We start from the raw sequence: 116,581 nt of genomic DNA, 5'->3' as shown, positions 1-116,581 counted from the left end.
AGTTAGTTGCTGAAGTCAGCACAGAGAGCCAAGAAGACAGGGTCAGCACTTTGTCCCAGATGCTAGGCTGAAGAGTTTGGACTTGCTCCAGAGGAGAGTGGAGAGCCGTGGAAGAGTTCTGAGCAGGGGTGACACCTACAAGGAACTAAGAGTGCAGGCTAAGAGATCCCTCCTCACCTCTACACAAAGTCCAGGCTTCTTGCTGTGGCTTTCAGACCAGCCTGCCTTATTCATCCCTCCCACTGTGTGCATCTCAAACCCCATTTTGCTCCCAGAATGTGATGCACCTCAATCAAGGTGGCTGGAATGGATAGGTAGGAGTTGTGACTTCCAGCTCAGAGAGGTTTGGGTATCTAAGTTTGAGGTGAGCATGGGGAGAACCGTGGGCAGAGCTTTCAGATCTCACTTGGCCCTCCCAGTCTGTCCCAGGTCTCAGGCAGGCCGTGCTGAGACCAGGGGAGGGGTCACTGAAGTGTGCTAAAATGAAACCACTGCAGGACATCAAATTCAACCAGGACCTTTGCCAGACCACCTCAGTCATGGTTCCATTACTAGCTCCTCCTTTCCTGTGACCCTATAAATGATGCTCTCCCCACTGCTTTTCCTAGGCCCTCTGACATCCCTGCACCCCACCCCAGCCCCCAGCTTATCAGCAGACCTCTAGTACTGCCTCTCCTTCCCCGCAACCCAGGGGACGCTGCCAGAGAAGGGGAAACACACTTGTGGGAGAAAAAGCCTCAGGACAGAGGCCGGTTCCAGCAGGAAAGTGGACGGCAAGACTCGGTGCCTGGCCCCTGGCGGTCCTCCCACCAGTTCTGTCCGGCTCAGGATGTCTGGGGGCTACTAGGGACTCTCTGCCCTGTTCCAGTCAAAGTGGGAAGGAAAGGGGGTGTTTTAACGGAGACAGTTTTAAGAAAAACCCAACAAATTGTGGCTAAAGCTTGATGGTGGAGACTAAAACATGCCTGACTAGAACCTAGGCGGAGCCCTGTCTGCAGAAGCACTCGTCTGGGAAGTTACGGCGGCCTTAGCACAGAGTGACTCCAGCAGCCACACAGGGCACATCTGATGCAGTCTTCTATCCTCCCACCAGCCTCAGAACAGCGATTCCACTCTCAGTGGGGCCTTGGGTGCAGAGAGTACAGAAGTGACTTGCCCAAGGTCAGACAGCAATGGGATCCGTGAGGCCACTGGCAGGTATTCTGATCCGCACACAGAAAAGCAAGTGTAGGTGCAGGAAGGGGCAGTTCCAGGACCCAGAGAGTCACCTCACCTGTCAAACCCCTGACTCAGGCTGGCAGGGCCACGAGCTGCCGGCTGGCATAAGGGCCTGACCTGGGAGATGGAAGGCACACGCCTTGGCCCAGAGGGGAATCCCCCCCTCAACAGAGCTTGGAAAGGGGAGGAGCGGCAGCATGTTTACCGTGGAGGAAGCGGGGGCGGGGGCGGTGGTGCAGGGCAGGGACCTTTGGTCAGATGGCCCCTCCCAGTAAGCGGGGGAGGCCCCATGAGATGTGGTAGCCTGTGGTAGCCGTTTGTTTGCTTCTCACTGCCAGGAGGAAATTAAAGAGAATCTGCCACTTCCTTCCGGGCCACAAGGGAGGGGGGGTGAGGGAGGGACAGTGGTGTGGGCAGGCAATTGCAAGGGCCCCAATTTGCTGTCATCAGCAGCCTCCAGATTCAGGCACCTCATGGGGTCGGAGATCAGGGGGTGGGGAGAAGACCCAGGACCCCCGTCACCTGAGCTGGTCCCTTAATGGGACACCACATATTCATTTCCCAGGTACCTTATCACCGCTAGGCAGGAAAATGAATTGATGGCCAGTGCCTCAATTTTGTAAGCCCTTCCTCAGTTTACATGGTAGAAATGGGCTTTCCTGGGCCATCTGGGTCAGCCCAAGTACAGTGAGCATCAAAGAGGACACCCAACCCCGTTTCCCACCCAGATCCTTAAGACTGGGCAGGGGACAGGCCTTAAGAAGCTCCAGCTCTGCGCAAAGGGTGAGAGTAGGATAGTTATGCCAGGACATCAGCCCATGTGAGAGATGCCCAAGGCTGGAGCAGTCACCCGAGGGTAAGGGTGGGGGTATCTTTATTGCACTGTACCAATGTCAGGTTGGGGAGGTGGCACCTGAAAAGCTCCTGTTTTCGAAGAAAATACTGACATTGCTAGGAATGTAGGCCTTCTTCTGACCCGCCAAGAGAATTGGGCACCCTGGGCCCCCCTGGCCTGTGCTCCAGGCTGATGACCTAGGCCAGGTCCTTTTAACTCTTGCCAGGCAGAGTCAGCAAAATGTCCAGTGGCAAGTGGTTCATGCTCTGCACCCACCGTCATCTAAGGGCCAAGCCCATGCAAGGGGTGACCAGGGAAGGGCCAGTGGTCACCAGCCTTCCAGAGGGCTTTCTTCACCACTTCCCAAGGCCACAAAGGGCTTCTTGCACAGCTCCCCAGGCACAGCTGGCTCCTGAGCCTGGGGTCCCCCAGGGTCTTGGTCAGGAGTTTCCCGCTTGCGCTTGTGCAAAGAGGGGCTCTCCTCACCCAGCCGACCCTCAGGGAGGCCCTGGCTCCGCAGACAGACGATAGCCGCAGCCTGTTCCGCCAGTTTCTTGGACTTGTCCCTGGGCAGATGGGGGAGGCAGGGGGTGGTGAGGCCGGCCAGCAGGCAGGCTGGTTACAGAACCAGAAGCTGGAAGGCCTGCCTCGACACACCCTTGGCAGAGGTTTTAACAAAACTGAGAAAGGGGTCAGAGACCAGGGATACCACCCCTTACCCTCCCAGGCCAATACTGGATTCAGGCTTCCCATCCTAAGCTTCAAGCCCGCTGATGAGCAAACTTACCACAAGGTGGACTGGTACTTTTGCTGAGCAACAGTGACCACTGAGCAGAAGAAGCGATCCAGAGGGCGTTGAACCTGGTGCACAGAGAGCAAGGGAAGCAGGGATGGCTGCATGATAGCTAGGGCAATGAGCCCCAGAGGCCTACCTGCCAGGATCAAGTTGAAGGCCGATAAAGGGAGGCAGTTCCCACCTAATCAAATGAAAGCTACCTGAGTGTCACATGCTCTTCCCCAGCAGAAGTGCTGGTGCCTCTGCTAGGGAAGAAAGGCTGATGCACACAATGGCATCCCTGTGTGTCAGGAATTCTGTCATGGACCTAAGCAAAGGGCCACCAGAACAGTTAGTTGCACGTGACTATGAAGCTTCTACTCCTAGTGACATTTGGATGGTCTAGGTCCCCTCAAAGGAGGGGCAGTTCATCAGATGGCAAAGGGGTGGCGAGGATGGGGCTCAGGGACACCTGGCTGAAAGAGCAGGTGATGTGGCTGGATGGAGAGCTGAGCTGATGAGACCTGAAGCAAGTTAGAGGGCGTGGGAGGGTGAGGTGTCTCGTGCTCTGTGTTGAAGTATTAGGGCTTGACCCCAAAGGCGCTAGGGAGCTGACAAGGATTTGAACTAGGGAACCACATAGAGTTCAGCTTAGTTTTAGGAAAGTCACTCTGGCAGAGGAGGACACAAGAAAGTTAAAGCTTGTAGGTCTGAAGAGAAAGGCATGGTCATGGCCACCAAAGGTGATGAGGGAAGACTTTCCTCCCAGGGGCCCATGTATGGGGCCCAGTGCTGTGCCCCACTGGGCAAGACCTGGTTAACTTTTAAGTGTCTGTCTAACTTTTAAATGTGAGCATCCTTCCTAAGCTAATTGGCTCTTTCCAGAGAAACCTCTACCTCAGCAACACCACTGGCCCAAGCAGCCCCCGAATCTCAGTGCCTAGTTCAGTTTTACGAAATTGGCCAGAATGAGGTAACAGGCCCACTGCCAAGGAAAGGGGCCATCAACAACTATAACCTCTGCATACCACACAGGGCAAAGTGGAGGGTACAAGCAGTGGTGTCTGGGGGTGATGGCACAGGTGGTAAGCGCTGCGAGGCAGGCCTCAGCTGGGAACTCACCGTTTCATACACGGGTTGTGCCAGCTTCTCCCTCCGGCACCACTCCAGCAGGCACATCTTGGGGGTGATTTGAGGTGAGTATGCTCTCCTGGGGAAACACAAGTAAGGACTCAGGGTGCACCCTCCATCACCACTGCCCACAGCAGGGCTGAGAGAGGATACGGGAACTGAGATTTCAGGGGCTGTCTGAAGACTCCCCAGCCTGTTTCCCTGAGCTCCTATTCCTGTCTCACCAGTAACTTGGGGTCTACTTCAAGGAAAGATGGGCCTCAAAGTGCTTGAGGAATTAGGGTGGGAAGGGAACCTAGCACTCAGAATTCCAGCCTGGAAAACAGCTTTGAACCATCAAAAAGGAAGATCCAGTGACCGTCAGGTCAGGATCAGGAACGCATGGGCCAGGTGGGGGGACGCAGAGGACCCCACAGTGGTCTCATAGATCAAGCTCAGTGCCCCCCCGATTAGGTTCCCAGAGTGCTGGGACCCGCTGCTGCCTTGATCACAAGGGACTCCAGTTTCACAGTCCACTGGCAGAGTCAAGGTGACAGATGGGAGAGGCCATGCTCCAGCACCCTGCCAGGCGTTCTCCCCAGCATGCAACTGCTCGACAGCTGTGCCCACACCCCTCCTCCCAAGCCAGTGCCAGATAGGACTGGCTCCTGGTCCAGGCCTGAGAACCTGAGAAAGGCTCAGATCCCAAATGGCAGAAGATGAAGACGAGGGCCCCATTCAGAGCTGAGTCACAGTCTGAGGCAACAATTGACCTACAGCTACTTCTGCCTAAAGAGGAAACCACAGGGCTGGTGAGGGGCAGTGGGTACGGGCAGAGGTCACACAGCCAGGTGAGGGTAGGGTCCTGCTGATACTGGGGAGCTCCACGTAGGCAGCTAGTTCCTCAGGGCCAGGAAAGAAGTATAGACTTTTCAGGACCGGGAGACAAGTCCCCCTACCCCAAGTTGTGGGGGTGGGGTAGGTCAAAGAAAAAGGCAGAGTTCATTTATCCTTGGGGCAATGTGCAAAACCCTGCCTGGGCTTTCAGGAACTATTTTCTCTAAAGTGTTTTCTTTGAATGCTGAGAATTAAGACTAGGTGTCTAAGAAGACCCGTGATTCCTAAGCTGGGCATTAATCACATACAACCACCAACTTGCTGGCGCAGTCAAACCCAAGGGCAATGGCCGTGGGCCAAACTGAGGCCACACTGGAGACCTACCGGTCAAACTTGACAGCCATCTTAATGACACCAGAGGTATCTTCAGCTGGCTCCCCTGCTTCCTTTGGGGTCTTGGCCAAGAACTCTGCACGCCGGGCATCCAGCTGTTGCGTGGTCTCCTCATAGAAGGCACCAAGTCCAAAGGCCTCGCTATGGAGGGACAAGCAGAGAGGGCAAGCTCTTTAGTAGAGCCAGTATCCAGGGAGCTAGGGCAGGAGCCCAGGCTCCCACCACTGGGAAATGCCACCAGTACACCCCCCCCTTATACCAAATCCTCCCCAGGACCCAGGCATGAGAAGGCGCCTCCCACCTACACCTGGAATCACGTGGATTGGCAGATAGAGAGTGAATAACAGTCCCTGAGGGTGGACACTGGAAGGCAAGCTAGGCTGGGAAGGAAAGACTCTAAAGGTGATCTCTACCAGTTAAGCCCAGTCTCTCTTCCAAGGAGACGCACACAGGGAGCTGTCCCCAGCCAGAAGAGCAACTTGACCTATATTGATCAAGTGCCTGGAGTAAACAGAGCCTCATCCTCATGTGGGCCCCTGAGGGGAAAAGACCAAGGCCTGACCACTGAGATGCTTCCCACTTCCCGCCCCAACCACAAGCAGTTAGGCCTCCCCTGAACTGCAGTAGCAGCCACAGCCAGTTCTACTCTTTCTCTTGAGTTCATAAGAGCTGGGTCAAGCTGGTGAAGTTATGTGGAGAAGAGACACCAACACAAGCCCAGGATGGGGAGGAAGGTTCTAGCAAGGCTTTTCCCTTAGGGAAAAGATCACTAGGGCTGACAGAGATTCACAAAGATGGGGTGGGAGTGGCTCAGAAAGGCATCTTTGGAGGGAGGGTATAGATAGACATGATGGGGAAAGAGCACTCCAGAAGATCCAGTTCAAGCCCGGGTGTGGAGCTGGGGGAGATGGGTAGATAGGAGGCTGTGGGAGCAGGCGCAAGGCCAGGTCATGAAGGGCCCCAAATGTCAACTGTTTGAGTTGGAACTATACCAGATCTAAAAGCCCACGGGGTGGCCTCTGACTGCACAGTGATGGGCGTGGTACAGGAGCACGCCAGGGCTCCATTCCATAACTCCAACTCTCCTGACCACTAGGTCTTGGTGTGGCTCTAAGCAACAGATTTGTTACCAGAAAAGCCCCGTCCTCCCCAGAAATCCCCAAGCCCAGCCCTTGCATTCCTACTGGTGCCCTAGTTTCCCAAACTCTTCTGCTGAGATCAGTCCAAGAATGGAAAGTTCCAAAGCTCTGAAAGTCCCACCACCCACTCCTTCACATCCACTCAAAGAAGGTGTGTCCCTGGTGCCCTGGTAGTCAGCTTAGAATTCAGGGTCAAACCTGGGCATGTCTGCAAGGACCGAAGGACTACCTGCTGCCCCTCTCACCAAATCTCCTGGTTAGACTGGGCGGCATGAAGCAACCTTCCCTGGGGCGACTCCAGCTGTTCTCGCAGCATCTGGCACAAGCAGTACTTGGTGTTGGTGTAGTGGTTGTCATACTGCACAGCCTGGGAGGAGAACCAGTGTGAGCCCACCTGCTGCCGGGAAGGCTTAGAAATCTGAGCCATGCTCTGAAGGCAGGGAAGGGGGGACCCACGGGGGCATCAGAGGTATGCTTGCAGCCAAGGCAATGTGACTCGATAAGAAAGATCCACCTCCATTCTGGCTGTCTACTCCTCCAGAGAAGCAGGTTGGAGCGGGGGTAAGAAGAGAGTAGGGAGGGAAGGAAAGGGAGGCGATTTACAATAAGCAAATGTCACCATCAGGGCCCACAGTCAAAAGCACACTCTACTGGAGAGCCTGACTGAGGTGCTGATGTGCAATGTCAAGCACCAGAGGCAACCACACAGGACGTGCTGTCCAGTATCTTCCCAGGCAGGGGGACCAAGCCAAAAGCTGGGTGGCAGATCCAGCCCCAGGATAGATTTTCTATTCCTGAAAATCCCGATGGGTAACTGCCCCTCCCACATCTTAAATAGCCTGTCTCCAAATTTCCCCGACATGAGTAAAGCACAGCACCATCCACAGCGTGTTCACATGTGTCACTTGTCTCTTCACTTATCTAGACAAGCGTGGGGTGCAGCTGTTACTCCACAGACTGGGAAGTGCGGGCTCGGGAGGGCAAGATGGGACAACCCTGGGATACCCACTGGAGTCCGCTGGCTGGAGGCAGGGCAAGAAATACTTCCCACCCTTGCGCCTACAATGTTCTAATAGCTCCACCTAGGCCTGCGCCTTCGGTGCCAGGGACGGTGCCAGGGTACCCTCAGGAAAAAGCAGGGAATAGGTGGGTAAGTCCCAGCCGGCGGCAAAGCCTTGATTCAGCTTGTTTGAGACAGAAGCACCTGGCTGGACCGGAAACATCCCTGCCTATGCTTGAAAGCTGCTCCCTTTCTCCGTGACAACACACCCTCTTGAGAAGCCGCCAAGGATAGGCTAAGCAGTAATGATAACATCACCTTTCACCCAGTGAGCAAGCTCAGTTCTGCTAAATGTGTCTTCTCTGCCATAGTGTTGCCAGCAGGCCAGAGCTGGACAGTTGGACTGGGCTGAAGCAAACCCCACAATGACCCAGGCCACTGGTGAGCCTAGTGGTCACCAACCTGCCCAACAGGACACCCGGAACCATGGAGAGAAGGCAAAGACTGCAGCACTGAGCAGGGAGAGTCTCAGGTACAGGCTTCCCAACATGCCCACCTTGCACAGCCCTGGGGACATCAGCACACCATGACTGCCACAGCTGCCCAGGCCCAGCCACGGCTCAAAGAGAAGGCAGGCAGCTTGCGCACCTGAGATGCTCCTGACCTTCACAGGCAGGTGGGGGCCCCAGGACTGAAGAAAAGGGGGAAGTCTCCCTGGGAGAGGACTAATTCGGCTAGGCCTAGCTCACAGAAGAATCTCTGCCTGGAGACCTGCAGGGCTGATCAAAGCCCCACAGAGTCCAGGGTTGTGCCACGGGGACAAGACAGTGACCTCATCAAAACATGGAAACGCTGGGGCACTACCATCAAGCTCCCAGTGAGAAGAAAATGCTATTCCCTGAGGAGAGGGTTAAAGTTAGGCTATTTCCTAAGTCAGAGGTCAAAGCATTCTGGGAAGTAGCAAAAGAGTTTAAAAAGTGAACTGGAAGGATGATTAAGTGACATGTCTCTATGGAAATACTCTGTCCTCAGTAACAGCTACCATGGCTCCTCCTCACCCTGCCTGCTCCATTACCAACCCACTGGCCTGGCTATCTTCAGTGACACAGGCCGCATGGCCACTGCACATGTGTGTGTATTGGGGGCGTGATGTCATGTTTTGGGGGTCCTAATAGCACCTTGGATCCAGAGGTTTTTGCTATAACCCACACACCTTGGGAGCTTTAGGAGGGTGCTAGGGCACCCTCCCTTGCACCCTCTGTTTACCTTGTCACTGGGAGACCCAAAGCTGCACTACAAGAACAAATGAAAAGGGGGACAATGGCGAGGATGTGCTGGCATGTGGGGGCTCTCCTGAAGCACAAGCAGCAGGAATGTCACAGAGAAATGTTTTGAAAAAGTGCTAAGACGTACGTATCTGATGTACTTCTGCATGACCTCCTCCAGGGGCCGCAGGCCCTCCTTGAGGAAAATGGATGGGTTCCACATGGCCGCTCGGGCCACCATAACTGAAGAGGCTGCCGTGGCTTGTCGAAAGTCCTCTATGTCCAAGTACTCTTGGATGTGGTCATGAGATCCTCCACTGAAAAGTAACAGGAAGGTGAGGGGAGTCCCCATCCCTGTACCAGCTTTTCTAGAAACAGGCAATCCCCCCAGGATGGCCACTCTTTAACTGTGTGGCATTGGCCGGGTCCCTCAGCTGTGAGAGCTTTTTGAGACTGGAATAACTCACACCCCACATGGGGTCAGGAGCACCAAGTCAGATAATGAAGAGGCCTGAACTGTGCCTGGTGCTGACGAGGTGTTCCAGAGGTTTGGCCCTCTGTGGGCCAGTGCTTAAAGCTGGCCCACACGTTACGACAGGAGTTGGAGTGGATACTGGGCTCATAGGAAAAGCCGGAGGCCGGGGCACTAACTGCTCGATAAAAACCCTGTAGAGGGAACAACATAGCGGTGATCATGAGAGGAAGGAAGGAAGCCTAGTCTGGTCGAAATTTCCCTTCCTGCCACCCTGCAGCCCCAAGGGCCCCCTCGGAAACTGCTCAGCCTTCATTGGGAGCTAGACAGTCATCTCATTCTAGAGATAGCCATCAGGATTGGGTGGGACCTCGGATGGCAGCAGCAGCAACAGCTTCTAGAGTAGCCTACTGCTCTCCCAGCCACCCCCAAAACTCCTTGGCCTGGGGAAGGTCAGACCTGGCTACCAAGCTCCACCCTTAACTCTCTCCCTCCCTTCAACCACTAGGTGCGCATGTCTCTGTCAGAGCTTCAGGCTTTAGAGCAGCTTCCCTATTCCCATCCTGCCATCAGGCTCTGCCATTCCAAGGTGCGGGACTGAGCCGAACTCCCAACAGAGCTACACAGGCCATCTCTCCAGCAGCAACTGGACACTTACTGGTCCAGCGACTGGACCAGCCTTTGGGCTGGTCATTGGTTTCTCATATGTGCCAGGCTACGTGCCTGGTTCTCTGGTGCCCAAAATGCTTGCCCAGGCTTTGGACTGAGACCTGTTTATGCTCCCTGAGCCACAGCTCCAAATGCTCTGGCTTAAGCCTCTTCATCGTAACCCCCAGTACACCTAACTCTAGTGGGCCATCAGCTGCCCCGGGGCCTGCTCCAGCCACCACCTTCTTACTATACCCGTGCCCTGAACACTCACCGCATTCCTCATAACAATCTGAGCCCCTGCTTATTACACACCTACATCAGCCACTCGCCAGAGGCCAAGGGACATGAGCAACATTTTTCAGACTCATTCTCAACTTCATTTTTCATCCTACCCTTTTTTCCCTTTCTTTTAAAGTGGCTTTTCTGTTTTTTGAACACTAATCTTATTCCATTTTTTTTTTTAAGATTTATTTATTTATTTATTTATGTATTTATTTATTTATACAAGCACTGGGTACAGTCAGAAGCGCGGGAGGGTGAGAGAATTCACCAGAGCCAGAGCGGGGAGCAGAACAGGCAGAAGGACCAAAGTACACTGCTGAGGGGAGCAGCGGGCGGCAGGAGAGGTCTGCGCGCCATGTGGGACCCTCCTCCGGTGCCCGGGGAGCAGCCGGGGATCGAACCGGCGCTGCAGAGGCTGCGGGCAGCTTCGCAACCCAGCGCTCAACCACTGCGCCACCGGGGAGGCCCTATTCCATTTTTTTATATATCAGTTCAAATCCCTTCTGAGTGAGGTGTTTGCATAAAAAAAGGAAAGGATGAGGAGGAAGGCAGGCTTACTTAGCTATGACAGGAATGGAGAGGGTTTCAGCAATGGCTCTGATGATCTCACAGCTGACAGGGTGCTGAGGTCGCTCCTCCCGCTTCCTTGGAGACAGAGAAAAGAAAAGGGGCTGAGGCTGGGTGCCCAGGCCATGTCCCAGACGCAGGGTTACCCTACATAAGTCCTACCGTCTGCCCTGCTGGACCTCAGGTAAGTCACACAGTCATCAAGGACGGGGGTCCAGGCTGCATGAGCTGGCTCTCCTGATCTCCATCATGAAGGGCAGGAGCAACAGAGGTCAATGCTAAGAAGGCAAGTCCAACTCTCTTTGAAGCCTGAAGGTGAAGCATGGCTACAGGGGACCAATGTGGGTGGTGGATCCCAAGGTCAAACCCTGGCTTCTGTCATCTCTGCCAGAGAGGAGAGACAGTGCCCCAAGAATGCTGTCCCCTCTGTCCGGGTCCTGCCCTCCCCAAGGGGCTGGGAACAGCTGTCACTGCTCAGACTGGCCACTCCCACACAGCTGCCTATGCTGAGGCCAAATTGGGCAGCTGATCCTGGGGAGAGGCACCTGGTACAGGGTAGGCCCATCAGCCAGGGCAGAGCACAGACCACGGCTGTCACGACGAGCCCCAGGGGAGACAGGACTACAACCCAGTGTCCCTCCTTCCGAGGTCAACTGCAAGAAGGTCTTGGCTGTGAGTGAGTCTAAGAGATGCTGAGGTGAGCCTTGACCTCAACTGTGTTCAAGTACAACAGAGGAGGCTTACCAGAGAGCCTGGATTCAGCCAATACACACAAGCAAAAAATGGGTTGTTCCCATAAGACCCCTGAACCTAACAAAAACACTGCTCAGAGAAGGCAGGGTACCCTGGTCCAAGTCAGCTGACCTGGGTGTCTGTACAAAAGCACATCAACAGGGAGCAAGTCTGACCGGGAAACCAAGGGAAGCCTTGAGCAACACCTCAGCTCTTGGCAGAGGGCACCTTAATTACAGATATAGGGACAATTTCAGCCCCAGCCCTTCCTCGTCTTGCCTGGGTGTCCCCTCTACTACTCTCCTCAATGAAAGGATCGGGGGCCAGAACTGTTTATAGCGTAGACATTGTGACAGCTGGCCGTCCAACCAGGGCAGACACAAAAGCAGTGCCTTTAAAAGAAGAGCCACCTGCCCAAGATCTTTCAAGACAGAAGCTACTGCTCTGTGTAGAAGAAAGAAAATGAGATTCAGAGTCAGAATTCTAATTCCATCACTTCCTGGCTGCATGATAAGCTTCTGAGCAAATCATTCATCTCTGCCATGCACATGCCCCGAGGTAGGGCCGTCGTCCTTCTTCTTGGTCTGTGTATCTAAATCTCAGCGCATGAATCAAAGAAAAATGCAAGTCCACACAGGGCTGACTGCCCTCGGGACCCACAGGTGTCAAAGAGCTAGGTCGAAGCAGGCTGCACATGTTGAAGAGAAGCCGGTTGTCACCTGGGCACTGGCAAAGGACCCTTAAGATGGCCAAGGACCTCCCTGCAGCCAGTCACAAGAAATGCAACTACTCACCTCCCATGAACCGTGATGGCAGCGATGCCAGTTCTCTCGATCCGCTTTACAAGGCTCAGGGTATCTTCCAGCTGAGGAAGGGGAGCGCACACGTGATTATTGAAGTGGCAGAGGGAGCAGCTGCCTGAAGCAGCCTCAGCTCCACCCCTAAGTCAGCGCCTCGAGAATCATTTACAGCCTCAATCATCACCCCCAGAGAGAAAGGGCCCTCAAACATAACACGCCAGCCTTACCGATGGCAGGATGCGAATCTTGCAGGTCACAGGTCTACGTGTTCCCTTAACAAGAGTGCTCAGGATCTGAGGAAAAGAAAATATAGAGCACTGGCCTCTTCTGGAACATACCACCACAACTGCTCATACTTAATAAACTGCCACAGACCTGCATCCCAATGGCACAGACATGTCTATATTCATGTATGTGTCCACAAGGCAAGGAGTCCACCCTTTTTTCTACTCTAGAACCCAAGCACCAGCAGCCCCTGCTTGCAGGAGTGGTGTACAAATACTTGGTAAACGAACAAATGAAAGGGTGGCTCTGCATGGATCCCTACGTAGAACACAATGATCCTCTGGCAGGGCAACTATCAGAACCCTCTGAGAGCTTAAGGAATCCAGACTCTTAGATTCCACCCATTATTTCCTGAATGGGTCTCTAGGGGCAGGACTTAGGAATATGTGGTTTTCAAAAGGCTCTGCCCAACACACTCCCTCCTCAATATGACTCTGAGGCCCAGTCCTGGCTGAGGACACATGGCTGACAGTTTCTTTCCTGCTTAAAGGCCATGTTCCCAGAGCGCTGTTCCAGGATTGCCAAGTGAGGGGGCAGGAAGCTTTCGCAGGTTCTGTGCCCTGTGTCTCATGCACCCCTCCCTTCAGGGGAATCAGATATACAGAAGGAATAACTGGCAAAGGAAAAGACAACATATTTGACATATTAAAACGTGTTTAATTGCAGAGTCATTGCAAAGGACTTCAAAAAAGGAGCAAGAAGTCACAGAGGAAAGTGTCAGGGAGGCAGCAAGCCAGACCACATAAATCAGAAATCAAGAGAGTCAGAAATCAAGAGAGGTGCAGATGACGCTGCATGTCCGTGACATTGCTGTCTCCTTTCCTCATCAAAAATATCAGGCCAGGCTAGCTAGAGGGAAGGTGATCCCAAGAGTCCTCTTCCAAGAACTGGATCCCTGTCAAGCGGCAGACACCCAGGCAGCTGCTGCCAGTCTAGACAGGTGGGGGCAGCAGAGAGCCAGGCGGCCTGAACCAGGGGACAAGTTGAGGCAGACCCCTGTAGGTGACATCAGATCAAGAGGCTGGGCTGACAGGTAGGTACACGGTTCACTGGCAAGAAAGGGCCTGTTGGCTCAGGCACAACTGCCAGAGACTGGCAGGGAGGATCAGTCCTCAGTTGCAGGCCCAGGAGGCAGCCTGGGCCTAAGGACCTAGGGTCAGTCTAGCAGGTGTTCAAGGGCATCTTCTGTTCACAGGTTCATTGAGATGCACAATAAAAATTCTCACTCTAGTCCTCTCCCTCAGGCTGAAACACCATCTCTGGAAGGTTCCGTTCAAGTGCTGACTTAGAATCATCTGATGTTTGGTGCTTTAAGCAAAGTCAGCTGGTTATTCAAGTCTCTTGGCAGGACTTCCTTTTGGTAGAGTTTATCCAAGTAGCTCTAAGCACTTTCCTCAGTGTTTCTGTTCATATCATGAGCATGTTCAGACCAGAAAGAAAATTAGAAACCAAGAGGTCTAGCCACTTAAGAGGGGTCACAACGAAGGGGAAGGGCACTAGGGTCTGTCCTCTGGCCAGGATCTAGCCTGAAACTCTCCCAGGGCTCTAGGCCCCCCAGATCCAGATCACAACCCAGCTCCATGGTGTGACATCTGTGGGGCCTGAATGAAACCCAGGTCTGAGGACAACTGTGGAGGTGAAACTTCTCTCCACACATAGGGGAGATACCCCAGTAGGGAGTGGTTTACTTCCCAACATGGGCACACAGGCATTTTTGTAATCCTCTGGCCTCCTGGCTTCTCCTGCAGTGAGATACTAATAACGACACCCAGGTGCCCTATCCTGAGATGCCACCAAGAGGGGGACCCTTGTGGTGGGAAGGGGTCGAGATCATGGCTCTAGAGTCAGTTCTGCCAGCTACTTATTTGCTGTGTGCTCTTGACCAAATTGCTTTTCTCTGTGTGTGCTTTAGTTTTATTCTTCTTGATCAAATGCCTGATAACAAATACTCGCCCTGTCGACTTCAAGGCGGTTGAGAAACAAATGGAACAAAAGCTGGAATCTACTTTGAAAAGGAAATCACACCCCCCCACCCCCCAGAGTTAGGCATGCATTCCAGGCCCATTACAGAGATGTGATCAGAGACACTGTCCGCACAGGGGGAGCAAGAGCAGTGAGTTGTTAAGGACAACACGTTAGTCTCCCTACATCCCAGAGGCGCCAGAGGAATATACAGGGTTGAGTTGCTATCACAGTCATCAGAACAAATAATGGCAGCTTTTACGGGTGGTATCTTATCCCAAGTGGCTCTAGCCTGTGGGACGCCCTAGGAGGCTTAAAGCCCAGAAAGGGAAGCAGAGATGGAGACTGAAAAGGAAAAATAAAGGACAAAAAAGAGCAACAGGGAAAGAGCTAGAGGATTGAGAGAGGAAAACAAAAGAAGTATATGATGTGAGAGAAAGCGCCACCTCCACGTGTTCTGAAGCTCACAACACTGAGTGGCAAACACCAATCTGTCCCCAAGGCCTCCTAAACCTGCAGGACAGAATCACCAAGAGGAGGGGACCAGGAAAGACCAACTACAGCTTGCCTCAGATGCTCCTGTTCCAGTCTATTCTCAAAGCTGGAGGTGGACCTTATCAGAATAAGGGGAATCAGCACCCCCACATACATCCATACCCAGCCACCATTCACAGGAAGCCTGGCCTCTGCTCTCATGATCAACTCTGAAGGGAGGGATCCAAGACAGCAGCTCTGAGTCCTCAGGCCCCAGCTGTCAGTGGACATCCCCAGAGCTAGGCTTTTAAGGAACTCCAAGGTAGCTGTAAGTTAGCTCTGGGGCTGCCAAACCTGGCTGCATGTCAAAATCACTGGGAAGCCTTTAAAAAATGTCCAGACCCCAGATATCATGACTGATTCAATCAATCAGGTGGTGGCGGGGGAGGAGGCATTCCAGGAAATGCTAGTTCACAGGCAGGTGTGAACTTCTGTTTTCCCTCATGTGAGACTCACCTTTTCAATCTTGTCAGGGTCTGACAGCAGAGCAGCTCCCATTCCTCCCTAAGGAAAAGCATACAGAGTATCTTCTTACAGCTGGAGGAGGGTGACCCTCCTCCAGGTATGGCAATATGGTGACCTGGTCGCACCCCAGCCCTTACCACCAAGGAAACAAGGTCCACTGGCAATCAGCACTTCTCCCAAGCAAGTAAGAAAACAGCAGCATCCATGCTCACAATATCAAGGATCAGAGTCTGATGAACCCCAAAAGTCACCACTCCGGTCCCCTCAGCAAAACCCAGGGACCTATCATAGATCTATCAAAGCCCCTGTGGAGCCACATAGAGCTTGACATTAATAGCGGTTGTCTCCTGATGATGGGATTACTAGTGATTTTCCTGCTCTTTTTTCACTTTTCTACATTATCCAAGTTCTGAAAAATTTTGTGAATTACTTTAATAGTCGAGAGGTGGCATGTTTGAAAATTTGAAGCCATTAAAAGTGAGATAAAAGGGGAAAAGCCAAAAACAATAAATATATGGTGTCAGTGTAGGGACTGTACACTAATGAATGCTCACAGGATATGCTCAGAGGGTCAATTCCGTTATCTCAGCTTAATATCATGTTTAAATGTCACAGATTAGAGTCACAGAGAAGAGCACAGCTGTGGCCAGTCTGAGCCTGCATTTCAGAGGATGAGAAGGGAACTACTAGTCCGGGCCCACGTAGGCCTCAGACACAAAACTTCCAGGCTTCCAAGGAAGCTCTGGCCACTCACCTTGGCTCCATGTGACCTTCAGCTCACGCACAATCCAGCCCTTCCGTATAGAATCACAGGATCTAAAATCCAGCCTGGCTGCCCCTTCCATAACAATGGCCTTCTGAATGGTATTTCCTTCCTTCCTTCCTTTCGAGCTTAACTTACTATTTGCTTTTTTGAATAGGTAACACATTAAAATTTATAAAGGTTCAAAAGGGTAAAGAGTAAGACCTCTCCCTCCCTGAGGAATGGGAAACTTTTCCATTTATACTTTTAATATGGTTTCAATTTTTGAGCCACCAGGAGAAAGCGGACACACTGCTGGTACACACTGATATGGCATATGGGTGGGCATCTGCTCTGACTGGTGGGCGCCAGTTGTTAATTACTTTCAGCAGCCCTCCTGCAATGACAGCATATTCCCTATGCAATATCAAATAAAACACATTTCCCTCCCAGGGGAAACCAGTGTTACTAGTTTCTTGTATGTTTGTCCAAATACACTCTACGAGGAGAAAAGCATATATATATATATATATATATATATATATATATATATATACTCATTCCCCAGCCCTCCCGCGTAAACGGTCGCACACCATGTACAATTCTGTTTCTTTTTTTCACTCCGCAAGGTATCAAGATGATTCGAATAATTTCAAGTCCACTTTTCATGTGACTCAGGAGCACAAAGGGAATGAGAGAAAATAAGAGTCTAACATTTTCAGTTTAGTTTCAAACTGCCATGTGCCTTGAAGCAGCTGTCTGCAGATTCCCTGGTTTTCAAGCACCCAACTGGCCTTTCTGCCATCTTCAGCCCCCTGGCCTAAAGCAAAGGTCCCAGGCTGTGTAGCTTCTGAGAGTAAGGGGGATGACTCTGGGCATTGGGTCCAGGGGGCTCTGCTATGTCTACACTGCTGACCTTGAGCAGGAAGGGATAAGATTCCTAAGAATAGCCTGCAGGAGACCCAACAGTGCCACATACCCCTCCAACCCAAGCTGTCCTTGTCTGCTCCAACATGCACGTCCTCAGGCAGCTCTGATCACATTGTAGCCAACGATCTTTTCTCCCTCTACCCTGCCCTAGTACCCACCCGCACTCCAGTCATTTGCCAGGCAAGTCTGCTTTAGCTTGGTTTATCCTCTCTCCACCTCCAAACTCTCCTATGGATCCAGAATACTCAATTCCTCTATCAGCATCCCCACCTCGAGCCTTTTTCCATGTGAAGTCACCAAACATTTGGTTCCCTGATTAGCATTTCTTAGTCTTTCTTGCCATAGAATATATTTGGAAGGACACACGAGAAAGTAATAATCTGGTTTCCCCCAGAGAAGGAAACTAAGTTTCTGATCATACATCTTCTCTGTTCAAAAAAGACCAAGACATCTAAAGCCCAAATCCATCTAACCTGGCCCAGCCAAGATTTTCAATCCTGTGCTCCTTGTTCCTCTTCCTCTCCCAGTCCCCAACCTTCAGGTCAAATCAAGGTTCTCTGTCCCCTGCTTGTGCCCACCCTCTGCCTGCAGGGCCCCAAACCTCATCAAGGACCACATTTCCCTGTAAGATCCTGAGTTTAAGGACTGTCTTCCTGCTCCTTTCTCTAAGCTACCAAAGTGCTCTGGTCCGATCTCTTCAGATATGATGATGGGGAATGTGTTGTGTCCTCTTTTTTTTAATGTATGTCCCAGTTTTACTCATAAAAAGACAAAGTCTTGTTCATTTTTTTTTTTTTTTAATATTTACATCACTTACCTTATTGCTTGGGCACAAGTACTGTGCGTTTGTGTCTATGTGTACCTGTGTGTGTATACATGTGTGTTTGTCTGTGTGTTTGTGTTTGTGTGTATATCATTTCCCCTGAACCATTTAAGGCAAAACTGCATAATCATAGCTCTTTACCCCTAAATACTTCAGTATATATTTTCTAAGAATAGGGATATTCTTACAAAACCACAGAAGAACCATCAACTTTATAAATTTACACAGAGGTAGTGATTTGGATGATCCACCAACGTGCCTATTGCAATTTACCAGCTGATGTAACCCTGTCCTTTTGAGCACTGCCCCCATTTAGTGCAGGATCTAGTTTAGAGTCAGGTCCTATTCTTAGTTGTCGTATCTCATTAGTCTCCTTTATTCTGCACTCTGTGCTTATGAAGAGTATTTTAAAAAATCCACTCACCTTGGTGGAATACTCTTTTGGACAGCCCATGTTGACATCAATACCAGCTACATCATTTTCTCTGAAAAACAGGAAGGACCAAGGATAATAAAAATTCAACTTGAGGGAAGAAGACAGAGTTGAAGGCATGCATCTGTGCTCTTCCCGCATCCCTGGCCCTACAAAACACACCAACCCTCAGTTGCAGAAGCTGAAAATAACCCGTCTTTAAAATGTGCAGCTTCCCCCACCCCCAAGAGAGCTCAAGAAGAAGAATGTCATGTGCTTGCACGTGTGTAAAGGGCTCCTTGGAGAGGACTTTGCAGCTTAGGCGTGTATCAGGTCACTCAAATACCTAGTCACAGCCACACTAAACTTGGTCCCACCCTTGCAGTCCTCACTGGTGGGGTGAAAGCCATCTGTCAATGCAGAGAGGTGATACGAGCATGAGAGTCCTCTCCCAAAGCACCAGCTATGGTGGAAATAACAGGACTATTGGGCTGCATAGTTGGCTTATTCCAAACAACTCTCAGATGTACAAAGGACGCTTGCCTCATTCCCTGGTACGGATACAATTAACGGCCAATGATCAGCAGCAATCCGTCTGAGTTCCCTCTCACCCTTACTGTTATTACTAACAGCAGTTAGCACGTACTAAGTAGTCACCACGTGCCACATCTTGCAAAGACATTTGCATGAATTATTTCATTTATCCTTCCCTGAAATGCCAGGGGTAGGCAGTACTACGGGTCTCAGTGAGGTTAAGTTCAGGAAACTAAGTTCTCAGTGAGGTTAAGTAATTTACTTAGTTAGCAAGCAGCAAAGCTAAAACTCCAACCCAGGCCAGTCTAACTCCAATGCCCATCTCCTTCAGCACAGTTCTCTCCGCCTTTGTTAATTCAGGAAGCAATCAGGCTTACCTACACTTCATGAGATTCAAAACCTCAGAGTCATGAGAGTTCTTAGGAAGGGAGCCTCATGAAAAAACATTGAGAAGCACCCCCCCTCCCCCAGAGTTCTCTGGAATCTGGGCACAGTGGGTACATGAGTCCTAGGTTAGTCCTCAGATGGCACAAAGAAAGAAGGAAACCAGACGCTCTTAACCTGGAAATAGAAGGGAGTAGACTAGGAGGCAGGAGGGTGGCCACCAGGAACAGAAAGGCCTGAAGCCCACAGGAGAAGCAAAGGCAGTCCCAAAGAAAGAGACACTTACACAAGTCTGGCCACAGCAAGAGCTCGCTCAGCATCTGAAGTTCCCTGGGAACATAAGAAACTTTATCAACCACCACCCTGACACAGATAAACATGCAAGCACACACGTGTCAGCAAGTAGAGTCAGGCAGGCATTCTCTTAAACAGCCAGCCCATTGGACTAGCAATTGTCAGAGTCAAAAAGTGTACCTGGAGGGCCTAGAAGACCCATCAATGCTGTGATTACTTCAAACACATAAAAAAAGAGTCCAAAAAATGAATTAAGTTGAAAAATAAATGAAGTACACATTCATATACTCACTACTTCCAGTCTATAATTAACATTTTGCTATAGTTGCTTTATCATATTTCTGCCCATTGTTATCTAGGTTTTACAGACTTAAATACCAAGCAGGAGTTATTTCTGAAAAAGCACCAAAAAATGTTCAAAGCGAGAGAAGCACGCTCTAGAATCATTACAACCCTAACATCAATCTAATGACTCTGGAGGAAGCCTACTGCTTTAATGGGAAATATATACAGACCACACAAAAACAAAGGCTATGATGTGTATAAGCAATGCTAGGAATTGAAAATAGGTAAGTCACGCTGAACAGGCATTTCCTATAATTAAGGCAATTACAGCTGGGATTAGAGGCATGGGACAGAAGGCCACAGCCTGTATTTTCATGAACTGTCTGCAACAGTGTAATTACTCCGAAGCAGTTCTCTGAAAAACCCGCTGAAGCACAGCCTTCAGGAAGTCACTGCTGTACGATGGCAGCCAGGCACTGAACACTGGCCCCACACAGGGCATGAGATGGGAAGTCCAGGGTGTGGCTGAACCTCTGGAGGCTGCCGGGTCCCAGTATCTCGTACCATCTGGAAGACGACCCTGTTCTGTTCTCTCTCACAGGTGCGGAAGACGACGCGGTCGTCAGGGGCGACAAAGTCCACAGTGCTGAGCACCTCTGCGAGAAAACACAAACACACAGGGCCACCCAGTGAAGGAGTCAGTTTCAACCTAGCACTAGCGCCTCCAAGAAAACACAGCAAATGCATTACCTGAAAGGGGTACCGCGAGCAAGAGTCAGTATTTGCTAACTTGGTGTTCACAGCAATTCTCTAGAACATAACTACAGAAAATAAAGAAGCCTCCATAACGAAGGTGCTACAAATGGCACCGCTTCAACACTAACACATGAAAGACCCCACGTGGCAGATGGGAGACCATGCCTACCTCATGCACTTATTTTTAGAAACAAGAACTTTAACACATGGGAAGCATCTCCATAAATGAAAGTTGTTATAATTCAGGCACTGAACAGACCAGAAGGTTAAAAGTGGCGGGGTGGAAGCAATGACATGTAGGGAAAGGTAATCAGGATGATCTCCAACAGCGCAACAGAGACAGCGCACAACTGGCAGAAGAACCACCAAAACCTGGGGTGTTTATACTACGGCTTTATAACAACAAGACTCAGGAAACTCCCATTAAAGTGCTGGTAACGCATTCCGACACCGTCATCTATAGTGACTGATGGAAAAATGTCCGAGTGGAACAGTAGGTGGCAGAAAAACATGGGAAGCATGATCACGAGGGGGCGGGGAGGGAGAGTGTATAAACATGTCATATTTTTATAATGACACTTACTAAAGGTGTAAAAATGTGCATACATTATTCCATGTGGGATTGCCTCTTTAAATATGGGATTGTGGGTATTTTCGTATGAGGTTTTTATGGTCTGTTATATTGATTTTTTTCATAACACAAAGAAAATATAAAAACTGAACAAAGAAAATTGACTCATAACTTCTGGTGAGCTTATATTCAAATTTCATAAACATGTATACATTTTCAAGAACTATACTACAACTCTAATCAGTAGAATCAGCCTCATCAAGATAGTATAAACAAAACCACAATTCAGCACAACCGCTTCCATTGGCAAGAACTGACATTACCATGGGGCCTCGCTGGTGGCGCAGGGGTTAAAGTCTCAGCACTACCAAGCTATCACCAGTCACTGAGGCTTGAGTTCAATCCCTGGCCAAGGAGCTTCCCACATGGTGCGGCAGACCTCTCCTGTCTCGCCCGCTGCTCCCCTCAGCAGAGTATTTCAGTGGATCTGCCTGTTCTGCTCCCCACTCTGTCTCTGGTGAATTCCCTCATCCCCCGCATCTCTGGCCTACACCCCAGCTCTTGTATGCATAAATAAAAATAAATCTTAAAAAAAAAAAATCAACGCACTCTGCCTCAAGCTACGTAATTGGGGGGGGGGGGGAGAATTGACATTACTTTGTTTCACTTGATTTTCATCCCAACCCTGTGATTCAAGGTCACCCAGTCAGGACCAGTGCTGATGCCATCATGGCCCCAGTGCTGCTAGGGTCCTTCCCGGATCATGACACCTGGTGATTCCGAGGCCAGCAAGCCTGCCTCACAGCTACTCTTTGTCAAGATCTCTAGACAGCAGTAACCATCCTCAAGGAAGGATAAGACCCATACAATGACTGAGCCAGGCCAGGAGCACCCTGACAAGACAGTCACTCCAGGCAATGGCAAACGCACAGTCCTGGAACCAGAGCTGCACTCACCGTTGACAACTCTCCTGCACTGAAGCATCTTGAGGTCTATCAGCTCCTGTGGAGGAATCAGAGGGCACTTGTCAGTCCTGGGCTCCCAGGCCCTGGGCCCAGGGGACGACCTCCCTCCTGCACCTGAAGGGGAACTGTCACGTTACTACCAACAACAAATCACGGCTTTCGGGAAATGCAGTGCTGTCCTCTTGACCCAAAAATGGCAAGTAGGGGCTTGAGTTACTTGCCCTCAATCAGCTCCTGTTTCCAGGGACCTGGGAGGCATTTGGGGCCTAGTACGGGTGAACCACTCAGGCAGTTGGAGAGAAGATACTATCCGGGATGTGAACACCTGGACCCTTTCCTCACCTGTTAGTCTCAGTACCAGTCCCTCACCCCTAAGATCCTCCCATCTCTCATCTCTACACAGAGAAGACAGTAAAATGTGCCCAGGAAATGCCAGGACAGAACTGGGGCCTGTGAATAGACAAAGTGAGAAGGAGCTCAGCATGGGAAGGAAAAACTGAAAACCCCTATCTAACATGGATCACGTGAGCTTCTCAGCTCTGAGGACAATCAAGCAGACTCAAGAAAGGCAGGAAAGGGGCTACCTTTAAAGCTGACATCATGAATCTTTAGAAAATAAATAAATAAATAAATAAAGTTGACATGAAAATCAAGAGAAACTTGAAGGATTAAGAGTGGCTGCCTCTTGCTAGGCGACTAGACTGTTCTGCATTGTTCAGGGATCATTTCAGCAGATGTGGACTCCAGGTCCCGGTCATCCATCCCAGAAGCTCATGCCAAGGATGCAGGGGGGTCCAGAAAAAGAAAGGAATAGATTCCCAGCCTTGGAGTTCAGCCCCACACTGACTCCCTATGATCCTCAGCAAGTTACACCCACAAACAAGAGGGCACAAGGGCCTCTGCTCATCCATGGGTATGTGTGGGGCTAACGTGGTCAAAGGGCTGCTACAGCACCCAGGGGACTCCCACCAATATCCCATCATCCGGGTGAGGACACACACACTCAAACTGTTTTTGTGGCTATTGCCACCGCATCACATTCAAGTCAGCAAGTATCTGGTGATGGAGGCCCACCAGGTCACCAACAGCAAGCAGGATATGGATACATGGCTGGCACACAAGTCTCAAGAACCACGTGACAATCCAAGGGTGGGCAGAGCTCCACACAGAGCCTCTTCAGCCAGTGACCCCAGTTTCAGGGGCAGCAAGAAGGCACGTGGACAAGTAGGCAGCACTGAGTGGTTTGTGCTTATAAACAGCAGCTCAGCAGCCAGGCTGAGTGTCAGCTGGGACAAGAGCAATGCAAAGCAAGGCAAGTCCTTGCTGGGTCCCCAGCACTGGCAGCAGTAACTAATCCTCCATGGGATTTGCACAACCCCATGCCAAGTCCACCGTATCACCTGTATGTGTGCTAGTTACAGTTGTGCCTGCTGTACCTTTACCATCTCATACGAATTCCCTGAGGAAGGTCTTGTTGCCACACAAACAATGAGGCTGAGAGGACCCAAGAGGAGTTGATGCAAACATGGTCCTTGAAACACCTTATTTTTTTCCCTGTCTCCCCATTACAACAAAAGAGTCTTGGGGACCCAGGCGCTGCCTTTTTTTATCTCTGAACCACCGGCATCAGGCATATTGCAAGTGCCACTGAGCATATGCACAGCTTCCTCCATACCTGCCACGTGGCAGATGTTTGATTGTTTAAGTGGAGAAATTAATCTAAATTGTTACCATTCAAACCTCAAGTGCCCTGCTCACCCACACCCTCTAACACTACTGCTTAGTTCCAAGGATATAGAATGGAACCTCTTTTTTCACCCTTAATTAGTGAAATCATTGTTTTCCTTGTGGTCAAGTTTCTCATCCAAGCATCTCCACAGCAAGTTACCTTTTACATCTATATATGCTATGAAGGGAAAACATCTATATTTGTCAAAATGACAAAGGTTTTTTTTTTTTTTTTTTTTTTTTTTTAAACATTTATTTTTATTTATTTATTTATACAAGCACTGGGTACAGTCAGAAGCACGGGAGGGTGAGAGAATTCACCAGAGCCAGAGCGGGGAGCAGAGCAGGCAGAAGGACCGAAGTACACTGCTGAGGGGAGCAGCGGGCGGCAGGAGAGGTCTGCGCGCCATGTGGGACCCTCCTCCGGTGGCCAGGGAGCAGCCGGGGATCGAACTGGCACTGCAGAGGCTGCGGGCAGCTTCGCAACCCAGCGCTCAACCACTGCGCCACCGGGGAGGCCCTGACAAAGGTTTTTTTTAAAGGTTTACTTTTAATTATTTATGCATACAAGAACTGGGGTGTAGGCCAGAGGTATGGGGGCTGAGAGGAATCACCAGAGACAGAGTGGGAAGCAGAATGGGCAGATCCACTGAAATAACACAGCTGCTAGCAGGTGAGAGGTATGATGCACCATGTGGGTTAGATCCCTGGCTGGGGATCAAGCCCATGCTGCAGTAGCTGGTGATAGTATGATAGTGCTGAGATTTTAACCCCTGCACCACCAGGCAGGCCCCTTCACTTTTCTCCATTCACTCGGCCTGCTTCCTGACTGCACCAATCATAACAGTTAATCGGCAGTGTCACTCCACATGACAGCCCCCATCATTAGCATATCCAGGTACCTTTCATGCTCTGGATTGGTTATAGCACCTTTGGGACATGTCTTGCTTTCAGAAACACAAACATACTCAGATTGAGAATCTGAATTTTCCCCTTAAAAAAAGAGTCACTACCAAAATGAATAATGGAAGGAGAGAAAGGGTTAAAAAATATTTGAAGAAATATTGGAATAAAATGTCCCAAATTTGATGAAAAACACTAAACTACACATCTAAGAAGTTTAGTGAACTCTAAGCAGAATAAATTCAGAGATCCACACCCAGAAACACCATAACCAAACTGCTGAAAGTCAAAAGCAAAGAGATTATCTTGAAGGCAACAAGAAAGAAGTAACTTACTCTATGCAAGGGATTCTCACTAAGATTAACAACTGATTTCTCAGGAGAAACCATAGAGGTGAGAAACCAAAACCCACAAAAGAGTTACACAAAGGACACTACAAAATAATACTGAAAGAAATAAAAGAAGACCTAAGTAAATGGCCTCAAACCATAACTGATACTCGTAGACTGTAAGATATAATATAGAAAAAGATCCAGACTGATTTACAGATTCCAGGGAGTAGTTATGCCAATGCCAGCCTGCAGATCAAAAATGGATCCACCAGGGGGCACCAGGAACCACACTGTGCCAAGTCCAATATTCAGTGGTCCAGTCCCCAGTCACCAACCCAGGACAGGACAAGTAGGACCCACCCCTTACCCTACTGGTCTACCTGCCTTGGTCCTGGGGGGGTTGGGGAGGGAGGAAACACAGAACAGTTTCCTCACCACAAGGATTCTTTGTGCTGTCCTTTTATACCCACAGTCGCCACCCCACTGTGGCTGTTAAAGACAGCAATATCAGAAGCAGTGGGTAGCTTCTTAAACTTCTCACACCCACTGGGGGGACCTAACAGAATGGAGTCCAGGGAGAAGCTGTCCAGAAAATTATGATACATGCCAAATTAAGAACTACCACCCACACTCCCCCATTAACTAATAGCAGCTGCTCCTGTTATTCTATTTTTGCTAGCAGATGCTTTCTATTTATTTTTTTAATATTTATTTATTTATGTATACAAGAAGTGGGGTACAAGCCAAAGGATTCACCAGAGACAGAGCAGGGAACAGAACAGGCAGACTGACTGAAATACACTGATGAGGGGAGCAGCAGGCGAGACAGGAGAGGTCTGCTGCACCATGTGGGTAGCTCCCCGGCAGGGGATCAAACTCGTGGTTCAGTGGCTGCAGATTGCTTCATAAGTTGTGCCTTAACCCCTTGCGCCACCACCAGGGAGGACCCATATTCTTGCTAGCAAATGCTTTCTAAACCCGGGTCTGAAACCCTAACATTCTCCAGCGTAGCTAGCAAGTCGCTGGCCAACCAGCTCCTGCTACAATATCCTATGGCTCCCAAACCAACTTCATCCAGCTTCCCTGGCCTATATCTGGTCTTTCTTCCTCTTCCTAACCTTGAGTTCATTCATTCATGTACTAACTGTGTATCAGCTCCTACAGGAGCCAGCAAGTGGGCTGACAGGATGCTTATTTATAAGCCTGGCCCAGGCACAATGCCTCCACCATGCCAAGGGCCCTGGGTAGGGCTCACAAAACTCATGGTGCCCTGTGTGTCTGCTTCCCCCTGCTTTCCGTGAGCACCTGAGAAGCAGTACCCATTCTGCCCCCTCTACTCCTCCCACAGCAGGAGACACGACACTTGTGATAGAAGCCCCTTACCTCGCAGTATACCAGGTCCGCGCCATAGTCCAGGGCCAGCAGCCGCATGGGCAGAGTCCCCACCCGAACCATAGGGGCTAAGATGAGTTTGTTGTGGTAGCACAGTGAGAGACTGTTCACAAGCATTCCTCCTCGGCTATCGCCTGAAGGAAGGGAAACATGAGTCAGAAATTCAAAAGGAGAAAACCATTCTTCCGCTCTCCAGGGTAGGTGTGCTTTCTTCCTTCCAACACATGACAGTCTGTTTTCCTTTTCTCTGATTATAAAAATAACACATGTTCATTCATTCATCCAACAGGTATGTATTAAGGGTCTAGTCTGTGCCAATCACTGGGCTAGACTCTTTTGGGATACACTAGAGAACAAAACAGATGAAAATTCCTACTCTGATAGACCTTTCTACTGGGGGGGACATAGACCAAAAACAGTTAGCATGGGTAGGGCTATAGAAAAGAGAAGGGAAAAGAGAGATTGAGGGCCTCCCCAGTGGTGCAGTGGTTGAGCGCTGGGTTGCAAGGCTGCCTGCAGCCTGGCCGCCGGCGAGGGTCCCACATGGAGTGACAGACCTCTCCTGCTGTGCCCGCTGCTCCCCTCAGCAGTGTATTTTGTCAGTCTGCCTGTTCTGTTCCCCACTCTGGCTCTGGTGAATTCTCTCACCCTCCTGCACTTCTGACTGTAACCAGTGCTTGTATAAATAAATAAATCTTTTTTAAAAAAAAACCTTAAGTTGGGAAGTGGAGGCAGGCTTCGATGAGAACAAAGATTTGATTTAGCTAAGTTGGTATCTAGTGGGAGAATGCACAGCAGAAGAAACAGGCAGTGTAAAGGCCCTGGGGCAGGTTTGGTCTGGCGTGTTAGAGGAAGAGCAAGGAGATCAGCACAGCTGGAGCACAGAAGGGAAACAAGAAAGCAACAGACACACCATGTCAGAGTGTGCAGCAGAACATGGTAGTCTGATCCCACAGAGCCTTGTTGGATACTATGGACTTTGTTAGCTCTTCACGAAAGAAGAGCCAAGAAAGGGCTTTAAATAAAAGAGTGCCATCACTGATCAAGGTTTCACTTGGTCATGTCACTGCTGTATTAACAGCAGACTTAGGAGCCAGGGTAGATGCAGGGAAACCAGTTAAAGGACTCTTTAGCACCAACGTGAGAGATGATGGTAGTTTGCTGCAAGGAAATTCTTTATTTTCTATCTGAAAATAAGTGGCACATGTAGGCCAAATAAAACTGTCAGGTCAGATATCCAAGGAGCTATTTAGCTAAGGAATAAGAAGCTCTGAGTTCTTGAAGAATCATAATAAACTCACAGCATCTTGGAGTATTCATTATATGAACTCCCACCCATCACATCATCAATCAGGAGTCACTGGACCTGCAATACAGACTTTTCAATAACTGAAAACAACCTCTCAAAACAGAGCCAAGTAATTCTAGTTATAACAGCAGTTCTTTATGTCAAATTCAGAATCTGCCCGTGGGTCACCCATGGATTTCAGTTCTGCCATCCGGAATGGTATATACCCCATAGCATACCTCATCTATCTTCCAGATGGCACTTTATCCAAATACATGAGGGCGATTGTGTTCTCCCTAAACTTCTTTTCTTCAACTTCACCATCTTGAATCACTCCTTCCTATGTTTTCGGGAACCCCAAAGTTCTTGACCCCAAGGGCATGACAAACAAAGGCATCAATGTGCCCATTACAGATTCTGGGGATGGGGCAGAGCCAGAGCAAGAGTTTGGCAAATGTGCCTCTCTGAAGTGACAGCAGATGTGATGACCTCAGCCTCTCCGCAGTCCTCATCCTCTCTCCAGGGTTTCTCTACAATGCATGATTGACATTTGGGGCCAGACAATTCTTTTGAGGCTGTTCTGTGCATTATAAGATGTTACAACATCCCTGGCTTCTACCCACTAGCTGCCAGCACCACCTCGTTAGATGGCTCAACTAAAAATGTTTCTGGGCACTAAAAGATTGGGGGACAGGGTGGCAAAAATCACCCTAACTTAAGAACCACTATTCTCTCCAATGGCTCTCTCCTCCACTAGTTAACAACTCTCCAGAAAGAGTACTCATGTATCAAAATGGTATTTGAAATTTTAAAAGTATATTTGTAAGTCGTATTTGATAAAACTAAAACACTTTCTGGAAACATGAAAACACCCCCAGATGGTTATCAACGTTTACCTTATCTCCCTGCCCAGGCAATGTGGGGCACAGAAAAGATCTGAGACCCATTTTCCAGATCTGCTCATGAACTACAAATAATGTAGGATTTCCTTGCAACCTGAACATCCGAATTCAAGTAAATTATTCTGCCTGACCAGGGCCATGTGAGACAAACAATATACATGACCATAGGACAGCAGGTCCTGTCTCACTACTACACTTCAAGCATTTTAGGTATCTGACTGGGATGCCAGTTGGGGGGGGGGGGGCTAGCATTCAAGAGTGTTGAGTTCAGGATGAGAAGCTGGGAGGAGAAACAAGGGAAAGGGGATTAAACTTCAGCTGAAAAGTAAGGGGAAAAGTGTGAAGAAACCAGTCCGTTGGAAATAAAGCCTAAAAACCTAACCTCCCACTTCACAAGAATGAGCTGAAGGCCACCAGCTAGGCTCTGGGCTCTCCTCAGAGAGGGATGTCTGAGGTGCTATCTGGGACACATGGCTCCAGTCTCGACCGCGGGCCTGACCATTCATTCAGATTCTCCACGGACACTTCTTAGCAAACCTTGCGTGGGCACCACATCTGAGAGAACATCTCCGCACCCTCGCAGTTTTCAGGAGGAGACACGCAAAAGGCACAAGTCATCACAGGAGCTTTGAGGGCGACAAAGGAGAATCACAGGCTACCCCACCCAAATGCCTGAAGCCCTCCGCCCTCCTGGTGCATGAGGCCAGATTCCCCTGGCCACGCGTCGTCGGCACCTGGTCTTGCCTCCATTGCGCGCCCTTCCCCAAAGGTGGCCCGTGTCGCGACGTCGCCATGCCCCGTTCGAGCCCACAGACCTCGCGGCCGCTGAACTCCACAGATCCTCCCTCCTTCCTCGCGGTTCGCCAATTCCGCAGGCCTTACTGAGCCTCACCGGCCACCGTCCGCGAAGCCCCGTCGCGCTCCTGACGTCACTACCGTGCGCCTCTCCGACACCAAGCGAACTATGGCCCTAGCAAGGCCGACGCGGCTGCTGTCGCGTGCATCTCGGGTGCTCCTGACGCCTCGACGGGACCTCGCGGCCCGCAATCCCGACGAATCTCTCCCGGTGGTGCGCATCCCGCGGGCTCTGCAGCCGCGGCAGGAACAACGGCAGGGCAGGCGGAGCCCTCGGCGGCCGGTGCTGGTGCGACCCGGTCCTCTGCTGGTCTCGGCGCGGCGACCCGAGTTGAACCAGCCTGCGCGCCTAACGCTGGGCCGCTGGGAGTGCGCGCCGCTCGCTTCACGCGGCTGGAAGAATCGGCGCACGTGCCACGACCACTTCTCCATCGAGCGCGTGCAACGCGAGGCACCGGCGCAACCGAACCTCTCGCGCGAGCGCACCTTCGCGGATCTGGGTCTGGAGCTCCGCGTGCTAAGTGCGCTGAAGGAGGCTGCGCCAGAAGTCGTTCGGCCTACAACGGTGCAGTCGAACACCATTCCCCCACTGCTTCGTGGCCGTCACGTCCTTTGCGCCGCAGAAACCGGCAGTGGCAAGACTCTGAGCTACCTGCTACCCCTGCTTCAACGACTTTTGGGCTGGCCAAACCTGGACTCATGTCGTATCCCTGCTCCACGAGGTCTGGTCCTTGTGCCTTCCCGAGAATTAGCTGAGCAGGTGCGGGCCGTTGCCCGACCCTTGGGCAGCTCCTTGGGCCTCCAGGTGCGGGATCTGGGCGGAGGCCATGGCATAAGTAGGATCAGTCTGCAACTGTCCAAACAGCCTCCGGCAGATGTGCTGGTGGCCACTCCGGGGGCATTGTGGAAGGCCCTAAGGCGTCATATGATCAGCCTGGAGCAGCTTTATTTCTTGGTATTGGATGAGGCAGACACACTGTTGGATGAAAGCTTCCTGGAAATGGTGGAGTACATTTTGGAGAAGAGCCATATAGCAGAAGGCCCAGCTGACTTAGAGGACCCCTTCAATCCCAAAGCTCAGTTAATATTGGTTGGGGCCACATTTCCCGAAGGTGTAAGCCAGCTGCTGAATAAAGTTGCCAGCCCTGAATCCCTAACCACCATCACCAGCTCCAAACTCCATTGCATCATGCCTCATGTCAGACAGACATTTATGAGACTGAAGGGAGCAGAGAAGGTGACTGAGTTGGTGCAGATCCTTAGACACCATGAAAAAGCCAGTAGAACTGGCCCTTCAGGGACTGTTCTGGTGTTCTGTAATACCTCGAGCACTGTAAACTGGCTTGGGTATATTATGGATGACCACAAAATCCAACACCTAAGGCTGCAGGGACAAATGCCAGCCTCAATGAGAGCAGGTATCTTCCAGGGCTTCCAGAATGGGTCCCGAGACATACTTCTCTGCACAGACATAGCCTCTCGGGGCTTGGACAGCACCCAGGTGGAGCTAGTAATCAATTATGATTTCCCCCTCACCCTGCAAGACTACATCCACAGAGCCGGGAGGGTGGGCCGTGTGGGGAGCGAGGTGCCAGGCACTGTCATCAGCTTTGTGACCCATCCCTGGGATGTGAGTCTGGTTCAGAAGATTGAGCTGGCAGCTCGCCGGAGAAGAAGCCTTCCAGGACTAGCGTCCTCAGTGAGCGAGCCTTTGCCCTAGCAATCCTGATTTCAACTGGCTTAAATGTGATGCCATAACAGGGATTTTTCCCTGAGTCCTGGGTGGGTGAGCACACTTATCAGTAGGATGCACTGGGGTTCTCCATAACCTCCCTGAATATCTAGTGAACTAGCTTCAAAAGGTAAGCTGTCGGCCAGCATTGGAGGGTAAGCCTCTAAGCTTGGCTCTCTAGTCTTTCACATGATTCGTGACAAATAAAGTGGATTTTGACTTTGTATTATGTCATTTCTAACAAGTGATGTTTTCATGGGTCTTCCCCAATAATAATTACCATTGGGGTAGAAGTCACTGGATTCTGAGAAGATTCACACCCTTAACCTAGCGCATCTAGGAAAAAGTTTCCTTCAATTGCTGTTTTAGTTTAACATTTTTATTTTATTTCCTGCCCCAAAGCATCTCCATTAATCCCCTCAGAGAAGGAAAAGTGAATGGGATTAACAGTAGAGAGAAGTCTTCTTCACCAATAATGCCTTCGGCAAGCTTGGACACACTTGGTGAAATCTCCTGTCAGGAGAATAAAAGGCAAAGTGACTCCAAAGTATTGGAGTGCACTTCCAGCCTCTGCCTTCTTTTCTATGTCTTGGTGGAGGAAGAAGAGAGGGGATAAAACTGTTTTTTACAAAACTGGCAAAATAAGCAGATAGCATCCTCTCAAAATCTCCTTGGTTTCATTCTCTGCACCATTATATAAGTTTTGCCTAAAGTAACAAACACTTGAGAATCAAATACAACATTTCACAAAAAGAATTTAACGATAGTTGCACATTGATAAGGACAAGGTTACAGAGAATAAAAATAGGCCCAGGGAGCCTTTGCCAGAACAGAACATGGCACTAAATGTATAACCCTAGCTCTCCTTTCCATATGAAGAAACAGGTTCAGAGGGATAAAAGAACTTGCTCAAGATCACACAGGTACACAGGACAGAATCTGGTTTGTCTGTACCAAGGGTTGTGTTCTTACACCTGCCAGCTTTTCACAAATGTGGTTCTTGCATAAATATCTATATGTCAGTTTTCCTTAAATATCCTTTTTTTACATCTATACCTAGAGTAGTTTAAGTGCAGACTCCTGGGCCCCAAACCTGATCTGGGTACATACATTTTCTCTGGGTTGGCCCAAGAATCCACACACAAGTATCTTTTAGTTGTTTATGGAATCCGCAGGTGAGTCTCAAGCTCTCTCAAGATTGACAAATCATTTGTCTGAAGTATAGTGCCTTCCCAAAAGTCCCAGCCAGGTCTTCATGAGACATCAGTACCCCTCCAGATCAGAAGGAGTTCCCAGACAATCTCTCCAGAGGACTGGAGGGAGAACCTGCCAGGAGAACTTCCTCCAGAGCCCTTCCCTTCACACTTTACCTCCTATCTCTCCCCCAAAGCAATTTTCTCTCATTAGGCCTGACTTCATCTTTCCTAACATGTGCCACCCTAATTCAAGCATCTTGGGAGTAGAGAGAAGATGCTAGGGTTGTCCACCCTCCAAAATGGCAGCCCAGCAGTCTCTGTCTTCTGGGCACATCCCCTGGGACACAGCAGCCCCAGGACACAAATGTCCTCAGCAATAGGGACTACTCTCCCCATGGAAGGTTATGACCAGGAACCACACTGGCCAAAGGCTGCCCCAACAGGCCTGGTCTAAGAGCTGAGGCAGATTTGTCTCTTTCTCCTCTGAGTAGCACCGAATCATCTGTTACTAACACCTCTTCATAGTATGGACCATGCTTTTCACCTTTACCTGGCTGCTGCTGAGCTGACAGCCTACCCTTTCATGGGGGGCGGGGGGCAGGGAGGATGTCAGAACTGTAAATTAGGTTGTTCTTTTTATAGTCATGAAGAATTTGTTTTGAATTTCATACTAAAATGACCCCACTCCCACTTTAGTCACAAGGGACACTCGTTTTGCCCTGGAGCACCTTGAACATCTCTCCCACTGTCCCTTTGAAATGTGACGCACTGCTCCTCACACTGTCATCAGCTACGAATCAAAACCCCCTTGGGAAGCCCCACCACTGAGCAGAACACCTCCCCACTGCCTGCCTAACTCCAGGTAGGCCCTGAACCTCTTGTTTCTTTGAGTCCATGGTAACAAAATACTGAGGGTTTTACGAATTTGCATTTGCGATAAAGAAGAGCTTGTCTGTTTTTATCCTCGAATAGAATGTTTTCCCTCCTTTCCATGTGTCCAAATCTTCCTGTCCTTCTGGCCCACCTCCAAGGCACCCTCCCTGATCCCCCAGTCCACACAGATCTCTGCCTCTCCAACTGTTAATACATAGTGCCTGACAACGTAGCTGTGTCAGGTAGTCCTGCCTCTCAAGCCAGTCTCAGAATGTGGGTTTCTCTTGCCCTCCTGGGAACACTGACTGTGCTAAGCCCATAGGTATGTTTCACAAGGAATGGCTAGGTGTCAGGGCCCGGGCAGGATGCGCCTCTGCATCCACCCTACTGTCCACAAAACCTCAAAAGCCTGAGGCCTGCCCCTCAGGTTCCTTATGTGACCTCACAGACTAATGATGACCTCACAGGTTGCATCACTGTTTCCATGGCAGGGTAACTACAGAAACGTGGTGCTCTGGGGAAGCTTTCTACCAGTTCTCTACGAGACACCAATCAGTTTGGTTTCCTGAGAGAGAATGTCTGACCGGATCTTCTATATTCACTCTAACTTGTCCTCAGTCCCCTGGGAGGGCAACACAGCAGGTAGGCCTAGGCCGGGCATCTGCACAAGAGGCATCGATGTATATACCACCTCATATGGCCTCCAAAACTCTGAACTGCCCCAGCTATCACCAATGGCCTTCGGACACAGACCACAGTGGCCGCTCACTGCTGAGAGCAAGTGAAATGGCACCTCTGGGCAAGTGTTCAGGAAGGTTCTGATCTTTATAAATATCGCCTTTCATTTTGGGCGACTACGTGCTTCCACTGAGACCCTTTCCCCACGACCTCAGTAAAAGCCAAGTGTGTTTTTTGTTGGCAAGTGATAAATAGAGCAGTTGGAGGAAGAACTATCGAGAACCACTCATGAACCTCAGCTTCAAACCCACACACCTTTATCCCGCTGTCATGCAGACATCCGCCTGAGTGCCCTCAGAAACATCCCTGTCTGAGAAGCCAAGTAGTGGGGAAAGGGGTGTCGCGCGGATGGGAAGTGTGGAGGAGGCACGCGGATTGAGGAAGTGATAGCGAGACTGCAGGTCTGAGGAAATAGTGTCTCGGAGTTCGGGTTGCTCTGAGACTTGGTGGCTGGAAACTGACCCTTCACTGCATCCCAGGGTCACTCCGGTGTCTGGCCTTTCCCTCATCTATCTAGCTCAGAGTATGAGAGGCCCGGAGTTCACTGTGGCTGAACAGGCAGGATGAAGGGGCTCAAGAGAAGTCACCAAGATGGGATGGGGGCTTAATCATGTAAATTAGATTCTTTTCCAAAAACTGAAAGGCATTTCCAACCTCAAAAGTAACACAGACCTTAAAAAATGTCACTCTGTTGTGGGAGAGATGAAGGGGTTTCTGATTGTAATTATTTGGGGATTGTTTTCTCTGGGAATAGAAAACAGACTTTCTGAGGTACAGCTGACAGGCTCCACAGGCTGGCTTTGTAGCCAACATCCCTTCTCCAGGAGACCCCTACATGGTTTAGATGCCAAGGAGGGCTTCAGGCAGAAATAGGGAGAGACATGAGACAGGGGAGGTCCTGGGAGGGCGCACTGTACAGTAAAAATGACTAGGCCCTTTTGATTTTCTCTTTAGCAGCGGTGGCTCCAGCTTCTCCCCCTACACCTGGCCACTACCATGTCCTCTACCGAGGGTGTGGAGAAACCCAGGTGGGCTGGCACGGGGAGACATACTGCCTGGTTGGAGGCTACCGGGCCTATGGAGATGCGCCTGTGGCCACACCAGTAAAGGTGGAAGCACAGAAGCCAGTCCCTAACCGCGCTCCCAAGAGGCGTCGGTCTCTGGCAGAGTCAGATAATGATCTTGGTTGCTCCCGCCCCAAAATTCGACGATTGCAGTATGATGGCAGGAGGCTGACCCCACAGAAGCTCGCCGGCTGAGCCACTCTGTAAAGAGGACAGCTAACGCCTCTTCCCACAGTGACCCACCCCCCACACTGTCCACTACCTGAGATTAGAAACTCAGCCATTCCGTGTGTGCCTTCCTCAGCCAGGAGTCTCCTTCCATGCTAAGTGGCCACGGAAAGGAGCCTCAGAAGCTGAGGTATCAAGTGAGAGGCTGCTCTGAACACCCCAGGGCAGACTGGACTGAAAGAAAGCCTGATGCTGCTGGGCTCAATCCTCTAGAGTCCCTCCTCGGGCAGAGGGAAGAAAAGTCCGCACGGGGGATCCGGGAGCAGGAAGCAGGTGCGGAGTGGCCTTCACAAGGGCCCAGCCTACCAAGTGGGCTCCTGTGGCTGCCCAGGGAGCCTCCTGGCTGGAGTCTGAGGAGGCAGGAGAGAGAGCCAGGACAACCTCCTGGAGGAGGAACAGGATGGAGAGAGTCAAGCAGCACCCTACCTGAGACTGACACGTACCTTTTTTTCCCAGTCCTTTCTGGCCCCAATGGGGTCTCTTAATGCTCAATAAAACCAGTTTCTGTTTAACAGCATCTGACTTGAAATGCAGCTTCTTCAAGGCCAACCCCAAATCTGCCTGTTCCCTTGAATTTCATTCACACAAGGGGTCGCTGAGCCGCTAGACCTTCTAGACAACCTTTTGGGGGTCCTCTAAGTCCTCAAAAAAAGACTTTGGGTGCAGCTTCTACCTCTGTGGTTCTTCCAGTGACACCTCTGCAAATTGGGGCAGGACAGGCAGGTTCTTTAAGAAATGAAGAGCCTGGGTCCTCCCTTGTGGTATAGGGGTTAAGTCTCAGTGCTATCATGTTATTACAGCTGCGGCCTGAGTTCAATCCCGGGCCAGGGAGGTGACCCACATGGCAGAGCAGACCTCTCCTGTCTCACCTGCTGCTCCCCTCAGCAGTGTATTTCAGTAGATCTGCCTGTTCTGCTCTCCAGTCTGTGTCTAGGGAATCCTTTCATCCCCGCACCTCTGGACCTGGTCCACACTCCAATTCTTCTACACATAAATAAGTAATTTTTTTTTTTAAAAAAGGAAAGAGGGGCCTCCCTGGTGGTGCAGCGGTTGAGTGCTGGGCTGCGAAGCTCTGCAGTGCCGGTTCGATCCCCCGCTGCCGGGTGAGGGTCCCACATGGCGCGCAGACCTCTTCTGCCGCCTGCTGCTCCCCTCAGCAGTGTCCTTCATCACTCCGCCTGCTCTGCTCTCCCCTCTGGCTCTGGTGAATTCTCTCACCCTCCCGCGCTTCTGACTGTACCCAGTGCTTGTATAAATATATAAATAAATCTTTCCAACAAAAACAAAAAAAACTACCTTTAAAAAAAAAAAAAATAAAAAAAAATAAAAAAGGAAAGAAACACAGAGCCTGACAATGTGGATGGATCTTGTGATGACGCCAAATGAAATAAGTGTGCAACGGTTACCAGATGGCCTCACTCATTTGTAAAACATAAAAAACCCATTTGTGAAATACAAACAGCCCAGAGGAACAATCTGGCAAAACACAACAAAAATAATTCTAGACTCCGTAAACTAGGTGGTGATTACCAGATGGGAGGGAGGAAGGGACATAGAGGCTCATGTTACAGGGCTGGGCCCGGAAGCTCTGGCGAGGGAGAGTGAAGCCTGGCACACAGGGAGGTGCGAAGCTATTCTCCCCAAAAGATAGTTTGTTAAACCAGGAAGCACAGAGGGTTCTAGGGAAGGGAGTTCTATGAGCTGTGTGTCGTGTGTTGCTGCAGAAAGAAGACAGGTCAGATCGGCTGCAGAGATGTGCAGGCTGGGTGGAGCAGAGAAGACAGCAAGTCTGAACTTGAGACTCAATGAGCGATCACGTAGGCCACACAGCAGAGGGTCGTTTGAACAGGGCTGCCTCCTGGCACCTGGTGCCCCCATAGCCTAACCTTCTGTGTACCAGCACGTGAGACAGATAACTAGAGTCCTGTACATCCCCCTCACTGCACACCCCAGCAGGCCAGCCCCAGAGGGTGATCAGTAAAGGTGGTCTGGACAAATGGAGGGGTGGAAAGAATCCAAGGCTTCTCCTGATAAGAGAGGCAGCAGCCAAACTGGAAGGTCCAAGAAAGTCCATCTGACTTGACCAGGAAGGCATCGCTGCCATCATTTGCCTGCCCAGCAGGTGGTCTCCCCACACCTGGATTCCCCCTCAGCAGGTTCAAAGAAGATTCTCTCCCAGGACCAGTGGGCTACTCTCCCTGCCACTGCTGGCTTCCCCAGGTGGCTTTGTGTCCCATGAATCCTCACCAAAGCTGGGGTCAGTTCAGCCCACCCTGGCAAGCCTGGCAGGAAAAACAGGAGATGAGAGGGCATGTGCAGCCACAGACAGGGCAGACCCAATCAAGTAGCTGACCGGCATTCTCCACAGCTCTGCTCCTTCAGGGCATGGAGAACCCACAGACTTTGGACAGGGCTGGACTGGGTCCCAGAGAGCCCCAAACAACAGAGTACATTTCACCTGCACAATCTGTTCTATCATCTTCTCGGGCTATGTCCAATTCTGGAATCTTCTTGGCCAGCATTCTGGATTTGGATTCAGAGAGGTCTCTAGACAGAGGTGTACAGAGGTCAAGAAAGGCATCTGTCCAGGGCCTCCCCGGTGGTGCAGCGGTTGAGCGCTGGGTTGCGAAGCTGCCCGCAGCCTCTGCGGCGCCGGTTCGATCCCCGGGTGCTCCCCTGGCACCGAAGGAGGGCCCCACAAGGCACGCAGACCTCTCCTGCCACCCGCTGCTCCCCTCAGCAGTGTACTTCGGTCCTTCTGCCTGCTGTGCTCCCTGCTCTAGCTCTGGTGAATTCTCTCACTCTCCCGCACCTCTGACTGTACCCAGTGCTTGCATAAATAAATAAATAAATAAATAAATAAATAAATAAATAAATCTTTAAAAAAAAAAAAAAAGAAAGAAAGGGCATCTGTCCATTAAAATCAACTTTCACACCTGAAACAGACACAGAGGGAGAACAGAATTAGGGGGAGCAAAGCAGGAAAAATCTGGGGTCAAAGGAATTTTGGTTTCAGATTCCAGCTCCAGATGCCAGGTCTTGGTTATGAAAGTTAAGTTCACCTGGTTGAACCTCAATTTTCTCACCTAGAAAATGAAGTTGGTAAGAAACTACCTTGTGGGAGTCTCTGAGGACAGATGGATTAAGTCCATCAAGCTGGCAGCGCTGTGCAGGGCTCACAGTAGCTCTGGCTGCTCTGCCATGTCACCACTGCTGTTACCACTCTTGTTTCCTGAAGGATGATGGAGAACGGCAGCCTCCTGAGCTCCAAGCCAACTGCCTCTTCAATAAATGTAGGTTGAGGGGTCTCCCTGGTGGCACAAAGAGTTAAGTCTCAGCACTTTGAAGCTATCCACAGCCACTGCAGCACGAGTTCGATCCCTGACCAGGGAGATACCCACATGGCGCAGCAGACCGCTCCTGGCTCACCCACTGCTCCCCTCAGCAGTGTATTTCAGTAGATCTACCTGTTCTGTTCCCCACTCTGTCTCTGGTGAATGCTCTCATCCCCCACACCTCTGGCCTGTACCCCAGCTCTTGTATGCTCAGGGGACCTACTCTACTGGATCATCCTCGCTGCCTAAAATCAGTCAGAACCCGATGGCAAGAGGATCCCACTGGTCACTCATTTCCATCACAAAGCAGCCCAGGACTGCTGGACTGAGAGGCTGGCAAGAGTGTGGAGGCAAAGCATAGGGATTAAGAAGGCTGGAGGTGGGAGACTGAGATACATTCGTGGTGACTGCAACTCCAGGCATCAAAGATGGCTGCCATTTGAGCGAGGAGAATGTGCTCACTGTTCACCATGCAGGAAGGGGAGCCTCAGTTTTGTGACTGAAGGATGTATGCCCATGGCAGCCAGATTGTCTTCTGGCTGGGGAGACTCCTGTTTCTGACTCAGTCATCATGGCAGCAGAAACAGAGCAACATCCTGAAAGCAGGAGGAGCTTCATGGGTCCAGGACCAAGGAGCCCTGAACAGAACTGACCATCACCTGGGAAACACTAGATAACGAAAAAGCTCTCTTGCTCTCTGACCACATGAGGTGGCCTGTGCATCTATGACTCAACCTGACTTCTTCCTTCCCTACGCAGTCTTGCAATATATTGGGGGTCAGTGGGGGGTAGTCTGAATGCCGCAGCTTGGTCTCAGGCAAAGCCTCTTCCTACCACTGCCTCCTCTGCAGCTCTTGATTTATGCATACACTGCATAGAGGTGAGAAATTTTTTTAAGATTTATTTATTTATGCATATAAGAACTGGGTTACAGGCCAGAGGGGTGGGGGGAGAGGATTCACCAGAGACAGAATAGGGAGCAGAACAGGCATATTGAATGAAATACACTGCTGAGGGGAGTAGTGGGTGAGTCAGGAGAGGTCTGCTGTGCCATGTGGGTAGCTCCCTGGCTGGGGATCGAACTCGTGATGCAGTAGCTGCAGATAGTTTTCATACTGCTGTGTCTTAACCCTGTGTCAGGGAGGCTGGAAGTGAGGAATTAGAAGAGAAGTTGCTTGCTCATTTGGCACTCTCTGGTGGCAAGTGTCCCGTGCTGACCCTGCCTGAACAGTCCCACCAGTTGGAGGTTGGGGGAATAGCATGTACCAAGGCCCAGTGGCAGCAGGCAGCACATGACTGGTGTGGCCAGAGTTTAGAGGTCAAGGGATTTGTACTCTTTACTGAGATTAGGGAGGCCAATGGAAAGACACCCGGGACCTTAAAGCCAAATAAAGAAAACTGGTGTATCCTAAGAACAATGAAAACCCCTAGAAAAACTTTAGGCAAGAGCATATCGAATTTTTTTTTCAAAAAGGGATAGCATGGCTACTCTATGGGGAATGGACTGGAAGGAGGGACTCCAGCAGGAGGTGAGAGATGAAAATGGCCTGTAATAAGGAAGAAACGGGGGGGGAAAGGAGAAGAAATGTACCTGGGAGAAGTCTGGAGGTTGATTTAGAGAAGCACAGAAAGGGAAGAAGTAGGCAGAAGGAAGAAAGTGTCATGGATGACATTCTCGTCAACTCTTGAGCCAGACCTTCGTCCATTGCCAGCACCTGGATAACTTGTCACAGCCTCTATCCCCAAAGTGCCCCTGTGTCCAGGTCTGTCCACTTACGTTGTGTGTGTGGGGGGAGGTCCTGGACAATAAGGTTTCAGCACAGAGCACAGAGAGTTGACATTAGGTGACATAAAGAGGCAAACAGCCCACCCTGCTGACTAAAACCTGCTCACCTCTTGGGTGTGAGTGTTAATGCCCTTGGGTGTGTAAGGGTGTGAATCTGGGCACATGTTTCTGTGACTGACTTCTTTGTAAGATGATCTCAAGGCCACGGCCAACAGTGCTGGCCTGTTTAAGGACTGCACTTGATGTCACAGAAAACTGGCTGCCTCAAGAATCTGCCCCAGACCAAGTACCCACCCTCTCTGGCTCAACAAGCCTGTCTCTGGGGGGCTAGAATCAACATCTGACCCATGCAGCAAGGCTTTAAAAAAAAACAAAAAAAAAAACTCAAAAGGCTAAATTCTCCCTCTCATTCCTCTGTCATCAGCTGTTTTTATTTGTCTAAACTTTTCCCTGTTTTTCACAACCCCTCTTCCCTGGAAGCTATTGAAAGTGAAATAGACAAACTGCTTATTTCCCAAACCCACTTTTTTGGCCCAGAGACAAAGAGTTCCTTCTCCCCTACTTGGCTGTAAACATGGGTGGGTGTAAGTGGAGGCTGCTGACAGGGGTGTGTGGTGGGGGGATGGAGCCACCCAGGGCAGGGACTGTTCTCTGAAGGCAGAGAGGCCTAGGCACTCACACTCTGAAGAGAGGCTGGGAGACAACCCTCCTGCTCTCACTGGCAGGGAAGAGTCCGGCCACCTGCACAGCATCATGGGTTTGTCCCACCTGGCCAGCAGGATCCCATCAAGCACCCAATCCCTCACATATGCCCAGGGCCTCCAGTGCCTCTCCCAGAGTTTTACTTATTTCCTTTTCTGGGGCCACCAGTTCTCAGACTTAGGTTGCTGCCCCTGCGCTCATCAATCTAGCCAACTGGGAAAGTTTCCAAAGGTGGAGCAGCTCCACGGTGCACCAAAGTTTTTTACAAAGTTAAGAGATAGATGTTGAGATGAAGGAGTTTGGGCACAGAGCCTGGAGTCTCCAGGAGGAGGGGATTCCGTGAGAAAGGACATTCCTGTGTGTGTTGGGGGATGGGGGATTCCTGAAGGAGCAGCTACTTGAGGGCCTCAGGCTGGGAATGGGTGGGGCTTTCTGAATAAGGACTGGAACTCAACCCTAGACTTTTCTGGGAGGGCTGAACTCACAGGACCTACTACATCAGGCGCGTGTAGTCGCAGATCCCAGATGCCAGGCTTTTCCTTAGGACCCAGACTTCTGGCCTCAGTGTGGCCTGGGCCTCCACAGTGAGGTAGGAGGGATCCTGGCCAGCAGGTCAGCAGGCAGCTCTGGGTAGAAGGTTGCTGGGGGTCTGGAAATAGCTTCATTTCCTTGCAATGAGATAGCCTACTGTCCGCGTTCCTGCTCTGTGGAGGAAGGTTTCTTTTTTTTTTTTTTAAAGATTTATTTATTTATGCATAAAAGAACTGGGGTACAGGCAAGAGGGGTGTGTGTGTGGGTGTGTGTGAGAGAGAGAGAGAGAGAGAGAGAGAGAGAGAGAGATTCACCAGAGACAGAGTGGGGAACAGAACAGGCAGACTGACTGAAACACACTGCTGAGGGGAGCAGCGGGTTAGACAGCAGAGGTCTGCTGCGCCATGTGGGTTTCTCCCTGGCCGGGGGATCGAACTCATGCTGCAGAGGCTGTGGACAGCCTCACAGCGCTGTGCTTAACCCCTGTCGCCACCAGGGAGGCCCAAGGAAGGTTTTTTGACCCTCCCCAGATGCTTGCTCAATTCACACCCTAATATCCCTGTTAGAGGGTGTTGGTGGGGAACAGCAGCTTCTGAGGTGAGGGCCCTTTCCTGAGGCGACAAGGGGAAGATTCGGGTGGGGAGGCAGCTCCTCACAGTTCCTGGCTCCCCGCTGGCGTCCCAGGAGCTGGGCCTGGAGTGAGGCAGCGGAGCAGGTCAGAGGGCGTGGGCCCCTTCCAAAAAGTTGACTCCCCGTTTCCAGAGACCGTCTCCTCCCCGATACCTACCACGCAGGGCCCGGCGGCGGGACACCGGGGTCGGGGGCGCGCAGGCCACAGAGTCAGGCGTCCGTGGCTCTCAGGGGGGCAGAGCCACGCGGGAGAGGCGCCCCGGGCGGTCTCTCTCGTGGAGCGAGGCTGGGGGCCGGGCGGCGCGGGGCGGGGCCGCGGGGAGCGCGAGGCCAGGCGGAGGCCGCGGAGGCCGCGGAGGCCCGCCGGGCCGGCGGGGGCGCCCTGTGCGCCGGGGCCGAGGGCCGGGCGCCCCCTGGCGGCCGCGTGGCGCGGCGTCACGGATTCCTCCGCGTGAGACGCCGCGTCGGGGACTCCAGGCCCGTCGTGAGGCGAAGCCCCAGCGTCTGAGGCGTCGACTGTCGGGCTCCCCGCCGCCATCCGGCCCTCGCTCGCCCCTCTCAGGCTCTCGGAGCGGCCCCTGCGTCGGCCCGCCCCGCCCCGGCATGCGCCCCTCGGGCCTCGACGGCCCCCGCGCCTTCGGGCGGCCTCTGCTGCTGCTGCTGCTGCTGCTCCTGCCGTCGCCGCCGGTAGCCCGCGCCCAGGGCACGTCGGGCGCCCCCAGCGCCCCGACCACTCCGGGCGCCCCCAGCGCCCCGACCGCGCTGAGTAACCCCAGCGTCCCCAGCCCCTCGACCACACTGGAGGCCCCCGCCACCCCGGTCACGCCAGGTACCGCCAGCGCCGCGAGTCTGCTGGAGCGTGCGCGGACCCTCATGCGGAACTTCCCGCTCGTGGACGGGTGCGTAAGTGGGGGGGCCCTTTGCAGCCTGAGCTCACCCCTCGACAAGGGGGGGGCAAACACGCAGAATTAGTGGGAAGGTTTCCCCCCACTGCCTCTCCCGTGATCCAGGGGTGCCTTTCCCCTCTATTACCCTTTTCCTGGTAGGAACTCCCCAACTCCCAGGGGTCCCCAACTCTAGGGGTCTGTTCCAGTTGATTGGGGTTTTGTGGGATGGGGTCTCCCAGGCTCATCCAGGTCAGGCAGCCTGCCCTGCCTGATCCCGAGGCCTAAGAAAAACGCTTCCCTTTGCCCCTGGACTGATCCTGCCTTGGCCTTCCTCCAGCCACAATGACATCGCCCTGGTCCTGCGGCAGTTTTACTACAATAGGCTACAGAATGTGAACCTGCAAAATTTCAGCGATGGCCAGACCAACCTGGACAGACTCAGAGACGGTCTCGTGGGTGCCCAGGTACGACAGGGACACACAGGGTGCCACAGCATGGCTGCTGGGGCAGGTGGGGGCCCTGGAGACACCACAAGTTAGTCTTATGGGAACTCAGGTTACCATAGTGATGCCAAAAGTGCCAGAAGGGGGCTGAGGGGCCACAGTAAGCCAGCTTGGTGGGCATCCAGATGCCTCAGAACAAGCGGGTGTTGCATGTGACAGCCGGACCCACTGGGTACTATGTCAGCTGTGGAGGCTATGAGAAGCCCAGGGAGCTCCAAGCTGCCCCTATCCAACCCCTGAACTTTTCCCAGTTCTGGTCAGCCTACGTCCCCTGCCCGACCCAGGACCGGGATGCCCTGCTCCTCACCCTGGAGCAGATCGACCTCATCCATCGCATGTGCACCTCCTACCCTGAGCTGGAGCTTGTGACCTCAGTTAAGGGTAGGTGGACTGGTGGGGGTGGGCTGGTGAGGGGCATTAGGGACTTGGTTGAGTTGCCCCAGCCTCTGAAAGTGATTTTTTCAACTACCTGCCCCCAGCTCTTAACAGTACCCAGAAGTTGGCTTGCCTCATTGGTGTAGAGGGCGGCCACTCGCTGGACAGTAGCCTCTCCATCCTGCGGACCTTCTATATGTTGGGTGTGCGCTACCTGACACTCACCCACACCTGCAACACGCCGTGGTGAGCACAGTGCAGGTGGTCTGGGCCCACTGAGGCAGAGATCTGCCCCAGATCACACAGCATCCAGACCACACTTTATCCCTGGGATCTAGTGCTGATGCTGGAGTGGGGAGGGGAGCTGGGGTTCAAAGAGCAAGACTGGATCCCTAGTGGGGCATCCTCCTATTGCCAGGCACAGCCCAGCTTGAGTCCTGCTCTTGCTCTGGGGGTTGCAGGGATAAAGGGGTTTGGTAGTACCTCTTGGTTCTTGTGGACAAGTTATAGCTTCCCGATCACTCTGCAGGGCAGAGAGCTCAACTAAGGGCATCCACGCCTTCTACAGTAATGTCAGTGGGCTGACCAGCTTTGGTGAGGTAAGGACCCTGGTCCCATACCCTGCTCCACATGAATGTACATGCCCTGCATATGTGCACCCCTGATGTCTTCATATGTACATGAATGTACACGCCCTGCATATGGTGCACACCCTGCATATGTGCACCCCTGATGTCTTCTCTTCAACCTGTGTCTGCAGAAGGTTGTGGCAGAAATGAACCGCCTGGGCATGATGGTAGACTTATCCCATGTGTCGGACACAGTGGCACGACGGGCCTTGGAAGTGTCACAAGCACCTGTGATCTTCTCCCACTCAGCTGCCCGGGCAGTGTGTGAGAACTCCCGGAATGTTCCTGATGAGATCCTGCAGCTTCTGGTGAGACTGCCCTAGCCTAGCCCTCAAATCTACAGTGAGAGGTTGGAACCAGGAGCCCTTGAACCCGAGCCCCTGCTCCTTTGATTTTCTCACACCTGAACATTTTCAACTCCACAAGCCTACAGCCCCTAAATGTTTGTACCCCATAAACCCAGGGGCAAGACACCTCCATCCAAACCAGGACTGAGACACCTCCATTCACAAACCCAAAGAGAATGCCCTCCTCACAGGGGCCCAGAGGTGAACAGGCAGGTGGTCGTGCTGGGGGGGCCAAGCTGAGTGTCCATTTGTTCACCCCTGCAGAAGAACAATGGTGGTATCGTGATGGTATCCTTGTCCGTGGGGGTGCTGCAGTGCAACCCGTTAGCCAACGTGTCCACCGTGGCAGGTAAACCCTACTGTGGGCTTCTGACCAGCTCTGAGTTAGACCAGGGGCTTTGTGGAAGGCTCAGAACAGCCCCTATGATTAGACCCAGCAGTTGGTACAGCTCTCCCAAACCCAGTGTTACATGGTACACAGCCCCTTTGTGCCAGGTGGAACTGGAGCCATCAGTTGGACATTGGGGGGCATAGACAGAGAGAAGCCAACCATCTGTGCCATTGTAGGGTTTCCCAAAGTGTCCCTGCCTCTAGCCAAGGAATTGGGAGCTCTTTAAGTTTCTGGGACTGTGATCTTTGTCGCTCTCAATCTCCACTTCCATGGAAAGGAACCCCCATAGTTCTCAAAAGAACAGGAGGCTAGGTGAATGCTACATGGGAAATGGCCCGAATAGGTGGCTCTGCAGTTTGTTAACTCTAAAGTCCAATCCAGAGCCAGCTGACACCACTTCTGATCAAACTTCAGGGCCCTTAAGTTGGCACACTAGGTGCCAGGCCTGCACGGCCTAAGGCTACAAGGAGGGGAATGGGCACAGTCAGTCTCCATGCCCACGCCTGCCCTGGAAATTACCTCACTAGTGACTCTCCATCCCCTAGATCACTTTGACCACATCCGGGCAGTCATTGGATCCAAGTTCATCGGGATTGGTGGAGATTATGATGGAGCTGGCGAGTGAGTGTTCCCTGGAGTTCATTTGGGACTGGGGCAGCAGTGGGGCTTTCACAGTCACATGCCCACCACATGTGTTCCTCGTGTCCCCCAGGCCTTGACCATAGCCTTGGGTCTGCTGGGTCACCCAGCATCTCCCCACTCCCAGGGTCTAGCTCCTGGGCTCTCCCGTCTCCTTTCCTCTCCTGGGTCATCATATTCAGCTAAGCCCCCAGACAGATCTGTCCAACAGGAGCAGTGGTAAAAGACCCACTGCTGGGCCTCCCCGGTGGCGCAGCGGTTGAGCACTGAGTTGCAAAGCTGCCAGCAACCTCTGCAGTGCCAGTTCGATCCCCGGCTGCTCCCCGGCCACCTGAGGAGGGTCCCACATGGCGCGCAGGCCTCTCCTGCCGCCCGCTGCTCCCCTCAGCAGTGTCCCTCGGTCCTTCTGCCTGCTCTGCTCCCCGCTCTGGCTCTGGTGAATTCTCTCACCCTCCTGCGCTTCTGACTTACCCAGTGCTTGTATAAATAAGTAAATAATAAATAAATCTTTAAAAAAAATTTAAAAAAAAAAAGACCCACTGCTTCGGAGCATACTCTTAGCAAGATCTGGTGTGGGCTCACCATCTTCTCTGCCTGCAGCTAGGTCTGTGCACGCAGGAGGTCAGCCCAGTTCTTGAAATGGTTTTCTTTTTTTTTTTAATAAAGGAAATATTTGCACTCAGTGAAAGGCATAGATTTTTTTTTAAAGATTTATTTTTATTTATGCATACAAGAACTGGGGTACAGGCCAGATGTGTGGGAGGGTGAGAGGATTCACCAGAGACAGAGCGGGGAACAGAACAGGCAGACTGAAATACACTGCTGAGGGGAGCAGAGGGTGAGACAGGAGAGGTCTGCCCCACCATGTGGGTATGTCCGAGGCTGGCTGGGATCGAACCCACACTGCAGAGGCTGCAGACAGCTTCACAGTGCTACACTCAACCGCCTGCACCACCAGGAAGGCCCAGATGTTTGTTTGTTTTTTTAAAGGATTTATTTATGCATACAAGAACTGGGGTGTAGGCCAGAGGTGCAGGGGGATAAGAGGATTCACCAGTGGGCCTCCCCTGGTGGCGCAGCGGTTTAGCGCTGGGCTGCGAAGCTGCCTGCAGCCTCCACAGCACTGGTTCGATCCCCGGCCACCGGCGAGGGTCCCACATGGTGCGACAGACCTCTCCTGCCACGCCCGCTGCTCCCCTCAGCAGTGTATTTCGCCGTTCTGCCTGTTCTGTTCCCTGCTCTGGCTCTGGTGAATTCTCTCACCCTCCCACTCTTCTGACTATACCCAGTGTTTGTATAAATAAATAAATCTTAAAAAAAAAAAAAAAGAAAGAAAAGAGGATTCACCAGAGACAGAGTGGGGAGCTGAAAAGGCAGATCTATTGAAATACACTGCTGAGGGGAGCAGCAGGAGAGACAGGAGAGATTTGCTATGCCATATGTGGGTTAGTTCGATCTCATATGTGGGATCGAATTCATGTTGCAGTGGCTAGCAATACCTTGATAGCACTGCGACTTTAACCCCTGCACCACCATTGAGGCCTGAAAGGCATTGATCTTAATACAATTCAGTGAGTTTTGATAGATACTAGGGAGGTTTGGGGGCCCTCGAAAGGATGAAGAACAGGGGCGAGTCATTTACTCTCTCCAAGTCTCCATTTCCCCTATTTGACCTGGGCTGGACCTATATGTGGGCCTATACATGGACCCTGGACACATAAGGGACTGTGGTTCTCAGTCAGGACCAGGCAACAGGTGAACAGGTGTGAGACCCAAAGGCTGACAGACTGTTGGCCACAGGTTCCCAGAGGGGCTGGAGGATGTGTCCACGTACCCGGTTCTGATAGCAGAGTTATTGAGGCGTGGCTGGAGCGAGGAAGAGCTTCAAGGCGTCCTCCGAGGAAACCTGCTGCGAGTCTTTCAACAGGTGGAACAGGTATGCTGGGCTGGGCTCAGGTAGTTCAGATCCCCCTATCTGGTAAGTGGGCTCTATGGAGCTGCTGCCCAACGATTGTTGCCTGCAGGTCCGGGAGGAAAAGAGTGGACAAAGCCCGTTAGAGGATGAATTCCCTTGGACAGATGAACAGCTGGAAAATCCTTGTCGCTCCATCCTCCCCAGTAAGCCTCGGAGGCAGTATATGGTTCCAGAGCAGAAACTAACCAAGACACCCAGTTTGTCAACTAAGTGGTCATTCTCAAGATCCTCCCCTCACCTGGCCCCAGGCCTTGCAGTGATGGCCACCTTCCAAGTTCTCATTGTGTGGCTCTGGTGATCCAGTTATCCTGCATACCACACACAGTCCTTCTGTTGTGCAATCACAAACATTTCCTGAAAATAAATATTTTAGACATAAAACAAAGTGTGAGTGTCCTCTGGGGTGAGGTCTGGTGGCACAGGTACCCAATGCTGGTGCTTGGTGGTAGGCCACAGAGTTCAGCCACCAGTTATTCCGTGAAGACCTGTTGGCAGTGACCTGAGGAGGCCCTGTTTACCGGACTCAACACTGGATGAATACAGTGGGTGACTGTAGCTGATAGAGGGTGAACCCTATTCTGAGTTCCTTCTAAATAGCTCACCTCAATCCACATCCAGACCCACTGACCACCACCTGGAGATTATTCAGGGAATTCTGGTCCAGATTCCCAAGAAGGGAACCTGTCTGTCACAAATGACCTTTGTTCCCATTTGGGCAGAGCCCAGGTCACACAATGACCAGGAACCTCCAATGGCTCTGTTGCCCTGCATATGGGCCTTCATCTCCCCTCTCCCCAGGGACACAAATTACTTAGACAACCACCCTATCTCATCCCCAGGTCATTGATGATAACCACTGCATAAGTAAGCACTAAAAATAAGAGTTAATACAAATAAAAATAGCTAATAATAAATAACAATAACACATGATGGCTAATAAAAATTAAGAGTTGGGCCTCCCTGGTGGCGCAGGCAGTTGAGCACAGTGCAGTGAAGCTGTCCGCAGCCTCTGCAGTGCTGGTTCAATCCCTGTAGTCTTCGGAGCAATCCACTTGGTGAGCAGACCTCTCCTATCTCGCCTGCTGCTCCCCTCAGCAGTGTATTTCATCAGTCTGCCTGTTCTGCTCCCCACTCTGTCTCTGGTGAATCCTCTCACCTGCCCATGCATCTGGCCTGTATCCCCACTCTTGTATAAATAAAATAAATCTTTTTAAAAATAAAATAAAAATGAAGAGTTAAGGGCCTCCCTGGTGGCGCAGCAGGTTGAGCGCAGCGCTGTGAAGCTGTTTGCAGCCTCTGCAGTGTGGGTTCGATTCCTGGCAGGCTAGGGAGATTCCCACATGGCACGGCAGACCTCTCCTGTCGTGCCCAATGCTCTCCTCAGCAGTGTATTTCTTTTTTTTTTTTTTAATAGAGGCATGTTTTATTTATTTAAATGTTTGTTCGTTTGTTTTGTTTATACATGCACTGGGTACAGTCAGAAGCGCGGGAGGGTGAGAGAATTCACCAGAGCCAGAGCGGGGAGCAGAGCAGGCAGAAGGACCGAAGCACACTGCTGAGGGGAGCAGCGGGCGGCAGGAGAGGTCTGCGCGCCATGTGGGACCCTCCTCCAGTGGCCGGGGAGCAGCCGGGAATCGAACCGGCGCCGCAGAGGCTGCGGGCAGCTTCGCAACCCAGCACTCAACCGCTGCGCCACCGGGGAGGCCCTCAGCAGTGTATTTCAGTCAGTCTGCCTATTCTACTCCCCGCTCTGTCTCTGGTGAATCCTCTCACCCTCCTGCACCTCTGGCCCGTACCCCAGCTCTTGTATAAAAATAAATAAATCTTGGGCCTCCCTGGTGGTGCAAGGGGTTAAGCACAGCACTGTAAAGCAATCTGCAGCCTCTGCAGCACGAATTCAATCCCCTGCCAGCCAAGTGAGCAACCCACATGGCACAGCAAACCTCTCCTGACTCACCTGCTGTTCCCCTCAGCAGTGTATTTTGGTCAATCTGCCTGTTCTGTTCCCCACTCTGTCTCTGGTGAATCCTCTCATCCCCCAACCACCACCCGCACCTCTGGCCTATACCCCAGCTCTTAAGAAAAATGAATAAATAAATAAATAAATCTTTCAAAAAATAATAATAAAATAAAGCCATGAAAGTAAGGAGAGCAGGTAAGTGGGCAAAAGGGGTCAGTTATATGATGAAGAATAGAACTGAACTTTCACTGGTGAAATTAATGTGTGTATACATGTGTGGATTTTTAATGATGCACCTGAAATTTATAGAATGTTATAGGCAATATTACTTCTAAATAAATATGGAAATGTAGAAAATAAAATTATGCTAGGAAAATTATAATAAAGTCTGACAGGTGTAAATAAAATATGGAAACATAAACTAATGCAAATTTTAATGCATCCACTTTTCAGCTCCTTAATATTTTCAACTTTTATGTTGTGTAATGTTCTGGAAAAGTTGACCATTACAAAGTACATTTTAAAATATATAGAGGAGGGCCTCCCCGGTGGCGCAGCGGTTGAGCGCTGGGTTGCGAGCTGCCCGCAGCCTCTGCGGCGCCGGTTCGATCCCCGGCTGCTCCCCGGCCACCTGAGGGAGGGTCCCACATGGCGCGCAGACCTCTCCTGCCGCCCGCTGCTCCCCTCAGCAGTGTACTTCGGTCCTTCTGCCTGCTCTGCTCCCCGCTCTGGCTCTGGTGAATTCTCTCACCCTCCCGCGCTTCTGACTGTACCCAGCGCTTGCATAAATAAATAAATCTTAAAAAAAAAAAAAAAAAAAAGAACCACTCTTAGTCCCATTTCAGATCTTTCCAGCCTGAACTGATGCGGCCCAGGGTCCGTTTAGGAAAAAATGGAAAGAGATGGAAGTTCCTAGAAGGTAGAAGCTTCGAGAAGTATCCGGGGCTCTGCTACTGCCTGAAGCCAGCGAGTCGAGGAGGAGTACGGGCGGTTCTGGAAGCCGGGGAGGGGGCCGGGTGGGCCGCTACTGGGCTCCCCAGAGAGCGGCGCGGCCGCGGGGCCCCTCGCTGAGGCTGGAGGAGTCCGTCGCCCCCTCGCGGCCGCGCCCCACGACTCCCGGAGCGACCTGGCTTCCCGCGACTCCCGCCCTCCTTCGCGAGGCAGCGCCAATAGGCCCCCTAACTCGACGGTAGGAACCCCACTATCCCCATCTGCCCCTCCCTGACCCTTCATGGGGCCTCCAGCGCTCTGCAGCCGGCCGCCACTGCATCTGCTCCTCCTGCTGTCCCTGCTGCGGCCGCCAGTAGCCGGCACCCCGAGCCCCTCAGCCATCTCCAGCGCCCCTACCACGCCGGGTATCCCCAAAGCCCCCGGTCTGTGGGAGCGAGCACGGGCCCTGATGCAGAATTTCCCCCTGGTGGAAGGGTGAGTGGGTGCGGTGTGGGGGCTAGTGGGGAGTGAGTTTACCCCTGGGCAGGGAAGCGGGTCCTAGCATAGGGGGCTAGTAAGAAGGTTCCATCACCTATGGGTGCCCTTCCATTACCCTGTTCCTGATGGAACGCCCCCCTCCAAGCTGGGCCTCGGGAGCTCTTACTGATTGTGTGACTTGGAGATTAGTGGGTGGGTCAGGACAGGCCCAAGCTATTGGCTTGTACCCCTACTCTAACCTTGTCTTGACACCTCCCACCCCTTCAGCCATAATCACCTGCCCCTGCTCCTGAGGCAGCTTTTCCAGAACAGGCTACATGCTGTTAACCTGCACAATTTCAGTCGTGGCCAGACCAGCCTGGACAAGCTTAAAGATGGCCTCGTGGGTGCCCAGGTACCACAGGATACCACAACATGGCTGCTGGGGCATGTGGGGACCTCAGAAACTCAGGTAGACAGAACTCGGGTGACTAGGCATAGGACATGCAATGTACCCTCATGTGACTGCTGGCACTGGGCCTGCCACATGGGTGCTCATGTGCTGTGGAGACACACAGAAAGTGACAGAAAATCCCTGGTGAGTGTGGGACTGCTGCAGGGAGCACAGATGCCACATTGGCCTTGGGCCATTCACATAGCACATGGGTAAATAGCAGGCGACGCTTTCCACAACCTGGCTGCTGGCACAAAGCTTAGTAGTGAACAAGGTAGTGGGATCATGCAATGCCTCACTTGGGGCCACTGATCCAAATAGGTACCTTGGGGGTTGCGGAAGATTGACAGGCCAAGGGCACTGGAGACCTCCCTGATCTCATCCTAGACCCTCTGGCCTGCTCACAGTTCTGGTCAGCCTTCGCCCCCTGCCAGACGCAGGACCGGGATGCCGTGCTCCTCACCCTGGAGCAGATAGACCTCATCCATCGCATGTGCGCCTCCTACCCTGAGCTGGAGCTTGTGACCTCAGTTGAAGGTCAGCAGGCGAGGAGCATGGTGCGGTGGAGAGAGTGGGAATAGTCAAGGGCTCATAGTAGTGGTGCTGGCCCTGGACCCTGACCACTTGATTACCCACCCTTTTCCAGGTCTGAAAAAAACCCAAAAGCTGGCCTGCCTCATTGGCGTGGAGGGAGGGCACTCTCTGGACAACAGCCTCTCTCTGCTGCGAAGTTTCTATCAGCTAGGTGTGCGCTACCTGACACTCACCTTCTCCTGCAGCACGCCCTGGTGAGCACAGTGCTGGCCAGAGGGCATGGTGGAAAGCATGGTGGGAAACTGGCAGAGAGGTGAGGACAGCCAGGTTCACAGAAGTCAGGTGGGCCCCCAGCAAGTCCCTCACATGCCGAGTAAACAGCCTGCTCAGTCCTCACCCTAATGTAGAGGAGGGATGGATAGATAAGCAGAGGCACTGCAAGGACCCCAGAACCTAGATGGCCCAGGTATGGACCATGAGACTGTCCTCCCCCGGCTGTCCTGCAGGGCAGAGAGTGCCACCAAATTTAAACACCCCTTCTACACCAACGTCGTCGGGCTGACAAGCTTTGGTGAGGTGAGGATTCCTGTTCCACCACCACCCCACCCTACAGATAGGTGCACCCACATGCATCCCAGAGCCCTCCCTCTCCCCCCAAAATACACTGTGCCGCAGAAGGTGATAAGGGAAATGAACCGCCTGGGCATGATGGTAGACTTGTCGTACGCATCGGACACCTTGGTGCAGCGGGTCCTGACAGTATCGAAGGCTCCTGTGATCTTCTCCCACTCAGCTGCCAGGGCTGTGTGTGACAATTTGCTGAATGTTCCTGATGACATCCTGCAACTTCTGGTGAGTGACCACCCTTACCCTCAAAGGCAGGCCTGGGCGTGCTTCCTCCAAAGATTCTTGACCCTGAACGAGATTACTAATCCAGGCCTCACTTAGCCTTAGACCCAAGGAGGATTAACCCTGTACATCTTTGAAACTCCAAGGCAAATTAGTTCCACCTGAGGGCCCACAGAAGCAAAGAGTGAAGTCCCTCCCAAGCCCTGAATCCAAGACTGAGCACTGGCCTCACAGGATGCCCAGGGCACAGGCACAAGCCATCAGGCCAGACTGAGTGTCCGTGTGTTTATCCCTGTAGAAGAAGAACGGTGGCATCGTGATGGTGACGCTGTCCATAGGGGTGCTACATTGCAACCTGTTTGCTAATGTGTCCACCGTGGCAGGTGAGATCCTGTGGCCACCTGGGCCCTCGGGGCAGTCCTATAATCCACACCTGTTGTGCAGTGGGGCAGGGGTCCTAAAAATCCAGGGGCAACAGACACAGCTCTTCACTGCTACCCAGGTCTGGGGCCACAGTCAATACTGATGGGTTTGGGGGAGGCAACTGGTTAGCCTCTGAGTCTCACTTTTGTTCTGAGTCCTTAAGTCTCTCACCCCCACATCTCTGAATGGGACAGGGAGAGCCCAGACTGAGTTCTCAAGGAAGCCAGAAAAAAGGTGACTCCTGGGCAGGTAAAAGTTCAAAGGGGAGGCTCTGAGGTCCACTCTAAGTCCAGTGTCCAGCCTATAGCCGCTTCAGAACTCACAAGTGGCCTGGACCTCTGTGACGTCAGCTGCTATGGCCTGAAGTTGCAGAGCTTCCCCAGACCAGTCTCAGGGCCTATGCCCAGCCTAGTACTGCCCACAGTCACCTCCACCCCCTAGATCACTTTGACCACATCAGGACAGTCATTGGATCTGAGTTCATCGGGATTGGTGCAAGTTATGACGGGTCTGGCCGGTGAGTGTTTCTCTGGGATTGGGCTGGGCTGGGATGCAGTAGAGACTTTTCGTCTCCATTCTCCATCCCATGGTCCTCTCCATCCTCCAATCCCTGAACACAGACTGGTCTTCCAGCCCCCCTGACATCTCCCTACTCCCAAGGCCTGTTTCCTGGTGCTCCTCTCCCTCTGGTGGCCCACGTGCCTTACATCCTCCCCTCCCCCAGGCAGTGTTCCTCGGCCCATGCTCTCCTCCCAGTCCTGTAGAACTGTTATAGGCTCATCCTCTGCTCAGTAGGCAGATGCTGCAGAAGCCTAGTTTCCAGGAACTTCCCACATTACATCCAGTAGCCTCAGGAATATGGCCTGCAATTTCTCCTGCGACTGAGGCTGGTGCCATAGTAGGCCCTAGAACACAACCAGGGCTGAGGTCCCAAAGCTGGCTGGCTTGTGGCCTCACAGGTTCCCCAAAGGGCTGCAGGACGTGTCCACATACCCGGTTCTGATAGCGGAGTTGCTGAGGCGTGGCTGGAGCGAGGAAGAGCTTCAAGGTGTTCTCCGAGGGAACCTGCTGCGAGTCTTTGGACAGGTGGAACGGGTATGCTGGGCTGGGCAAAAAGATGCTTTATTGTTCTGAGCAGGTGAGGCGATGCTGTGGGAGTGCGGTGGGAGCCACTGACACTGACTCTCACCCCCAGGTGAGAGAGGAAAACAGTGAGGAGAGTCCTGTGGAAGATGAGTTTCCAGACAGGCAGGTGGACAGGGCCTGCCACTCCCACTTCCTAACTCAGTCTCAAAGTGAACACCTGGCCACTCACCTGCAGGTGACCAAGTGGCCAACCAAGGAGCTCTCAAAAGCCTCAATAGCCTCCCCACACCTCGTTCTAGGCCTCATAGCTGCTGCCACCTGCTTAGTCATCAACCTGTGACTCTGGTGACCTGGCTTGTCCCCCAAAGGCCACTGTGACAAAGTATCACAGTCTCCCTTCTCATCCAAGCACAAGCAATTGCTCGGAATAAATATTTTGGGTACATAACCATGCACAAGTGTCCTTTCTTCTCTGTGGGAAGGGACTGGGCCTGGACTCAAGAGGCTGTCGGCTGCTGAGGGGTCCTATTGTCTGGCCTCAGCTACTCAAGGCGAATGGTTGCCATTCACCTGCAGCCTTGTCTCTCTCAGGAAGGGCAGGAGCATCTTACTATACTCTTCTGCTGAAACCTGAGCCCACGGAAGACTACAAAGGGTTTCAGTGCCATCCCATCGTGGGGTGTGACAATGTGGGTTCCCAGCCTCTCTCTGGAAGTTTTAATTTTTTGTTCATTTGTTTAAGAAGCTCCTACCATTTATAGAATAAACAGTAACTTGTTTGGAAATATCAAGAAAATTTGCAATGATTTTAGATTTTTCTAAAAGTGTCCTGATTTTTTTTTTTTCTGAAGCTGGTTTTTCAATGAAAGGAAAAATTAAGTTGTAAAAAGAAAAAGTAACTTAAAAAGAAAAGAAAAGGAGGGTATCCCCGGTGGCGCAGCGGTTGAGCGCTGGGTTGCAAAGCTGCCCGCAGCCGGAGGAGGGTCCCACATGGCGCGCAGACCTCTCCTGCCACCCACTGCTCCCCTCAGCAGTGTACTTCGGTCCTTCTGCCTGCTCTGCTCCCCACTCTGGCTCTGGTGAATTCTCTCACCCTCCCACGCTTCTGACTGTACCCAGTGCTTGTATAAATAAAAATAAATCTTTACAAAAAAAAAAGAAAAGAAAAGAAAAGGAAAGTGGTGCCATGTGCTTAGCTTTGGCAGACCTTCACCTTTGGGCACTTACCTCTCCCAGTCCACAAGGGTGGGCCAGAACCAGGTCTCAGTTCTTTACGCAGGACTCGAAGTTGCTAAAAAAAAAAAAGACTGTGTTATAAATCATGCCCATATAGGGCCTCCCTGGTGGTGCAAGGAGTTAAAAGTCTCAGCACTATGAAGCTATCAGCAGCCACTGCAGCACAAGTTCAATCCCCAGCCAGCCAGGGAGCTACCCACATGGTGCAGCAGACCTTTCCTGTCTCACCTGCTGCTCCCCTCAGCAGTGTATTTCAGTAGATCCACCTGTTCTGTTCCCCACTCTGTCTCTGGTGAATCCTCTCACACACACCCCCACAACTCTGGCCTGTACCCAGTTCCTGCACGTATAAATAAATAAATCTCTAAAAAAAAAAAAAAAAAAAAAAAAAGAACAAAGTACAATTACACCTTGGAAGAATTTCACAAAACTACTGTTGAGTAAAAGAAGTCAGGCACAAAATAATACCTATCATGTTCTCCATTTACATAAAATATGGAAACTGGCAAAACTGATCTACGTTACAAGTAAGTCTAGGGTTCTCCTTGGGAGAACTAGTGACTGGAAGGAGGACATGAGAAGGGGCTTCTGGGTTGTGGGGAAGGAGCCATCTCTTGATCTGGGTGCTGGGTGTGTTCATTCATCAAGCTGTATATACTTACACTATGTGAGCTTTTCTGTATGAATTTTTTTCTTCAATACAAAGTTTATTTAATGACTAGTATGGTTGTGTATCTTATCCTGTTCTTATGGCCTAGTTGTATATCCATAAACTCCAAGGAAGTGTCCTATCCCAGCTTTCTAAGCCACTTGTGGACCGGCTTGTTCCTGTTCTCCCTAGAATGCCTCATGATGTCCATATGCTAGCTTCTTTGGCCTCCCAAAGGCCCTCCCTCCCCCAACTCAGCCAGATCACTGGGTTCTGATTAGGATCCTCCCCGCTCTTCCCATTCCCACACTGTGGTGTGGAAATTAACTCTAGATAATAAACCAGTACAACCATAAGGGTCACCTCATTTGTTTCCTTTTCATCTGGGATCACAGTACTGTACTGCCTATTGTCTGGTGATGAAAGCCAGTAATTTATACATTTTGTCAAGAATTTTATTTCTTTTACACAGGAAGGTGAATTTGTTCCTTGTTACCTATCAGAATAGAAGCAGCTTTGTTGTATGTAGAACTACATGTGTGGGCACTAGATCGAGCTAATTACTTTCTTTTTCTTTTTTCTTTTTTTTTAAGATTTTATTTATTTATGGGGCCTCCCTGGTGGCGCAAGGGTTAAGATGCAAACTATGAAGCAATCCGCAGCCACTGCAGCACGAGTTCGATTCTTGGCCGGCCAGGAAGCAACCCACATGGCGCAGCAGACCTCTCCTGACTCGCCCGCTACTCCCCTCAGCAGTGTACTTAGGTCAATCTGCCTGTTCTGTTGCCTACTCTGTCTCTGGTGAATCCTCTCACCTCCCACACTTCTGGCCTGTACCCCAGCTCTTATATGCATAAATAAATAAATCTTTAAAAAAAATTATTTAGGCATACAAGCGCTGGGGTACAGGCCAGAAGTGTGGGGGTAGAGGGTAAGAGGAGTCACCAGAGACAGAGTGGGGAACAGAACAGGCAGATCGACCAAAGTACACTGCTGAGGGGAGCAGTGGGCAAGGCAGGAGAGGTCTGCTGTGCCATGTGGGTTGCTCCCTGGCCCAGGATCAAACTCATGCTGCAGAGGCTGCGGACAGCTTCACAGGCTGCGTCTTAACCCCTTGCACCACCAGAGAGGCCCTACTTAAGTTGTTCACATCCTTGGATTTTTTTCTTGGTGGTGATCTATTTGTTGTTGCTGTTTAAGATTTATTTATTTATGCATACAAGAGCAGGGGTGCAGGCCAAAGGTGTGGGACAGGAGGTGAGAGGATTCACCAGAGACAGAGTGAGGAGCAGAACAGGTGGATTGACTGAAATGCACTGTTGAGGGGAGCAGCAGGTGAGACAAGAGAGGCCTGCTGTGCCATGTGGGTCACCTCCCTGGCCAGGTATCGAACTCATGCTGCAGTGGCTGCAGACAGCTTCACAGTGCTGTGCTTAACCCCTTGTGCCACCAGGGAGGCCCAGATAACACCCATCGTTTTAACACTTTCTTTGTATTGAAGTTAAAATTCACATGCCAAAAAAACCCCAAAAACAAAATTTGATGTTAGCGAACAATTCAGTGGCATCTAGCACTGTCAGTGTCATGCAACTACCATTTCTATCTAATTCTAAAACATTTAAGCCACCCTGAAAGGAAACCCTTTCACCCATGAAGCAGTTACCTCCCATTCCCTTGTCCTCCCACCCCCAACCACAGCTATGCTTTTTGCCTTGACAGATTTTCCATTTATAGATATTTCTTACAAATGAAATCATATAATAGGTAACCTTTGTGTCTTAGATTTGGCATAATGTTTCTGAAGTTCATACTTTCCCTCCATCTTTATTTCATTATTTTTCTGGGATTCCTACTATATAGATATTAGAACTTCTGCTTCTATTCTGTATATCTCTTTTCTCTTTTTTTCCTTTTTTATCTTGTCTTTTGGGAGATTCCTTAATTTGATTTTTCCAGTTTACTAATTCATTCTCAATTATAACCTTCCTGCTATTAGACCATTTCTATCTTCTTTGTTCCAAATATCTAATGTGATATGAATATGGTCCTGTATTGCTTTGAAACTTCTCCTACCCAAAAATGAGACCAGTGCCTCCCCACTCCTTCTTCAATCTGGGCTTTGTGACTGCTTCTACTTCCTCATAGTCACTCTGCAATGAGGAAGCCTAGTAGCCCATGGGCTACTAGGGCAGGTCGATGGGCAGGTCCACATGCAGAGAACTCAGTGCCCCTGGTCCACACCCCACTTAGCCTATAGCCAATAAGAATTTGCTAGTGACTCAGGCAGTGGAGGTGGTAGCGCTGAGACTTAACCCTAGGCCACTAGGGAGGCCCTGTTGTTTTCTTTTGAAATGTCTGTGCTTTGGGCCTCCCTAGTGGCACAAGGGGTTAAGTTGCAGCACTATGAAGCTATCCCAGCCACTGCAGCACAATTCTGATCCCCGCCAGGGAGCTACCCACATGGGGCAGCAGACCTCTCCTGCCTTGCCCGCTGCTCCCCTCAGCAGTGTATTTCAGTTGATCCACCTGTTCTGCTCCCTACTCTGTCTCTGGTGAATCCTCTCACCCCCTACACTTCTGGCCTGTCCCCAAGTTATTGATGTATAAATAAATAAATCTTAAAAAAGAAATGTCTGTGCTTCTCCAATGTCTTTTTCTTTTAGCCTATAGGGTTATTTTTTGTCCATGAGTTAACTGATCGTGTGGGCAACTCAGACAGTCACTGATATGGGGGTGAAATTGTATTCTGTGAAATTGTATTCTAATGATAAGGGTCCCCAAGGTCTAAAGTTGTCATGTTTGACTATAGTGGTCTATTTCTCCCATACAGCAACAGACCCCACCCCTGAGGAGAGAGGCCAGGGGTGGGGGTCAGGTAGGAGTATGGGGCACCTTTATAGAGCATCAGGAAAGACTAAGGGGTGCAACTGTTCATTCTTTATTGAAAAAAACATGTTGGGGGCAGGTACTGAGGATACTAGGTGACAAGACTTAACAGTGAAGCCACAGCCTTTATGAAGCCTACAGTCCAGTGAGCTCAAAAAACATTAATGGAAGATCCCTGCCAACACAGTGGATCCTATGACGGGAAAGTGCCCGGGGGATCCCATCCAGGGCAGCAGGGGTGGGCCTCAGAGAAGTCCTGGGGGGGAAGAAGCTAAGTGAGACGTGCCCATGGGGAGGGATTTGGTAAGTGAGGGCAGGCAGAGTGTAGAAAGCATTCTGTGAAATGTCCCGATGTGGTGCAGAAAATCCCCGAGTTTGGGGAAGTGAAAGAAGGGTTGAGAGGGGGGAGGAGAATGGCTGGGGCTGGGGGTGGGGGATGGGGCCAGGGCCTTGTGGGTCAGGAGAGGAGCTGGGGCTTTCTCTTCAGAAAACACGACTCTACCCTGAACGGGGATTCATTCGGGTGCCGCTCCTGTGGGCGGCTGAGGGTGGCCCGAGCAGGGAGGGCCAGGCCTGGGGGAGCGGCCAGAAGGTGCTGGGGAGAAGGTCCTCCCGGGGCTGGTCACTCTGATTCCCACCCCGGGGCAGGAGGCCGGGGCAGGGGGCGGTCGGAGGGCACGAGGTCTGGGGGCCCCGGGAAGACCCGGATCCTCCAACGGATCCCAAGGCTCTGAAGCCCTCTGAGCCCTAGAAGGGAGGGAAACGGGGACAGACCGGGAGAGCGGGCGCTGAGGTTTCCTGACTGAGACGCAAACGGCTGGAAGGCGCCCCAGCGATGGTAAAGCAAAGCCCCGGATCTTCTACCGGAGGCAGTGGGGTGGAAAGCCAAGGAAAAGTTGAGCGCCAGCGAGTAAACAACTAGGGCGAAGGCATCCCCGGGAGGTGCGGCAGCACAAGAGAAACTAAAAAACGAAGGAATCTGGCTAAAGAATGCAAGGTAGAGTCCCGAGGGGGCAGGCGGGGCCAGACGCCAGGCGCGTGTCCTTCCTGCCCGGAAGCCCGAGTCCCAGGCCCGGGAGGCTGGAAACCCTCGGCACCTCCCGCAGGAAGGTGGCAGCGAACCGACGGGAAGCACCGCAGGGGCCGGTTTCCAGCGCGCGGGCAAGTGGGTGGCAGAGATGATGGAGACGGGGAAGGGGCACCCGAGGAACGGTCGGAGGCCCAGGCAGGGATGGGGCAGCGGCCGCGGACTGGGCCGGTCCGGCCGAGCCTTCTCCGGGAACGCCCGGGCGCAGCCCCCGCGCCCCCCGCGCCCCATCCCACCGAGCCCTCAGAGAAGCTCCGGGAGGTGGCAGCGCACGTCCCCGTTTTACCAGGACCGCAACTGAGGCTCAGAGAGGGCGGCGCCGCACCCCAAGCCACACAGGGACCAGCCCTCCCCAGCGCCTGGGGCGGCGGTGGGACTCCCGCCCCGGGGGCTTCCCTCCGCCGGGCCCCCCCTCGGGGAGGAGCCGCCGCGAGCCCCTCCTGCTCCCCCGCCCCGGAGGGGCGGCCCGGGGGGCGGGCGGAGGAAGTGAGCGCAGCGGGGAGGAATGCGAGCAGGCGGGGCGCGCCGGGCCGGGGCGGCGGGGACAGCCGGGGCTGGCGGGCCGGGGCGGCGGGCGATGCCTCACTTCACCGTGGTGCCGGTGGACGGGCCGCGGCGCGGCGACTATGACAACCTCGAGGGGCTCAGCTGGGTGGACTACGGGGAGCGCGCCGAGCGGGAGGACGCGGACGGTGAGGGCGCGCCCGGAGGGGGGCTCCGGCGGGGGCAGGGTGGTCGCCACGCGGGACCCGCTCGCGCAGACACCGGCCCCGCGCGCTCACGTCGGGGCGGGCCAGCTTCGCTCGATCTGTGCGGCCGCCGCCGGGCCCCTGCTCCGCGCGCAGACACGACTCCCCCGGCCCCGGCGCCCGCGGTCGGCCGCCCTCGGCGCCCCAGCTCCTCCCTTGCGGGCCGCGGGCGGGGGCTGCAGACGTGGCCGCCGAAGAGGCCAGACGAGCGGAGCCGCCCCGCGTAAACAGCGCCCAGCCCCGAGCTCCAGCCTTTCCGGCTGCGAGCAAGTCGCAGCCCGGATGGCAGCCCCTTCGCCCGCCGAGCATCGCCCCGAGCCCTCTTCTCGCGCCGCCTCTGCGTGTGCGCGCTGCCCCTGACTCTACCCTCTCTCGCCTCGCCGCTCCCGCGCGCCTCCTGGTACTCCGGCGGGCAGGAGAGGCGGGCGTGCCTCCCGGAGGGGTCTGTGGGTAACCGACTGTGCGTGCGCTCGCGCTGATCCCAGCTCGGCTCTGTGAGTGCAGTGGGCATCTGTGGCGCACTCGCTTAAACACTGGCCAGGCTTGTCTAGGCGCTTGACGTGAACGAACTCGTTTAATCCTCCCCACTCCCCGCTAGGGATAGGTCCTGTTACGTCTAGGAAGGAGTGGAAGGTGCTGTTGCAGAGCTTGCCCCAGGGGAGCCAAATCTAGGGTGTGAGACTCCACCACCCTAGCTCTTAACTTAGGCCTCAGGGTTGCCCCAGAAGTAAGTCCCTCCTCCCTTCTGCCAGGTGCCTGCCTCTCTTCTTGCCCCTTTCTCCCGGCTCCTACCCCAGGAGGTCCGCAGGGGCTGCCTTGCTAGGGCCTGCTCTGGGGGTGTGCGCAGTGTGTAACTGTGCTTGTGCAAGTGTGTAGCTGTAGGTAACACAAGGTGTTGATGGAGTCAGGGTAGCTTATTCTCATAGCCACTGCTCCCTGAGGGGCCCCACATGCAAGAAACGTGTGTTGATGGCATGTGTCAGGTCATAAGATCTTGATCTGGGATGGTAACTTCTCCGAACTGAACCATGCCTCACGTGGGTGATGACTATATGTGTGTGTCACCCACTGTCGTGTACACAGACGGCACAGAGCTGCTAGACATGGAGGTTTTACAGGCATGTGCATGTACATGGCCCCCAGACCCCACTCTTGTGGCCTTACCCGCCCCTAGCCTTGTTCCAGCAGGAGTCAGCATCCCTCTTCACCTGTCAGCCCTTGGAGGCTTTCCCTAGAAGCTGGGCTTGGCTGCATCCCTAGGATCAGCCTGGACCAGTGGGCAGGCAGAGCTGACCGGAGACTCTGGCCCCACCTTGGCCTCTCACAGTGACTGGAGGGACCTGGAGCCACATTGGCTGAGTCCAGCTGGCTGGACCAGCTCCTCCCACCATCCCCCCTCCTCCCTTTTCCTCCTCTTCAGCCAGACCTTGGCTGTGGCTGCAGTATGGGGGACACTCTGCGCCCTGGTGAGTGATTATGATCCTTCTTGGTGGGGACTACAGAGGATCAGGGGTGACAAAAACAGTGAGCTTCATGACTATCTCCTGGGGTACCTCACCCTGGGATCTGAATCTCAGGTCTCTGAGGGCTGTAAATCAGTCTGCTCATACTACCTGTTCAGGGCTGAGAACAAGGGGTGGGGAGGTTCTAAGAGAGGCACCCCAAGCAGACACTGGTGAGCATGGGGTTCAGCTACATCCCCAGCTGCAGGTGGCATGTTTCCATGGCCGCCGGCAGCACCACATATATACGTGTCCCTCACATACAGCCCCCCAGGCCCAGGCTATACTTGGGGGCTACCAGGGGTCTCAGGTGGTATCTGAGCAACTTCAGCTTAGCAGGCAGGCCCGGACCTGCCCAGAAATTTTTGGAATAGCTGGAAGCAGTACAAACACACAGCTACTGCTTAAGACACCCCTTCCTGCCCCCCACATTCCCATAGTTCTATGGGAATTGCCCTTAAACGAGGCTTTGGGGAACTCTAAAGAGTGCCTGGCACCAGATTGTCCCTTTCCAGTGCATTTGGGAATTTGGTAGAGAGGGTGTTCCTATCTCAACTTTATCGAAGAGGAAACCAAGGCAGCACAGAAAGGATAAGTAAGTTGTCCAGGGTCACACGGGGAAGGCCAGGGATCCAAGCCAGGCTGCCAGCCTTCTTTCTGAGCATCAAGAGCCAAACTGCAAACCCCATATAGTCTTCTGTAGTTTAAGGCTCGTGCTGCATCCCTGGGTACATCCTGGGAGGGACTGGGACAAGGACTCAGATGAGGCAGGTGGTAACTGCATATCAGGCGTTAATTTACCTTGGAGATTCCTGGAACTCAAAGCAGAAAGAAATAAGATATGCTCTATAGCCGCCATTTTCTGACAAAGCATCTGACTTATTCAGGGGAGACACTTTTTGGTCACAAAAATCCAAGAGTAATTTTTAGAGGTTTCTCACTGAAGGCTGTCTTTGTAACAGACAATGTTACTGGGTTATCAGATTTTTCTTGTAGCTCCTTATTCTGACCCTGAACAAGCATCAAGGCACAGCAGATGTCATCAAGTGTCAAGAAGGACATGCATCATGGATTTCATGAGGCTTTAACATTGCTGGATGGGCTAGTGACCCTTTTGGTGTAGCTCACTCTGTAAGCTACCTGGCCCACTAAGCTAGTCCAATTTACCAGATGAGGTGTTGTGGGGGGAAAAGGCTGACTTTGTCTTGGACATTGTCATCAGGACGCCTTACCTATCAGTCTTCTTCGGAAATAAAGACTCCATAGAACAGCACCTGCTCAGTGCTTGTTGGCTCAGAGAAGGCAAGGTAAGTCTCATACGGTTGGCAAGACGTCAGATGGAGGAGGAAGCATCATTTAGCATTCTTTGCTGCAAAGCAAGGGAAATGAATTGTAGGCTATTTAAACAGAAACGGTTGGCAGGTAGCTCTCACAAAACCAGGCCTGGTGGGTACATAGCCAGAATACTTTGCTAGTCTGAGTAGGTGATGACACTTAGGTTACCACCTCCATTGTTGGACACCAGGCCAACACTGCTGCCACAGTCGCTGCCATCCAACACCACCTGGCTCCTCTGGACCAAAATGCCAGTTCCCAAGTTGCTGTGAAGCCCTAAGCCAGTGCCACAGTTGCCAGGTTGTCAGGAGGGGGGAAAATCACTTAACTTCTAGGAAAGGAATACCTGGTGTCTCCTGCCTGCTTGATAGAAAGTGGAGAACGTCACCTACTGAGACTCATGACGGACAAAGTTCAGAGAACGGGGAAGAGTGTATATGCTGGGGGGCCAGGAAAAGAAGACAGGCTTTGGGGGTTGAGTCTGGCAAGTTTATAAGAAAAGAGGCATGTCGCTCCTTTCTGCAAGGTACTTTCGGAGCTGAGCGCCGTCCCACTAACCCGGACCGGGGGTCTGGACGGTCGGGGTGCAGGTGAAGGCTGGAGTGGGCCACATACCCGTACTGGAGCAAGTGTCCCCTGCCAGTAGACCCTGCTTGGTCCAACATTCCTGCCCCTGCGCTTCTGTAGGCTTCCCGCGCCACTTCCGCCTTCCCAGCATGCCCCAGGTTGTCCTCTCGGACGCCCCCGCGCGGTGCATGGTGGGGTCGCTAGCGGGCGGCCGGCCGGCCATGGCCGCGGAAGGCACCCTGTGTGGCTTCATCTATGTGGAGGGCAGCACCCGGGCAGGTCCTGAGGACACTGAGCCCTTGGCACCTGGCACTCTGGGTATTCCAGAAGGGCCCAGAGAGTGGGAGGGGCGTGGGGGGGGCCAGGACTGACCACACCCCAACAGGCTCCGCCCCTCCTTGTTAACACGTGCCCTTCATGCCCATCCCTCTGCCAGAGAAAATGATGCTCCGTGGTTTGGTCCCTGGCCATTGCCAATTTTGGACCTCCAGGGAGACTGCTCAGGGTGTGATGGGGAAACTGAGACCCAGTCTGGTGACATTGGACCCCAAAGTGCTCCACGGATGTGTTTTCTGGGCTGGCCTCAGAAGGGCAGGGCCCCTTCTCAGGAGACAGCTGGTAACTGGGATTCTGTCCCTCTTTCTCCACAGGACATGGTAACCACAGAGAGAGCAGCCCTTTCCTGTGTTCCTTGGAGAGTTCCAGAGGAAGTGACTACTATGACAGGAACCTGGCACTGTTTGAGGTAGCTGAGGAGCCATTCTGGGCGGCAGGTGTGGCAGACAGGTGGGCGGGCAGGGGCCTGTCAGGACCCAAGTCTTAGTTAAGCAGCAGGCCTGACGGTTGGGTCTCCTTATGTCTCGACTCCTCCTTCGGTCTCCCCTTGTCTGTCTCGCTCCCTTGGCAGCCAGGCTGCGGTTCCCATGGCCCTTTGAACTGAAACTGCCTTCCCAGAGGCCACTCATAATCCCACCTGATACCACTTGCAGGGGTACTCACCTTCCACACAGCCCTTCAGCAAGGTGACCACCACACAGAATTTTCCCACCTCACGCTTTTCTCTCTTCCTCCACTCAAGGGCTTCTCTCAGTCCACGATTTCCTTCTACTCCTGTGGACTCTATCTTGTTATCCTGGTTCGATATTCCAACTCTCTCTCCCTCAAGTTCACTGAGGCCTAGTCTGTCTCGCTAGTTCTCCCCTTTTTCTGTACAGCTGCAGCCCCTGTAGGCTCCTCTCCAATTTCCTGCTTCTGAACTTGAATTTTATCTTTTCAGATTCAAGTCAAATCTACAGTCAGCCACCCCATGCAAGTCTCTAGGCTCCTCATTTTCCACATGTCCCAAAAGACCTGCATCTTTGCTTCTTACTCCAAACCTTATGAGTGTGGTCAGTAAGGAGCTGACAGACAGGAACAGACTAAATGTAGGCAAGAGGCAAGTAGAGACACCGTTGCAAAGACCACAGGAGCGAACAAAGCTTAGACCTAGGTGGGGGCCAGGGAGCTGGAGGCCTGAGGGGCTTTTGGATCTGGGAAAGCAGCCAAAGTCTGCCATGGAGGCCTTGACCTGTCCCCACCAGGGTGTGACCTAGGGGGCTGGGGTTCCACCTCAGGGATTAAGGTGGGTTAGCCACAAGGCCTGGGATCTGGGGTGGGGGAGGATCATTCAGGAGGATCGGGGTTCTGGCAGAGAAGAGAGACTAAACTCGTTGTAGACACCGCTGTTTTGACTTCTTTGATTCCCTGAGGTGACTAGGGTGGCTTTTTTTGTGGGAGAGTTGAATGCAGATGGGAGTCCCAGAAGCCCATTTGTAGCTGGGAGGTGGCCAGGCAGAACAGGCTGGATGAAGCGTGACATTCTCCCGTCTGCCAGCTGTGCCCTGCCCTGGAGGCAGGTGGTTTTCACGAATGGGCTAGTGGCGACTATAGCCAAGGTGGGGCTGAACTGAGTGCTGCATTGCTGGGTGGGGCGCCCCAACCTGCCCAGTCGGCTGGCTAGGGCTTCCCCAGGCAAGAGCTGGGATCAGGCCCAGGCCTGCCTCAGGGCTTGGCACAGAGCCAGAGGCTAGTCTGCTGGCTACACACAGGTAGCCTGGCGCCAGCTGGGCCCTTTGCCAAATTGCCCTATGGCTCTGTTTACAGGAAGAGCTGGACATCCGCCCAAAGGTATCATCTCTCCTGGGCAAGCTTGTCAGCTACACCAACCTCACACAGGGTGCCAAGGAGCATGAGGAGGCTGAGAGTGGGGTGGGCACCCGCCGGAAAGCAGCCAAGGTAAGCTGGTCAAGGGCAGCAGAGGGGCTACACTTGAGAAGATGGAGTCAACACCATGGAATTAGCAGTTCCCCCCAGAGTTGTGGGCATCCCAGGGGATGTGGGTTCCAGGGGTGGTGGTTATGGAAAATGGACTTTGAATGCTTTGGGGGTCAAAGAAACTTCAAAAGGGGCTAAGGGGGATCTCCTCAGGGGTGGGCATCGGGGGTGGAGAGTCAAGGAGGCCCTCAGGAATAACTGAGAGTGGCACTGCCTTTACTTGGCCCTCACTGTGTGGGAGACACCTTGCTCAGCGGTGGGCCTGGGTTCTTGCCTCCCATCTTCACAATAAAGCTATGAAGTGGATAGTTTTATCTCTGTTTGGGAGATGAGGAGGCTGAGTGAGAGTCAGGAGCATTAGGTAACTAGTCTGAGGTTCCTTCCTACACTTCCCTCTTCAGGTAGGCAAGGTCAACACATATCATTAGGATTTACTGTGAGATTTATGGCCTTGCAGAATGCCAAAGCACTGGCATTGCATCGGGGGCTCAATTAAGGGTATTACCTTTGGAGCCGGGACCCCAGTCGACCCTTAGGGCTATGCTATCTGGAGCAAGTGACCCAACCCTCTGTCCCTCCCTCTCTGTGTTGGTTCCACTGACCCCTCCAACAGCCCCTGGGTTCCTTGAGTGCCAGGGTGGGGTGAGTATGGGGTGATAGGAGCAAGGAACTGCCTCTTGGGGCTTCCCATCCCTCTCCTAACTCCATCCCTGGCCACTCTTCAGGGCCTCAGCCCTTCAGCCCTCCTCTCTCTTCAAGGTGGGACACACCTTTGCTCAGCTCCCCTGTGTGGTGGGGCTCAGTTTAACTGAGGGCTGGGATTTTTTCCCCTATATTTTTGGGTTGAAGGCCAAGAGCCCTCTCTCTCCATCTACTAACTCCTTGAGGTTTGGGAAGCCTCTGTGATCTGCAGGGAGTTTGCGTCTTGCACTGGCTCTTGTATTCTTTTCTCAGTCAGCATAAGCAGAGGAGCTCGTGGTTGGCATGAACTGGGTTTCCAGCCTCAAACCTGCTTATGAGGTTTGGGCCTTGTGAGGATGGGATAGAGAGAGGGCAGACAGACTGATGTGTCCCCCTCACCTAGCCCCTTCAGAAGGCAAATCAGCCCACTCTTCAGAGAGGGCAGCTGAGGTCTTGAGGTCACACAGATCTCACCTTATCCCCACTCTATCCTGCTGCTGGTGATTTTGCTGGCATTTTCTGGACTTCAGAAAGAGAATCCTATCTCTGACTCTGCCTATCCAGCCCTGTGGGGGAGGAGGGGCATGGGAGGTTCAGTCTCTTTAAGTGTTTTCTGCAGTGGGTGGTAGGAACCTTAGGTAAGAGCTTCCCCTTCCAAGGAGCTGTGATTGTGAATGAAAAAGTCCCTAAGAAAGGGTAGTGCGCATCTCAACAGTGCTGAAAGGAAGCCTGGGTTGGTGAAGGACCATGGCCCCTTGTTCTTATGAGGAGCCTGTATATGTGCTTGGGTCCAGCCATGACTTAGCCGCCTCACTCACCCGGCCCTAGAGAAGGATACGAGTGTCCCAAACCATGGATGAAGGAGGAGCTTGGTCAAGTGGATAGAGAGTCAGTAGGAAGTTAGGGCTTTGGGACTGCTGAGCTATGGTCCTCACTCAGGGAAGGTCTGAGCAGGGGCCTCAGAAAAGGAGGCTTCAACTAGGAAGGGCGGGCCTTCACCCGACCAAGCCAAGACCCAAGGCAGCCATTCCATGGCAGCCGCTCAGTTTCTGGCCTGGCGACCTTCTGAGGCTGCCAGAGGTTATTTGGGGATGCACAAAGCATTTCCGGCCCTGCCCTTTCCCACACTGCCCTTTTCTCAGAATGACTCAGCCTAGGATGGGGGTGGGGCTGGACACTTGTTGCCACTATCTAGTGGGTGGTCTGAAGCCTCAGACAGAGCTCAGATGAGGTGAATCTGTCACCTATACTATGCAGGAGGGTTTCAGGCCCTTCTTTGGTGCCTTGGACTGCATGCAGGTGCACTCCCGGGCCAGGAGCCTCCAGAAGAGTTCCTGTGGCCACGCAGTTCTTTCACCCCAGCTCCAGGACAACAGGAGACATTTCTGGTACTCCCATGGAAGTTTGAGGGCCCTGCTGCATTCATGGGGCCTTAGTGCGTCAGGAAGGTGCCAGCCCTACCTCTGTTTCATCCTCTGCCCTTAGATAGTTGAGAAACCTTGCCTAGATGTGCTCATTAGACTTCCTGACCTGCCCTTCAGTCTGAGGGAGTGTGAGGATTCTCTAGGGAGGATTTTTCCAACAGGTGATCCCAGGGGGCTTCTAAGGCACCACTCGCGAAACTCAGGAGCACTTCTTCCAGGACCTGCAGGGCCTGCTTGCCATGGAACAGTGGAAGCCAGGTCTACCCCAGATGATCAACAGACACTTGAGTGAATGATTAGTCTGACCTGCAGTGACCTGCTGCGATAGAAGGAGATGTCAGATGCTGAGGGGATGCAGAGGAAGTAACAAACTCCATCTAAGATAACCCTGGGAAACTTCCTGGAAGAATCAACAGTTAAACCTGAAGGTTTAACTGAAGAGTTTGCCAGACAGTGAGGCAGCACTAACCCTCCTATGCAGAACCTTGCAGATGCCTCAGTTCAGAGACTGCGAGACCCGTGTGGTCAGGGTCAGGGACTGACGATGAAGGTGCTGAGGCATAGCTGGTGACCCCAACCAAGGAATCTGACCCAACCTGTGGGTTCCAGGGTAGACATTGCACAGGGTTTTCAGCGGGGATGAAGTTGGACTAAGTTTTCAGAGACCTGCTCTGCCAGTAGAGTGGCCTGAAGTGTGGAGTTTGGCAGATGCAAGAGGAGAGGGCACCATCCAGGTACCCCAACTTAGTTCCCTGTAGTGGGGGGACTAAGGCTGAGACAAGGCAGGCTGAATTTGGAGCAGCTTGAGAGGCAGACTGGGCATGGATTGGGGTCTGCCGGACTGGAGTTGGGGGTTGGAGAGATGGAGGGCCAAGGACTGCTTCTTGGACTTTGGCTTGGGTGACTTGAGGCCTGCCAGATCTCTCTTTCAGGAAGTGTAACAGAAAGAGAAAAGGAGGGAAGTGGTACCTTGAGAGCAGAAGAGACTGAAAAGCTCTCAAGTGGGGATTTAAAAGAATCAGGTTTTGGGTCTCCCTGGTGGCCTAGGGATTAAGTCTCAGCACTATCACCTGATCCCTGGCCAGGGAGCTAACCCACATATGGCGCAGCAGATCTCCTGTCTCGCCCATTGGTACCCTTGATAGTGTATTTCAGTAAATCTGCCTCTTCTGCCCCCCAGTGTGTCTCTGGTGAATCCATTCATCCCTCACACCTCTGACCTACACCCCAGTTCTTCTGCGCAAAAAAAGAGAAAAGAATAAGAATAAGGTTTTATATTGTCCCAGTGCTCCCCAGGACTCTACTCGGGTCTCCACTCAGGTGGCTGCTGTGTAAGCAGAGTCTGGCATTCCCTGGTGAATTTGATATTCCGTGCACCCCTTCCTCCTGCCCTATAGGCACCCAGCATGGGCACCCTCATGGGAGTGTACCTGCCCTGCCTGCAGAATATCTTCGGGGTCATCCTCTTCCTGCGGCTGACCTGGATGGTGGGCACCGCTGGTGTGCTGCAGGCCCTCCTCATTGTGCTCATCTGCTGCTGCTGTGTGAGTGTCCTCATGGGGCAGGGGCTTGGTTGACCCTCAGAGCCCACCAGCTGAGCTCTCACCCAGGCCCCTCCTCTCCACAGACCCTGCTGACGGCCATCTCCATGAGTGCTATCGCCACCAACGGCGTGGTTCCAGGTAGGTAAGCACCACTGTAGATCTGATGGAGGGAGGGGGCCCAGAATGCACCTTGACATGCCCAGGAACTCTCACACACACATCCCAACTCCACACCCCCACCAGAACCAGGGGTCCTAGTTCCTGACTCCAGGACACTGCCAACACTAAGGAGTACTTGACGGTCGGAGGCTGCTATGCTGTTCTGTGGTTCTGTAATGTTTTAGCATAAAAGCAATTTTTTTAAAAAGATGATGGGGCATGCTGGTGGTCCAAGCCAAGTTGTCTGGCCCCCACTGAATTAACTGGGGAGACACTGCAGAGGGTCTTCTGCATGGATGATAAGACTGAACTTGACTTTCCGAGACCTCCTTTATGTTCCCCGTTTATTTATTCAACCATGCATTTTTAGCAGTATGGATTCCTGAATATTTATGTCATTCTTTTTTTTTTTTAATAATTTTTTTTTACGATTTATTTATTTATTTATACAAGCACTGGGTACAGTCAGAAGCGTGGGAGGGTGAGAGGATTCACCAGGGGCAGAGCGGGGAACAGAATAGGCAGACAGACGAAATATCTGCTGAGGGGAGCAGTGGGTGGCAGGAAAGGACTGCGCACCATGTGGGACCCTCGCCCAGCGGCCGGGGATCAAACCGGTGCTGCAGAGGCTGTGGGCAGCTTCACAACCCAGCGCTCAACCACTGCGCCACCGGGGAGGCCCTTTATGTTATTCTTTGGGTCATAATCCAATACTCTTATTATTTTGTTGCTCAACCTATTCGAGTTTGGATAGTTACCTATTCAGGATGACACTTGTACCTGGATCCTCTATTTTTTTTTTTAAATAACAGCCTTATTAATATTAGTATAAAGTAATAGGGGAAACAAGGCAATATTGATTACCATTAGAGATCTTAAAGTAAAATGTAGAAAGGAAAATTGAAAGCACCCATAACCCCACTGTCCTGTTTCATAACTATTAGTCTTTTGGTATAACTGTATATGTGTGGGGTGGGGGGGCAGAGGTTGTATGAATTTCTGAAATGTTGAAGTAGTTTGGTTTTGTTTTCTTTTTTTCAAACAGAATCGCTCAGATATTATCTCATTTATGTGATGATTCTCCTGCTCTTGGGTTCTGCTTTTTCACTATTGTGAACATCTTGTCATGAACAGTCTTGCACTGAATCCCTGTCCATGCCCCTGGCAGTTTTCTTAGGAAAGGGTCACAGAGGTGGATTATAGCATGAAAGGAATTAACCTTTTTAAAGTTTCTTGATCCTTGTTCCCAGATTTTCCCCAAATTTTATCAGCAGCAGATATATCCACAACTTGGGGTCACTTATAAAGTGACCGCATTCTCACTGGCTCTGGGACCCAGTGTTGACGCTCAGTCTTACCAGGGGTGTTAGACTCTGATGGAAGCACAGTCAGGGCAAAAAGGTCAGCCGTGGTCACTCAGCAGGTAGCAGGCCTTGTGCTGGGCCCTGGGGACAAAATAAAAACGGTCAAGACCCAGTCCCTGTCCTGGTCTGAAGGACAGGCACAGTCCTTGGGAGGGTCAGGCACACAGTGACAGGACACATCCAGCTGGAGGAGGCTGTGGGGACTGGCCTAAGTGCAGGGAGTTGAAGGACACCAGCCATTTAACCACGGCTCCAGCAGAGTGGTCATTTCGCTGGGCCAAATGATCTGGCTGTTGAAGTCTGATGGGAATGGAATCCAAACCCCGCCTGACCGCTTACTAAACATGCAGCCTCGGCCAAGTCTCCCAACCCTTCCGCTCATCTATAAATGGAAAAAGTGGTTTTTGTGGTGAATTGTCATGGCAGAGACCCTTTGAAGAAGAACCAGCTATGACTATATATACTTTTCTGTTGTAGCTGGGGGCTCCTATTTCATGATCTCCCGCTCACTGGGACCAGAATTTGGAGGTGCTGTGGGCCTGTGCTTCTACTTGGGAACAACATTTGCAGCAGCCATGTATATCTTAGGAGCCATTGAGATCTTGCTGGTGAGTCACGCTAAGCCCTGGGCAACTCTGGTCTTATCCAAATAGCCCCTTTCCCTGAGGCCCATGCTGCTCATGCTCCCTTCATCTCTGGCCAGCATCTTGGGGTGGGCGGAGGAACTATGAGAGGCCTCCTCACTTCATAGGGAATGTAAAAGCAGTTCCCTGTCTGCTCCCTGACAGTTGGGCCACATTGCCTTCACCTTGGCTGTTGATGTTCTGTCCACCCCCCGCACCACTTTAGCCATGGCAGGAGGTCTGGAAACTCTTGTATTTAGCTCAGTAGCAGTGTGGACACTGGCCAAGGCTGTCACCCTCCAGGGCTCTGTGCCGAGGCCTTCAGATCCAGCTTCTGGTCATCTCTAAACCAGCGTGAGCAGCCACAGGACCCTGTCTAGAGTTCAGTGCCCCCTCCGTGAGCCATGTGTGCTCTGACTCAGCTTCCTACTCCCCAATGAGCTACCCCGGCTAGTGGGGAGCACAGGATACAAGTGCACCCCTGGGGGTCCAGCTAGTTGGAGATGTTTAGAGGCACTGCCTGACTATTCCTACCTTTGATCCTCCACCACAGTTTGAAACCTTACTCCTCAGTCTTTTGGGGAATTTGCTTTTTTTGTTTTTCTATTTCTCACATTCCTACATTTATTATTTGGATTTCTTCTGTGAGAAAAATTTTTGTTGTCCTCATTTATTTATTCAACCATGCATTGATATCAGTAAGGAGTCCTCCATATTTATTTTATTCTGTTTTATTCTTTTGTTGCTGAAACTCTTCCATTTTGGCTGTCTACATATTCGGATTGGCTCCTGGGTCTTGATCCCTTTCTTGTTTTTAAGATAATAGCTTTATTAAGGTAAACTTCATATATTCTACAATTCACTACTCACCTAATGTATGTGATTCAGTGGTTATTAATATATTCACAGTCAACCCCACAATTTTAGAGCATTTCATCACTCCCAGAAGAAATCCCATATGCATTAATCTGCTTTCTGTCTTTTATCAGATTTGTATATTCTGGACATTTTGGATATAGAGTTATATAATATGTGGTAAGGAAACCAAAATGACAGAATTCGCTTTCCAAATAGGAAGGTGAACCTTCTTTGTCTGTCCTGTTTCAGACCTACATTGCCCCACCAGCTGCCATTTTTCACCCAACCAGCACTCACGACACATCGAGTGCCACGCTGAACAATATGCGGGTGTATGGGACCATTTTTCTGACCTTTATGACCCTGGTGGTGTTTGTTGGTGTGAAGTATGTAAACAAATTTGCCTCCCTCTTCCTGGCTTGTGTGATCATCTCCATCCTCTCGATCTACGCTGGCGGCCTCAAATCTATTTTTGACCCTCCTGTGTTTCCGTAAGTAACCTGGAAATACATCTAGATCTTTGATGCCCCAAGTCCCAGAGGCCTGGGGCCTGCAGCTGAACAAGTGCCTGTGCTTTTGCCCCCCCCCCCCCGACAGGGTATGCATGCTGGGCAACAGGACCCTGTCCCGGGACCAGTTTGACATCTGTGCCAAGACGACCGTGGTGGACAATGAGACCATGGCCACCCGGCTGTGGAGCCTCTTCTGCCTCAGCCCCAACCTTACTGCTGATTCCTGTGACCCCTACTTCCTGCTCAACAATGTGACTGAGATCCCTGGCATCCCCGGTGCAGCTGCTGGTGTGCTCCAGGGTGCGTCCTCACATCCATCCTCCTGCCCCTGCCCCACATGAGGCTGAGCAGGAGGCAGGGGATGAGCATGGCAGGAGAGTGGAGTACAGAGCCGTCCTTGTGTGGCAAGCTCGGGAATGGGGGGCAGCTTTGGCAGCTTTCCAGGCCCAGCAGTGTCCTCTCAGCCTGGCTCCTGGCAGCTAGGTTTTGGTTGAACAGAGCTTGTTTGGCCAGTGTCCCAGGCCTGCAGTAGCACCCGGAAAGTCCTGGCAGCCCCTCTCTCCCCTGCCACCAGCCCCTGACGCTGCCTGGGATTGTTCTCACAAGAACCATAAAGGGCCTCTGTCTAGGAGGCAGGCAGTGGCGGGGCTCTGGCAATGGTGGCTCAACCACCTTTGCCTGTCAGATTTCTAACCAGACAGTGTATCTCTGTAGCCAGAGCTGCCCTATGACTGATGCTGCAGCCACAGGACTGAAACCTCCCCCCTGCACTCCCAGGGCCCCATATCTATATAGCTTCTGGCTGGGCTGCCCCCAGACTGCTCCTGGCAGTAGGTGGGGCTGTAGTGATGACACTGCTGCCCCCACAGAAAACCTGTGGAGCACCTACCTGGAGAAGGGTGAGGTTGTGGAGAAGCACGGGCTGCCTTCCACAGACGCCCTTGGCCTGAAGGAGAACCTGCCGCTGTTCGTGGTAGCAGATATTGCCACATCCTTCACCGTGCTGGTTGGAATCTTCTTTCCCTCTGTAACAGGTGAGCCCTTCTTGCTCCCTTCCCAGCTCTGCCCCTTCTCCTGAGGAGCCCCTGAGGGAGTTTGTCTGTTTTGCAGGCATTATGGCCGGCTCAAACCGCTCTGGGGACCTCCGAGATGCCCAGAAGTCCATCCCAGTAGGGACCATTCTGGCCATCGTTACAACCTCCCTCGTGTGTATCCTTTGCCAGGCCTGGGGTGCATGGGGAGGGGGACAGGAGGACTTGGCTGAATACACTTTGCTAGCAGGCATGCACAAACGTGCCATCCATGCGCACACGAAGAATGCGCGTAACATGAAACCCTCAGTTGTAGGTATCCCAGCCGAGGCTGCTCACCAAGGCCAGGGCGAGGGGCAGGTGGGCCTGTAGGGGGGCAGCAGTGGTGTGAGGCTAACTTTCCTTGACACAGCCCCAGATTTCAGCAGCGTGGTCCTCTTTGGCGCCTGCATCGAGGGTGTGGTGCTGCGGGACAAGTGAGTGAGCTGGGCCCCACCCTGTGGCCATGCGCTCCACTTTTGCCAGCACATACACATGTCCCACACGTGTCCTCAGGCTGCTGGTGGTCAGTGGCGGTCTATACCACCAGGTGGGTTAGGCCCCACCAAGACCTTTGCTTCTGAGAGGATGATGACATGAGGATCAGGGCTGGGGCCAAGGGGGGAAGTCGCAGCTGATAAACTGGCTGCTTCTGCCAAGGCCAGAGCTGTGCCCACCACAGCCATCCTTCCTCACCCCTCTATCCTTCACTCTGGGCAGCCACACTCAGGGCCCTGGGGCTATCCTAGCATGGACCATGGCCTGAGCCCAGCCCCTGCAGGTACGGCGACGGCGTCAGCAGGAATCTGGTGGTAGGCACACTGGCCTGGCCTTCACCCTGGGTCATTGTCATCGGCTCCTTCTTTTCAACCTGCGGCGCCGGCCTACAGAGCCTCACTGGGGCACCTCGCCTGTTGCAGGCCATCGCCAAGGACAACATCATCCCCTTCCTCCGGGTGAGCCCTTCTATGCCCCCCACAGGCTGGGTGTTCCCAGCCCCTCACATTGACTGGGGGGGAGAGTAGGGACATGTGTGCAGTCTGTCCTACTGGGGCTCAGAGTGGGTTCTGGGCCCACGTAGCCATCCTTGGGGAGCTACTGAAAGCTGGGGAGCTACCTGCCCTGCTGTTGGCACAGCTACGTGGGCCCAGAACCATCATGGCCTTTCCGTGGCTCATCCAGAGCATCTATGCGTGGAGAGATGGGGGACAAGGAACTTGTGGTACCTGCTTGGATAGGAAGGGTGTGGCCTGAGCCCCAGAGGAGGGACTTGGGGATCATAGAGGCCGGGCTGTGGCTTGTGGATTGGGAGGTAGGACCAGTTTTTCCCCTTACTGACCCCACTGAGTCTGGTGCTGCAGGTTTTTGGCCACGGGAAGGCAAATGGTGAACCAACGTGGGCCCTCCTCCTGACGGCACTCATCGCTGAGCTGGGCATCCTCATTGCCTCCCTTGACATGGTGGCCCCCATTCTATCCATGTGAGCTGGGACGGGGACAGGGGGGTGGTTTAGGGAAAGACTCCTTACACCCTTAGCACCCCTCCTTCAGGGCTGCCCAAACCACCTCCCTGTGACCCTGTCTGGTATTGAGGGTGCAGCTGGGAGATATGTCAGGCAGGTTGTAGGGGGAGGGGGCCTGATAGGGGTCAGCCTATCCCGCATTCTAGAGTGGGCCTGGCACTGACAGAGGAGTTTTTATAAAGAGACCAGCCAGTCCCACAGCCCTCTGTGGGAGATTCCTCAAGCCACGCGGCCAGCATCCCTCCATTCCTAGACAGCCAAGCGCCCAGTCCTAGCAGGGCAATTTCTGGGGCTACCTGCGGCAGAGGCTCTGTGCTTACTGTGTTCATTTCTGCCCGTGGGGCCCATTCCATTTCTCATGCATCTCGCCCTATTGCCAGTGCTCCCTCTGGCCTGTGTGGCTACGATGCCTGAAGGCCTGACAGGTTCCCCTTCCCCTCTGACACTGCCTTTCCCCCAGCCACAGCTGGACCTGCTAGAGTCAGCACTCCTTTGTTCCCCAAAACACCCCTTCGCCCACGGTTCACAGCTCCACCCACACATGTGCACATGAAACTTCTTGCTACAGTCGTTCTGGGTGGTGACACCTCACTGCCTAAACCAGAGAGATCTCAGTCTTTATCGTGTGGCTCGCCCACAGATGCCCTCTCTGCTGAGTCCTCTTGCCTCCTTGTCTGCTCGTCCTCTCCTGCCGGCTAAGGGTGGCAGTTGGCGCCTCTCCCCGCCACCCTCTGCTCATCTGACTGTCTTCCCCAGAGGGCTATGTCCTGTCCCTCCATGCCCGCCACAGTCTCTCTGATTCAGTGCATTCAGAATGCCCTCATCCCCCACCTGTTCCTCTTCCCCACATTCCTGACAGCTCGTGATCCATCTGGTCATCCAGGGCGCAGGCCTGAGGAGGATCGAGCCACTCAGACACTGAGCACCCTCAGCACCATCCTTGCCCACATGTCCACTGGCCGTGGCCTAGCCCGCAGCCCTCTTCTACCTCCTCTGCCGGCTGGCACTTGCTCGCCCTCTTAAGACCTGGCTCTGAAGGAAGGTGTGGGAGTAGAGCTGTGAGGAGCTGGCCTGGCTGGTCCCCAAGGCAGGGCCCTAACATCCTGCAGTTCTTTCTCAGGCCCCTGGCTGCCTCTAAGGCCGCTCCGTACCTACCCATCCCTGTGCTGCAGGTTCTTTCTGATGTGTTACTTGTTTGTGAACCTGGCCTGTGCTGTGCAGACGCTCCTGAGGACCCCCAACTGGCGGCCACGGTTCAAGTACTATCACTGGTGAGCGCGAGTCTGCTCCTGAGCCCAGCCCTCCAGTGTAAGCGCTGCTGGGGCAGCCAGAGCCCCGTTTTGACTGGCATTTGAGTTTCCTGGGCCATAGTTGTTATTGGTGAGCGGTGAGGGGGCTTGGCATGGTGCGCTGCGGGGCTGGCCCTGATTCTTTCCCTGCTCTCTGGCCTAGGACACTGTCCTTCCTGGGCATGAGCCTGTGCCTGGCCCTTATGTTTGTCTCCTCCTGGTATTATGCCCTGGTCGCCATGCTCATCGCGGGCATGATCTACAAGTACATCGAGTACCAAGGGTGAGTGGGGTGGTCTGTATGTTGGGTTGGGGAGAGCCGAGCCTCAGTGCCTGCCCCCCATCATCTCACATACACACGGAATTCCAGAGGGGTGGGAGCAGGGGCTCATCAGCTTACACTGGTGTCTACAGGGCTGAGAAGGAGTGGGGTGATGGGATCCGAGGCCTGTCCCTAAGTGCTGCCCGCTATGCACTGCTGCGGCTTGAAGAGGGGCCTCCGCATACCAAGAACTGGCGGTGAGTGCACACCCAGGCTGGCCAGGGCCACTAGACCTTCTTAAGGAGCACTGCGAGGTAGGAGGGTCCTCTCCCTAGTCCATATGCGCCTTCCTGGGGTTGCCAAAGGGCCCCCTCTTGTTATTGAGCCCCTGGATCCCTGATACCCAAATGTGGTGGCCTATGGGCTGAAAAGGGAAGAAGAGGAGCCCCTGGAAACCCGGCCCCGCCTCCTCACCTTGCTGCTGCAGGCCTCAGCTGCTGGTCCTGCTGAAGCTGGACGAGGACCTTCACGTGAAGTACCCGCGGCTCCTCACCTTTGCTTCCCAGCTTAAGGCTGGCAAGGGCCTGACCATCGTTGGTTCTGTCATCCAGGGCAGCTTCTTGGAGAGCTATGGCGAGGCCCAGGCTGCTGAGCAGGTACCTGCTATAGTTGTGGGGGTGTGAGCTGGACTTGAGGGGCCTGGGTTGCACCTGGGGCCAGGGGTATGGCCCTCCCATTTAGAAAACATGGTCCCTGGGAGGGCAGCTTGCTCTTCTCCCCTCCCCCCGGTAGATGTGTGCCCCAGGGGTCTTAGGAAAGGGCCCGGAAGAGGAGAGGCCTTGCCTTCTAACGCTGGTGTGTTCCCCACAGACAATCAAGAACATGATGGAGATTGAGAAAGTGAAGGGCTTCTGCCAGGTGGTGGTAGCCAGCAAGGTGCGTGAGGGGCTAGCTCACCTCATCCAGTCTTGCGGCCTGGGCGGCATGAGGCATAACTCCGTGGTGCTCGGCTGGCCCTATGGCTGGCGGCAGAGTGAAGACCCACGTGCCTGGAAGACTTTTATTGGTGTGTTAGGGGCTCAGGGGCCAGGGTCAGACGAAGCCAGAGAACAAGGGCTTCAGGCTGGGAGTCAGCAATGCCCTCCTCCGCAGACACTGTGCGCTGCACCACGGCTGCCCACCTGGCCCTGCTCGTGCCCAAGAACATTGCCTTCTACCCCAGCAACCACGAGCGCTACCTGGAGGGCCACATCGACGTGTGGTGGATTGTGCATGACGGCGGCATGCTCATGCTTTTGCCCTTCCTGCTGCGCCAACACAAGGTGGGCCAGGCAGGCGGGGCCTGGTGTGAGGGCCTGGGCGCTCGGGGCTAGGGTTGGCTGAACTACCCACCTGCTCTGCTCTGTCGCCACAGGTGTGGAGGAAATGCCGGATGCGCATCTTCACAGTGGCGCAGATGGACGACAACAGCATCCAGATGAAGAAGGATCTGGCCGTCTTCCTGTACCACCTGCGCCTCGAGGCGGAGGTGGAGGTGGTAGAGATGGTGAGCGCCTCCCCTGCGGGGCCCTGTGGCTCCCCTGCCCCGCACAGCCCAGTCCTCACGGCCTGCCCTCCCCCCAGCATAACAGCGACATCTCCGCGTACACCTACGAGCGAACTCTGATGATGGAACAGCGGTCCCAGATGCTGCGGCAGATGAGGCTGACGAAGACGGAGCGGGAACGGGAAGTCAGTGTCCCTCCCGGCTAAGCCGGCGCGGGTGGGAGGGTCAGATCTTTGCAGACACCTTGGAGCGGGCACGCCAGAGGGATTCACCCCCTCCTGTCCCGCAGTCAGTGCCCCTTTCCCCGAGGCCAGGGGCATATGGGCCAGCTAGCCCCGCCTTTCCCCGCCCCGGCACTGAGGCTGCCTCCTGGTTGCGCTCAGGCCCAGCTGGTCAAGGACCGGCACTCAGCCCTGCGGCTGGAAAGCCTGTACTCGGACGAGGAGGACGAGTCCACGGCTGGGGCCGACAAGATCCAGATGACGTGGACGCGGGACAAGTACATGGCGGCGGAGCCCTGGGACCCCAGCCACGCCCCTGACAACTTCCGGGAGCTGGTGCACATCAAGCCGTGAGTGTAGCTGTGGACCAGCCGTCCCGGGGCCTGGAGGTGTCGGTGGGATGGGGCAGGTGAGCACTAAGGGTGGGCCGGATGGGCCGGTGACGGGCTGCGCTTCCCGCAGGGACCAGTCCAACGTGCGCCGCATGCACACCGCGGTGAAGCTCAACGAGGTCATCGTCACGCGCTCGCACGATGCCCGCCTGGTCCTTCTGAACATGCCCGGCCCACCCAAGAACAGCGAGGGTGATGAGAACTGTATCCTTCCGTGGCGAGGGCGCAGGGCGGGGTCAGCGCTGGGGAGGGCCGGGTTCCCTCCGCCTTCTTTGGGTGCCTCTTGGCCCTGGCGCTGCCTCCTTGACCTCGTGCCCTGCAGACATGGAGTTCCTGGAGGTGCTGACTGAGGGCCTCGAGCGGGTGCTGTTAGTTCGCGGCGGTGGCCGTGAAGTCATCACCATCTACTCCTGAGTCCAGTGCAGACGTGTGGCCTAGCGTGGAGGTGTCCAGGGTAACAGCTTCCTCCCATCATCTCCCCCACCCCTGTGCCAGGGCAGCCCTGGACCCAGCTCGGCTTGGTCTCCACAGAGCCTGGACCTGGGCCTGGCGATGGAAATGAATCGGAGGTCCAGCAGGACCCTGAGGCTTGGGGGCTTTGTCCTTCAGCACCCTAGAAGGGCCGCTCTGACCGGAGACTGGTGGGGACGTACGCGGGGTTTGAAGGCAGCCGGCCCAGGAGCGCTATTTATTGCATATTTATTGTTTGGATGTCACCACCAGAGAGAGGGGGAGAGGCAGTACGGGAGGGGGGTCTGACCCAGCCTCCCTGCAGGAAGACCTGGCTCAGGCTACTGTGGGCAGGGATCCCCACCAGGCTGAGCAAAATGGAGCCGGCCAGCCTAGGCCTGACTTTTTTCAATAAAACATTGTGTTCTTCTGGGCCTCCTGCTGCCCTGGCTCTGTTTTCCCTGGCGCCAAGGGAAGAAGGCGGAACTGAACCCAGGCCCAAAGCCTGCTCCCTGAGGCTGTGCCCCTTTCAGGCACTCTCTGGCCACCCCCCATTGGCCAGGCTGCCCCTCCCACTGGCTCTGGGGCCCCTCCCACCCCCACGCCAGATAAGGCCGGCCCAGGACTGCTTCATTGGGCAGTAGGCACTAGGGCTGGAATGGGGCCTCCCGGCACCCCATGGCAGTGGGGGCTGCTGCTGCTGGGGCTGCTGCTCCCCCCTGCCGCCCCCTTCTGGCTCCTCAATGTGCTCTTCCCCCCGCACACCACGCCCAAGGCTGAGCTCAGTAACCACACACGGCCGGTCATTCTCGGTAAGCCCCCACCAGGACCCCGACGCTCCAAGCCAGCCCCTGGCAGCAAACCCTGCCAAAGCCTTTCTGGCTACACTAGCCCCGTTACCTGCCTCCGTGTTTGGAGGGGCCAAATGCTTGTCCTGCAGATAAATCAACCTCTTTCCCTGCCACACTATTCTTTAGCTCTGAGTTGTCTGTCCCAGGTGGGTGGAGTGGGGGGTGCGGGCGGGGGTGCCTGAGGGCTTGACTGGGGCATTCACTCCACGCTGTGGTCGGCTCCTGCTACTGGACCCTGGACCAAGCCCCACCACTCCTTCCTCAGCCCCCACCCCTCCAAAAGCAAGATGCCCGGCCCACGGCAGGGGAGCAGGAGAGGCCTGTTGAGGCCTCCCCCCTACGCCTGGCCCAGCTCCCCTCCCTTGCTGTTCTCACCTTGGACTTTGGCAGTAATGGAAAGCCAGGCTAGGTGTTTGCTTTGCAGGGGTAGGGGTCAGTGGCCTTGGCCCCTGCACTTTCCCTGCCTGAGGGGAGCCTGGGCTTTGGGCTACTGGGGACCCACAGGAGGGTGCGATCTTAAAGAGGATCATGAGCTTAGTGCCTGGAAGTGTAGGAGGTGAAGGGATGGGGCTGGTCACTGCACTATCTGGGGGGTGAGACTGGGGTGCTGGCCAGGGGAATGGGAGGAGTCCAGAGTGAAGGCTAGTGCCCGCAGTGCCTGGCTGCCTGGGGAATCAGCTGGAAGCCAAGCTGGATAAACCAGATGTGGTGAACTGGATGTGCTACCGCAAGACGGAGGACTTCTTCACCATCTGGCTGGATCTCAAAATGTTCCTCCCCGTTGGGGTAGACTGCTGGATTGATAACACCAGGTACATGCCATTGCCTCTGCCTCCGCCCCCACACCCTACCCTTGGCTACTGGCCAGCTGACTGTCCCTTTGCCCCCAGGGTTGTCTATAACCGCAGCTCTGGGCGCGTGTCCAATGCCCCTGGTGTACAGATCCGTGTCCCTGGCTTTGGCAAGACCTACTCTGTTGAGTACCTGGACGAAAACAAGCTGGCAGGTACGTATATTGGAGAGGACTAGACTCCAGGCTGCGGTGGGCCCACCAAGGCCATGGCCAGAACCCCCAGTGCTGGCACCTCCTCACAGGGTACATGCACACACTGGTGCAGAATCTGGTCAACAATGGGTACGTGCGTGATGAGACGGTGCGGGCCGCCCCCTACGACTGGCGGCTGGAGCCCAGTAAGTGTCTCCATGATGATGGGCTTGGAGCAGGGTAGGTGGAGCCAGACCTCAACGGCACTGACCCCCTGCTCCTCCGCAGGCCAGCAAGAGGAGTACTACAGCAAGCTCGCCGGGCTGGTGGAGGAGATGCACGCTGCTTATGGGAAACCTGTCTTCCTCATTGGACACAGCCTTGGCTGCCTGCACTTGCTCTATTTCTTACTGCGCCAGCCCCAGGCCTGGAAGGACCGCTTCATCGATGGCTTTATCTCTCTTGGAGCTCCCTGGGGTGGCTCCATCAAACCCATGCTGGTCTTGGCCTCAGGTAAGAGGCCTCTGATCACCTGTGTCCTGTCGGGAGTGGGAGGTGAAATGGAGCTAATGGTAGGTCTGCTCTCACTCTGCCGACAATGCCAGGCTGGGGGTGTTTCAGTCACCCCTAGGCTGCAGCTTCTGGCAGTGGCCTCCCCAAGTGCAGTGAGCCTGGCCTAGACTACATTAGAGCAGCCTGTCTCAGTGATGACAAAGAGGAAGTGAACCCCAGCAATATGACTCATTGCCCCATTTTTGCGGCTCGTGGCTTCCGGTCCTGCCTACCCAGCTATCAGTTAAGCTCTATTTCCAGCACCCCCTTTACCCAGAGATCTGCCTTAAGGAGGACAGATCTACCAGAGCCAAGGCCAGAGCCTGCCGGCCTCAGGAGTGGTACAACCATCACCTGCCGAGCACCCGTGGTATACTAGGTACAGCCACACTTGGCCTTCCCTTAGGAGCTCAGGGTCTGGTGAGGCAACACTCATCAGACCACATCAATGAGTGTCAGTCACAGACACAGCCCCACTTCTCCCCTCCCGGAAGCAGTGAGCAGTGCAGGCCCCAGGGGCTGCAGACACTTGCCTGAGGTACAGCTGCCAGCACCACCCCCAACACCCACACTCTCACCATCCTCAGGAAACCCCTCCCCACTCTCCTTTTGGAGTCTACAGCTCAGCCCCATAGAGGGGCCATCAGGGATATTCATTTTGTGAGCACTTCAGCATCTGCCGAGGCCAGGCCTGCTCTCGCCTGTGGCTTGGAACCGCTGTCTGGATTGGGTGGAGGCAAACGAGCATCCGGCAAAACTTGGACTGGGGGCCAAGTAGAAGGCTGGGCAGCCAGATTTGGCTCCCCTGCCCTACCTTGCTCCTTGTACACAGGTGACAACCAAGGCATCCCGATCATGTCCCGCATCAAGCTGAAAGAGAAACAGCGCATGACGACAACCTCCCCCTGGATGTTTCCCTCCCACCAGACATGGCCTGAGGACCACGTGTTCATTTCTACACCCAACTTCAACTACACAGGCCGTGACTTCCAGCGCTTCTTTGCAGACCTGCACTTTGAGGAAGGCTGGTACATGTGGCTGCAGTCACGTGACCTGCTGGCGGGCCTCCCCGCACCTGGTGTGGAAGTGTACTGTCTGTATGGCGTGGGCACGCCCACGCCCCGCACCTACATCTATGATCACGGCTTCCCCTACAAGGACCCGGTGGATGTGCTCTATGAGGACGGTGATGACACTGTGGCCACCCGCAGCACCCAGCTCTGCGCTCGCTGGAAGGGCCGCCAGCCGCAGCCTGTGCACCTGGTGCCCCTGCACAGGCTACAGCACCTCAACATGGTCTTTAGCAATCAGACACTGGAGCACATCAATGCCATCCTGCTGGGGCACCTACCGCAATAGCACCCTGCACCTCCAACTGCCAGCCCAGTGCCCCTGCCCCCTGAATAAAGACTTTTCCTTTGCTCTGTGAACCCTGATGTGTGTTTTAGGTTGAGGGGGGACGCACTAGAGTCCACACACCAGGATTCACTCAGCAGCAGCCACAAGCCTGGTACTTTGTGACACACAAGGCACGATGGGCTTTGCTAAGGCCTGGGACTGAATTGGGCCCTGAGGTATACAGCTCTCTGCGCTCCTGCTTCAGCTGCTTAGGTGGCCTGCTCTGCCCTGGGCATAGGGACTGGAGCCAGCTGCACACACAGGTGTGGGACGGGGGGTACACGGAGCCAAGGGTGCAGGGAAGCATGTGAGCTATCCCCCCAAATCCCAAAAGAGCAAATGAGAACCCACCTATACACAGGACATTTTGTGTTAGATGACAGAAGCATAGGAGTTTAGAATTTGAGTGACAGCCACTAATGAAGTTTTAATATTAATGGAGCTAAGTGGTCTGTAAGGGAAATTGAGGGAGCAACAGGGGCTGAGTGTGGATCAGGGAGGGCTCCTCAGAGGTGGCACCTATGCTGAGTGAGCAGCTGCTGAAGGACTCAGCCAGGGATAGCTATGACCAGACTGGTAATCTAGAAAGAGGCTGCAGGGAGCACAGAGTGTAGCCTGGGGCAGGGACTGGCTGGTAGGAAGCAAAGGGAAGCCAGGGGGGCCAGTGCAGCAGCCGGATGAAAGAATGCTGGCTGAGAAGAAAGCAGTAGTTAGGGGAAAGATGTGGACAGATAAAGGGTCATTTGAGAGGTGAAATCTTGGTATCTTTGCCATAGATAGAGTATAGGATGCCAGGCCATCAGAAGGCCACAGTACACCTCATAAGAGGCACCTGAGATAGGACAGCCTCACCCCGCAGAAGGAAGGAAGCAAAGGCAACAAAAAAGAGGCAGGCAGTGGGAGGAGGGTGATAAAGGAGTAAGGCAGCCGCGCCTGATGTGTCAGGAGGCCAGTAAGAAAGTGGAGAGACCGCGGGCCTCCCAGGTGGTGCAGCAGGTTGAGTGCAGCGCTGTGAAGCTGTCTGCAGCCTCTGCAGTGTGGGTGGATTCCCAGCCGGCCAGGGAGATTCCCACATGGCGCCGCAGACCTCTCCTGTCTCGCCCGCTGCTCCCCTCAGCAGTGTACTTCGATCAATCTGCCTGTCCTGTTCCCCGCTCTGTCTCACACCCTCCTGCCTCTGGCCTGTACCCCAGTTCTTGTATAAAAAAAATAAATAAATCTTTAAAAAACGAAATAAATAAAGTGGAGAGATGGGGCCAAAGGTCTGACAGCCTCGGGGCGCTGGGCCTTGAGGTTAGAGTTGGGGTCGGCACAGGCAGGGGCTCAGCGGAACCAGAGCAGAGGAAGGGATTTGTCCCTCTGTTCAGAGGACCTGGGAGCAGCGTGGAGGCCACGCAAGGAACAGCACCTCCTCTCGACCTGCTGAGGAGCAGGGGCAAAGGTGAAAATGAAAGAAAAGAGGCAGAAAGGGGCGAGCAGAGCCAAGGTGAAAGTGAAAGCAGGAAGTACCAACGTGGAGCGCGCACAGGACTCGGCGGCGGCCTCTGCCTTGCGGGTCTCGCTCCTCCCAGCGCCGCCACCAGCCCGCCCGGGACGGCCAGGCGGTGGGGTCCGAGATGCTGAAGCCGGCGCAAGCGCTCCCCCGCGGGGGCTTCTCCTTTGAGAACTGCCAGAGGTGATGGGGGGGCAGGGCTGGACGTCTGCGGCCCGGGGCCGGGGCGGGAGTCGGGCCTGCTCTCCGGGTGGCGCGTGCGGCGGGGCTGGGCCGCGGGAAAGGCCGGGGGTTCCCAGCCTGAGCCGGGCGGCGGGGCGCGGGGCGCGGGGCGCGGGGCGCGGGGCGCGGGGGGGGGGAGCTGGGTCCGGGGTCACATCGCCTCTCCGGCTGTTCCAGAAACGCAGCCTTGGAACTCGCTTGCCCCGGGCTCCGGGCCCCTCGAGCTCGCAAGACCGGAACGACCATCGCCGGCCTCGTGTTCCAAGTGAGCAGGGGCTGGGCCGGGGCGCAGGGGGGCGGCGGGGGCCGGCGGGACTGAGTCGGGTTCCCCGGCCCCCAGGACGGTGTCATCCTGGGCGCGGACACTCGGGCCACCAACGACTCTGTCGTGGCGGACAAGAACTGCGAGAAGATCCACTACATCGCCCCCAAAATCTAGTGAGCACTCCCCAGCCCCGACCCCTTCCACGAAGCGCCCCTCCTCCCCACGCCGCCGCGCGCGCCAGCCCGCCCACACGCCGCTTCCCCCGCAGCTGCTGCGGGGCGGGGGTGGCCGCGGACGCCGAGATGGTCACGCGGATGGCGTCGTCCAACATGGAGCTGCACGCGCTGTCCACCGGCCGCGAGCCCCGCGTGGCCACGGTCACCCGAACTCTACGCCAGAACCTCTTTCGGTGCTGGGGCGGGGCTGAGGCGGGCGGGGAGGGGCGCGGGGAAAGGGCGGGACAGGGGGAGGCGCGCCCGGGGAGGGGCTGGGAGGCGCGAGGGGCGCCGGGTCCTGGAAGGGGCGGGCCCGGGCCCTGGGGGGCGGGGGGCGGGGGCCCGGGGGGCGGGGGCCCTGGGGGCGGGGGCCCGGGGGGCGGGGGCCCGGGGGGCGGGGGCCCGGGGGGCGGGGGCCCGGGGGGCGGGGGCCCGGGGGGCGGGGGCCCGGGGGGCGGGGGGCGGCGCCGGACGGGGCGGGCGGCTGAGCGCGTCCACTCTGAAAAGGTACCAAGGCCACGTGGGGGCGTCGCTAGTCGTGGGCGGCGTGGACGTGAAAGGGCCGCAGATCTACGGCGTGCACCCCCACGGCTCCTACAGCCGCCTGCCCTTCACGGCCCTGGGTGAGTGCTGCTGCCCTCCCCGCCCCTGCCCCGCAGAGGGGCGGCGGCTGTTGACGGCAGGTGCCCCTACTCTGCAGGCTCGGGCCAGGACGCCGCCCTGGCGGTGCTGGAGGACCGCTTCCAGCCCAACATGACCGTGAGTGACTCCTGCCCCCCACTGTTTCTTCACTGGCGTGGGAGGGGCGCCGGGAGCCCGGGGAGCTCAGAGACACCCTGGCCTACTCCGGGGTGGGGGGATGCCTCTCAGAGGAGGGGCGGGCTGAGTGGAGATGGAGGGCGGTGGTGTGAGGGTGGAGAGGTGCTACTCCAGCCTCCGACCTCCGCCTGCGGGAAGAAGTGGAAGCCCAGAGAAGCGTGGTGAGGAGGAGGAGATGACAGGTGGGGTCTGGAGCCCGGGTGCTGGAGGATGGCCGTGGAAGCAGACGGTGTGTGTCACTCCAGAGGTGCCGAAGGCGCAGAAAGAGAAAGGCAGCAAGCTGGTGCCCAGGGGCACGAGCACGCGGGCGGCTGGACAGAACACTAGTGGAAGTGACTCGGAAGTTTGTGAAGGGGGCAGCGGGCCCAGGAGCTCTGGAGAGGGAGGCGGGGAAGGCGGTGGAGAGGGGGTGGGAGAGGAGCTTGGGTGTGAGCCAGTGGCAAGTAGCCTGGGTGTGAGATGAACCGGATCTCCAGGCCATAGCCTGAAGGGGATACCAAGAGCCCCTCGGGCCTCACACGCACGTGCCCACAGCTGGAGGCCGCGCAGGAGCTGCTGGTGGAAGCCATCACTGCAGGGATCCTGAGTGACCTGGGCTCCGGGGGCAGCGTGGACGCGTGTGTGATCACCGCGACCGGCGCCAAGATGCTGCGAACACTGAGCTCGCCCACGAAGCCCATAGAAAGGTGGAGCAAGGGAGGCGGGACTCCAAGGAAAGATGTGGCAGCATCGGGGAAGAAAGGGACGGGCCACGCGATGGGCGCACACTGAGAGGCCATCGTACCCCCTTCCAGGTCCAGCCAGTACCACTTTGCCCCTGGGACCACACCTGTCCTGTCCCAGACGGTGACACCACTGCCCCTGGAGCTGGTGGAAGAAACCGTGCAGGCCATGGAGGTGGAGTGAAGGAGGCTGCAATTTTAGAATTTGGAACAAGGGGAATAAACCTAGAAAATACAGACACCAAAACAGACGGCTGTATTATTCTTGGGTGCGGGGGGGGGGCAAGCAGCCCACAGGGCTAAGATATCCCCACAGGGGCCACTCCCCTCCTGTGCCGGTGCTGTGCACCAGCACCTTAGGCATCGACGCTTCTAGAGCCTGGGAAGCATGTCAGATTCAAGGTGAACAGTCCCATCCAGACTCCACATCCTAGAGGCTGCCCCTGCCACCACCATGCCTTGTTCTTGGCCCCCAGTCCACTGGGGACTCTGGTGAAACCCAAAGGCCCCAGGTCCTGAATCTTTACTTGGTGGCCAAAGAAAAGGCCCTTACCTCTCAATTCCCCTCCCTCACCCGCCATGGACCCTGTTGAGGGCTAACGTGCTGATAGAGGGGCTGCTCCCCTGGCTCCAAGGGCCCATTTTCAGAAAACTTCTCACCCCTGCAACCTTTCACCTGTGGAACCCCTCTGATAACCAGGCACACTTAACATGAACCTGGTGGGCTGACTCCAAGTTTTCTAGACCACCAGGGACCACAGGGCCCGTGTGAAATGACTTATTTATCAACAAACCTCTGCTGAGTACCCACTGAGTGCAAGGCCTGGGTGCTCCGTACTGGCAGGAGCATCCTGCCCTGGAAGAAAATGGCTGGGGGGGGGGGTGTCCCTGGTGGCACAAGAGGTGAAGACGTAGCACTGTGAAGCTATCCACAGCCACTGCAGCACTGAGTTCCATCCCTGGCCAGGGAGGTGACCCATATGATGCAGCAGACCTCTCCTGTCTCTCCTGCTGCTCCCCTCAGCAGTGTCGTTTGGTCAATCTGCCTGTTCTGCTCCTCACTCTGTCTCTGGTGAATCCTCTCACCACCCACACCTCTGGCCTGTACCCCAGTTCTTCTATGCATAAATAAATAAATCTTAAAAATAAAAAAGACTGGGCCTCCCCGGTGGCGCAGCGGTTGAGCGCTGGGTTGCGAAGCTGACCGAAGCCTCTGAAGCGCGGTTCAATCCCCGGCTGCCCCCCGGCCACCGGAGGAGGGTCCCACATGGCGCGCAGACCTCTCCTGCCGCCCGCTGCTCCCCTCAGCAGTGTCCTTCGGTCCTTCTGCCTGCTCTGCTCCCTGCTCTGGCTCTGGTGAATTCTCTCACCCTCCCACGCTTCTGACTGTACCCAGTGCTTGTATAAATAAATAAATCTTTAAAAAAAAAATCTGCCTTTTAAAAAAAAACTTTATTATGAAGACTTTTTTGTTTGTTTTTTAAAGATTTATTATTTATTTATACAATAGCTGGGGCCGGCCTCAGAGCAACCCACATGGCGAGCTGACCTCTCCTGTCTCGACAGCTGCTCCCCTCAGCAGTGTATTTCGTCAGTCTGCCTGTTCTGTTCCCCGCTCTGCCTCTGGTGAATCCTCTCACCCTCCCGCACCTCTGGCCTGTACCCCGGTTCTTGTATAAATAAATCTTAAAAAAAAAAGAACTGGGGTACAAGCCAGAGGTGCGGGAGGGTGAGAGGATTCACCAGAGACAGAGTGGGGAAAAGAACAAGCAGACGGACCGAAACAGCAGGGGAGCAGCGGGCGAGACAGGAGAGGTCTGCTGCGCCATGTGGGTATCTCCCTGGCCAGCCAGGGATTGAACCCACACTGCAGAGGCTGCAGACAGCCTCACTGCACTGCGCGCAACACCCTGTGCCACCAGGGAGGCCCCTGATGTGTTGATTCAGCTGGAGTCCTCACCCCTAGGAGATCAGCCAACTTACCGATGGCAGCTTTGCTGAGAGGGGTCTCCTCTTGGGTTCAAGCTCAGTCTAGAGCTCAACAAACAGGCTGTTGACATTAGCGCTTAGCCACAGAAGCCCCAAGGCCTGGAGGCCAACAGATGGCTGTCACCCTTCTGGGGCAAACTCTGTGTAGGGTCTGCCAGTCACCAAGGGTTCATACCTTGCCGTCCTATGTGCCAATTCCTTTCCAAGCACCTCATCAGTAAAAGTACAGGCTTCAGAGTCAGATGAAGTTTTGGGTCCAAATGTACCATGTGCCGGTGAAAGTCACCATCTCTCCAAGCAAACGTGACTCTTGTTCCAAGTTCATGTGGATTCACTGAGATGACACCTGTTCAAAATGGGTACCTGCCAGAACACCTGGTCCCGGCCCTCCACAGCAAAGCTGGCTACAGATGGACATTCCCTCCACTAGTCAAAACACTCCTGGGTGCTGAGCAGGCTACTCTGGAAGTCTGATATCCTCTATAGCCCTGGGAGACTGCCTTGATCCCAGCCACCAGGTGGTTACCATAGACCTAATTTAACCATGTCCGGGGTACACAATGATCCATCAGTTGGGTGTAATTCGGGAAACCAATCAGAAGCCAGGCTTTGAGGGGTGGGGAGGTGAGAACCTCACACCTGGGCTCTGATAAGTGCAGATCCGGATGAGGAACCTTGGCCTAGAGACACCCCTCCTGAGCAGAGCATGGGAGGGCACCGAGTTCACACAGCTGGTTTGGCCTCAGGCCTGAAACTACGGCCCAAGGACAAGGAGACCCATAAAGCCAGGCTCAGTTCTCAAAGACCTCACATCTGCCATAATGCTGCTGCTCAGCCTGACCCTTAGCCTGGCCCTCCTCGGTTCCTCTTGGGGTAAGTAGGTCGGAGGAGCCCTGACTAAACAGCCTGAGGAGCAACAGTTTCTAGCACCAACCCAGGAGCTCAGGGAAGGGACCAGGCTGGACGAAGTAGGCAAAGGAAAAAGGACCAGCACCAGGGCGGGGAGACAGCGGGAGGTGGGCACAGGCTGGTCTCATAAATGGGACAGGAACTGCTAGGCCTGGAGCTGAGACGTGAAGGTGGACCCAGTTTAGGAAGAGCCCTCTGGCTGCATAGAGGGTACAGAATGGACTGCTGAGGCCCCAAGGGGACTCTCTGGCCCAGGAGAAAAGTGGGTGGGCTGGAACTGGGGAGCAATGGAGGTGGGAGGAGGGACAGGACCCGGCAGCTGGCTGGCTGGGGTGACCAAGATGGCCATGGGGGCCAGGAAGCCACTCAGAATGAGAAGGGCTGGCGCTGAGGCCTCCATTTGAACCCCTCTGGGCTGTAGAGTCTGGGGACACCCAGAAGACAGGTGGGCTGGGGCGTGGACAGTAGGTCCTCACCAGCCCAATGTTCAGGCTGCGGTGTTCCTGCCATCAAACCCGCGCTGAACGCCAACCAGAGGATCGTCAATGGTGAAAACGCAGTGCCTGGCTCCTGGCCCTGGCAGGTGTCCCTGCAGGTACATGCACCCCAGGGGTGGGGCAGGGACTCTGGTGCCTTGTGCCTAGTGGAGCCTGAGTCCACCCTTACTTCTGACTCCTGACCGCAGGACAACACCGGCTTCCACTTCTGCGGCGGCTCCCTCATCAGCCCCAATTGGGTGGTCACTGCTGCCCACTGCAATGTCGTGTGAGTGCTTCCTCCCCACCTGCTCTGCCTCAGCCCACCTCGCCCCCCCACCTTCCCCAGCATGCCCCTCTTGTTGTTCTGCCCTCCTTGTGGTTGCCCAACCCCATTCTCGCTGCAGCGCTGGCCGCCACTTCGCTGTCCTGGGCGAGTATGACCGCTCCTCCAACGCCGAGCCCGTGCAGGTTCTGTCCATCTCTCGGGTGAGTGCCTGGACTGCTGACACGCGAAGGAAAAATGGGCAGTGCCAGTGGCCTGGGCTCCAGGGGTGGAATTCAGGCTATGCCCTGGTCTACCCGCCTCAGCATCCCGACCCTGAGGGCCTGTGTCCACCCCCATCCTTCACAGTCCCTTCCTGGCTCTACAGGTTATCACACACCCTAGCTGGAACCCCAGCACCATGAACAATGACATGACGCTACTGAAGCTCGCCTCCCCAGCCCGGTACACCGCACAGGTCTCGCCTGTTTGCCTGGCTAGCCCCAATGACGTGCTGCCCGCAGGTCTCACATGTGTCACCACCGGCTGGGGCCGCATCAGCGGTGTGGGTAGGTTAGGTCAAAAAACCCTGGTGTGAGAGCTGGGAAGGGGACAAGCCATTGGGGCACTGGGGGCCTAACAGCTTCCTCCTGGCCCACAGGCAACGTGACCCCAGCACGCCTGCAGCAGGTGGTCCTGCCCCTGGTCACTGTGAGTCAGTGCCAGCAGTACTGGGGCTCAAAAATCACCGACTCCATGATCTGCGCAGGTGGCGCAGGGGCCTCCTCGTGCCAGGTAAGCACCGGCAGCTTACCTCTGCACTATCCGGCGGCACCCCGCTGCATATGCTGACTCCCCCCTCTCCCTCCCTCAGGGTGACTCTGGAGGCCCTCTTGTCTGCCTGAGGGGGAACACATGGGTGCTCACTGGCGTCGTCTCCTGGGGCACCGGCAACTGCAACGTGCACGCACCTGCCATGTACGCTCGCGTTAGCAAGTTCAGCGCTTGGATCAACCAGGTCATCGCCTACAACTGAGCTCACTACAGTCGCTGCACCCCGCCCCATCTCAATGCAATAAAAAATCCCAGGCTCTGTCCTCGGTGATTCCTTGTCTGTACTCCTGGCTTAGGGGAAAGGAGAGACTCCTGGGGGTCCCACTGGCTGCTTGGGCTTTGTCTTCTGGCACAGCAGGTGCTGTGGAGTCAAGGGCTTCTGGCCCCCACCCCTCTTCTTCCTGGGCAACCCCTTAGAGAGGAGCCAGGACTGTCAGAATGAATGGGCAGCCTTCCCAGAGGAGGGCAGCCTGTTTATTGAGTAGAGGATACATTTACAAACTGAGTACACAAAATAAATAACTGCACATTTTCCATCCATGGTCCACAGCATGAAGGCCCAGGCAGGCCTATCAAAAGTCCGAGTCTCCAAGCCCCCTCTACCCTCCCTTCAGACCGGGCCTATCCTGGCAAGAGAGGAACTAAATCCCTCAAACTCCCAGAGGCATTTGGGGAAGTAAGAGGAATTCTGGGACCATGGGGCTTGGGATCTCCACTGCCTTGGGCCAGGGGCACCGGACAGAAGGAAGGGGTATATAAGGCACAACAGACTTGGCCCAGAGTGGACTCTCTGGCTTGGTTCCCCACTGGAGATGGCACATATAGAAAGAGGGGGGGCTGGCTCAAGGCTACCCACCAGGAAGCACTAAGTAAGGGCCAAGCCCTCCCTGCTGGCAGGGGCCCCCGCAGTCTAGCTAAGATGAAAGCCGGGCCCTGCCTCCTATCTACTCACTGAAAGCAGCAGTGGAAGGGACTTGGGTTCCAGCCCAGTTTGGTGGGGGAGTGGGGGTAGAGGGGTACGGTGTGGGCTAGGTGGAAGACACTACCACAGACATGGGGATGGTCTGGCTCAGGCCTCTGGGAAGGCAGCCACCCAGTTCCACCCACCTCCCCCAGGGGCTCCTTCCAGCCTGAGACTCAGTGGAGCCCAGACTACATGGTTAATGCTGTGAAAGGAAGAGGGACAGACTGGACGGGAAAGCCCAGCTGTGAGAAGGCCAGTGCCCCAGGCACTCAGGTTCAGAGGCAGGTCACACAGTATGGCTAAGTTCCAGGGGCTGCTGCACAGAAGCTCAGCAGAAGAGAGCTGAGCAGCATGGGGACCCTCCCTAAATGCAGCAGCTCCCTCCTTCCCACTTCCTCTTGGAGGATGAAGGGTAAAGCTCATTTCTAGGCGGCCCACATCATACCAGACACTAGGTGGCGCCTTCATGCAGCTGCACAGGAGGGAGCTGACCGAAAGGAAGTGGCAACGGGCAGTAGCAAGGGGGCGTCGGGGCTGACTCTGGAACCCTAACAGGGCTTTCCCTAGGAAGCCGGTGTCCTCTGCCTTGGCCCAGGTGCCCCCACACCCCAGGTAGCAGCAGTGGGGTTCACTTTAATCCCCCACAGTGGGAAGGAGGCACCTGGGGAATAGATGGGCATCTAAGGGGTGGGGGAAGGGAGGGAGGTAGCGGTGGGCTCTGCAAAAAAGGCACCGAGAATAGTGGACACACAACCTCTCAAGTGGCAGAGGCAGTCTGGAGCCTGGAGCAAGCCTGCTACCCACATGGCCACAGCCCAGAATGGCTACGATCATGCATAGCCCTACCGAATGTGCTAGCAAGTCCTGGGGCCAGGAGGGGCCCCTGGGGGCACCATGAAGGAAGACAGATCTTGACTGAGAGGTGGGGGTCTGTTTAGACTTAGCCAGGGATTGAGATTCTGTTCAAGGCACAAGCTTTGTGCACAGCTGGGCCTCTCAGTGGAGTACCATCTTGATTGGGATGCCATGGAATGGGGCGGCGGGGTGGGGTGGGGGTGTGAGGCAAGTAGAGAAAAGAGATTTCCAGAAGTAACTGTCCCAAAGAGTCCTGGGATCACAGGATACCCTCTACCTGGCACTACATTTCCCTTTCCTCTAGGGGAAGAGCCAAGGTTGAGGGAGACTGAGGGTCAGGTCCTGCTCTTTCCCCCAACTATATCAGATCAGCTACCAACCAAAAGGAGTATCTGTTGCCAGGCCAGGCTCCCAGTTAAGGGGACTCATAGACCCTGAGCTCCCTCCACTCTCAGGCTCTGGCCCAGGATGAGGATGGGGGCTACTGAAGGCAGAGAAAGGGCTGGGGTCAGATAGTCACCTACCACAAGCCACACAGGCCAGTCTCCAGAGAGGAGGTTGGGCCCAGATGGCGCAGCAGAGCGTGGCCGGGCCGGGAGCACGCTGTCTGGACCAGGTCGAGGCTCAGCCATTGTACTGCTGCTGATAGCGCAGGTTGAGCTCCCGTAGCTCCCGCTCCCGCACTCGGCGAGACTTGTTGGAGCGTGTAGAGCGGCTAGAACGCGTAGACTGGGCAGATTTGGTGCTCTGGCAGCGGGAGGAGGCGCGTTTAAGGAGGTTCTGGGAGATGGAGCGGTGCAGATTCTTCATGGATGAAGAGGCTGCCATGCTCACCACCCACGGGTGCCTCAGGGCCTGCAGTGCAGTCATACGGGCGCCAGGGTCCACAGTCAGCAGGCGGTCAATGAAATCCTTGGCCAGGTTGGACACACTGGGCCAGGGCTAGAGGCCAAAGACAAGGGTTAGCACAAGGAGACTCAATACGACCCCCCCCCCCAACAGCTACCACCATGGCACTGTGTCTGCCCAGCAGCCCAGCCCTGCACTCTGCCCCGAGAGAGGTACTGCCTGGCTCCTCTGGACAGAGGACTGTGGGTCTTCCCGGTAACAAGGAAACTCATAAGAAGGACTTGACTCTCCACCCCAAGGACATACTTCTAAGGTGCCCTGGACTCCAAACCTAGCTCAGGGAGGGGGGCCCTGTCAAGACCCCCCAACCTGCCCCAGATCACTAGAACTCACCAAGGCTTAAAGAAAATGACACAACCCTCCAGCGCATCCTGAGTCACATCAGAGTCTAATCCCTGGTGCGCATACCAGGTCACTCCAATAAACTCCCTAGTCCTTACAGAGAGGGTCCTCCCTCCCTCCAACTGACACAGTGATGGTGGACAACATCTGCATTCCTGGCCATTAGCCTCAGCCTCAGCTCCCCCTGACCCCCGGCCCAGTCATGGGAAGAAAAGGAAGCAATTCACAGGAACTTGAGAGGACCGGGGGCTCCTGGGAACTGGGCAGGGACCCTTTTCAGGGCGCTCTCCAGTCTGCATGACTTCTTTCAGCCATGCAAGGGGTCCTGGCAGGGTTGTGTGCTGGCCTCATTTCAGAATATTCTGTCCCCAGGGAGGCCCAAAAGTCTGCTCAGCTACATGTACCCATGGCTGCCTGGTCTCAGCTGCACACCAAGCAGCTGTGCATCTCCCGGCCTCGGCAGGCAGAGCTAGCCTTCACCTGGCTGAGTCCTTCAATATATAGGGTAAAGGAAGCTTGTTCAGACTCCCTCTCACTCCCTGGTGCTAAGCAATTATTCCAGCAATTTCCAATTTGTTGTTCTCATTAGACAGCGCTGAGCTGGAAGAGCCCTAGCGCCTGGCGCTAGGCAAACAGGAGGTGCTCAGCGATACTCACGCAGAGAGTAAACAACCCATGGTGGGCTGGCCTCTCGGAGCTGCTTGCAGGCTGTGAGGCGCAGGCAGGTCAAGCCCCTCGGCCCCTCTGCTGAAGGAGGGCAGATGAAGCACTGCTCTGTACCCCTGCATCCCCTGGAACCACTTTGGTATGGGCTCTGATTCTCCCCAAAGTGGGCAGCTCAGACCTTTGCTGCAATGGCTTGGCTGGGATGCCAAGGGTGCCATCTCCCTCCTTTCCGGTTGGTGAGGTCTGCCTGTGCTACCCCGTGGTAGCCTTCACTTGGGGGAACCTCTGAACACACTTTTCAGAGGACTCGGTAAAGTGAGTGTCCACCTTTGGGGCAGCTGCATGTCCCTTCAGCAGGGACTTAAATACTGACCCCAGCTACCCCCATTCTGGCTCCCTGGACCTCCTACTCCTCGCATGCCCTTGTGCAGGGGGTGGGCAGGGAGAACACTTATCCAGAGTTCTGATGAAGGGGCAGGTCCAGCTGCAGTTGTTATCCTTAGCTGCCCTTTGGGGAGCAAATCTCAACTTATACTGGGCTAAACTGAAAGTCAAAGGAAATCACATTTCCTAACAGCCACCTAACAGGGTCTTCCTCACCTACAGGCCAGTTCCTAGTGATTCCTGGGGAAATGCTGGCCCTCAGGACCAGGAGAGTCAGGGTCTCAGGAACACGCGGCAAAAGGAGGCCCACAAATACCTTGCTGTCTGGGAGCAGTGGGGGGTGCAGGGAGCAAGAGTCCTCCCACAAAGGCAGCCAGTCCACATTTCCTTGCAGGCCTATAGAGCTCCTGGAGCCAGTATTGAGGCCAACATGCAGGGTGAACAGACAGTTGTTCTAGTAGCTTCTGACTCACAGTTCAAGAAAGCCATATGGCTTGATGGATACAAGGAACCACTGAAGGGGCAACCACAGATACACAGAACGTGGCCCCTATTCACTCGCTTAAGAGATGGAAAGCATGGGGCCTCCCTGGTGGCGCAAGGCATTAAGACTCAGCCTATGAAGCTATCCGTAGCGACCAGCACGAGTTCAATCCCTGGCCAGGGAGCTACCTACATGGGGCAGCAGATCTCTCCTGACTCGCCCACTGCTCTCCGCCCAGCAGCATATTTCAGTGAGTCTGCCTGTTCTGTTCCCCACTCTGTCTCTGTCTCTCACCCCACCCCCACACCTCTGGCCTGGACCCCAGTTCTTGTATGCATAAATAAATAAATCTTTTTTAAAAAAAAAGTGAGATGGAAAGCAGCAGGCAAAACGGGGCTACTGGGTCTTCCTGGTGGCCTAGGGGCTAAGTCTCAGCGCTACCACAGCGAAGGCCTACTGTGTCAGCCTGAATTCAATCCCCAGACAGGCTGGTGACCCACATGACGCAGCAGACCTCTCCTGTCTAACCCACTGCTCCCCTCAGCAGTGTATTTCAGTACTGAAATACAATCTGCCTGTTCTGTTCCCCACTGTGTCTCTGGTGAATCCTCGTACCCTCTGCACCTCTGGCCTACACCCCAGTTCTTCTACAGAAAATAAAAATCTTACAGGCCTCCCCTGGTGACGCAGGTGGTTGAGCGCAGCACTGTGCAGCTGTCCACAGCCTCTGTAGCACGGGTTCGATCATCCCGGCTGGCTGGCGAGGATCCCACATGGCGCAGCAGACCTCTCCTGTCTCGCCCACTGCTCCCCTCAGCTGAGTATTTCAGTCAGTCTGCTTGTTCTGTTCCCTGCTCTGTCTCTGGTGAATCCTCTCACCCTCCCGTGTGTATCTGGCCTGTACCCCGGTTCTTGTATGCATGAATAAATAAATCTTTAAAAAAATAAAAATAAAAATAAAAATCTTATAATAAAGGGATCATTCTTAACAAACAAAAAACAGGACTGATGGGCACAGCAAACCTAAAGCTGAAGAGCTGAGTCATGGGAATACCAGTGCGCTCTGCATTTTCATGGTCTCTGAGAAAAGGAAAGCAGTGGGGAACACACCACAGCGCAATGTGGGCTGCTGGCAAAACAGCCCCAAGACGCAGATGGCAACCCAGACTAGCCCAAATGCGGCAGGGACAAGGACTGTGTCCCTGCTCCAGCCAGGAGGGAAGGGGGCCAGCTCCTCTGCAGAGGACAAACAGCGGTGCTAGATTCATAAGCCAGAAGCCTGCACCTAGGTGGACAGGAGGAACAGGCCCCCCACTTCACATCCACACCCAGGCAAACCAAGGCCCCCTGCAGTTCCAAACCAGTCCTATGCAGGCTGAGCTGGGCCTTTCACAGACCCTGCTGGTGGGCTTAACCATCTCCATCTGCAGAGTGGCACAGGCTCACAGCAGGCATCGACCCCTGCTGCTGGTCGAGCGCCTGGCCTGTTAGTACCAAGGCGAGCCAGATTGATCCACCCCTCCTGCTCCCCCAGAGGCGCGCCTCTCCAATTACTTTGTCCATGCGTAGTGTGCAGAATGCTGATGGACTCATTGTCTGCGGTCTAGCCCAGACTTCCTGACAGGCCCCCTTCCCCCCATCTTTGAAGAACTAGGAGACACCAGGCTAGGTGAGTGCCCCAAGCCAATGTGGCTCAAGCCATCTGGACCTAAAAGCCAAGCTGTGCTAGTGGCACGCAGCCTAACCCTCACACACTGAGGAGCTGGCAAAGGAAGTGAGGCAGTCCAGACACAGGCAGGCAGTCCCCACAGGGCTCCCTGACAGCAGGGCAGGGAACTCAGGAGGCCCTGCAGAACAGGAGCACTGGAAAGTCCCGCTGAGATTTCCAACAGAGCTCAAAAAATGAAAACCAAGGCTCACGCCCAGGCCATGCTTGCAGCCAAGTCCTATGCAGTATCTCCTAAGAAAGTTCAACACCTGGAGACCCGGCCACCTGTTTCCCTAATGTGCCAGGGTCTGGAGCCACCTGAATGTGTCTGTGACTACGAGAGACTGGCCTGAGAGCAATGTGGCATGAGAAAAAGAAAAGTGACTAAAGCCACATCCTTGGGTTCCCCTGCTCTAACTGCCAGTGCCGGGGAAGGACACTCGGGTCTCAGGCGGCTGACAGAAGGGACGGGAACCTCCCTGGTGCCCTAGGGGTTAAGTATCAGGACTATCACCACTATGGCCTGAGTTCAATCCCCAGCCAGGGAGCTAACACACATATGGCGCAGCAGATCTCTCCTGTGTTGGTACTGCTCCCCTCAGCAGTATATTTCAGTAGGCCGGTCTGTTTTTTTTTCTTTTTAGATTTATTTATGTATGTGTACATAAATAAATGTAGGCAAGAGGTGTGTGGGGTGGAGGGTGAAAGGATTCACCAGAGACAGAGCGGGGAGCAGAACAGGCAGACTGACTAAAATACACTGCTGAGGGGAGCAGCGGGTGAGTCAGGAGAGGTCTGCTGCACCATGTGGGTTGCTCCCTGGCCAGGGATCGAACTCGTGCTGCAGTGGCTGCAGATTGCTTCATAGTGCTGACGCTTAACCCCTTGTGCCACCAGAGAGCCCCACCCCCCTCCCCTGCCATTCCTAATGTCTGAAGAGCAGAGACGCCAACAGTGAGTAAGGAAGGGACCTCTCCTGGAAGCACTTCCTTACCAACCTCACCCTCCTCACCTTCTTCTTCTGTGGAACCAAAGACACACCCCTCAGCAGTGGAGTCCACTCTCCCTTCAGAGGGAGATACCAATTGAAAGACAACCTCCCACTGCACCTCCCTCCTCCTCAGTACCTTTCACTTGCTCTAATGTCACAAGGGCCTAGCAAGAAAAGTGTCCAGACCACCACCAGCGGTGTCACCTTGAGCCCAAGGGCTAAGGGAACCATGGCTGGAGCCAGCTCTCCAGCCTGTAGGAGAAAGCTGCTTCTTTCCAGCAGCAAACCCAGCAACAGGACCTGCCCTAGACTCCCTCTGGTGGCAGGTCTGACCGGTCTCCCCCAGGGGAAAAGGCACAGTGTCTCTTCTGAAGGGCACCTGGGTGACAGACTCAAGTGTCTGTCCTCATTTGGCTGCATGTGAGGAACAGAAGAGCATCTAAGATCTGAATTAATCTGACCCCTTGACCTCTCCGGGTTCTTTTCCAGTCCGTGATGACTCTGGGGAAGGTTCTCTGGCAGAGAAGGGAGCTCCACCAAAGAGTGGTTAAGGACAGGAAGGAGGAAAGAAGTCTGGGCGCTGCGTCCATGACTCAATTCTTCCCTTAGCTTTGTCTTGAGATGTTCTTTCAGGCCCAACTTTCCCACCCTTGGAGGCCTCCTTCCTGCACTTACAGGCCTGAATGGGAGCAAAGGAAAGGGCACAGAGAGAATTCTAGGAAACAAAGCAAAGTTATTAGTATGACAAGAACAGCACACGGGATGTTGTTGCTGAGGTGACCTGGTGAGAGGCGACCTGGCCCAGTCACCCTCATCGGGCCCTGCCTCTCCGGGCCAGTCCTGCCCTTGCAGCGTCTCCCTTCTCCTCTGTGCTCACAGGAAAAGTGTTTTGAACCACCCAGCAGACTCAGACTCGGACAGTGGAGCCACCTCCCCTCCTCTGGTCAAGACACTCACCATCCTGGTGCCAGGGCTTCCAGACCAGACAGAGGCCACCACCCTGGGACCCGGCAGGGGGTGGGCGGGGGCTGAGCAGCAGAAAAGAGAAGGACGTTGGGGAAGAGAGCCTGAAGAGAGAAAAAGAAGGAAGACAATGGAGTTTTAAAAAGAGGCGGAGAATGAAGATAAAACTGAGAACTGGCATGATAACCCGAAGGTTAGGAAAGCTGTGTATGAATAACAATGCAAGACTGCAACCCCATCTGTCCCTGCCCCGCAGCCACAAAATGAAGGACAGGGCCGGGGTTGGGGGTAAGGCACCACCCAGGAATCAGGAAGGATGCTGAGTGCTTGCTGTGCAAACAGGGATGCTGGCATGTCCTGCTTTTATCAATGTCCTGGGGCAGCCCTGGAAGGCTCTGGATTTAGAAGCCTGCTGCGTGTGGTTTCTCCCAGCTCCGCTGCCGATATTAGTTGGATTCCAGGGCCCAGTTTGGCTTTTTTAAAAACGTCCTTCCATTCTAACCGAAAGAGTCAGGAGCCCTGGTGGCTGTGAGCATGTCGCCCACACTGTGGCCTCTGTCCTCAGAGGTCGATGCCGCGGGGTACACAGGACTTGGCGCAGGCACCTGTCAACACGGGATGGCAGGATGAGTAGAGAGGCAAAGGTGATGACACCCTCTGCTCCCAGCAGTCCGGCCACACTGGACACCACACTTGCACAGGGAGAGGGACACGCCGAGGCCCGCAGGCACAGAGGAGAAGGGGGGCGCGGCAAGGACAGAACTGGCTGTGCTCTGGGAAGGAGCGCCTGGAGAGGCAGGGTCAGAGGAGGGTGGCTGGTCCCCTGTCACCAGGTCCCCTCTCACCGTCCCATCCACCTGAGTGGAGAGGCGCGTCCCCTCACTGGCAGTGGGAGGGGATGGGCGTGGGAGGCCAGCAGCAGATTTAAAGGAATGTGCGCGAGAGACAACGCTCCCAGGCTTCCAGAGGACGTGAGGAAGCAACAGGCCCAGCGAGAAGGCAACGCTACCCAGCTGGAGACAATGCAAAGAGCAAGAGTGGGGGGAGTGGGGGTGGACAAGGGTGCACCAGTAACCACTCAGCACACAAGCCAGATTCACCCCTTTGTTGGAGAGGCCTGAGAAGGGCTGGGCGTGGGAGACAGCAGTGACCAAAGAGGCTCTAAGCCCGGGTTAGGGAGTGCTGAGGGTGGTCAGGGCAAGGAGCTTGCATAGGAATGGCAGCTCAGCAATGTGGGGAGCCGTGCGCATCTGTTTCTGCCACCACAGGAAGGCACTGCTCTCTGGGGAGTGTGTAACCAGGGCAGCCGCTCTGGAGGGCAGGACTCCGGGAGCAAAGTGGCAGCACGGAGGTGGCACGTGAAGGGGCGGCTGTCCCTCTCCCTTCAGAACCCAATGAGAGTGCCCCCCTGCCCTTCTCCAGGAAGTTCCAACCCGGAGGAGGTCAGCAGCACCCAGGACCAAAGAGTATCTCCTGTCCAACCCCCTGGACCACACCCCCACACCACCTCCTAACAGCCAGTCAGGGATCCCACTACAGTGTCTGTTCCCACAGTGCAGGAGGGAGAATCACCTGGTTAGCATCTACTGTATAGCAGGAATTTTGGTGAGGCAGGAATGGCCCTTCCAGAGCAATCCTTCCTGGACAGGTTGGGGGCATCTGCTTGTCCTCATGGGCCCTGGCACAGAGCCCCACACCATCATCCCGCATCTGACAGCCAAAGGCACCTCAGGCAGGCCAGGAGGAAGGGTTAGGGATGACTCACAGCAAAGGATTCTAAATCAGTGTGTGTTTTCTTGTGCTGTCAGCTGTTGGGGCAGACAAAGAAAAGCCATCCGCGGCTCTGGGGGCAGAGGCCGCGAGAGAAGAGTGGTGCGGTGCTGGCCATCAGATTCCAGCCACACGGGAGATGGGGAAGGAGCAATCAAAAGCATCCAGCAGACTCCATGCACAAGTTGGGAAGCTTGCCACCTGCCTTCCACTCTGTGCCTGACACCCCAGCAGTTTCCAGCCCCCAGGCAGTCACCCCATGACTCTCGGCCTTTCAGGGGCTTTCTCAGCGGCTCCGTCAGAGGATATGAAGCAGGCTGTGTAACCAGCTCCCACAGCACTGATGCCCTTCCCCTGGAGAGCACCAGGACATGCCACATCCTCTGCCTCGTTTTATCTTCACTACCCTAGGGCAAAACGGCAAGTGTGAGAGGTACTTTAAGAATTGGGGGTGGGCCGCCCTGGTGCACAGGCATTAAAGACAGCGCTATCAAGCTACAGCATGAGTTTGATCCCCCAGGAACTAACCCACATGGCGCAGCAGACCTCTCCTGTCTCGCCCGCTGCTCCCCTCAGCAGTGTATTTCAGTACATCTGCCTGTTCTGCTCCCCACTCTCTCTTGTGACCCCTCTTATTCCACACCCCGCACCTCTGTTTTACACCCCAGTTCTTGTATGCATAAATAAATACATCTTAAAAAAAAAAGAAATTGGGGAGCAGTGACATGGGAATGTAAATGCCAGCTCTGGCTCTGGGGACTCTGCAGGGCTTTTGGAAATACAAAAGGGTCCAACTCACTAGTCTGGGGTGAGGCCACAGGCCCCGAGTGAATGGTTGCTCAGCCCACAGTCCAGAGTCCCAGGCCTGGCAAGCCGTCTCCCATGAACACAATCCCCTAGTTAGCGGCAGATGGACCCTGAAGGTAGACTTCCTCTCCACCAGGATTCTGTCCCCTGCCCGGCAGCATCAGTCTCCTGAACAATGAATGCTCTGTGACAACCTTTTCCCAAGCCCACCTGTTCCTGGTGCAGTCACCTGGACTCGCCCACAGCTCAGAGACTGCCCAAGCAGAGGAGGGTGACAATTAAAGGTTGCTAAACGCGGCAGACACAGAGCTGCTGATGGCATCATTCTGCCATCAATCCTACAAGAGCCTCTTCATCCATCCTGCTGCTAGGAATAGAACTCTTGACAAAAGCAGTGACATTAGGCCAGCAACGTCACATTTCATGTCAAATGAATCACAGCATCTCCCAGCTAGTGGGACCCTAACAGTCCCCGAGTACGGGTCTGCAGATGGTGACTCACCCTCTGAGTCACTCCTTTCGAAAGAAAGCTCCAGCCCTCCTGGGGCCTCCCTTGGCAGGAAGCTCCCTCTCAAGGTGGCTCTTTGTGTCTTCAAACTGCTCTCCCACTCACAGAGGCCGTCCTCACAGCTGGCCAAATGGATTCCCTCATCGCTTCCAACGTGACCCTAGCGTGGCCTTTTCCATTCTGGTACTTCTGGCCACTGAGCAAAAATTCAGGTTTCATCTCCCAAAATCATCTGGCACGGCCTTCTCCTCCCAGCATGCCCTTTTCTGCCAAGATTCCTATACTTGCTAATAAGTAGATCTGACCAGCAGCCTCATAAGTGCATCTCTAGTGGGCTAGCCACTTCCTTGGGTCCTACATCAAGAAGAAAGCACTCCCGACCAGCAGGGGCAGCCAGCCTGCCTGGCAGCAGTCACCTTTGGGCATTTCTCAGGGTATCACCAGCAACTGCTGGGGCACCCTCAGAGAAAGCACTGAGAGCACAGATATTGACATAAATGCTGGCCTCAAGGACCTTATCATCTGCGGAAGAAAAAATGCCCACAGACACCAGTCCAAGAAAACTAAAACAGAGACTCCAGCAACATGCTGAGGCATGTGTGTGTCAGGGAAGCAGACTGTGCGGATGGAAGAGCCAAGAACTCTGAAGCCAAGATGGCCTGATTCAAACCCCAGGCCTGTCACCCTCCAGCTGTGCGACCAGGGACAAGCTGCTTAACCTTACTAGCCCCGGTCTCCTCATCTGTAAAGTGGGGATAAGACTCCCACCTGGCAGGAATGTTGTGGAGGTTACACAGGTTGGGTGTAGAACCCTCAGCCCGTCCCTGGCACTCAGCAGGCACTATGCAACAGCAAAGAACAGCATTATTCCTAAAGGACGCGATCTCTGAATGGGACTTTTTACAGCTGATCAGAATGTTAAGGCTGACCATGGCAGCGGAGGGAAAGCCCGAGCGAAAGCTTAGTGAGGAAGTGACCAGAGCAACTGCCTCGGGCCCACAGCGCGTGAGGAATGGGATGCAGTGCGAAGCCAGAGCTGGGGACTAGAGTATCTGGAGTATCAGGGTGCTGCAGGAGGGCCCACTTGCTGTGCTTCCCTCCACCACTGGGTCCCAGCTGGGGCTGCGGGGCCCTACATGTCCTCCAGGCGAGAGCGAAGCCTGCGAGCCTCTCCTCTCCTCTCCTCATCTGTTCTGAACAGCAGGCGCTCCTTTAACACCGCCACAGGGGCTCTGCCCCACACTCCTTATCTTCTTATATTATGGCTCACACACACCATTTGAAGTCTATTCTCAAGAAGCCCTAGAGATGTTTGGGGCTGCCCCAAACATCCCCAGGAGGCCAGGCTCCCCGTCTCAGGCTGCAATTCCTCCCGCTGTGCCCACTTAGTATCCCTACACTATCAAGAACCTAGGAGACTCTCTCCCACCTATTATTTGGAATCCATTAAGTAGCCTCCTGTCCTACAAAGCTCCCCAAAACAAACACCAGAGGGTCTCCCCAGTGGCGCAAGGGGTTAAGTTTCAGCACTACGGAGGCCACCCGGGTGGTACAAGGGGTTAAGACGCAGCACCATGAAGCTATCCGCAGCCATTGCAGCACAAGTTCAAGGACGAGTTCAGCAGGGGAGGTGACCCACATGGTGCAGCAGACCTCTCCTGTCTCACCCACTGCTCCCCTCAGCAGTGTATTTCAGTCAATCTGACTGTTCTGTTCCCCACTCTGTCTCTGGTGAATCTTCTCACCCCCCACACCTCTGACTTGCACCCCATCTCTTGTTTGCATAAATAAATAAAATAAATCTTTAAACAAAAAAAACACTAGGCCTGACCCCAGTCTCATCAATGTCTGCTGCACTACTCCCAAGCAATCTCCCGTTCATCTGGAGGACAGTCAGCTATACCCCCTTCTCTGAACCTCCTTCTCAAAGTTCACCTCCTGCAGGAAATTCTCTATTCCAGCTTGCAGAAACCAGTCTGGCAGGGTGCTGCCAGGGGGCATAAGCATATTGGCCGGGGCCTGGAGAAGGGGACATCATTACCAGAGGGTGGATGCAGGAAATGTGCCATGGGACTCACTGTCAGGTGAGGAATGCACACCTCAAACCTTGCGGAAGGAATTTCTGCACACAGTGGTGGAATCTGTTCTCAGTTAGCCAAACTCCTGGTAACAGACAGGAGCTCTCAGGCCTGGCCAGGGATCTGACTCTGGAACTGGAAACTGTTACTCCTAGTTTCAGATGAAGGCTAGTGGAGCCAAAGGCTGGAGAGTGGACTTTCACCACTGAGAGTCCCAGATTCGTGCCTGGTGACTCCAGCAAAGCAGCAGGCAGTATCTCAGGACCCAGTCTTGTGGCTACATCAGGAACAGGAAGCCTGAGTCCATTTCCACCCCATTCATTTGTCATCCTCCAGCCACAGATAATCAATAGCCAGTTAATTAAGACTCTGCAAGCTCCAATGAGATAAACTGCCTGATCAACAATTGCCAGAATCAGGAACTCTTGGGTGAATCTATGGACTTCTGGAAAGGCTTTCCTTTGTCAGCACTTTTTGGGAAACCCCCACCCTCCTGTAGCTAAGCATGCTATTCCTTTTGCCAGCTGGACTCTCAACAGCCTGTCACCCCACAGAGCTTCTGGGGCTGAAGCTCCCAGAACACAGCAAGTCAGGCAAAGCCTCGGCGTAACACTGCCTTTGGTAGATTCTGGGTCTTCTGAACACATGGATTCTGAAGACACCCAGCCCAGAGGATGAGCAGGACGTGACTATGACTGACCCACCAACGTCAGGGCGTCCTGGACAGTCAGCTTTTGTTTTGATGAATCCATTTAGAGCAAGAAAACATGAAAAACTTCAGGGCAAGCAGGAGCACGTCCCAGTTTCTCCTTCACCTAATGCTGACAAGAGAGCTAGCCTGAAGCAGAAGGCTTCTCTCCCTTCCTCATACCACCCTTGAGACACATGACCTGGGGATCCACTAGGGAGTGCCAGCCCCCATTCACACAGAAAGGAAGACCTGGACTGATCTCAGACTGTGTCTAGAAGCTGACAGGGAGTGACGGAGCCCAGCAGCACCTTGAGCGCTAAAGGCAAGTTGGTGTGAGGCTTGTGGGTAACTCCTGGGCCAGCTGACTGGGGCTAGAGAGGGCCCCAAGTGCCTGGGAGAAAATCTGGGCCACACAGGGAACAGGTCCCAGACCTCCCTCACCTCCATGTAGTTTGTTCAGGAGACAAGGACAGTGCCTTGGCAGGCCCAGGTCTGAGGGGAATGCTGGGGAGCAGCCCTTGGGTGCACTTAGGGAAATGGTCTTATCAGAATCCTGTGGCCAGCAAAGCTCCACTCCACTCCCCTCCCACATAACACGTCACACATTCTTTTCTTCACAGGCTGCCCAGCACAGTGAAGCTCTAGCATGCAGCACTCGCTGCCTCCCCCAGTCAGCCTCCTCACCTATCCCAGGAGCATCCTGCCGAAGGACCAAGCAGCTCTTTTTCTGCACCTTCCTTCATTCAGCTCCCAGCAGTGCTAAAACCTCACCGATTTTTTCAGGCATCAGGCCTACCAGTGGATCCAAGGACATTGTCGGTTGAATCTGGCCAGCAGGTTAGTGGTTAGTGTTTACTGGCACACAAGGTACTGCACAAATACGTGAAGTAGATTGCAGTGTTTTAAGATCAGGTTTTCTGGCTTGTCTTGCTATAACTAGGTCTGGGTGCAAGGGGGCATCACTATTGAATGGCAAGACCGCGCTGAGATGAGGAATGGCTGCTCCTTTAGACAGGGCCTGGTCACAGAACAGATGCTGTGGGGGCCCTGCCCCACGTCCACTCAGCCACCGGAGCTCACCTGCCGCCGTGGTGCTCCAGGGCATGTGCCCACGACCAGTGCCTGCACCGCTCTGCTTCTCTGACTGAGGACTTTTTCCAGCGCTAGCTGGCATTCAGGACAGCCCGGAAGTGCCAGGGATTTAACACCCCCAAAGAAATTCCTGACTCACACAGGAGTCAGCAGATTCAAAACCACCCACGTCCCTGTCCCTCAATGGTGTGATTCTGAGGCACACTCCACACGGTTATTCACTGAGCCCCCAGAGAGGCTGAGTTCCAGTGACCCACAGTGGCAGCCCACTCCCTCACTTGCCCTTTACTGGCTTTCTCCCTCTCTGCCTCACTCTCCCCGCCCTTCACTTGTGCTTACTGGAATCACGACCCAAATAAACTACCTCCGTGCGGGCCTCCCCGGTGGCGCAGCGGTTGACCGCTGGGTTGCGAAGCTGCCCGCAGCCTCGGCAGCGCCGGTTCGATCCCCAGCTGCTCCCCGGCCACCGGAGGAGGGTCCCACATGGCGTGCAGACCTCTCCTGCCGCCCGCTGCTCCCCTCAGCAGTGTACTTTGGTCCTTCTGCCTGCTCTGCCTCCCGCTCTGGCTCTGGTGAATTCTCTCACCCTCCCGCGCCTCTGACCGTACCCAGTGCTTGTATAAATAAATAAATAAATCTTTAAAAAAATAATAAAATAAAATAAGCTACCTCCTCGCGAGTCCTTGTCTCAGGGCTCATTTTTAGGGGACAAGGGAGAGCCGCCCTACTGATCTAACTTCATCATTCTTCCATTACCTGTCTGACCCCCACAAACATGGCCCTCATGGCACATCCCCCTGATCGAGAGCGAGGGCATTCACCCCCACATACACGCCCACACTCCCTGGACGGGACAGACTCACCTCCCCCGAGTAACTGTACTTGCCCCTGAGGATCTGCCGGTACAGCCGGGTACGGTTGTCGTCCTCGAAGGGCATGGTGCCACTGAGCAGGATGTAGGCAATGACGCCCAGCGCCCACATATCGACTGAGTTGGTGTAGGGCTTGCGGACCAGCACCTCGGGGGCGATGTACTCGGGGGTGCCACAGGTGGTCTTCATCAGGCAGTCGTCACCCTTCTTGCGGGCACTGGCCAAGCCGAAGTCAGTGATAATGATCTTGGAGTCAGTGCCTGGGTGGTAGTAGAGGAGATTCTCAGGCTTGAGGTCTCGGTGTGTGATGCCCAGTGCGTGCAGATACCGGACACCGTCCAGCACCATCTGCAGCACCCGCGTGGCATCACGCTCAGTGAAAGAACCCTTGGCGATGATGCGGTCGAAGAGCTCTCCACCAGTGGCCAGCTCCATCACCATGTACACGCGCTCCTGTGTCTCAAACACCTCCACCAACTGGATGATGTTGGCGTGGCGCACCCGGCGCAGCACACGCAGCTCGGACTCACACACCTCCCGTCCCTCCCGGTACTTGGTCTCGATCATCTTGATGGCATATGGCTGCCGGGTTGCCCGGTGCTCCACGCGGACCACTCTACTGAAACTGCCTCGGCCAATCAGGGCTTTGATGTCATACTTGGCTGTCACACGGGGGTCGAACTTGGCCCTGTACTTAGCCACCCTGGCCCTGCGTGGTGGTTCTGAAGGAGGCTCTGTGTGGCCGGTAGTGGGGGCACCAGGACAGGGGGTTGCAAACTGACTGGCAGCTGGGAACCCCGCCTTGAGAGGGCCAACACTGTCCACCTCCGTGATGAAGTGCTTGTACACATCACTCTTTGTGCCACTGAAGGGTTCCACCTTCTTGACCAGATCCAGCTGGACATCCTTGGGCGGCTCAGGAAGGACCTTGCTTGTCCCACAGCCCATCACGGACACGGGGGCATCCTCTCTGGCGAGGCTGGCAGGACCTGCTCTGCAGGCAGTGCCCCGTCTACACCTGTGAGAGAGATGAGGGGCAAATCAGCACACGTCCTCTGAGGGGACACCAGTCATCCTCTCACCCACTCTCCCTGGCCCCTCAGTACTGCCAGCCTGAGGAAGACGGCAGACCTGATACGGATGTGGGTCCCAGGCAAGGAGGACGGCTCTGGCTTCCGAACGCTGGGTGCCCAGGCTCAGTGGAGGGTCCAGCCGAAAGACCAGAGCTGAGCTCCATGGTCGTGGCTGACATCTTCCAGGGTCTGATTCTTTCACTGCTCCTCAACCTCGAGAGAGGGCCAGGAACAGGCGCCAGGCTCAGCTATCACTGCCCCCACCCTCCTCCGTACCCTGCCTGGGTCCCTTATCCTAATTGAAGTCCTGTTTTTTAAATGTTAAAATCATTCCTCTGACTCATCTTTTCTGAAACGGGGGTGTGAGCGCTGGAGGTCTGCTCTCCAACACTATCTTCCACCAAGGCTCAGAAAGCCACTTCTCCAAAGCCTTCCTCACTGATCTCTCTCCTGGTCCCCTCCACCTCCTACAGGGGGTGATCTCCTCTCACCCTGACCTTCCCAGCAACAAACCCAACCCCCTGCCTGGGTCTCTGCCCTACCTTTGCTCTTTCCTGGCTAACTCCCACGATTTTGCTAATGCACCTTCTTCACTCTCCCGGTGTAACACCCTGTTCCAGGGCCTCCCACTTTCCCAGCTCAACAAACGATGGCTAAAAAGGCCACAACAAGTCCTAGGGCTGGTTGAAACCAACCTCAGTAAACTTGGGAGCACAAGCCTTAACACACCACCAGCAGAGAGTCTCCAGACTAGCCTGGGTGTCACTCAGGAGGCAGAACGGGCCTTGAACTCAGGGAAGACATCGCTATCTTAGTTTCCTCCACTGTGACTCAGGCCATGGGCTGGGACGCTGCTTCTCTGGGATGAGGATGCAGGGGTCTTCCCATCTGCTTCCCAGAGATGCTCTACCTACTGATACCCTGTGACCGGTCAGCTCAGAGCTACAGCACTGCTTTTCAGGGGTCCCTGCTACCCAGGCTGCTTTCCTCTAAGTCTTTCCTCTAAAAGGAAAGAGCTGGCAATTTCCTATTAATTATGACATACAAAGTTGGCAATAAATGATCAATTCAGATCAAACATTTGTCAGACATCTGCTAAGAACACAGAAATGACTAAGACAGGATCCCAATGTCAAAAAATTCAGAATATAGGGCCTCCCTGGTGGCGCAGTGGTTGAGCACTAGGCTGCAAAACTGCCTGCAATCTGTGCAGCGCCGGTTCGATCCCCGGCCGCTGGCGAAGGTCCCAAATGGTGCGCAGACCTCTCCTGCCGTGCCCGGTGCTCCCCTCAGCAGTACACTTCGTCAGTCTCCCTGTTCTGTTCCCTGCTCTGGCTCTAGTGAATTCTCTCACCCTCCCGCGCTTCTGACTATACCCAGTGCTTGTATAAATAAATAAATCATGGGCCTCCCCAGTGGCATGGTGGTTGAATGCTGGGTTGCGAAGCTGCCCGCAGCCTCTGCAGCACCAGTTCGATCCCCGGCTGCCGAGCGAGGGTCCCACATGGCGCGCAGACCCCTCCTGCCGCCCGCTGCTCCCCTCAGCAGTGTACTTCAATACATCAGTCTGCCTGTTCTGTTCCCCGCTCTGCCTCTGGTGAATTCTCTCACCCTCCCGCGCTTCTGACTGTACCCAGTGCTTGTATAAATAAATAAATCTTAAAAAAAAATAAATCTTTAAAAAAATTCAAAATATAAATGAAGAGACAAGCATAAAACAGGTAACTTCAATCTAGCATGGTAAGGGTTGGGCTTGAGAGACAATAGTAGCTATATGGGGAATGATGCAGGGGCTAGAAAAAGCCTAGGGAGGTGACCCCCATGCTGAATTTGAAGTCAGAACGAGTCAGGTGAGGAAAGGTGGCAATGGTGTTTCAGGCAGACAGAATAACACATTCAGGGGCCCAAAGGGCTAGAGTAGGAGCTGGTCCCTGGGGATGACTGTATGAAATGGAGACAGGGCTGGTGGGGACTGAAGTTTTGGTCAGGAGACAGGTTCTGGAAAGCAGCACATGTAAGGGGTCGGACCTTCCTGGGAGGTGAAAAGAAGCGATCAAAAGAAAAAGAGGTCGTCAATCTGCTTAGAAAGAAATGTGAGGCTGAACTAGAGGAGCATCAAAGGGGACTGACTACAAGGGCCAGTGAGGAGGTGGCAGTCCACACAGGGGAATGGGATGGAAAGACAGCAGCAGGACAAGAACAGCAGGCTGGATACAAGAGGTGACAGGAGGAGTGAGTGCACCCCTCCAGTCCCTTGCCTGGACTCCCGAGCAAAAGGATCAGGAGCACAGCAGGAGGGACAGTTTAGGAAGCAGCAGGAATATGTCATGTGCATGTGGAATGTCCTTGGGACATTTACTGCAGGGTACTAGTTGTAGAGCCTCACTGCATGTGGAATTTAATGTTTGAAAATGGCTGGTCAAGGTCAGAGATTCCATGGCTGCCCCATGGTGGTCCCAATGTCAAAAGTCCCCGGTCCCAGTCTCTGCAGCGCTGGTTCGATCCCCAGCCGCTGGCGAAGGTCCCAAATGGCGCGCAGACCTCTCCTGCTGTGCCCGCTGCTCCCCTCAGCAGTGCACTTCTGAGGGGCCAAGGGGCCACACCAACACCCCGCTTACCCTTTTCTGAAGTCAGCAAATGAGTCCATCAAAGGCAGCAACAGGAGACTCAGGTAGGTTTGGGGGTGGGGGTTACAGAGAACCCACACAGGCTATTAGATTCCAGTGAGCTGAGCGCCTGAGTATGAGCTGGTGATGTTGACCAATATGGTCAATTTTTTCAAGAAAGCTTATAAGCAAAACATACCTCAGACTGTGATTATCAACGCATCAGATAAAAAGGGGGAATTTGGAGACCACAGGTTAAAGACTCAGGTATTAATCAGCATGTCAATATGACTCTCAGCAGAATGAAATTTATCTTTCCTCAAGAGAAGCAGACTCCACCACCAGTACAGGGCTCTTCAGGATTTGCTGTGTTTTCTCACCCAACTGCCTCACAGCAGCTGAGGAAATAATGTTTAAACAAAGGCATTTAGAAACAAGGTTCCTCAAACAAGGAATCAGGAAAAATCAAAACAAAAACAAAACAAGCAGGCAAAAGATAAATCTGAGACATTCAGCAGGGGAGCGGTGGGGGGGGGGCAGGGATTAGAACAGGGGAGGGAAGAGCACAAAAGACTGTGGTGATGGATCACAGGTGACTTGGTGGTAGGAATTCTATGGGGACTACACCTGAGAGGAGAAATCAAAGATTGTGCAAAAATGAACGACATATAAAATATATATTAAAAAAAGAATAAGGGCCTCCCTGGTGGTGCAGGTGATTGAGCGCAGCACTGCGAAGCTGTCTGCAGCCTCTGCAGTACAGGTTCGATCCCAGCCGGCCAGGGAGAGTCCCACATGGCACGGCAGACCTCTCCTGTCTCGCCCACTGCTCCCCTCAGCAATGTATTTCAGTCCGTCTGCCTGTTCTGCTCCCTGCTGGGTCTCTGGTGAATCTTCTCACCCTCCCGCACATCTGGGCTGCATCCCAGTTCTTGTAAGCATGAATAAATCAATCTTAAAAAAAAAAGAAGAAAAATAAGAAACAAGGTTCCTTTTCACAGAGGCCAAAGATTAGTGCTAAGGACTTTGGTATTGAGAAGTCATCACTTCCTTCAGAGTAAACAAAAGAAAGGGCTGCAGATCAGGAAAAGGATTCCTGAAGCAGGACACAGGTCCCTAATCCCCAAGACCACATAATAAGCTACATCTGCTGCCATATAGAGAGAAGACAGACTTGCAGGGGTGATGCAGCACCCGCTCAGGTGCCACTTCTTCCTGGAAAGGTGGCAGAACCCTAGAGCCACAAAATAAATGTCTCCAGACAAATACACTGACTCTCTTTATTTAAATGTGCATACCCAGTCTGGTCCTAATGAGAAAAATCAAGATTTATAAACAAAAAAACCTGACTTTTCACTATAAACAAAATCCGCATAGGGATCTCAAGTCAGCAGTAAGAGAGCCAAGAAACAGCCCTCTCTGACCTTCTCATTTCCTTCTTGGGACAGAGTTTCTTGCACATTTGTTCCAATTAGAAACTCTTCAAAGACAAGCAGCTGCTGGTACCCCGTCTGCAGATCAAGAGGAGAGGAGAGAGAGGCCAGCCAGGGCAGGTTGGAGGTAGAGATGGCTAATAGCTCTCAGGTGATAACAGCTGCTCCACTGCAATCACATCTGTTAAATTCTTTTTCCACATTGGTCAGGTGAAAAGGCAGACCTAGGGACAGGAGAGAGGGAACTGGCAAAACTTCTGGAAAGAAGGGCAGAGTGTGTTCTTGCCCCCAGTTCTCCTGTGACCCCAGCATGGTGACTGGGTAGGGGGTACTGGTGGGTGAGGGCTGCATGAGGAAAACCTCAGGAGGAGGCTCCCAGGAAGGTCATGCTATGCGGCTGTCACAAATCACCATCCCCTTGCACAACACCTCAATCCCAACACATCTTGCAGAAAACACTAAACTCTCTCAAGTCGGCCTCCATACCCTCAACCCCAGCACTCCTCAAAGCAGGCAAGTGTGTTAGAGTGAGAGCGGGTATGAGCACTGGGCATTACTTCTCACTAAAACTACCAAAATGACAGACCAAGAATGGAAGAACCTAGTGCAAATCACTCAGACGGCAGTGGCAAAGAACAGCCCCAAGTGTCCTGGCTCTTTAGACAGAACTGCCACCACCTGGGAAAGACTCCAGAAGGGCCTGGAGCCCAGCACTGCTCAGCCTCACCAGGTCAAGGTCTCCATTCTTCCTCACACCACTCAGCTAAGGAATCGACAAACCTACTAAGATCCCTTTCTGAAAGGCATGTATATTTACACCTCCATTTCAAGTACAGTTTGGGTCATGCTCTCAGGCTATACTCCACATTAATTTTTTTTTTAAGATTTATTTATTTATACAAGCACTGGGTACAGTCAGAAGCAAGGGAGGGTGAGAGAATTCACCAGTGCCAGAGCAGGGAGCAGAGCAGGCAGGACCGAAGTACACTGCTGAGGGGAGCAGCGGGCGGCAGGAGAGGTCTGCGCGCCATGTGGGACCCTCCTCCGGTGGCCGGGGAGCAGCCGGTGATCGAACTGGCGCTGCAGAGGCTGCGGGCAGCTTCGCAACCCAGTGCTCAACCGCTGCGCCACCGGGGAGGCCCCTCACATTAATTTTTTTTTAGATTACTTTTGATCACTCAAGTTGTCAGTCCCTTGAGGAAAAGGGCCACTTCTCAGAATTCTAGAACTCTCTGGCATCCAACAAAGTGCTGAGCTCGGAGCAGGAATGCAATGTTTGTTAATAATAAATGAAAGGGGGTCTGGCTCTCGGATTTCTATTTGCTGCAAGGCAACAATCCAGAAAATTTCAAGTGGCAGGGAGAGGCCAGACAGGTGATTAAACCAGACTCATGCTCTTTGGGGGCCTGTGCCTGTGCAAATATTGCCAACAACAAAGGAAGCTGGAGCCCTCAGGACATTCTGGGTCTGAACCAGATTGTTATCTGAATAAATATACCAAGTTTGTCCACAAGCTGTCAGACTTGACCCCACCTGAGGGGAGGCCAGGGGCAAAGATGGATCCTGAAATAATTTCTTGACTATAGAAGTAGGGTCTATGGATGTCCCTGGGCAGGGATCCATAAGTACCTGGCCCTCTCCTCTAAGGCTGATCTCCACAGTACAGATCAATAACCTTTCTCCTGCAGAAATCTCTGTAGTCTCCCACATTTTACAAGTCTATTGAAATGAAGTAGACAGTAGGGCCTCCCCGGTGGCGCAGCGGTTGAGCGCTGGGTTGCGAAGCTGCCCGCGGCCTCTGCGGCGCCGGTTCGATCCCCGGCTGCTCCCTGGCCACCGGAGGAGGGTCCCACATGGTGCGCTTCTGACTGTACCCAGTGCATGTGTAAACAGAACAAACAAACAAATAAATAAAACATGCCTCTATAAAAAAATTAAAAAAAAAAATGAAGTAGACTGTAAACTCTTAGTAACTTCGAAAATAAGTACCTGCTGGGCATCCCCTGGTGGCGCAGTAGTTGAGCACTGGGCTGTGAGGCTGCCCGCAGCCTCTGCAGCGCCAGTCTGTTCCCTGGCCACTGGCGAGGGTCCCACAAAAAAAATAAATAATAAAAAAATAAGTACCTGCTCAATAGCATTTCTAAACATCATGAGGCAAACAGTCTTATCCTGTCACTTTAAACAAAAGCTGAATGAGTCCTGTGACCTTATGGGCAATTATAAGATTCTACTTTATAAAAAAGGGAAACTGACATAGGACCCACCAATTTCATTTTCAGAAATACTACTAAAAAACCACAGATACATTTGTCAAGAAAGTTCAGAGCAGCATTCTTTCTGATAATGAAAAAATGGAGGGCCTCCCCGGTGGCACAGTGGGTTGAGCGCAGTGCTGTGAAGCTGTCCGCAGTCTCTGCAGTGCTGGTTTGATTCCCGGCCGGCCAGGGAGATGCCCACA

General features: G+C 53.8%; 10 protein-coding genes across 14 annotated transcripts; 8 read left to right on the top strand and 2 right to left on the bottom strand.

Annotated features, from left to right (window-relative positions):
* Nucleotides 1-2,381: 2,381 nt before the first annotated feature.
* DUS2 (dihydrouridine synthase 2) lies at nucleotides 2,382-26,496 on the bottom strand (the record flags this gene model as incomplete). 2 transcript variants are annotated; one of them, XM_084256708.1, is made up of 15 exons in its annotated part: nucleotides 2,382-2,619; nucleotides 2,841-2,914; nucleotides 3,951-4,038; nucleotides 5,160-5,309; nucleotides 6,553-6,674; nucleotides 8,721-8,889; nucleotides 10,536-10,622; nucleotides 12,071-12,141; nucleotides 12,304-12,369; nucleotides 15,314-15,361; nucleotides 18,242-18,302; nucleotides 19,434-19,477; nucleotides 20,291-20,382; nucleotides 22,010-22,055; nucleotides 26,365-26,496. In XM_084256708.1, the coding sequence occupies 15 exons, from the start codon at nucleotides 26,488-26,490 to the stop codon at nucleotides 2,382-2,384; spliced, it is 1,482 nt and encodes a 493-aa protein (XP_084112834.1). The 2 variants fall into 2 exon arrangements, with proteins under 2 accessions (XP_084112834.1, XP_084112833.1); XM_084256707.1 differs by lacking the exons at nucleotides 18,242-18,302; nucleotides 19,434-19,477 and having other exon boundaries at nucleotides 26,365-26,490.
* A 3,031-nt stretch (nucleotides 26,497-29,527) lies between these two features.
* On the top strand, nucleotides 29,528-31,186 carry DDX28 (DEAD-box helicase 28; the record flags this gene model as incomplete). The annotated part of the gene is made up of 1 exon (XM_084256706.1): nucleotides 29,528-31,186. The coding sequence occupies one exon, from the start codon at nucleotides 29,528-29,530 to the stop codon at nucleotides 31,136-31,138; it is 1,611 nt and encodes a 536-aa protein (XP_084112832.1). The 3' UTR covers nucleotides 31,139-31,186.
* A 2,608-nt stretch (nucleotides 31,187-33,794) lies between these two features.
* DPEP2NB (DPEP2 neighbor) lies at nucleotides 33,795-35,216 on the top strand (the record flags this gene model as incomplete). Its single annotated transcript, XM_084257192.1, has 2 exons — nucleotides 33,795-33,861; nucleotides 34,912-35,216. The coding sequence occupies 2 exons, from the start codon at nucleotides 33,795-33,797 to the stop codon at nucleotides 35,214-35,216; spliced, it is 372 nt and encodes a 123-aa protein (XP_084113318.1).
* Nucleotides 35,217-42,691: 7,475 nt separating this feature from the next.
* On the top strand, nucleotides 42,692-55,032 carry DPEP3 (dipeptidase 3; the record flags this gene model as incomplete). The annotated part of the gene is made up of 11 exons (XM_084256555.1): nucleotides 42,692-43,062; nucleotides 51,268-51,364; nucleotides 51,635-51,761; nucleotides 52,208-52,337; nucleotides 52,447-52,588; nucleotides 52,841-52,910; nucleotides 53,010-53,186; nucleotides 53,482-53,566; nucleotides 54,048-54,123; nucleotides 54,566-54,701; nucleotides 54,802-55,032. The coding sequence occupies exons 1-11, from the start codon at nucleotides 42,837-42,839 to the stop codon at nucleotides 55,030-55,032; spliced, it is 1,497 nt and encodes a 498-aa protein (XP_084112681.1). The 5' UTR covers nucleotides 42,692-42,836.
* LOC311186471 (dipeptidase 2-like) lies at nucleotides 43,068-51,246 on the top strand (the record flags this gene model as incomplete). The annotated part of the gene is given in 13 exon segments (XM_084257497.1): nucleotides 43,068-43,132; nucleotides 43,458-43,584; nucleotides 43,875-44,004; nucleotides 44,103-44,244; nucleotides 44,528-44,597; nucleotides 44,759-44,935; nucleotides 45,239-45,323; nucleotides 45,911-45,986; nucleotides 47,791-47,792; nucleotides 47,795-47,940; nucleotides 48,029-48,122; nucleotides 50,980-51,128; nucleotides 51,184-51,246. Coding segments are annotated over 13 exon segments (1,326 nt in total), but the record flags the coding sequence as incomplete, so codon positions are not given.
* A 6,023-nt stretch (nucleotides 55,033-61,055) lies between the features above and the next one.
* Nucleotides 61,056-80,897, top strand: SLC12A4 (solute carrier family 12 member 4; the record flags this gene model as incomplete). Of its 4 annotated transcripts, none has more annotated exons than XM_084256826.1 (24): nucleotides 61,056-61,242; nucleotides 65,354-65,448; nucleotides 66,846-66,977; nucleotides 70,519-70,665; nucleotides 70,749-70,803; nucleotides 72,666-72,796; nucleotides 73,919-74,160; nucleotides 74,267-74,481; nucleotides 75,051-75,215; nucleotides 75,292-75,390; nucleotides 75,631-75,688; nucleotides 76,033-76,207; nucleotides 76,613-76,731; nucleotides 77,946-78,044; nucleotides 78,226-78,345; nucleotides 78,477-78,581; nucleotides 78,812-78,980; nucleotides 79,195-79,390; nucleotides 79,477-79,646; nucleotides 79,739-79,870; nucleotides 79,948-80,055; nucleotides 80,254-80,441; nucleotides 80,554-80,687; nucleotides 80,806-80,897. In XM_084256826.1, the coding sequence occupies 24 exons, from the start codon at nucleotides 61,056-61,058 to the stop codon at nucleotides 80,895-80,897; spliced, it is 3,333 nt and encodes a 1,110-aa protein (XP_084112952.1). The 4 variants fall into 4 exon arrangements, with proteins under 4 accessions (XP_084112952.1, XP_084112955.1, XP_084112953.1 ...); XM_084256829.1 differs by having other exon boundaries at nucleotides 61,128-61,242; nucleotides 79,739-79,852; XM_084256827.1 differs by having other exon boundaries at nucleotides 61,128-61,248.
* Nucleotides 80,898-81,591: 694 nt separating this feature from the next.
* On the top strand, nucleotides 81,592-84,728 carry LCAT (lecithin-cholesterol acyltransferase; the record flags this gene model as incomplete). Its single annotated transcript, XM_084257592.1, is given in 8 exon segments — nucleotides 81,592-81,745; nucleotides 82,440-82,596; nucleotides 82,675-82,790; nucleotides 82,880-82,975; nucleotides 83,058-83,282; nucleotides 84,154-84,662; nucleotides 84,664-84,682; nucleotides 84,685-84,728. Coding segments are annotated over 8 exon segments (1,320 nt in total).
* Nucleotides 84,729-86,299: 1,571 nt separating this feature from the next.
* On the top strand, nucleotides 86,300-88,686 carry PSMB10 (proteasome 20S subunit beta 10). The gene is made up of 8 exons (XM_084257447.1): nucleotides 86,300-86,394; nucleotides 86,611-86,698; nucleotides 86,774-86,871; nucleotides 86,967-87,107; nucleotides 87,421-87,536; nucleotides 87,614-87,672; nucleotides 88,267-88,418; nucleotides 88,527-88,686. Exons 1-8 carry the CDS (start codon nucleotides 86,336-86,338, stop codon nucleotides 88,636-88,638), a joined length of 825 nt encoding a protein of 274 aa, XP_084113573.1. The 5' UTR covers nucleotides 86,300-86,335; the 3' UTR covers nucleotides 88,639-88,686.
* Nucleotides 88,687-91,264: 2,578 nt separating this feature from the next.
* CTRL (chymotrypsin like) lies at nucleotides 91,265-93,129 on the top strand (the record flags this gene model as incomplete). The annotated part of the gene is made up of 7 exons (XM_084257191.1): nucleotides 91,265-91,316; nucleotides 91,844-91,947; nucleotides 92,038-92,117; nucleotides 92,236-92,317; nucleotides 92,482-92,662; nucleotides 92,755-92,888; nucleotides 92,968-93,129. The coding sequence occupies 7 exons, from the start codon at nucleotides 91,265-91,267 to the stop codon at nucleotides 93,127-93,129; spliced, it is 795 nt and encodes a 264-aa protein (XP_084113317.1).
* Nucleotides 93,130-95,370: 2,241 nt separating this feature from the next.
* PSKH1 (protein serine kinase H1) lies at nucleotides 95,371-109,959 on the bottom strand (the record flags this gene model as incomplete). Its single annotated transcript, XM_084257098.1, has 2 exons — nucleotides 95,371-95,688; nucleotides 109,003-109,959. The coding sequence occupies 2 exons, from the start codon at nucleotides 109,957-109,959 to the stop codon at nucleotides 95,371-95,373; spliced, it is 1,275 nt and encodes a 424-aa protein (XP_084113224.1).
* Between the last annotated feature and the right edge of the window lie 6,622 nt (nucleotides 109,960-116,581).

The sequence above is a fragment of the Talpa europaea genome (assembly GCF_964194135.1).
Source record: "Talpa europaea genome assembly, chromosome: 16".
NCBI classification, from domain to species: domain Eukaryota; kingdom Metazoa; phylum Chordata; class Mammalia; order Eulipotyphla; family Talpidae; genus Talpa; species Talpa europaea.
This window is presented reverse-complemented; position numbering and strand designations above follow the sequence as displayed.

Bases quoted from the DNA above. Each gene is read 5' to 3' on its own strand.
- PSMB10 (XM_084257447.1), top strand. From the start codon at position 86,336: ATGCTGAAGCCGGCGCAAGCGCTCCCCCGCGGGGGCTTCTCCTTTGAG. The intron at 86,395-86,610 runs GTGATGGGGGGG...CGGCTGTTCCAG, and splicing joins TCCTTTGAGAACTGCCAGAG to AAACGCAGCCTTGGAACTCG. The intron at 86,872-86,966 runs GTGAGCACTCCC...CTTCCCCCGCAG, and splicing joins TACATCGCCCCCAAAATCTA to CTGCTGCGGGGCGGGGGTGG.